Source organism: Panicum virgatum, chromosome 2K, assembly GCF_016808335.1.
Source record: "Panicum virgatum strain AP13 chromosome 2K, P.virgatum_v5, whole genome shotgun sequence".
Lineage (NCBI taxonomy): Eukaryota > Viridiplantae > Streptophyta > Magnoliopsida > Poales > Poaceae > Panicum > Panicum virgatum.
In genome coordinates, this window is record NC_053137.1 from 64,424,107 (window position 1) to 64,560,415 (window position 136,309).

General features: G+C 46.4%; 14 protein-coding genes, 4 long non-coding RNA genes and 1 other non-coding gene across 41 annotated transcripts; 7 read left to right on the plus strand and 12 right to left on the minus strand.

Annotated features, from left to right (window-relative positions):
- The first annotated feature begins 6,141 nt into the window (after window positions 1–6,141).
- LOC120694526 (serine/threonine-protein kinase SAPK2) lies at window positions 6,142–11,867 on the plus strand. Its single transcript, XM_039977672.1, has 9 exons — window positions 6,142–6,537; window positions 8,792–8,866; window positions 10,193–10,294; window positions 10,379–10,432; window positions 10,516–10,608; window positions 10,686–10,778; window positions 10,904–11,008; window positions 11,115–11,213; window positions 11,305–11,867. The coding sequence occupies exons 1-9, from the start codon at window positions 6,418–6,420 to the stop codon at window positions 11,581–11,583; spliced, it is 1,020 nt and encodes a 339-aa protein (XP_039833606.1). The 5' UTR covers window positions 6,142–6,417; the 3' UTR covers window positions 11,584–11,867.
- A 394-nt stretch (window positions 11,868–12,261) lies between these two features.
- LOC120694527 (40S ribosomal protein S6) lies at window positions 12,262–14,956 on the plus strand. Its single transcript, XM_039977673.1, has 6 exons — window positions 12,262–12,415; window positions 12,499–12,563; window positions 13,551–13,608; window positions 13,690–13,798; window positions 13,913–14,185; window positions 14,444–14,956. The coding sequence occupies exons 1-6, from the start codon at window positions 12,410–12,412 to the stop codon at window positions 14,686–14,688; spliced, it is 756 nt and encodes a 251-aa protein (XP_039833607.1). The 5' UTR covers window positions 12,262–12,409; the 3' UTR covers window positions 14,689–14,956.
- A 1,583-nt stretch (window positions 14,957–16,539) lies between these two features.
- Window positions 16,540–20,259, minus strand: LOC120694528 (phospho-2-dehydro-3-deoxyheptonate aldolase 2, chloroplastic). Its single transcript, XM_039977674.1, has 5 exons — window positions 19,483–20,259; window positions 19,098–19,375; window positions 17,958–18,234; window positions 17,597–17,842; window positions 16,540–17,098 (listed from the first exon to the last, which is right to left on the minus strand). The coding sequence occupies exons 1-5, from the start codon at window positions 20,023–20,025 to the stop codon at window positions 16,820–16,822; spliced, it is 1,623 nt and encodes a 540-aa protein (XP_039833608.1). The 5' UTR covers window positions 20,026–20,259; the 3' UTR covers window positions 16,540–16,819.
- Window positions 20,260–26,401: 6,142 nt separating this feature from the next.
- Window positions 26,402–32,782, plus strand: LOC120694530 (UDP-glycosyltransferase 85A3-like). Its single transcript, XM_039977675.1, has 2 exons — window positions 26,402–27,069; window positions 31,706–32,782. Exons 1-2 carry the CDS (start codon window positions 26,568–26,570, stop codon window positions 32,647–32,649), a joined length of 1,446 nt encoding a protein of 481 aa, XP_039833609.1. The 5' UTR covers window positions 26,402–26,567; the 3' UTR covers window positions 32,650–32,782.
- Window positions 32,783–33,191: 409 nt separating this feature from the next.
- Window positions 33,192–33,279, plus strand: TRNAM-CAU. The gene is given in 2 exon segments: window positions 33,192–33,229; window positions 33,244–33,279. It is a non-coding gene; the product is annotated as a tRNA-Met (tRNA).
- Window positions 33,280–33,528: 249 nt separating this feature from the next.
- LOC120694531 (2-hydroxy-6-oxononadienedioate/2-hydroxy-6-oxononatrienedioate hydrolase-like) lies at window positions 33,529–37,618 on the minus strand. Of its 3 annotated transcripts, none has more exons than XR_005683518.1 (5): window positions 36,824–37,618; window positions 34,513–34,605; window positions 34,236–34,303; window positions 33,865–34,127; window positions 33,529–33,783 (listed from the first exon to the last, which is right to left on the minus strand). XR_005683518.1 is itself a non-coding variant. In XM_039977676.1 (5 exons), the coding sequence occupies exons 1-5, from the start codon at window positions 37,499–37,501 to the stop codon at window positions 33,778–33,780; spliced, it is 987 nt and encodes a 328-aa protein (XP_039833610.1). In that variant the 5' UTR covers window positions 37,502–37,615; the 3' UTR covers window positions 33,529–33,777. The 3 variants fall into 3 exon arrangements, 1 of the variants encoding a protein (XP_039833610.1); XR_005683519.1 differs by having other exon boundaries at window positions 33,855–34,127; XM_039977676.1 differs by having other exon boundaries at window positions 33,986–34,127; window positions 36,824–37,615.
- Window positions 37,619–38,729: 1,111 nt separating this feature from the next.
- On the minus strand, window positions 38,730–42,368 carry LOC120694532 (signal peptidase complex-like protein DTM1). Of its 2 annotated transcripts, XR_005683521.1 has the most exons (3): window positions 41,868–42,368; window positions 41,442–41,605; window positions 38,730–39,214 (listed from the first exon to the last, which is right to left on the minus strand). XR_005683521.1 is itself a non-coding variant. In XM_039977677.1 (2 exons), the coding sequence occupies exons 1-2, from the start codon at window positions 42,116–42,118 to the stop codon at window positions 39,127–39,129; spliced, it is 339 nt and encodes a 112-aa protein (XP_039833611.1). In that variant the 5' UTR covers window positions 42,119–42,361; the 3' UTR covers window positions 38,730–39,126. The 2 variants fall into 2 exon arrangements, 1 of the variants encoding a protein (XP_039833611.1); XM_039977677.1 differs by lacking the exon at window positions 41,442–41,605 and having other exon boundaries at window positions 41,868–42,361.
- A 3,619-nt stretch (window positions 42,369–45,987) lies between these two features.
- Window positions 45,988–46,785, minus strand: LOC120694533. The gene is made up of 2 exons (XR_005683522.1): window positions 46,423–46,785; window positions 45,988–46,342 (listed from the first exon to the last, which is right to left on the minus strand). It is a non-coding gene; the product is annotated as an uncharacterized LOC120694533 (long non-coding RNA).
- Window positions 46,786–51,470: 4,685 nt separating this feature from the next.
- On the minus strand, window positions 51,471–52,164 carry LOC120694534 (multifunctional methyltransferase subunit TRM112 homolog A-like). The gene has a single exon (XM_039977678.1). The coding sequence runs from the start codon at window positions 52,019–52,021 to the stop codon at window positions 51,626–51,628; it is 396 nt and encodes a 131-aa protein (XP_039833612.1). The 5' UTR covers window positions 52,022–52,164; the 3' UTR covers window positions 51,471–51,625.
- A 916-nt stretch (window positions 52,165–53,080) lies between these two features.
- LOC120694535 (calmodulin-binding transcription activator 3-like) lies at window positions 53,081–60,659 on the minus strand. 2 transcript variants are annotated; one of them, XM_039977681.1, is made up of 13 exons: window positions 60,368–60,659; window positions 59,814–59,933; window positions 58,909–59,024; window positions 58,295–58,383; window positions 58,118–58,160; window positions 57,506–57,680; window positions 57,273–57,392; window positions 56,876–57,198; window positions 56,052–56,390; window positions 54,988–55,673; window positions 54,329–54,908; window positions 53,444–53,776; window positions 53,081–53,339 (listed from the first exon to the last, which is right to left on the minus strand). In XM_039977681.1, the coding sequence occupies exons 1-13, from the start codon at window positions 60,408–60,410 to the stop codon at window positions 53,223–53,225; spliced, it is 3,084 nt and encodes a 1,027-aa protein (XP_039833615.1). In that variant the 5' UTR covers window positions 60,411–60,659; the 3' UTR covers window positions 53,081–53,222. The 2 variants fall into 2 exon arrangements, with proteins under 2 accessions (XP_039833615.1, XP_039833613.1); XM_039977679.1 differs by having other exon boundaries at window positions 57,273–57,395; window positions 60,368–60,607.
- A 17,558-nt stretch (window positions 60,660–78,217) lies between these two features.
- Window positions 78,218–80,871, plus strand: LOC120694538 (ras-related protein RABH1b-like). The gene is made up of 6 exons (XM_039977687.1): window positions 78,218–78,570; window positions 79,354–79,424; window positions 79,676–79,764; window positions 80,058–80,169; window positions 80,259–80,349; window positions 80,438–80,871. Exons 1-6 carry the CDS (start codon window positions 78,451–78,453, stop codon window positions 80,582–80,584), a joined length of 630 nt encoding a protein of 209 aa, XP_039833621.1. The 5' UTR covers window positions 78,218–78,450; the 3' UTR covers window positions 80,585–80,871.
- Window positions 80,872–80,964: 93 nt separating this feature from the next.
- Window positions 80,965–97,522, plus strand: LOC120694537 (lysine-specific demethylase JMJ703-like). Of its 4 annotated transcripts, XM_039977682.1 has the most exons (14): window positions 80,965–81,304; window positions 81,453–81,506; window positions 82,107–82,260; window positions 91,695–92,029; window positions 92,131–92,211; window positions 92,292–92,369; window positions 92,467–92,937; window positions 93,244–93,468; window positions 93,571–93,732; window positions 94,289–94,657; window positions 94,729–96,070; window positions 96,296–96,399; window positions 96,570–96,767; window positions 96,999–97,522. In XM_039977682.1, exons 1-14 carry the CDS (start codon window positions 81,056–81,058, stop codon window positions 97,266–97,268), a joined length of 4,092 nt encoding a protein of 1,363 aa, XP_039833616.1. In that variant the 5' UTR covers window positions 80,965–81,055; the 3' UTR covers window positions 97,269–97,522. The 4 variants fall into 4 exon arrangements, with proteins under 4 accessions (XP_039833616.1, XP_039833620.1, XP_039833617.1 ...); XM_039977686.1 differs by lacking the exons at window positions 80,965–81,304; window positions 81,453–81,506; window positions 82,107–82,260 and adding an exon at window positions 89,635–89,673; XM_039977683.1 differs by lacking the exons at window positions 80,965–81,304; window positions 81,453–81,506; window positions 82,107–82,260 and adding an exon at window positions 89,876–89,927.
- LOC120694539 lies at window positions 83,548–86,847 on the minus strand. Of its 4 annotated transcripts, none has more exons than XR_005683525.1 (4): window positions 85,942–86,847; window positions 85,070–85,832; window positions 83,928–84,990; window positions 83,548–83,839 (listed from the first exon to the last, which is right to left on the minus strand). It is a non-coding gene; the product is annotated as an uncharacterized LOC120694539 (long non-coding RNA). The 4 variants fall into 4 exon arrangements; XR_005683524.1 differs by having other exon boundaries at window positions 83,548–83,854; XR_005683526.1 differs by having other exon boundaries at window positions 83,564–84,990; window positions 85,070–85,406; window positions 85,741–85,832; window positions 85,942–86,823.
- Window positions 97,523–98,042: 520 nt separating the features above from the next.
- Window positions 98,043–99,106, minus strand: LOC120696229. The gene is made up of 2 exons (XR_005684041.1): window positions 99,048–99,106; window positions 98,043–98,620 (listed from the first exon to the last, which is right to left on the minus strand). It is a non-coding gene; the product is annotated as an uncharacterized LOC120696229 (long non-coding RNA).
- Window positions 99,107–107,680: 8,574 nt separating this feature from the next.
- On the plus strand, window positions 107,681–111,109 carry LOC120694540 (serine/arginine-rich splicing factor SC35-like). 9 transcript variants are annotated; one of them, XR_005683530.1, is made up of 10 exons: window positions 107,682–107,918; window positions 108,002–108,080; window positions 108,271–108,350; window positions 108,444–108,510; window positions 109,231–109,302; window positions 109,624–109,788; window positions 109,875–109,964; window positions 110,052–110,218; window positions 110,479–110,614; window positions 110,719–111,109. XR_005683530.1 is itself a non-coding variant. In XM_039977690.1 (9 exons), exons 1-8 carry the CDS (start codon window positions 107,843–107,845, stop codon window positions 110,179–110,181), a joined length of 762 nt encoding a protein of 253 aa, XP_039833624.1. In that variant the 5' UTR covers window positions 107,682–107,842; the 3' UTR covers window positions 110,182–110,218; window positions 110,479–111,035. The 9 variants fall into 9 exon arrangements, 4 of the variants coding, with proteins under 4 accessions (XP_039833622.1, XP_039833624.1, XP_039833625.1 ...); XR_005683527.1 differs by having other exon boundaries at window positions 107,681–107,918; window positions 108,271–108,510; window positions 110,049–110,218; XR_005683529.1 differs by having other exon boundaries at window positions 108,271–108,510.
- Window positions 111,110–112,931: 1,822 nt separating this feature from the next.
- On the minus strand, window positions 112,932–114,343 carry LOC120694542. Of its 4 annotated transcripts, none has more exons than XR_005683533.1 (4): window positions 113,840–114,343; window positions 113,213–113,275; window positions 113,064–113,121; window positions 112,932–112,980 (listed from the first exon to the last, which is right to left on the minus strand). It is a non-coding gene; the product is annotated as an uncharacterized LOC120694542 (long non-coding RNA). The 4 variants fall into 4 exon arrangements; XR_005683535.1 differs by having other exon boundaries at window positions 112,934–112,958; XR_005683532.1 differs by lacking the exon at window positions 113,840–114,343 and having other exon boundaries at window positions 113,213–113,559.
- Window positions 114,344–116,080: 1,737 nt separating this feature from the next.
- On the minus strand, window positions 116,081–118,590 carry LOC120694543 (transcription elongation factor SPT4 homolog 1-like). The gene is made up of 5 exons (XM_039977693.1): window positions 118,318–118,590; window positions 117,902–117,993; window positions 117,455–117,510; window positions 116,480–116,541; window positions 116,081–116,391 (listed from the first exon to the last, which is right to left on the minus strand). Exons 1-5 carry the CDS (start codon window positions 118,441–118,443, stop codon window positions 116,341–116,343), a joined length of 387 nt encoding a protein of 128 aa, XP_039833627.1. The 5' UTR covers window positions 118,444–118,590; the 3' UTR covers window positions 116,081–116,340.
- Window positions 118,591–122,291: 3,701 nt separating this feature from the next.
- On the minus strand, window positions 122,292–125,306 carry LOC120694544. 2 transcript variants are annotated; one of them, XM_039977695.1, is made up of 5 exons: window positions 124,987–125,306; window positions 124,799–124,872; window positions 124,009–124,141; window positions 122,960–123,223; window positions 122,292–122,875 (listed from the first exon to the last, which is right to left on the minus strand). In XM_039977695.1, exons 1-5 carry the CDS (start codon window positions 125,110–125,112, stop codon window positions 122,606–122,608), a joined length of 867 nt encoding a protein of 288 aa, XP_039833629.1. In that variant the 5' UTR covers window positions 125,113–125,306; the 3' UTR covers window positions 122,292–122,605. The 2 variants fall into 2 exon arrangements, with proteins under 2 accessions (XP_039833629.1, XP_039833628.1); XM_039977694.1 differs by having other exon boundaries at window positions 124,799–125,293.
- Window positions 125,307–134,857: 9,551 nt separating this feature from the next.
- Window positions 134,858–135,954, minus strand: LOC120696230. Its single transcript, XM_039979359.1, has one exon. It carries the CDS (start codon window positions 135,949–135,951, stop codon window positions 135,295–135,297), a length of 657 nt encoding a protein of 218 aa, XP_039835293.1. The 5' UTR covers window positions 135,952–135,954; the 3' UTR covers window positions 134,858–135,294.
- Window positions 135,955–136,309: the final 355 nt, after the last annotated feature.

Here is a 136,309-nt window from a genome sequence, read left to right on the forward strand (position 1 = left end):
ATAACACTCAGAAATATTTTCATGATTTAAAAACAACATAACTTATTTATCACAATTAAAGTCTACTAAACAAAGATTAAATAAAAGAAATATATACACAAATCTATAATTAATTAAATTTGGACAGTGGTGTTCATTTAGTATTGGAAATACACAGAAAAAGTTTCATACATAAATCTAAGTCAGAATATACTATTCTACTAGAGCTAGCCAAGACTAGGGTTTAATCTAGTTACAAGGGTTAACTAGTGCTCAAATTTTTACACAACACTAAGCATGGCATGGATTAGCTACCAACCAAAAATCACCTATAGATGCTAAGTAGAACTCCCAGAATAATTATGGTCTATGAAATCTAATCTTTTTCCTAGATTAAAATATAGACAGAAAATAAATGTGTGCATGTAATGAAAGTTGAATATCTTGTTGTAAGGATTCCATAACATTTGGATTTGCATTTTTATGATTTTTCTACGAATTTCTAGGAATTTTCAAAGTTTGCTGTTTTGGAAAACAAAAGAAAAAGGAAAGGAAATCTTGCATCTAGGTCCCTGGACTTCTATTTCCTTCTCACCGTGGGTCCCTGGCTGGGTTGGGAAACAGAGGAGGGGCGGGTGGCCGGAATCCGGCGTGGGGGCTCACCGGAGGCGTGGGAGAAGTAGGGGAAAAGCTCCACGGGGTCGAGAGGAACTCAGGGATGGGCTCGGTTGGGGCTAGGGATGGCCGGAGCGGCGGCTCCGTGAAGAGCAGCGGCCGACGGCGGCGATTTGCGGCGGCGGTCCGGTGGCCGGGAGCGACGGCGAGCGGGTCGGGGAGCACCGGTGGAGGTCAAGGAAGCTAGCTACGGGGTCGTTTGGGCGCGAGGGAGGGTGGAGGAGGGGGCTCCGCGGTGGCCTAGGAGGGGGCGGCGGCCATGGTGGCGGCGACAGCCGTTCCCGGGCAACAGGGACAACGGAGCTCGGCGCTCGCGCTCAGGAAGGAGGGAGAGAAGGATGGGGACGCCTCGGAGCTCGTGGGAAAGGTCTAGGCGGTCAAGAACGCGAGAATGGGCGAGGTGCAGTCGTCCGGGTCTTCACGGCATCGCCGTGGCGGTTCGGCGGCCATCCTCGTCGAGCGTGCAGGGGATGACGACGCGTGGCGGGGTCCAGCAGCTTCGGGAGATTCAAGGACGGGGAAGGGCTGGGGCGTGGCGAGGGCGCGGCCCATGGCCGACGGCCTCGGCGTTCGGCCAACGCAGAACAGGGAGGGAGAGAGAGAAGAGAGAGAAAGATTTGAATGGTTTCAAATTTGAAACTTTCTCAAAATTTTCTATTGAAACATGGAAAACCTTGAATACGAAAGTTGTAGAGAATTTCGAACTCTACACTTTTTGTTTGAAGCACCAATTCATTTGAGACTTAATTCAAAAGTTAATTTGAAAACCCGACGAAAATACGTTATCAATCGATTCGAGTTTGAATTCCAAATTTTCTTCGACTTTTGCATGGAAACTTGAAAATATTTGAGCATGAAAGCTGTTTCACATTGAAAATGCTACTACTTTGGTTTTGGGCAAAAATTCATTTGAGCTATATTTTAGAAATTATTTTCAAAGCAGATTTGTTTAACATTTGAAAGATTGTTTAAATCTTTAAAAACCATGATTCAAAAGACTTGTCATTTTATGTGTAAAATTTCATTTTCTCACTTTACTTCAATTAGACTTTGGTTTATCATGACGTCAGTGACATGCCAAAACAATTTCATATGTAACCTTTATTGGTTTGTGAGTTATTGATTGCCAAAGTGCATAAACATGGGCACATACATACACACATACACATGCATGCACACATAAATGTATTCGATTCCATTTTTCTTGGTTGATTATGTATAAAATCATATTTAATATTTCTTGCTTAGTTTTTAAATGTCGTGGCCAATTTCGCTTTGGTGACCCCGCGCAAAATACCGGGACGTTACAAGCACGGCGGTATGGCGCCCGTGAACGTGAAGAGCACGGCACGCGGGGGGGGGGGGGGGGGGCTGCCCCTATTCGACTCGCGTCGTGATCGCCTGCGCCCGTATCGTACAGTGACACGGCGAGCAACGCACAGCGCTCCACGTCCATGGCGGCCACTCCAAACCAGAAGAAGAAGAGGAGGAGGAAGCATATGGGTTCCGGAATGATGCCGTTGCCGGGCGTTTACCGGCTGCCACGTGCCGGCCGCGGTAACTGATGTGCTCCGCCCTGGGGCCTCCACGGCGGCGGGCGCGGGAGCCAGCAGGCGGCCATGCCCGCCGCGGCCGCTACCGTCCCACGTGGAGGACCACCTGTGCTGTGCGCTGCGCAGTCCGGCTTCCTCCGAGCCCAACCCGACTCATTCCGATGCTTTGACGATGACACGGCGACTCTTTGACGATGCGCGCGGCGCAGTCAAGCTGGTCGTCCGAAAATGATGCTGCAAATTCACTCCTGGACCACTACTCTCGAGTACAGAACTACAGATACACCATGACTCCACGTACACAATCGCGTGTTTTAAAAAAAATTGCAAAATTTTTGCGAATTTAGGTACAGTACGTGGCAGCATAGGATGCCCCTGCTGGTCCGCTGCGGATGCGGAGGCACGAACTCACTCACAAATCACTTGCGCGCCACGACAGCACGCGTCTGCGTTGAGACGTGGATGAGGCCACGAACACGAAGGTTACTTTTGCTTCCGGGCAAGCAGCAGCAGAAATTTGTTTGTCAAAGCGGGTCGAGCGAAAGTCTGCGGCGGCACAAGTTTGCTTTTTTCTTTTTTGGATGGCAAAGCAGTTTGCTTTCCACTTCAAGTAACCCGCCGGAATTTCTTATCTGCATCTGGTCACTTGTTTATTGGTCGTTTGGTGCCAGGCACGCCAAGAGTGCCGTAAACAAGTGCCTGCGGCCTGATGGCCACGCCGTTCCAGTGAGACACCTTTCGCCATCCACTGACGTGCGCATGGCAAAGAATTCAAAACATGCTCATCCAGAAGCTTCCTTTTTGACAACTTCCTCCTCCAGAAGTTTCCATTCCTGGTATTAGCAATATTCTTTTCCGTTCCGAAGTCCGCCGTTCTGTTGGAGTTTTTGCATGTCCAGGCGTTGCTTGCAGTTATCACTTACTACCAGGCGCGTACTCGGATTGCAGAGATAAAGCAGGATCAGAGAAAGTGGCTCGTCAGATGGCTTCAGGAGACGGCGATCGGATTCTTCAAGAGCGCTTGATTAAAGTGCCTGTAATATCTTCGTATCAGTAGGTGGGTCGCTAGGGGAATCATCAAGGAGGGTTTTGTTGTTCCCAGGCCACTGATTGTTACTTGTGCTGCTTTTGGCTTGTGTTGGTAGCAGATAGAGGTAGGTAGAACAGCTTTCAAGTGCAGGAAGCTAAGGGCAACGCCTTAGGTACTTGCTTTGCATTAAGCAACAGACACGATGATACTATTTTGTATTCAGAACCGGTGTTCCCTAGCTTTGAATGATTTTAGTTGAATCAGGTAAAACCACCTAAAACACCGCAATAATGTGTGTATACTAAATTGAGCATTATTTCTGTTGTATACAACCCCAACCGGTAACCACACACCTTAAAATAGCGGTACTGTTCAGTTGGCACCATACCACCTCAGCAGAGCGAATCTTTTCCTGCTCATACGCGAGAGCATGACAAGCTCCTCCTTTCCCTTTGCGGCTCGGATGATGCCATATGGACATTCCACATTCTTTTATGTTTCACCAGCACTAACCAAATTGGATCTACAACATCTTTTTTTTTGAAACATTGATCTACAACATCTATGCCCCTGTTCGGCTGGGTGAGAGCTGCTGGATTGGAGCTGGGCTAGAGCTGCTGGGCCCATCCGCAGACTCAATATTTCCAGCGAGTCCAGCGCCAGCGCCAGCGCCAGCCCCAGCCCCAGCCGCGTCAACCGAACAGGCTGTATGATGGGCTATTTATTTGGCATTATTTTTGCCCACGACAGTTGGGGTGAGCACGTCAGGAGAATTCGTGAAATTCAGGCAGCAGGTGTGAGGCTGTGAGAATCAGGCGAGGAAATAAAAAAGCGCCAAGGATTTATCAGAGACTATACAGCATCTTTCCGTGATCATGTCCTTTCCCCTCTCCCCTCAGTTTTTCCACACAGCTTTACAGGCATCATCACCTAGAATCTTTTCGGAGGCCTGATAAGTTGAATCGATTAGTCATATCTTTGACGAATCATCGACTGTTGAAACTGAAGATTCCCAACTTTTGCAATATACCAGCACAACAGTTCCCCCCAGTTCCGTCCAGATGAAACTGACTAGAGAATCAGGAGGGCATCAGTCCCAGTGTCTTTGCATGGGTTCACATGGTCCAGAAATCTGAATTTCACACGGTTCAGCAGCTATTGTCATGCAGTGACACTGTTACTCGATCAGTACTGTATGGAGTAGAAGCCTCGTCATATGGAGCAGTTAGGCGTTGTTTACAACAACATAGACTTTTTTCCCAAGTAAGTTGGAGTAGGCTAGAGATGAAACCCGAAAGAAATAAGTTTAAGGTTCAGACACATTGATAGCTAGTCTCCAAGCGCTCCTATTCAAAACTATCTCATTAGAGATATTCCAATCCTTAAGGTCTCTCTTAACTAGGGATGGATCTAAACATCCGAATTCTTAGAACAAATTTGATATTTTAAAATAGATATGCTTAAAATTTTATGCTAATCTTTTTTTATAATATCAAGCATATTATTACACATAAGAATAAAATTTTGTATAAATTTTTTAATGTATTATTTGCTCCCTACAATTAAAAAAGGTGAAAAAAGATTCGTATCCGTATCCGATCCGTATTCGAATTTTTATATCTATTATTTGAGAATATATATGATAAATTTGAGGTTTAGTTTTTTTGAATCTTTACAAGATCAATGTTAAGTACAAGACTATGAATTTACATAGTAAATTCTACATCTTATTTGTTCATAATCGAAGAAAAATGATAAAAAATCTGACATTCGAATAGACATCCGAATCCATCCTTACTCTTAACCGACTCATCCCACGTCAGTTTAGGTCTACCTTTATCCCTCTTTACATTATCGACACGCTCAAGAACCCCATTACACACCGGCGCCTCAGGAGGTCTTCGTTGGACATGTCCAAACCATCTCAGCCGATGCTGGGTAAGTTTCTCCTCAATTGGTGCCACCCCGACCCTATCCCGAATAACTTCGTTCCGGACTCTATCCCTCCTTGTATGCCCGCAAAACCACCGCAACATCCGCATCTCTGCTACACTCTGCTGGACATGTCGCCTTTTGTAGGCAAACATTCAGCACCGTATAATATCGCCGGATGAATTGCTGTCCTATAGAATTTGTCTTTTAGCTTTTGTGGCACCCTCTTATCATAAAGTATGCCAGAAGCTTGCCGCCATTTCAACTAGCCAGCTGAAATTCTATGCCTAACATCTTCATCAATATCGCCATTCTTTCGTAGCACCGATCATAAATACCGAAAAGTATCCTTCTGGACCACCACTTGCCCATTTAAACTAACATCTCCCCCCTCATGCCTAGTCGCGCTGAAATCGCACATCATGTACTCGGTCTTGGTACTACTAAGTCTGAACCCTTAGTTAGGCTTTGTTTAGATGCGTAATTTTTTGGGTGTAAAGTACTGTAGCACTTTCGTATGTATTTGGTAATTATTATCTTTTAATGAGTTAATTAGGCTCAAAAGATTCGTCTCGCAAATTATAGACAAACTATGTAATTAGTTATTTTGTTTAACTACATTTAATACTTCATGTATGTGTTGAAAAATTTAATGTGATAGAAAATCTTGTAAAATTTTGGAATTTTGAAGGTAACTAATAAGGGCCTTAATCATAGCAGACCGGGTTCAGCTGTCCACTCCCGGTCCGCCCGAACCGTTGAAATAAAAATTCCACCTTTTTGTCCCCCTTGGGTTTCTTTCTCGGCGATTACCAGCGCGGCGACCACTTCAGAGCGAGGGCGATCCCGGCCACGAGTGCACCACCACCGCGGCGGCTGATGACGACGGTATTACTACTGGTATGGCTACATGGCTACGTCTCTCTCTCTCTCTCTCCTCCCACTTCGACCCGGCCGGGCCCTATCAAAACCCCTCCTCCCTTCCACACCGCACTCCCTCACCTTCCACCTACCCTTCCTCCTCTGCCCCCGCCTCCTGCTTCCTTCCACTCCTCGCTCCCCCGTTGCTTCCTCCTTCCCTCCACACTCGGCTCCACTCATCGGCCCTGCAGCTCTTGGTACTGACCGATTGGTGGAAGTAGCTGCTGGCCTGCTGCTGCTTCTTGCTCCTGGCGGTGCGTTCAGACCAGGCTCTGATTACGAGCCGTAGGAAGGCCAAGGAGCAAGATAACTGACAGGGAGGTGGCGATGGAGAGGTATGAGGTGATCAAGGACATAGGATCGGGCAACTTCGGGGTGGCCAAGCTGGTCCGGGACGTCAGGACCAAGGAGCTCTTCGCCGTCAAGTTCATCGAGAGGGGGATGAAGGTGACCGACCTTATTGACTTCTTACCCTCTCCCCTCCCTCAATTGGGTTCATCTCTCGCGTCAGAAACGTTTTGGTCATGGAGTGCGCTCGATCGGTTAATGCGATTTCTCGAAGGTGGGTTTTGATCGGGGTCTCGATTTTGGGCCTCCTAGTCCTAGGTTTTGCTTAGGTTTCCTGTAGTGCGTAAAAGGAACTCCTTGATTGATTGGGGATACTTTGGTTGTTTTGGTTTCTTGTTGCTGCCTATCTGCCATGTATCGGCGCCGGCGGTACTGTGGTATATCTTGTTCGAGAGTTGGTGTGGCCATTATTCCCCAACCGATCTGCTCTGTTTTTTTAGTGTGTCTGAAATTTTCCTCTGAATGATTAAAGCTTTACAAATGGAGCATGAATTTGGTCCACCTCCATTATCCACATCGTAAGAGCATCTCCAGCAGTTTGCCAAATCAAGTTGCCATCTTTGATTTTTGGCAAAAACATTAAAAATACTCCTCCAACAGTTTGGCAAAAGACTTGGCAATTTTTGTCAACTTGGGAAAAACCAGCCTCCAGCGCGTTAATAGTGGTTGGCATCGTGGTTTCTAGTCAGGTGGGAGGGTGAAAAAAGAAATAAATAACAGAGAAGGTTCCTGATTTAAGTTTTCAAGAGGTGGAATAGCATAAATATAATTTTGTTTCTCTCTCAGAGTTCCTGATGTAAGTTAGATCTGGATTTGGCAAGTGAATTATGCCAAACTGTTGGAGATAAACTCTTTTTTTACTTGGCATATCTTTTTAGAAGTTGGCAAAACACAAGATATGTCAAGTAAAGTATGACAAACTCTTGGAGATGCTCTAAAGTATGTTACTAGCAGTGGATGCTGGGCTCTTTGCTTGTTTGGCCTTAAGTGAGTCACACTTGGCTGATCAATGCAGATGTTACTATGCTTCTCACTGTTTCCAAACAAGAGCTGAATCTTGCACCTGGCTACCTTGGTACTGATTGATCTTCCCATCAGTCTACTTCTGTTGGATTCAGATGATTATCAGTGGCGGAGCTAGAAATGAGCCGTAGGGGGGGCCATTTTGCTTAACTTATAAACATATATGCTAGCAAGCTGTTGTAAAGAAATTCGTCTTTCATCGTATCGTGCAGTCCTATTTTGATGATCTTCAAGGTAGAAAAAGCACACTCAATGCTCTTTGTTGAAACTAATAGAGTGAGAAGCAACCGAAGCAATCTATCATTCAAGTGTTCCAAAATCTTGTACTGCGAAGACATCAAAACTGCTTCTTCTCTTTATATTCTTACTGGAAATGAAGTAAAGAAGACAATATGCTCGGTGGTTGCTCTCTGAATACTCTAACCAAGAAGGAAAATCACTAATCCAATTAAACTTGAAATGATGCTATGTGATTTCATTTGGGAGCAAGAGGGGGCCACAGCCCATGTTTGCCGACATGTAGCTCCGCCGGTGATGATTATGTATCTTGTCCCATTGATTTGTTAAAGAGATTTAGCTTCGGTTGGGGAAATTTAATTTTGCATCTGAGTTTGGGACCACTTCCAAACGGAGTGAACGGTCTGCCCAATTTTATTTTCTGTGCCTTGTTTTATTAGACACTGCAAACGGCTTCTTTTGATTTTGATATGCAAACTTCATGTATTGTTAGATCCATTTATAGGACTATGCAACCTTAATTATTCATTTTCAAGGAAGCTTGTATAGTTGGAGCGGTCCGGAGTTAGCAAAATCTGTCATGGTAGGTAGACATGCTTTACTATAAATAATTCAGACAATCATATCTGTAGGATATTACTAGCTAAATGGATGCTATTATTAAAAACTTGTAATCTTATACTAATTTGAGCATTTGACAAAACAGCCGACATCAGACCTTACTTCTGGTTTAGTTGTTTCCCCCCATATTTTTGCTAATAACATCAGCTTCAAGTTAATTTCAGCTTCCTAGGAGGCTAGGATCTGTTTTAAGCTATAATCCCTGTTCCATGGACTAATGGTTTAGTTGTAGTGGTGCAGCTGCTAAATCATGTGTTGGATTTTATGTATCTGAGTTAGATTAGTTGATCAGTTGCTTTGTGTTTCCTTGACAACATCTGTTTACCTATGACCATTATTTTGTGTTGCCTGTTACAATTTTTCATCACACTGGACTGCTCTCACTCACTTAAAAAAATGCTTTTCCCAAACGATGCTTTTGTATCTTATGTTTGTCTATCAATTGCTAAAACCTTTTCTTCTGCTTTCATAGATTGATGAGAATGTCCAAAGGGAGATCATGAACCATAGATCACTGAGGCATCCAAATATTGTTAAATTCAAGGAGGTAAGTTTCTTTTTTCCCTCTGTGAAAGCAATAAGACCCTAAATATTCAATTTATTTAACATTGTCATAAGATCCAATTCTAGTGTTGAGAACAATAATTATAAATCTGATTCTTTACAACATTTATGGTAAATATTTTTTTCTCTAAATGCATTAATACCTAATGCTAAAAAATGCATTAATACCTACTGTTTCATACTACACTAAAAGTTATGCAAAATATCCCATAAGAGCTGCTGGTGCTTTTATTATTTTATGGGAAAAACTCCACCCAGTGCATATTATAAAAAAATCATCGCAATTGCTAGAACTTCTGAATTGAAATTCAAATGCATAAGAGAACATTCAATTTTTGAGTGACTAGATCCTAAAAAGAAATCATGATATGATGTTCAGCTCGTATGTTTCTGGGTTATTACTCGTCCAGATATTTTTCTGCATGATATGTCATCCATTCTCCTTTTTTTATTGGACAAATGGAATTTAAGCTGAAAGGGGTCTTCATGATGTAGAGTTGATATCTGATAGCAAGTAGGTTAGGTTCTATTATAATCGTCATATGTGCCTTTACTGTTTTGAGTAGTTGGTGTATATGCTATGTGTGGTTACATAATTATGTGGTAGAATAATACCTTTAGATTCCCACTCCTGGAGTCCTTGTCTGTTTTTTTCCTTGTGTACGACTAGTTGGCAACTTGTTTCAACGCCTGTTGGATACTTAGATGCCTATCAGCATTCACCAGCTATGCATGCCTGCACAAGTGCCATGCCCTCGAAGACAGGGAAGTACTATCATTCAGGCTTGGGACTTGTTTGTCGATGCTTCACAGTTGTTGATTGGCTATAATGTAATCATTCGAAGTGACAGCACCCTAGCAGTTTGCTTTGTCCCCTCGTCCTCTTTTGCAAATAATGGTGTTTCTGTTTTATATATTCTTGCTTGCATGGAATTCTCTAAAAGATTTTCCTTGTGAGTAGATTTTTCGGAACAGAATTAGCTGCAAGTCATATTATGAATTATGATTCTAGTGGTAACTCACATTCTGGTTCTGAGGCAACCAATATGTGGTGTTTAATTTGTTTATACCAGAAAAATACTTATTTTAGTAATCATTTGATATTAAATGTTGAGGAATTAATTAGATACAGATATCTATTCGCACATCTTCCCAAAAAGTTCTATCATTAAGCTGATTATTGCCTATACTTTTTTAATGGAAAACTCTACTTCAGGGCCCTATTGTGATTACGGATTTTTTTTTCTCACAAGTTTGAATCTGTCATAATTTCTAGATTGCAAACTTAAAGACAGACTTAGTTTTTCAGGTTGTGCTAACTCCCACACATTTGGCCATAGTTATGGAATATGCTGCTGGTGGCGAGCTATTCGAAAGGATCTGCAATGCAGGGAGATTTAGTGAGGATGAGGTAGATCAGATTTACTACAAGGGAATCTGTCATTTTACCCAAGACGTGTTTTTGCTATTGACACTTATTTATTCCTCTCCATAGGCAAGGTTCTTCTTCCAACAATTGATTTCAGGAGTTAGCTATTGTCACTCCATGGTATATTAACTTTTCAAGAGTATAACTATTAAGTGGAACATTTATGAGTTGTGACATGACACTATCTTTTCTTATTGCTGCAGCAAATATGTCACAGAGATTTGAAACTAGAAAATACTTTGCTGGATGGTAGTATAGCACCTCGTCTAAAGATATGTGATTTTGGTTATTCCAAGGTAAACTACTGCAATTCTTCTTACCTTAAATAATCACCAGCTTGCCAACTAAATTGTCGTGCACTCGTTTTTTCCAGTCTTCTGTGTTGCACTCTCAGCCCAAATCAACTGTTGGCACACCTGCTTACATTGCTCCCGAGGTGCTTGCTAAAAGGGAATATGATGGCAAGGTGATCACATTCGCTATTTCTCCTTTTTAGTTGTCTATTTCTTGTGGAATGGTAAAAAAACTAATTGCAGAGTATAAAAATGCAGTCCTAATTCCTAAAACTGAGCACTCACCTTTGCAATTTAGGTTGCCGATGTTTGGTCATGTGGAGTAACTCTGTATGTGATGCTTGTTGGGGCTTATCCCTTCGAGGACCCTGACGAACCAAAGAATTTCCGCAAGACTCTTACTGTAAGTTGACCCCAAGTGTCACACAACAATCACTTGCGCGTATGAACTTATGAAGTTTTACATTTCACCTTGTTCCGCTCACCTCATGCCTCTGATTTTCGTGCAGCGGATTCTCAGCGTACAATACGCCATACCTGATTTTGTCCGAGTTTCAATGGAGTGCAGGCATCTTCTGTCCCGGATTTTTGTTGCAAACCCTGAGCAAGTAATTGTTTTTACCCTAAACTTTTTGATGAAAACGAACACACACACAAACTTTCTGCATTCTCCTCAATCATTTGGGTATTTGCGCGCAGCGGATAACCATCCCGGAGATCAAGAACCACCCGTGGTTCCTGAAGAATCTGCCGATCGAGATGACCGATGAGTACCAGATGAGCGTGCTAATGACTGACATGAACGTCCCCTCGCAAAGCTTGGAGGAGATCATGGCCATCATACAGGAGGCCCGCAAGCCTGGCGACGGTATGAAGCTCACCGGGCAGATCCCCGGTCTGGGGAGCATGGAGCTGGACGACATTGACGTTGACGATATCGACGTGGAGGACAGCGGCGACTTCGTCTGCGCCTTGTGACGAGCAAGTGGTTGGTTCAGGCCGTCCGACGCCGAAGCTGCTGTGAACTCCCACTCTCTTCGGGTCTTTTGTGTTCTGCTGTTGATCCAAGTTGTTTGTCTCAGCGTGTTCCGAGCTCCCATTTTGTTGTTGTGATTCCACTTGTTTTCTGTAATGGAGGTAGTGACGCTGTGGATAAATAATAGACTTTTTAAGGCTTGATTCTTAGTGTTCGGATCCTCCGCCCTGTATGAAGAGGCAGTCTCATGAATTGGCAATGTTTATATTCATGGCTTCTTTCTTCCCGTTGACCTTAGCTTGATGTTTTTTAGATACTGCATGCCGGAAACATCTCTATGAGTTTACTCAATCACAAAGTCTGAAACATTGGGTTCGCTGTGCTGTGGCTGGTGGTTAGTGCTGATTTGTTGTGAGAGAAAAGTATTGTTGGCTGGTGGCCAATGTTGATTTGGTGTGAGAGAAAAATATTGTTGGCTGATTGCAGCGAACAGAGTGAAAATGTCCGAGAAAAGGAAAATCAACCGAAACCCTCCTAAAGAAGCAAATTTTCTATAGAGAAAAATTGGATGGGCTCGAATTGTTCCTGACCCAAAATTAAATATAGCCCAGGAAGCGTGTCGGGTTCATTAGACTGGTAAGTCACGCGCCATTCAGGTCGAGGCCCATTTCTCGTTTCGGCCCGCTCCTAGTCTCCGCGCACCTATATAAGCTCTACCCGTCTCTCCACCAGCTCTCTCGCCCAAAACCCTAGCCGCCCTCGCGCCGCCGCCGCCGCCCCTAGCGCTCGAGCTCCTCGCCGCCCGCGAGCTCGCGCTGCATCGCCGCCATGAAGGTACGCTGCTCCTCTCCGCGACCGCGCTGATGCGGGGTTTGTGGAGATCTAGTGTCTGATCTGCTTGCCTTTTGTGGTTGCAGTTCAACATTGCCAACCCGACCACCGGGTGCCAGAAGAAGCTTGAGATCGATGACGACCAGAAGCTGTGAGTATTTCGTGCCCTCCACTTTGTTTTGCCGTTCTGTTTCTTTTAGATCCATGTGAGTGGTGTGTTGCTTTAACTGAACACTGTTCAGCTGCTCATCCTAGTTTTCTCTGGGAATCGTACATCTCCTTCAGTAGTTTGACTGCTTAGCTTCATGTAGAGGTGTGTTGGGCGCAACATGGGCAGTGGCGATTAGTTAGGGTATACTACTTCTAAATTTTACGGCATAGGGTGTCTAAATCAGTAAATCTAGTTAAAATGCTACGCCACTTTTAAAGCTCTGCAGAAGCCTTCAAATTTTCCAGCATGTTATATCGTTCTGTGTTTGTTTCGGTCTCTCGTTTATGTTTGTACTCTGTTCCCAGTAGGCTCAAGAGGTTTTAGCTGTAGGCTTTCCTCCTGCTTTTGTCCTATCTGTTCAAACCGTTGTGTTTTGCCTTGTTAATGGAATGGGGCAGGGCGAACCTCGCCTTTCTGCTTTAGAAAAATCTAGTTAAAATGCTATAATTGTTGTATTATGAGCAAGCTATGTTTTGCTTGCGGTTGTTTCTGATTTGCTGTGAGATGTTTGTTGCCTGTGAAAATTTTAGTGTTTGTTTATTCTGGAATTTCTGTCAACTATTGTCAACTCTTTTTTGATGAATATAATGGCCCTGTTGGTGCTGTCAAGCTGTTGGTGAGTATGTAAAAATGTTTGACGTCATTGGTGGTATACTGTTCTCTGTTCCCTGGGATTTGTCGAGATGTTTTTACAGCAACAGCAACTAATTATGACTTTTGCAACATGAAGTTTTCCCAAAAAATGAATCCAATTTGAAAAGACAAAAAGATAGCATATAAGTTATTTAATTATTTGTTGAAGTGCCACTGCTTGCATCTCTGCCTTGTGCATTTATGATAGCATATACGATGTTTCTATAGCTAACACCTTGCTGCTCTGCTTTATTTGTTTGGTTCCTATAGCTAATACTTTTGTATCAACTACAGGCGTGCCTTTTTTGACAAAAGGATCTCCCAGGAGGTCAATGGTGATGCTCTGGGCGAGGTAATCTTCATTTAACTTATTTATCCTTCATCTATAGTCTTCCATGCTCAAATGTGTATAATTTTTTTTTTGGTTTTGCAGGAGTTCAAGGGTTATGTTTTCAAGATCATGGGGGGTTGTGACAAGCAAGGTTTTCCCATGAAGCAAGGAGTGCTAACTCCTGGCCGTGTTCGCCTTCTGCTACACAGGGGTAAGTGGCTGCAGTCTTGTTTCCACAGTACCCTTAATCCCTTATCATCGATCAGGTTGTATCTTCCCTCTTTTCTATATTTTCTTCGCTGAACATTTGTTATGAGTTCTGTAGGCACTCCATGCTTCCGTGGTTATGGTAGGCGTGATGGTGAGCGCAGGCGGAAGTCTGTCCGTGGTTGCATTGTCAGCCAAGACCTCTCTGTTATCAACTTGGTGATTGTCAAGAAGGGCGAAAATGATCTGCCTGGTCTGACTGACACTGAGAAGCCCAGGATGAGGGGACCCAAGAGGGCCTCCAAGATCAGGAAGCTGTTCAACCTGTCGAAGGATGATGATGTCCGCAAGTATGTGAACACATACCGCAGGACATTCACTACCAAGAATGGTGAGCTTTCTTCTGTCAAGCTGCAGAGCTATCTTGGTTATTTTCTTGATTCAAGTCCACACCTAGCTATTCTAGCACTTCTGCGTTGAATTTCCTTAATATCTTGAAAATAAAAAGCTACTGGTTATTTTAGTGTCATACTGCTGTTTTTTTGGTTAATACTTTTGTTAGACAAAATAGTGAGGATGAGTTGAAATGAGTCTTGTGTTTTCTAAAGTTGTGCAGCTAACCATGTTAACCTGAATACTTCTGTTGCAGGCAAGAAGGTGAGCAAGGCTCCTAAGATCCAGCGTCTGGTGACCCCCTTGACCCTCCAGAGGAAGCGCGCTAGAATTGCTGACAAGAAGAAGAGGATTGCCAAGAAGAAGTCCGAGGCTGCTGAGTACCAGAAGCTTCTTGCCCAGAGGCTTAAGGAGCAGAGGGAACGCCGGAGCGAGAGCTTGGCGAAGAGGAGGTCCAAGCTTTCTGCTGCTGCCAAGGCTTCAGCTGCTACATCTGCTTAAGATTGTTCAGAGCTTGAGAGATGTCAGAATGCCTACCTAAGCTATAGTTGGAGAACCCTCGTATTCTGTTGGATCTGTCGACCCCCCCTATCCTTTAGCTTTCTCGAGTGCAATTTTGCATGAACATGCAAGGCTTGTTGGAATTTGATTTACCATGTTGGTTTCTGTTATGAAGGTTGGACCCATCAGATAGCTTTATAACTTGCTCTCTGCCAATGTCAAACTATCTGATCTTGCAATTTTGATTGTAGTCACCATTTTGTTGCTAGCGTCTACGACTGTTTTGCTCGGAGTGTTTGCTATACTGGAGAAATAACATACTAGTGTCCTTCCGGTGAAATGTTCATTAGCGGGTTTGGTGCTGAACAGCCTCTTGCTCCAACTGTAGTTGAGCCATCTTAGGCCTAAATGTGAAATCGACACGTGTCTCGGTGGACCCCGGCACTCCCCCGCCCGCCACTGTGGGAGAAGCCCGACGCGGGCTCTGAAAACGTCGTCTACGCGGGTCCGCCCTCCACCCCCGCACTTCCCCTCCGGCGCCGCCCACCGTGCCCATGTTAAGCATATCCAAGAGGTATTTATTGGAGCTATTTATGCGTGGACCCCACCATCCTCACTCCCTAATGAAAAGTTGGGTCAATTATTGGGATATATGCTTTAGTCCTCCAATTAGCTCATAGATCCAAAGTTCCAAACATCTTTAGAGACTAAACTTTCGATGGTTAATTTAAAGATTAAACTTTAGTTCTCAAATTAGCCAATGGACTAAAGATCCAAATAGAACAGGCAACGTGTCTGTTGGCAGACAGTCAAACGTCTGTGATGATCTTGTTAATCTCAGGATCTGACCTAGGCTCCTTTTGGATCGGGGGTGCCGGTGCCGTGCGAGATGGATTGGCCGACGGAGCCGCTGACGATGAGACTCATGAATTCCAGTTCATTCGTGCCTGCTGCATCGAGCATATCGTTTTCTCTGTGGAGTAGAGGCCACAATACCTCCTCAAGTCATTGGTGATTTGGTGGTTCATGGCCTGTCAGTACTCAGTGCCATTGCTGGTTGTGGAGATGAACAAGCGCCCGTCATTGGTTGGTGTTGATAACATGAAGGTCGTCCTGCTCAGTTTTGGAGACGGGAAAGTGCCTGCGGTTGGCGATGGCGTCGTTGAGCTTTCTAGTCGGGTTGTTTCTGCTGGAGTTGACAGCAAGCTGAAAGTTTCTGTCAGGGCATGGTAGGATGGTAACAATGTTGTGGAAGGTGTGGAGGAATTTACGGAAAGGAAGCAGGTAGAAGCTTTGGTACTCTTGATGTTAGTGCGGCCCGGTCATTCGTTTCGCGTTATCTGGAACCTCGTTGAGAGGCTAGGCCCAGCTTGTACTTAGATGAAGCGATGCTCGTTCTGCTCTGCCTCATGGATGTACCCACACTTGTATAACACAATTTATAGTGCTGCTCGCGTATTGACGTTGCTGTAAGTTTGTCCTAGTGACTGACCGGAGGAGAGCGAAATATATTGTTAACATTCAACGCGTTATGTCATCTAAATTTGTGTGCTTTTATAATAATTTGACGTCTTCCTTTTTGTTTTTTGAAAAGAATCATTGCAAATTTGAAATGTCACGGAAGGAACTCCGCATTGGATGGTATCACCAAATGATTCCAGTTTGCAAATTGAATGCAGAACTCATGACCTGGAGCAGATACCGAAGAACCAAGAGGCCATACACAAAAACAAGCACAGTTCTCTGGTGCTGCTTCCCAAGGACCAGGAACCGCACGAAACAAACAATTCACATCACAGCACCCCACGATCATATTTTACATCCCTGCAACCACAGTAGGAGCCTCGGAAGAGAACCAAACAGAACCACGGGATCAATTTATTGAGGACAGTTCATCAAGCGTTGCAATCTCATTCTCTCTTTATTTTCTCCTTACCAAGGTCAAAACAACAGAAACAGCTAAGTCGGCAAGTCTCACACCCAAAGCATCAAACAAAAACATAGTTTTACACCTATAGCTCACGAGCATGTAACTTAACGCTAAGAGCACCCTCCAACGAATAAATAGGCATCGGCCACCGCTTTCAAGTCGTCGCAACTATTCCTACCCTCTCTATTCAGCATCAGCCATTTAGAGAGCCAGTGGTGGCAGCGGCAGACTGTTGTTGAGTCCTGACCGCATCCTCCTCTTCCTGAGCCTCTCGGCAATGATGAAGGCAAGCTCCACGGACTGGGAGGCATTCAGCCTTGGGTCACAGTGGGTGTGGTAGCGGTCGCTCAAGTCATCGAAGGTCACGGTCCGTGATCCACCAATGCACTCGGTCACGTTCTGCCCTGTCATCTCCAGGTGGATACCTCCTGGGTGGCTCCCTTCTTGGTCATGCACGTCGAAGAATGCACGCACTTCAGCCTGTTTGGTATTATAAACCTCATGATTAGTCTAATGAATCAGTTGTAATGCCAAGATGTTCCTAGATAAACTGTAAATGCTCCAGCGAAAATACATGGTAATTAAATGAATAAACATGGAAATATACGCATCCATTGTGTCAATCAAAAAGTGCGCTTTATAAATAAAGGAGTGCTGTTTAGATATCCGTTCATGTAGCTGAAGGGACATCAGTAAACAGCTCCTATCAGAACACCCTAATTAATGATTTTACTCCAATTTATTGACTTATTAAGAAGAAGCACCCTAAGTAGACATATGCCTATCAGTTATAGAACAGATATACTCTTCTGATACAGGATATACAATGCCCAAACTCTTACGTTCAGATATCATTCCATTTGTCCAATACAACTATCTGAATGCCCAAACAAAATTGAGCCTCTTCCCAATTTATCAAACCAGAAATGCATACTAGCAAAGAATGAACAGGAAAGTAACTGGCTGAAGGCAACTCACCAGAATAGAGTCAAATGGACGTGTCTTCAAACCACAAGGGGCCTTGATTGTGTTTCCATGCATAGGATCAGTAATCCATGTGACAATCAGGCCAGCATTGCGGACAGCACGGATGAGATGAGGCAGCTTCACTCTCATGTTCTCTGCCCCCATCCTTGTAATTATGGTTATCCTTCCAGGCTTGTTTGAAGGGTTCAAAATCTCAATCAGCTTCACCAAGTCACTGGGGTTCATTTTGTCGCTCACCTACATTCCACGAAATGACAAAATGCAAGCCAATTTGACAATCAGCATCACAAGACCTCAAGTACAATACATAGAATTCACTTGGCCAATACAAAAATGGATTTATAAAGCTGACCTTTATGCCAAGAGGGTTGGCAACACCTCTGAGGAATTCAACATGAGCACCATCAAGTTGGCGAGTTCGCTCACCAACCCATAACATGTGGGCTGAACAATCATAGAAAAGGCCGCTGGTGGAGTCCTCACGGGTAAGAGCCTGCTCGTATGGTAAGAGAAGGCACTCGTGGGAGGTCCAGAAGTCAGTAGTCGTCATTATCGGGTGATCAACTGTAAGCCCCGCTGCAGTCATGAATCCAAGAGCCTCATCCACCCTATGAGCCAATTCACGGTACCTATACAGCATCCAGTGAAAACAATACAAACCATCATATTATATTTTTTTTTATTTGATTAACATAAATTTCTAAGTTCAATTAAATTGCATCCACAACTCCTATGGTCATGCAGCGATAAAAGGAGTAGCTATTCATGAGTGAGCCTTGTTTTATGTGAGCAAATCCAGAAAAAAGCAAAAAAGTTAGCCACAATACAAGACTATCTGTGACTTGACCAAATTTGCATTATGGAGCACCATACTCTAAGTGACTAATTTAGTACTCCAAAATGCAAGATTACTAACATCCAGTAAGACAATGACATGTTTTATAACTGACAGTAGTGCTTTCTTATGGTATGCGCAAACAATCAGTTTTGATTGAGAGGGAGATAGACAGTGATGCCCTGTAAGCAGGTTCCTCGAAAGAAAGGGACATGCAAAGGGGAAGATCCCATATTCTACTATGGTCTATAGCCAACAAATCCCACGTGATTTTTTACAACGTTGCCGACTAAGGAACAATAGAAAACCACCAAAAAAGCTGAGCACCATCGCTTTACTCACCTAGTCAGCCCCAAAAGGTAAACATTTCAAGAATGATTGTAATTCCATCTATATTTTCAAATTTCAACAAAAATTTTAGTGTCCAAGAATACTAGTTACTTCCATGGTAAAATTAGCACAAACAGAGGCGAATTTGTGTTATCATAGGCAACCAACCAGTTATTTTTCTTTATGATGATAAGAGATATGTGAAAAGAGATTCGTTTCAACATGACAGCGACATAGCAACCTCCACACCAGAAGTGCCTAGCAAGTAGCAACCTCCAAACAAAAACTGCTGCTAAAAATCGCAGGTAAAGAGACGAATTTTCTCACCTATCACCTTGCTCGCTGTGATCCATGAAGTCGAGATTCCACTGTGTGACGCGCTGCATAGCAGCGTACCCTCCAGTCGCGAACGCGCGGAGCAGGTTGAGAGTGGCCACCGACTGCGCGTAGGCGCGGATCATCCTCTGCGGGTCCGGCACACGGCTCTTCTCGGTGAAATCGTCTCCGTTCACGTTGTCGCCCCTGTAGCTCGGCAGCTTAACGCCGTCCCTCTCCTCGAATGGCTCGGACCTTGGCTTGGCGAACTGGCCAGCCATCCTCCCCACCTACCAACACCATACGCACAAAAAATCAGGACAGACTGGATCAGATCTAGCAAATCGACATGGTGGGTGGACGAATTTTATGGTGGATTTGATGGGCAGGTTGTTACCTTAACGACCGGCACCTGACCGCCGAACATGAGCACGGCCCCCATCTGGAGCAGGATACGGAAGGTGTCACGGATGTTGTTGGCGTGGAACTCCTTGAAGCTCTCGGCGCAGTCTCCGCCCTGGAGGACGAAGGCGCGGCCCATGGCGGCCTCCGCCAGGCGCTCCTCGAGGTGGCGAGCCTCCCCGGCGAACACCACCGGCGGGAACGTCTCGATCGTCTTGAGCACGGCGTCCAGCTCCTCCTGGTTCGGGTACTCGGGGAGCTGCAGCGCCTTCTTCGACTTCCAGCTGTCGATCGCCCACTTCCCCTGCGCCGCCGGCTTCTTCTCCGGCGTCGCCACCGCCGAGGACGAGGCCTTGGAGGCGGCCGCCGCGGGGACGGCAGGCCCGTTGTTCTTCGACGGGTCGGCGGCGTGGATGGCCGAGATGGTGCGCCTCTTCAGCGGGAGGAACGCGGTCGCGCGGCGCGGCTGGGACGCCGCGCCGCCGGATACGGCCGCTGCGGCGGCGGCGGCGGCCGCGGAGTTGGTGGCGAGCGCCATTTGCGATTGCGAGGCTGGCGAGGGGTAGGTAGGCTTTGGGAGGAGTCGTGCGGGGGGCAAAGCGTCTCCTCTGAGGAAACGGAGGCGGCGAGCGGCCGGTATTTATTGGCGGCCGGAGGAGGAGGAGGGGTTGGTAGCCGTGACCGATGCAGATGGGTAGGTGCCGCCGGCTGGCGAGGAGACGAGACGAGCGAAGAGGTGGTGGAAGTGGAACGGGAGGGGAAGGGCAGTTTGGGGATTTCGATCAGGCTGAAGCGACCGTACTTTTTTCCAGGGTAGGTGAGGATCTGCGTCAATGACAAGTGGGGTCACAGACGTAGAGAGGCTCGGTAGGCTTGGTAGGTTCTGTGGTGGGCTCGGGCCGCTCGGCTCCAGATCGACCGAGCCGCCGCTGAGCTGATCAACGGAGTCAGCCAGACGCGATCACATCACGTGTGACCCACGAGTGGGTCTGCTTGGTTGGTGGCACGCACGGGTCGTGGGATCGGGGGCCCAGCGTCACTCTGTGCCTCTCCATGTGGCTCCCGGCTCGGCCACATTGCGCAGGCCCGACGGCGTCGGACCCGCTGATAATTCCACTCTGTCTGGCTGGCCTGTGAGCTAACAATCTAGCAGTGTTTTTTTCTCTCACATAATTAAATCAGCATTAATCAAAAGTCAACCAATAGTACTTTTCTTTCACAACAAATCAACACAAGTTAAAGCCAGCCAGGGTTAACAATTTCGTTTTTACTGTTCGGAATTTCATTTGTTTGACCAAAATTTGACTTTTATATTTTGAATTTGGAATTCAAATATACAATTTTTCGGACCGAAATTTCTATTCCGGTGAGTAGCGAAAACGGGAAAAATGACCGAAATTTCGGTCTTTCCGACCGAAATTGTTAACCCTGCAGCCAGCCAACAGAGTGGAAGTTCGGTGCGGACTCCAAAAAAGATGGAAAAATTGATTTGCAACATGAAAAGCAATATCTTTTAACATAAATATTAAAATAAAAATTTGATCCCACCATTGTGTCTCTAATGATAATTTTATAATAAAACCCTACTTGAATATATTGGACAATATTCATTCTGTAACAATTTTATTGTGAAGGCGGAACAATTGTTCCACATTTATAAAAATATTATTCCGAGAAAAAGATCGTCAAAACATAGTCATGTGATATCTAGTTTTAGAGATCATCTTATAACGAACACACAGGTACAATCAGAATTTTATTTGAACATTTGATCCAAAAATTTTATTTTTTTCCTTTAAATCTTTATTTGCATGTCCATGTCGGCGAGTACTGACATCTTATCGGGCCACATCCCAATTATGGGCCAGAAAAAAACACGCGTCAGCCTTGTACGACCAACTGTCTCCTAGCCCCTCTCAAAGAAAAAAAAAACTGTCTCCTAGCCGCGCGCAACCTCGAATGATGCCGAAACTCTGGGAGTTGTTTTCATTTTATTTTGTTTTTTTACGAGCAATTTGGGTGTCATTTTCTGACGAAACGGCATGGACGGTATCGGAGATGCTGCATCGGAGTTCCGTAGAAAATGCCTCGCAAGAGATGGAAGAAAAGTTCCGGTGAAAATCAAGGGGAACGTCCACGCGCGCATCACGAAGATACACGCCTATGTGTGGCGATCCGGACCTCAAAATATGCTCATTTTGCTCGGCACTTGCTGATATACCGATAGCGGTGTCACTGCTCGGTGGACCCCCCGCGGTGGTGAATAGTGGGAAAGTAGAAGCAGTTTGACTGTCTTCCTGCAAAGCTACCATGAGCAGGATATCAAGCCAAGTAGCAAATAAACAATGTGAGCCTGAACAGAGAAACTATTTTCAATAGGGCAATTAGGGATTAAATTCCAGTGAAGCACAATTAGCATTGACTGGTTGAAGAAGAAGGTTTTGGGATAAGCCTACAGATCCTAAACTAATTTACACACTTGCCCTTGATTTGGAGCCAAGAATGTTACTCAATTTTATCTTAAATAAACTAACAAGCCAAGAAAAGGTGGTTGTTAGTAAATTGATTGCCATGCCACCTAATAAGCCAAAAGTTGGACAACCAGGCGTGGCAAAAAAAAGGATCGGAAATAATGACGCATAGGCTGTACAATCTTCATCTGTCCTCACCTAACACTATTAGCATCAGCCACTTCAAGATTATTGTAATCTCTCAAAACAGCACGAAAACTTTGCTTCCTTTATACTCCATCCGTTCCAAATTATAAGACATTCCAATAATCTTGGAGAGTCAAAGTTTTTTATATTTGATCAAATTTATATAATAGAATAATGATATTTATTATATAAACTAAGTACCATTAGATTTTTTATTAGTTATATTTTCATAGTACATCAATTTGATATCATAAATTTTTATATTTCTCTCTATAATCTTGGTCAAATTTGAGATTGCTTTGACTCTCCAAAATTCTTGGAATGTCTTGTAATTTGAAACGGAGGGAGTAGTATCCTTCTCTAACAATTAAGGATGCAAGTGGGTACCCAATAGTATTTTTTGGGTCAGCTAATTAATTATGATGGCATGCCACTCTAGTTCATTTCTCCTCTTAAAATATTTACAAAGAATGTCATACTAGTTTATTTTGTTAATTTTTTGGGTCGACCCATTGACCCAAAATGTATCTAACTTGCATCCCTACTAACAATTGATAACACATCCCCTCAAAAAAAATGATAACACGTGGTGGCTCTGGCCAAGTGAGGTGCAGCTAGCTATAGCTAACCAATCTTTCTCTGTTCTGCATATCTGCTTTTGGCTTATTTCAATTTATTTTCAATTTATTTAAAAATTGTTGAATTAGTCGAAATTAGACCGATCAAAATTCTGACTCAAGACGGCGATCATGCCTCCAAGCATATTGAGAGGGTTGAGACCAGCAGATCCGCACGAGATCGACCCCCTGCCCCGCGCAAATTAACCAGGTGCCGACCACGCGATGGACGCGTCGCCCGCGTGACTGGCTCGACACGTTTGCTCCCTCTGGTGCGTGGTGACGGCTTCCCCTCGCCGCAGCCGCTGGAGAGTCACGACGCTTGGCTTCAATTCCAGTCCCGGCACGGTACCCTGCCGGTAAGCTGCGGCAGATTCACGGCGTCATCTATGCCACGGACGGAAGCAATTACTTTTTTTTTTTGAAAAGCAGACGGGAACGATCAGGGGTGCAGATCAAGTAGCGAGGCTGCTTGGTGTTTTCTAAGACGTGGGCTGGCCGACACGTTTCAGCCGTGAGTGCGTGAACTGATCAGATCCAGATGCACGTTTCAAAAAAACAAACAAACAGATCCAGATGCCGCTATCCTGCTCCACCCTTCTCTGAATCTGAAAGATGCGGTCGGGGAGATGCATGTGGTCTCTACTGCTGGAATATGCCATCCGGAGCTCCGTTTTCCCCCACCTACCGCTCTCGGCTCTGACCACAACGTTTCTGTTTTTCTCCGAAAAGATCGGTCGCCCCAGAGCCCAGGGCTTGCAGTTGCAGGGACACTCTCTCCTCAAGGCTGCTGGGCGACCCGAAGCGAAGCGTCGTGGCATGGGCTCATGGGTCATGGCCCCCTTTGCTTTTTTTGTAAATAAAAAAAACGAGACGAATACAAAACGTGCAACACCTTGTTCCACGAACGGCACGAGACGGCGTCGTGGGCTCGTGGCCACGGTTGAGGCTTTTTTTTTTAGGGCTCCAGCTCTGGCTCCCTAATCGGCTTCTGCTGGAGCCCTCCCAAACGAAAGTTTTGGGGGCGGCTTCAAGATTGGAGTCATTGAAATCACGTTTATTGGAGCGAATTGGGGGAGGCGGAGTCAGAAAATGGTGGCTCCGTCCGGCTCCACGTGGCTCTCCACGTCTTTTCCGAGCCCTGCCCCCCGGGTGCGGACTGCAGGCGGGCACAACGACTGCTGGCCGCCACAGGGGCGAGGGCGGACGGCGCGGTAGGAGGCCGGGCAGCGGCGGGCCCCGAGGCTTGGCAGCGGTGAGCCCCGAGGCGTGGCGGGCGTGAGGCTGACGGCGGCGGGAGCGGACCCGACACAGCAGGGCGGCGGCGGGAGACCGGGCGGGTCGGAGCGGAAAGGAATGACAACAGAGAATGCGGAGACCGGGCGGATAGGAGCGGGAAGGGATGACAACGGAGAACAACGGGAGAAGGAAGAAAGGATAAGGACATAGAAGGGGAGAAAAATAAATAAATAAATAAGGAGAATGAAAAATAAAAAGAAAAGCATTGTGGTCATTTCATATTTTCTTTGTATTTGAACAGTTAGATGAAGCCGTTTTGTCAAACATTTTTTCAAGACGTCTCCAGCTTCATCAGAGATGCCGCTCCACTAGAGGAGCAGAGCCGGAGCTGTTTTTGGAGGACCCTGAGTTTTTTAATACCACGCGAATCACATCACATCCTTTTTTTAAAAAAAATAGAATCACGCATGGAAAAAATAGTGCGCTATTTTCGCGCTATAGCGGGACGAAGCAAGTGCCGCGACGCTATTGCTAATTTTTAACGCTATTGGTGCTGTCGTCGTTATTTTGCGCTATTGCGCCGCTAAACGCGAATAACGCCGTTATTTTCCTGCTATTGCTACCAGTCCTAAAATAGCATGTGCAGCCCATTACTTCATAAAAAAGGCCCGGCCCTTATGAACTTATCTAGCTTTTATTACATTTATGACTTATGTTATCAAATATCAACTTATCATCGATTATGTTGCCTGTTATTATATTAAAAACTCATGAATTATGTTGGCTGTTATTATATTATCAACTTATCATAGATTTTTACTTTTTTCCGTCACTTGTAAATAAATAGCGCGCTATAGCGGCAGTAATTAGCTAATGCTATTCTGTTTAGCTGCCGCTGTAGCGCGGCCATAGCGGCGCTATAGCGGCATAGCGGCGCTATAGTGTCAATAGCGATCAGAAAATACCAAACAATAGCCCGCGATTTTTTTCATTGGAAAAGTCACGACGGCGGTGTCTGGTTGCCGGCTGAGCCCGAGAGTTCACGGGGCATGGTGGGTCGCCTGATACTACGAGCCTACGACGACAACCACGAGTGGGCTCCGACTGAACTGGGCCAGGATGTTTATGGTCCAGTTGCGGAACGTACCTGCCTTCACGATGTCTTGGGAATTTTTTTAATTTTTATATTATTTTATTACCGATTTGTCAAAAATATATGACGAATTTTTTTATTGCAAAAATGTCATCCTGCCGCCGGTTCAACGGGCGGAATGAAAATACCGCCGGTTCAACCGGCGGTAGGTGCACTGCCGAAAAATCAAATCTAAACTTGCGATGAGTAGCACGACTTGTTTAGATCTGATTTTTCTGTAGTACACCTACCGCCGGTTCATCCGTGAACCGGCGGTACCTTCGTTCCGCCGGTTGAACTGGCAGCAAGATGATATTTTTTTTAAAAAAAATTCGGCATATATTTTTGACAAACCGATAATAAAATAATATAAAAATTAAAAAAGTCATGTCTTGGACGGTTCCAGGTGGTCCGGCTGCTGATAAAAAAAAGGTGGGCCTGCTGGTGGTACGACCCTACGGCCTCCAAGTCCAAGGGCTTCAGCCTCGTGAGTCCGTCGGTGACACATGAGACATGACACTGACACAAACAGCAACCCAACTAGATCTTATTTGGTTCACACTAGCACACCTAGTATTAAAAAAAATCTTACATATATAAAGTATTAAACAAAATTTACTTGCAAAATTTTTTCACAGATGGATGCAATTTTGCGCGACGAATCTAATGAGCCTAATTAATTCATGAATTGCTGCAGTAACCATTTTTTAATTATGTGGTCAAAGGTCTCGTTAGATTCATCTTGCGAAGTAGCACAGGAGTTGTGGGATTAGTTTTGTAAACTGTCTTTATTTAATACCCCTAATTGATGGTCAAAGTTTGCTACAGTGCCTAGCGCTACTAAACCAATCTGGACGGCGTACTCAGCGTGACAGCTTGATTGCAAGCTAGCAGCAGACGGGCTCTGTTTGGTTTTGTAGCACAGGGTAGTGTAGCTAATTTTGACCATTAATTAGAAGTATTAAATAAAGACAGTTTACAAAACTAACTCCACAACCCCTTGCGCTACCTCGCGAGACGAATCTAATGAGGCCTTCGACTGCATGATTAGAGGATGGTTATCGTAGCATTACTGTAGCTAATTATAAATTAATTAGACTCATTAAATTTGTCGCACAAAGTTGCACTCATCTGTGGAAAAATTTTATAAATAAATTTTAGCTAGTACTCCATGTATACTATATTTTCTTGTAGCGCTAGGTATGTTACGTGAAACCAAACGGGGCAACTTATTTTAAAGCAGCTAGTTTTGCCGTGCACACTCCAATACTCCATGGTCCACGCTCCAGGCTCCAATAATCTCGCTTTGGTCCGTGCTTACCAGCCTCCAACAAAACAAATATTAATCCAGCAGACCTTCTTGACCGCCGGCTGACATCTTCCTCCTCATATCCCATCCGGAGCAAAAGCAGCCTGAGGAGGAGATCGGAAAGACATGGCGCCGGCGAAACCGCACGTCCTGCTCATCCCCTACCCGGCGCAGGGCCACGTGAACCCGTTCCTGAAGCTGGCCAAGGCCCTGCACGCGCGCGGCTTCCACGTCACCTTCGTCCACACGGAGTACAACCACGGCCGCCTCCTCCGCGCGCGGGGCGCCAGCGCCTTCGACGCCGGCGCCGGGGGCTTCCGGTTCGAGACCATCCCGGACGGCCTCCCGCCCTCCGACCTCGACGCCACGCAGGACATCTGGGCGCTCTGCGAGGCCACACGCCGGACGGGCCCGGCCGCCGTCAGGGGGCTCGTCCGGCGGCTCAACCGCACGGACGGCGTCCCGCCGGTCAGCTGCGTCGTCGCCGACGGCGCCATGGGGTACGTGGTGCACGTCGCCAAGGAGATGGGCCTGCCGGCCTACCTCTTCTTCACGCCCAGCGGCTGCGGGCTCCTTGCGTACCTCAACTTTGATCAGCTCGTCAAGAGAGGCTACGCGCCCTTCAAAGGTAACCAAATATAGCTATGAATTTGATCTAGTAGCCAGCTTCTGGGTCCGGTGCTAAATTTTGAATTTCAAGTAATGAAACGAACTCCTAATTGGATTCATCCTGAACAGTAGTGACTCTTAATTTTCGTGAATTTAATTTGAATAGAACTACTGAGCGGAAGGCATATATGTCGTGGTGCTGCAAACCACAGCCGGGTGGCGGAAGGCACCCGCCCTAGCCCAGAGGGTGTGTACTCGGGGGTTAGCTAGTCTTAGATCAATCTTCCTCAAGAACACAAGAAACACAGCAGGATTTAGAGTGGTTCGGGCCGCCGGAGCGTAATACCCTACATCCACTGTGTGTTGTATTGCCTTCCCACAAGCGTGAGGAGGTGCGAGAGCTTGAGTCTGTATGGTGGAGATGATGTGTGAACCTCCTCACGCTTGTGGGAAGGCAATACAACACACAGTGGATGTAGGGTATTACGCTCCGGCGGCCCGAACCACTCTAAATCCTGCTGTGTTTCTTGTGTTCTTGAGGAAGATTGATCTAAGACTAGCTAACCCCCGAGTACACACCCTCTGGGCTAGGGCGGGTGCCTTCCGCCACCCGGCTGTGGTTTGCAGCACCACGACATTTGGCGCGCCAGGTAGGGGCGCTAGCTGGTCGTATTTCATCATCTTCTTCGTCCCCATGGTTCGCGTGGACGACGTGGAGATGACGGAGGGGGTGGCGTCCTCCACGCCACATGCCTCTCGCGTTCCTGCTCCAGGGGCAACTGTGCCTGTGGAGCAGCCACCGTTGGCGGCGGCGCGCGCCGCCCGCCGGCAAGAGTCAGGGCACCCGTCAAGGGCCCCCTCACAAGCTGCGAGCGGCGGAGCAACAAATCCCAGCTCACAGCATACCTCACTCATGAGAGGAAGCCCGCTCCGGCGGAAAGCCGACTCCGGTCGCACCAAGCCCGCTCCGGCGGACTGCCGACTCCGGTCGCACCAAGCCCGCTCCGGCGGAAAGCCGACTCCGGTCGCACCAAGCCGCTCCGGCGGAAAGCCGACTCCGGTCGCACCAAGCCCGCTCCGGCGGAAAGCCGGCTCTAGTGGCTCTCTCCGGCGGAAAGCCGACTCCGGTCGTACCCCCGACTCTACATCTCTGTAAGTCCTACTCTTAGAGGCCCAGCAGGGAATAAAATCTTTTCCTTTGTAACTATGTAGTACTTCCGTGTGGTCCAGTCCGGTGAGCCTCCCCCGTGGAGGGGTCCGGACCTCTGCGAACCAGGTTCAGGGAAGCGTATTCACCCTCCGGGGAGGTCCGGAGCCGTGTAGCCGCTTAGCCTGGTTCCGTACCCTAAGCCTGCATGCTCTACCTCCCTAGGGTGAGTACCGTAGTACCTAAGACTGGGGGCCCGGAGGTCCGGACAGCTCCGGCCTCATAAACCCGTGTTCTGGCTTACATCGCACATCTCATGTACATCTAGTTATAAAGGAAAAGTTTATTCTCAGTTCGCCTCTAAGGATGTTACATTCCAATTTCGATCTACGCATTCTGTTTGCGCTAACCCCCACGTGGCTTCTTACTCTTGTGCGGTGATTGTGGTCCGAATTGAGTTGGCTAGTTAGTGACTTAGCTCGAGACCCCTCATGGAAGAGAGGGGTTCGGACCCCTGGGAACCTGCAGGTTCAGGGAAGCGCACTCATTCTCCGGGGAGGTCCGGAGCCGTGTAGCCGCTTAGCCTGGTTCCGTACCCTAAGCCTGCACGCACCACCTCCTGTGAATGAGTGCCGTAGTACCTAGGACTGGGAACCTGGAGGTCCGGACTTTCTCTTAACCTAAAGGCCGGCCCCTTGAGCTTCGTTCACTGAACCTAGCTATCCATCTCAAAGGATTACAGCCAACAGGATTTGGGACCCGTGGGCACGCTACTAAGCATCTACCTTGAGTCATGTGCAGGTCCAAACGTGATGATGCAGCAGGTGACCCAAGGGATGGACGATGCAGGGCAAGACCCTTGCGGCGCGCACCGCTGGGTGCCAGAAGCAGCCAAGTTGCTCACAGTAGTGGCCCCACCTGCGGGTTCGTTGCCTCTCCCGAGGCGGGCCCGGGGGCCACTGTCGGTACCCTACAACTGGGGTACCCACTCCTACTGTGCCAAGACTCGCGTAGTTATCCGTAACTACGCCCTAAGGAGCTGAGCAGCCGGACTCCTGGGTTCCGACTCCATCTCACCGGACCAACGGTCCCGGACCCGCTTCCCGTTTGGGGACGGGTCCGGTGTCACCACGTGTCCCAGAGGTGGAAATGCTCAGCACCTGTGGCCGCGGACCCGGACCCCCGCAGGCGGGTCCGGGACCTCCACGTGCCATCCGGACTCCCGCAGGCAGGTCCGGGACCCCTCATAGGGTCCTGGATAGCAACCGGACCCCTCTCCAAGGGAAAGTTTGGACGCCCCGCCTCAGGGTGGTCCGGGGCCGACACGTGTATGAGGCCCTTGGTCTCCATATTGAGGTCCACCTACCTTCGCATTTATTGCGGTAGGTGGACGTCCACTTTGATATAGTGGAAGCCGAGGCGTTTGACTGACCAGGGGGCACTATTGATCGCGTATTACCAAGGCAGTGGAGCCGATGGCGCCGCCCATGCCGCGTCTGCCAGTCTGCCGTAACAGTCGGATACGACGGCTCGGCTTCACCCATTATGACGCTACATAATAGCCTCAGCAGGCCACGCCGCAAGCTACGCTACTCCAACGGGCGCCTCGCTGACGGGACAAGAGAAGACCCCCTGTGTCAGAAGAGCAGCAGTACGCATATCGATATGCGTACTGCTGCTCTTCTGACACAGGGGGTCTTCTCTTGTCCCGTCAGCGAGGCGCCCGTTGGAGTAGCGTAGCTTGCGGCGTGGCCTGCTGAGGCTATTATGTAGCGTCATAATGGGTGAAGCCGAGCCGTCGTATCCGACTGTTACGGCAGACTGGCAGACGCGGCATGGGCGGCGCCATCGGCTCCACTGCCTTGGTAATACGCGATCAATAGTGCCCCCTGGTCAGTCAAACGCCTCGGCTTCCACTATATCAAAGTGGACGTCCACCTACCGCAATAAATGCGAAGGTAGGTGGACCTCAATATGGAGACCAAGGGCCTCATACACGTGTCGGCCCCGGACCACCCTGAGGCGGGGCGTCCAAACTTTCCCTTGGAGAGGGGTCCGGTTGCTATCCAGGACCCTATGAGGGGTCCCGGACCTGCCTGCGGGAGTCCGGATGGCACGTGGAGGTCCCGGACCCGCCTGCGGGGGTCCGGGTCCGCGGCCACAGGTGCTGAGCATTTCCACCTCTGGGACACGTGGTGACACCGGACCCGTCCCCAAACGGGAAGCGGGTCCGGGACCGTTGGTCCGGTGAGATGGAGTCGGAACCCAGGAGTCCGGCTGCTCAGCTCCTTAGGGCGTAGTTACGGATAACTACGCGAGTCTTGGCACAGTAGGAGTGGGTACCCCAGTTGTAGGGTACCGACAATATATATATATAAATGTTCCATGAGAAAGAATCACATGAAGTTTTTTTTTGTATGGACCAGATACTTGTAGATAGATGAGCACAAAGTTAGATGGGAAATGCAGGAGAAAAATGGCGATCAGTGGACCTGCGATAGTCCATCTCTTTCAGCTCCATGTGTACACGCACAGGGAGATAACCTGCTATTATATTCCACACAGAACAAATCAAAAGATGTAGTGTAGGAGATAACATCAAAGAAAAAGCCGGCTGCGCTAGCTAATCAAGGGAGTAAGGGTGGGTGGAGGTTATTTATCACGCGAGCTACTGGAGGTGGAGGTAGAGCTATCGCAGAAGGAGGCACAGCTCGCTGGCAGGTGGGCCCGAGTGCCACTGTGCTTCTTCCTCCTCCAGACCTCGCGATGGTGGTGACGCCAGGGTTAGGGAAGGGGGTTGCCGGAGTCTTTGGGGGGTGGTGGGTGGGCGGAGCGGCCGGCGGCGAGGTCGCCGCCGGCCGAGGTGGCGGTGGAGGCGGCGGATCTTTAGGTTCGGGGTTGCTGGGGCCCGGGGAGCTCCATGATCATCGGACATAGAGGAGAGGGCCGGGGGTGGCGGCGGCCCAGCGGCGAGGGCGGGGCCGGACCTCCGTTGGGTGGTGCCGGCGGCGGGGGCGAAGAGAAGACGACGTGGCGGTGGCTAGGCGGCACGGTGGCGGGCTCGATTAGCGTGGCGGCGGCGGAGGCCGCTCCGCCGCCGGAGCTGGAGGTGGCGTGGGCGGCGCTCGCTTCTGCGATTGGACGCCTTCCAATCGCAGAAAGCGATGAATAGACGCTCCCGTAAGGATGTCCCACTGAGAGATAATTGACCAGAGCAGATCAGGTTAGATCAAATCAGACCAATTGGATAGTTACTTTAAGATGTGATGGGGCGTAGCTCTACGATTTTTGTCATAGGATTGACGTTGACGCTATGGTCCATCACAGGATACGTCCCAGTATTAGCCAGTGTGAACGAGAAATTCATTCGCACGTTCCTTGAGTCATAAAATGCGTGGTTCTTTGACCATAATCCGATCAAACTTTGACAAACAATCAATTTGGAAACATAAAAATCAGTGCGGTTTCATTTGCATTGTTAACAGCGCATGTGCGTACATGCACGCAGACGAGAGTTGCTTCACCAACGGGTACCTGGACACCCCGGTGGACTGGATCGCCGGCATGCTGCCGAGCGCCCGCCTCCGCGACCTCCCGACGTTCATCCGCACCACGGACCCCGACGACACCATGCTCACCATCAACATCAAGCAGTGCGAGCTCGACTCCCCGGCCGCCGACGGCATCCTCCTCAACACCTTCGACGACCTCGAGCGGCGGGCGCTCGACGCCATCCGCGCGCGCCTCCCCAACACCTTCACCGTGGGCCCGCTCGGCCCGGAGGTGGCGCCGCCGTCGTACCTGCCCTCGCTCACGTCCAGCCTGTGGCGGGGCGACGGCCGGTGCGCGGCGTGGCTGGACGCCCACGCGGCGGGCTCCGTGGTGTACGTCAACTTCGGGAGCATCACGGTGGTGACGGGCGAGCAGATGGACGAGTTCGCGTGGGGGCTCGCCGCCGCGGGGTGCCCGTTCCTGTGGGTGGTCCGGCAGGACATGGTGCGCGACGGCGGCGGGTGGGCGCTGCCGGAGGGGTTCGCGGCGGCGGTGTCCGGGCGCGGGCTCACGGTGGGGTGGTGCGACCAGGAGGCCGTGCTGGAGCACCCGGCGACGGGCGGGTTCCTGAGCCACTGCGGGTGGAACTCGACGCTGGAGAGCCTCCGCGCGGGGGTGCCGCTGCTGTGCTGGCCCTTCTTCTCGGAGCAGGTGACCAACTGCCGGTACGCGTGCGAGGAGTGGGGGGTGGGGATGGAGATGCCGCGCGAGGCGGCGCGAGGCGAGGTGGAGGCGGCCGTGAGGGAGCTGATGGGCGCCGAGGGCAGGGGCGCGGCCGCCAGGAGGGGGGCCGCCGAGTGGAAGGAAAAGGCCAGGGCGGCGGTCGCGCCGGGCGGGTCGTCGCACGCCAACCTCGAGAGGTTCATCCAAGAGGTCGCGCGCGCCAAAGCGGCCAAGTGATGAATAATCCGGGCGTGTGCTGTAATGGATTACTGCCTTACTGGTTGATGATTGATGTAAAACAGACGCAGAAACCTGATGTTTGCAACTTGATTAATCAACGCAACAACGATGTTCCCAAATTTTAATAGCATGCCTACATTCTGCAGAAGTAAGCCAGCATCAAGTGCACCCCATGGCTGCTACCGGCTTCCGTAAGCATGAAAACCTGCTCCCCCTCCTCCACGAAGGGAAGTTGTTACCATCTTTCAGCCCGCTTTCCACCAACTCCCACAGAAACCGGTATAAAATGAAAAGTCGATCTCACCCTTATCAATAAGGGGCACTTTCTCATGATAGATTCCGGCCGTATCGGCAGGAAACTGGGCATGATCCACAAAACGAGTACAACAAGTAAAATTCCCTGGTAAAATTGACCCAGGTAATTGTGTTAAGTCTGCATTGTACACAAAATCTGGGAGGGTGATTTGAAGTTCGGTGCTAGTGTGCTACACAGGAGTAAACTGAGCTAAATATGTGCCTATAAACGGATTCTCACAGAAGGGGTGGTGGCGCAGTTGGCTAGCGCGTAGGTCTCATAGCTAATCGTGAGTGATCCTGAGGTCGAGAGTTCGAGCCTCTCTCACCCCACAAATTTTTTCCCCATCTTCCTTGTTTGTTTGTCGCCCTTTTTATGTGGGGCCCTGGTCGGTGGAACAGTCAGCGGTTGTTTTACTCGAGACAAATTTTTGTTTTCCCATCTTCCTTGTTTGCTTGTCGCCCTTTTTATGTGGGGCCCTGGTCGGTGGAACAGTCAGCGGTTGTTTTACTCGAGAGCTGCTGCGACGTGCGCGTCAGTCTCAAATGCTCAATCGCGATTTTCCCATGGACAGGCAAGTGTGGCCAAAGCGCGCGACAGGCATATGCGACGCGAGAACAGGCGATAACACAGGATTTCACTGGCACCCGAGTCACTTTGGTTTGCAGTGTTTTCCGTTACATGCTTGTGAATGGCTCCCGCGTTGAATCTAGCACTACAGCGAACAATGGCGGAGAGCACTCATGCCACACATCTACCCGTCCTCATTTGCGTGCCACAAGCGGATCTGCAGATGCAAGCGACGACCTGTCCGCCATTGGTGAAGCTATCTATACCTGCGAGATGAATCAACACAAGGTTACATTATTTTCAAAAAAAAGAAAAAGAAAAAAAGAAAGAAGGTTACAAGATAGTACGCCGCAGGAACCGTGCCAACATATGACTGAGCATATCAACTTAATCACCGCAGCATATGACTGTCGAGGGATTGAGCTAGTCAGAAATTGGTCCTAGAGATCAATGCAAAATTTTCCGGACCTTGTCGTCTCCCTTTGCAGCTTCAGCGGCCGGCTCTTTGAAAAACTCGATGACGTTCTTGCACACCTCCTTGGGCTTCTCAAGATTGACTGCGTGCCCAGCGTTTTTTATGACAACCAATCGAGAATTCCCCTCTAGATGCCTGTCAATTGTGTCAACTAATCAGCAATATGGTAACAATTTTCATGGGAGTGTTGGTGAAGTAAACATCATGTCGACTAAAAGGATCTCAAAGGTAGCATCAACGAACCGGTTCAATCTGTGAGCCAGCTCCATCGGGAACACCCGATCTTGCTCCCCCCAGATTATAAGCGTCGGCTGCATTAGATTGAATTGAGAAAACTATATCAATACAGAAAGCTGCAAATCATCATCTGTTCCTTCTTAGTGTCAGAGTTGTCGAGTTGATAGCATCAATTCATGAATACACTATCACAAGCAGTTAGTAGTACTCTCTCTAGTACGACGATCCAAAACATGCTGGCATTTAGCTTTAAGAAGCAAGGTTTTACAAAGAAACTAGCTACCTGAGTCAGTTTTGGAAGAGTCGAGAGTTGTCTCCCGTTAATCAAAGCATATAGCAGCTCAGTCTTCTCCTGGATATGGACCGAGCCCATCACCTGGTACAGTAAAACATGGCCACACTTAGGGTAATAGGTGAATCGAAACAATGCTGTTTACTGTACAGAACTACAGATGGACAAGGAATTTCCCCCCTTCTTCAGATAATATGCAAAAAGAATATATGTTAGAAGAGGTCTGCTAGCGTATGACGAAGAGAACACCAAGTATAGCTATGGAAGGAACGATATAACAGAATCTTCAGGAAGGAGGAGAAAACCATCTCAAGCTTCATCTTTATCTTAACGAAGGCATCAGGTTCTGGACTTTCGCCGGAACTAGGCACCTTGACTCCTTAGTAGGCCATATCTTTGGTGAGTAGTCTTTTTCTCCTTTCTGGGCTGGCCCAGCGCTCTGCCTGGGCAGGAAGTTGTTACTGACGCCTATGTAATCTCTTCTATGCTGGACTAAATTGTCCAGGTCTTACAAAAAAAAAGTGCAGCTTACTTGATGACTGCGCATAATTTTTCACAGCGCCAAGGAACCTGTAGCTGTCCGGTTTCTTAAGTTGCTTTTCATCCAATCTCCATGATGGCCAAAGCTTTGTAAATATGATGTTACCAAATATTTTAATTTTCAATCTTCAACCATTTGGATCTCAGAAATGTTACTAGCTCTTCAGAGAATTCTATTTTGAATTTTCAGAAACAAGTGTGTGGATTGATGACATTGGCTTAGGATGTAGAGCTGACCAGGTATGCATCCATATATTTTGGATTCATTGTACTAGCATGGAAACTTAAAATAATTGCTTCCTACAAAAGCAGGGTAACATGGATGGATGATGTATAACTTTTTGGGTGTACAGGTGTTGATATTGGTTGAAATCCGTCGTTTATATTGTTTTCAGATGACAATAAGCGTTTGAACAGCATATCCCTGTGAAATAGTGCACACTTTAATACCTTACTGTGTAAGCTTACAAATGGCAACCAGTTCGCTAAAAAATGCTCAACCCTCAGCAGCCAGCCACTGTCAGAAGGATGGTTCAAGACTTCAAGTTTCAGCAGGTAGGTAGTCGTGAAAGTACCGGATCAAAAGGGAAGTGGCAGGTAGCTTTGAAGAGTCTTTACATAAAGAAGGTTGCTTTGTTTAAAAATGATGAGGCGCCTACATGGAAATGAGCTCTTCTAGTCTTTGGAAAATGGAAACAGCCTCCACTTGCAAGTAAAAGAACCATTTTCTGGGTATACTTTGGGAATACAAAAAAAAAAGAGGAAATTGAAGTTCAGATAAAAGTGAAACTTCAAGCATGTACTTTAACATATTTGAAATCCCTAATGAGATATCTGGTAAAGCATTTCTTCAGCGGTAGATGTGACAATTTAAGCTTGATGTCATGAATAATTTGTGACTTAGGGAAGCTCAAAGAATGTCACTAATAATACTACTAAGAGTATGCATTTCAGTATTGATCCCGGGAACAAAGCAAAGACAAAGTTACTGAAGTACTCGTATTACATTTTTTTCTTGAAAGAACATTCGTATTGCATTGGGTGTGTTGCCACCACTCACAGCCCACCATGGGCCCTGCACGTGCAAATGGCTGGTGCCCATGCGGCCATGCCTCTGAGCCTGTTCGGCTGACCGCATGAATAGTGTAGGACTGGTAGAATGAATAGTATTCTGTGAGAGGAAATAAGCCGAGACAAGCCAAGACAAGACAAGCCGAACAACCTAGTGACAGAAGCAAATAACATAAGCAAAAAAAGAGAATGGGGACAAAGGCAAAGCGATGATCTGCTTCCAAGCTAGTGACACGTGTAAGTGTTGTGACGCTTTGCCGGCGGCATATAATCGTGTGACAAGGATTGGCCACGTACTCCAGTAGATTCAGTGTCTAGTGTCTACTACATACACTAAAGCAATTCTCTATCGGGAGAAGAATGGGCACAATGTATCTAGTGAGTTGTTAAATACTCTGCTCAGTATATTGGTTCGGTGTGCTGCAAGCAACCGTTTCACGACTATCCTAGCAATGTTCTATGCAGAAAGAAAGAAACTAGTTGCTACGATTCAACGCAGGTAGCCTAAATGTTCCCTCTAATGCGATTTTATATAAGGATAAGGAGCAAATCTCATTTTATAATCCCAGCAGATGTCCTACAGCCGTGTAGTATTGAATCCAGTACAGTACATAGGAATCTCAGGCCAAATTCGATTAAAAAAAAAACTGAACGCTGAAGACTGAAACTAGGCTGAAACAGAGTAACTAACCTTGATGTAATCCCAGAGGAAGCAGGACGGCATGATGAGCGGCGGTCGCACGAAGGTGAGCCTGACGAGCCGGCGCACCTCCTCCGGCCGCCGCGGCACGAGCAGCGCCGCTGCCTCCCCGACCCCGGCCACCGGGAACAGCCCCTCCGCCAGGTCCTTCTCCTCGAGGCACACCCCGGCGCAGATCATGGCCACCCTCTCGACCGCCTCCGGGAACATGGCCGCCATCCGGTAGCCGACGAAGCCGCCGTAGCTGACCCCGACCAGCCCGAACCTGGGGATCCCGATGGCGTCCATGGCCGCCTTGATCGTGGACGCCTGGAAGGCGTCGGAGCGGTCGGGGAGGCGGGTGCAGGAGCCGCCGAAGAAGACGAGGTCGGGCACGATGGGGTCGAAGCCGGCGGCGATGAGCGGGCGGAGGTAGGGCGCCCACTGCCAGGTGGCGGAGGCGCCGAAGCCGTGGAGGAGGAGGAGCGGGTTCCGCGGCGGCCTGGACGGCACCCAGATGTGGACGGTGGCGGCGGCTTGGGCCGGGTCGAGCCCCGCGGGGAGCGGGATGGCGAGCGGGCGGAGCCCCGCCCTGAGGAAGCGGCGGCTGAAGCAGCGGTCCCGCGCCGCGGCGAAGCTGAGCACGCACCGCCCCCTGCTGCCGGCGGCCGGCGGCGGGGGGAGAGGCATTGCTGTGATCGCAGCAGGCGGGGCGTCGGGTGCGCGCGCGCGCGCCGGGGGCAGGGGAGGCGGTGGTGCGGTTAATCCTGGGGCTCTGCGTGTCTGCCGGCCTTGGGGCTTCTCCAAATGCTAATCCTTGTGTGGTACTCGTAAGGGCTTGTTTGGTTGCTGCCTGCCAGGCAGCTCGCCGGCCAGGCAGCACCATCCGACCCCAGGCCGATGAAATCGGACGCCTGGGATTGCTACCTGGGCTAGGCAGCTTTGTCAGGGTCTGAACCAAACAAGCCCTTAATTACAAGGAGAGAACGCCACTGGCTATCCTTTCAAAAAAAAAACAGAGAGAACGGCACTGGCTCACTGCATAGTGTAAATAAATCACAGAGACAACCACTCCCTAAATGCCCCTCCTATAATTTGAAACTTCTGCGTGTCAGTAAAAAAAAATTACTTATAGACTGACTAGTCCAGCTCTGGCTCTGCTTCTGAACATGGCTACTCGAGTTGCCGGTACGTTGGGGCATCGTCGCATTCGTGTATCAGAAGAGAGCTCGGTTCGCCGTGCCGTCGGGTCCCGGAGACGCCTTTCCCTGATTCTTATCTACCGCCTGAAGGCAGGCAGGCATGGCATGGTGATTGGCGAATGTTCCCGGCCGGCTGGAAGAGGCTAGTCACAGGTGGCCAGACCTACCCGCTGGCGCTCCTGATTCCTCCCCCGACCTGAGTGCGAGCCACGGAGGAAATTCACGCACCACCCGGTCACCGGGCCATCTGGCTCCCCCAGCCGACACCGCTCACGCTCACGACGTGACCCAGGGTCACTCGGCGCGACGGTGTTCGCGGCCGAAAGGGAAGCCCCAACCCCGGCCGCCGCCCGGGCCCCGGCATCTCAACCCGTTTCCCCGTTTCCCGCCGCCGAGCTGGGGTATACGGTGCGCCCACCCGCCGGCCGCCACGCGTGGCGTCGCGAACTCTCTGCGCGCGCCGCGCCGGCTTGAAACTGGATCGCCTCCCGGTCTCCGGAGGATCACAACACGGGCCTGGGATTGGCCTTGGCCAGCCCACCACGCCACAAACGCCAGCCAAGAGAACAAACTTTGAGTTGAGGAGAACCTCCCAGCTTCTCCTAGTTTGCAACGTACTATAAACCAGACAACCAGTGAAAGCCACTCGAACCAAAGAAAAAATGTAAAAAGAACACAGAGAAACTGGCACAGCATCAGAAATTCAGAACAAGATATGCAAGAACAGGACAAGGCAGTCCTATATATTTTCATAGTCCTTCAAAAAAAATTCAAGTTTTTTTTTTCTGACGGAGAGGCATCTTGAAGGCGGGCTGCAAGAGTGACGAAGAGGAGAAGGAATGAAGCCTAGCTTCATGCTTTCAACTAAGAAACAAGAATGATAACGTTTCCACATTACAAAACCCGCTAGTACATACAATCAACTTGTGTCGGGAGTTCCCCCATTAGAAGATTTTCGTATCAGCAGCGTGTAACCAGGCAATATAACAACTGGCTGATCTGATCACAACGAAGAATGGCTGAGATTCAGGCACTGTCATGGTGTTTCTTCCAAAAAAAAAGAACTTGGCTACAGGGGGAGAGATCCAGGGGGAGGAAAAGGATCCACATCCACTAGCTAGATACGTACATCCACCACTTGTAAAGTCCGAAACCGTATATCGTCGTCAGCATGGCCATTCTGAGAGGGTAGGGCTTGAATCTGCAGGAGGTAAGAAACGGGAAATGAAGGTTAGTATTTGGTTGACTGGGAAATAATATTGGTCGCAAGACTAGAAGTTTCAGTTTCACACAGACTAAATGTACATAGTAACACTGAACAAGTGAGCATGCAGGGAACAGGCAAGGTGAAGAAAAGCAATCATCAACGGTAAATAGCCACACGTCCACCATTACGGATGAATATTATTCCATACTTTATAACAGAAATATTATTCTTGATGGCAGCAAGAAAACTGCTAGGCCTAGTTTTCTAGCAGTGAATGTGATCTGGAACCACGAAAGATTGTGCTCACTCAAGTATTAAGCCGTGGTAAGATGCCCATCTATTTTTAATGAGCACAATTACTTGCGATTTACAGTTGATTTATTTGTCTTAGAAATGATAGGAACTTTGTCCCCAACTGTTCGCAAGGATCAGTCAAAATCTGATGCCAAAATTAGGTGAAAGCAGACCAACCTAGGGATAAAAATATTCTAGAGTGGAATAAGCTGAGAGATCTAAAAGTCAACACTCTACACCAGTGCAGCCAGCCCATGGCTGAAACAACTGACAAATTTTATTAAATTAAATCACGAGGTTAGTACCGACAAAACCTTAGAGATTATCATCAGATTTTGATGAGCTTCAGAGCACAATCACTTGCCTACTCTGTAATAACTGTTTAAGTTAGTTACCATGGAAATCATATGAGCACTTCTATAGGTCATGGACCTAAGGATGTTAGAACTAGCGGAGCCTCATGCAGACACGGTCAAGTGTTGTGGTGATCTGAATATGGTAGAATGGCTATTGTTGGTACAGGAACTAAACTCATTGTTAGGCACGATGTGGAACTTATGAAACCACAAACCAAATGCTGGTACTTATCTGTGAGTCAAATGGTACAGATATGCTTATTGTCTATACACTTGTTGCCAACAACATAAAAATAGTTCAAAAATGGCTTCCAGACTATTTTATATTAACAATAAAGTTTCAGAGAGGAAGGGCTGTCTTGTTTGAAGGTTTCACCAGACATGAAAAGGTTAGAGCTGGTTTGACCTTCTACTTCAGTGCCCTCTAACTAAAATACATCAACAACCTATGTAAACAACTGGACAGGAGTTGTTCATTTTGTTAGAGACTGTTTCAGAAGTTCAAAGGCTCGATCAAGCAAAATTACTAGAGTGACAGCAACCTAAAGTCCTAAATTATGATCAGAACACCAGCATTCAAAATCTTTTACCAGATCATCAGTTCTCCCAGGTGCTAATATTACAATGCTGTAAGAATATGTGCTTGAATTGAGCAAGCATAGAATTAAATGAACCAATTATGCTTAGCTATCAAGAAAAACAACATGTATGCACTCATCTAGATAACAATACTACTTTGCAAAGAGGTTTGTTGCAAGGAGGGTCAATTTTCAACTCAGTGGTGGACTCATTTGGATTACATACCTGCTGAACTTGGGCTTCTATTGACCAATCAACAAGCACCACCAAAATATTAGTTGTCTTTCAATTCAATAATTTTTTTAGTCCGATAAAACATCAGATTGTATAGGTCACCTCTAGACAAATCCATCCAGTTATTTCCAAGTCAAAAAACTGACTTCGTCTTACCTTCTACATGTTATAGCGACAATCTGGTAACCAAACTGCGGAAACGTACACATCACAGGACACGAAAACCGTCCTGAAAGGCGAAATTTCTCTGCTTATAGCCCAACTACAAAACCTAATCCACTACTTAAAACTCCAACAGCTCAACTGTTATTAGGTTATGCAAAGAATCAATGACTCAAACAAACTTACATCCACATGATTTTGACTCCTAAAAGTTTCGTCAGACACAACCATAAACCAACCTCCAGCTGCTCTACGGAACAAAGCAATAGGCCACTGAACCTATGCGATCGATAGCAGCATTAAAGGCAGAGGACCACCGGCCAGCAACCCTATTATTCTGCAACTAAACTAGTTATAGGCCCGCAAGTCCCTATCTCAAATGGCACTGCTACTGGGAGACATTTTTGCTTCTTATAAATAGTAGTACCATTCAAGCAATTTGCTACCCTTCCGTGATCGTATTGTATCTTCAGGGCCCATCAATTGTTATGATTCTAGATCAAGAATTAATGCCACGATATTCTGGACCATACAGAGAGCAAGGCGCGTTTGATCTATGGTGTCAAATCCAAAAGATCAGGAACAAATCTCAGTACCTCACCGATCTTTACTAGCATGCATTAGAAAGGTTGAATCTTGGAGATGGGAAATGGCTTAAAGTTTATCTTCATCAGGTGCCTTAAACCCAGTCTCGCAATTTCGCTGCCACTTTGAACAGAGAAATTTCAATATATGACATCCAATACGCGCGCGCGCCTCACTGAATTTGCAAGAACAACGAGTAAGAACTTGCATCTAAACTCTGAAATTAAAACGTTCAGAAACGAATCATCCGGAAATAAACAGATATGTGGCTGCACCCCCATCTCGATCCCCAATAAAGCAAGATGTTTTATACCCAAATATACCACAATTTTACTAGTACTGGAGAAACGTAAAACGGAGCGAAGTTTGGCACTGCCCGTGCCCCCCAAGATCAGAGAACATGGAGAGGGAGGGAGGGAGAGACTGCGGAGCCTTACTTCCAGACGTCGTGCTCGCGCTCGGCGGCGGCGGCGGCTGCCGTGCGGCGGGAGGCGGGCATGGGGGTGAGCCACTGGGAGAAGTCGCGGTCGAAGAACTCCCAGTCCGGGAGCAGCACGCCGGCGATGGCCAGGATGCCGAAGCCGTAGGTGGCCGCCGCTTTCCGCAGCGACGCCGTGGCCAGCCCCGTGACCACGACGGCCGCCGCCAGCGCCACGAGGCTCCGCCGCAGCAGCTCGTCCCTCCCCATGCCGCCCGGGCCCTCGGCCGCCAGCCTTCCCCGCCTCCTCCTCGACCGAACGAGCCTTCTCGAAGCTTCGGCTGCCGCCTTCCCTCCCTTCAACCCTTCCCCCTGGGGACACGAAACGAGAAGCGCGTGCGCCCTGCGCCGCTGCTGCCGCCGCCTCCGCTTGCCTCGGTTTCCTTCCTTCTCCCCTGGCCCTGGCTGCTCGCTTCGCTTTGGTGCTGCTGGTCTCTCTGGGATCGGACTGCGGGGACATGGACGCGGTCTATTTTTATGGCGTGGGGCAAGCGATGGGGGTTTGACAGGCAGACACGCGGGCCCCGCTGCAGGACCGAGGATCAGCACTTGAGCAGGCCGCTGTCAGGTGTTAGAAGGCCCTGTTTAGATCTTTACATGTTTTTGCAAAAAAGCCGTAAATGCATTAAAGTGAAATGAAATCTTGCTAATTTGAAGTACTAAATGAAGTCTATTTATAAAATTTTTTACATAGATGAGCTGTAAATCGCGAGACGATTCTAATGAGCCTACTTAATCCATGATTTGCAACAGTGATGCTACAGTAACCATCCGCTAATTATTGATTAAACATGGATTAATTAGCATCATTAGATTCGTCTCGCGATTTACAACTCATCTATGCAAAAAGTTTTACAAATAGACTTCATTTAGTACTTCAAATGCCCTCTTTACATCTTTACACAATTTTGCAAAATGAACTAAACACCCCGAAGTTATTAGCCCACGTGTCACGCAGCTTAGCTGAGGGAAACCCCAAAGTATCAAACGCACGGCGCAGGGGAGGCTTTCAGGGCGGGTCCATGGACAATCCCCAAGTACGGGGCTGTTCGGCTGATCTTGGCATCAGTGGCGGAGCTTGAGTAGCTAATGAGGGGGCAGCTATGGTAATTTTTTCTGAAAATCATTGAATAGTATCCGATTTACTATTCATTTAGTGGTAATTTGCATTAATCAGGGGGCCTTGGCCACCCCTAAGCAACACTAAGCTCCGCCTGTGCTTGGCATGGCTTGTCTCGATTTATTTCCTCTCACGTAATATTATTCATTCTACCAGTCGAGTATTATTTATTCTACCAGCCGAACAGCCTCTACATGTGTTGACGTCTTGCAATGAATGCGGGGGATGTCGTATTAAATTAAACATTTTCGCAGCAGTTTCGCAGATTTGCTGAAAAAAACTTTCATTTTCATGATGGACCAGTTCTAAAATGCGAGGATGAAGTTCTTGACATTAACACTTTTTTTTGATAAGACTAGATCGAAATTTTAAACTTTAATTACCTGAAAACATTGGGTACTTAATGGAATGAGTATTATGTTTTTTTCATAAGAAATGTAGGGAATCGGTATCGGTAGCCCTAGCCCAAGTTGTTTATGATGAACGAATCTATCTGGTTTAGCTAAATGAATACGGTGGGCCCAGGGCCGAACTGAAAAGAGAGACCAATCCATCATCGTACCTGTCTACTTGACCCTCTTTCCTCATTGTTGCCCACTAAAATAGAAGCACAATTGTAGCGTGCAACCGTGTAGCGAGATTAAGTTGCGTCTCCCATGGCGAAAGAGAGAGCCGCAGGCAGGTTGCTGAGTTTGAACGGAGCACTCAACAGTCAACTCCATCCTGCCCTCACACACTGACACGATCGACGGTCACGAAACCCTTTTTTTCTCCATCCACAAACTTCCAGCTGACACGTAAAACACGCTGGCTCCCAGATGAGTTTAGCTGAGCGGCAGGGGCTTGCCGTCGCCTAATCGCGCACTCCAAAAGCGACCAGCTCCCACGTCGGCAGCCGAACGCCATGTGGGTCCGGCTTCCCTCCCCGTCTCCGTCACCGTCTCCGGCACGGGCGCCGCCGCAGGCGGACGAGCCGGGGACGGGACGGCAGAGCACGGCGCCGACGTGGCCGGCGGTGGCAGCTGGCGCAGAGGATCCCGTCCGGCGAGCGCGGTGAGAGTGGTGGACGGTAATGGCCGGTCAGCCGGAGGGCCCGGAACAGGTGGGGTGATTGGGCGGGTGTCGTGCACGCGTCCGCCTGTACCCGCCGCCGCCGCACACGCCAGGCTAGTGGTCGCCGGCCGCCGGCCCACCGGTAAGCGGCCGGAATAGACCCGCAGCCGGCGGCTCCCTCCGTGATAGGTCATGCGCAAGTTTTCTCCGGGGAACGCGCCTCGCGTGGATAAATTAAAAAGTTTAAATTTTAATCAAAATTACATAAAAAATAATACAATTAGTATATACAAAATAAGTATTAGTTATATAATATATTTTTATAATTTATTTGAAGATATAAGCACTGATAATATTTATAATAAATGTATAAATTTGATTAAGTTTAAATTAGTGTCGTGGTGTGCAAACCCACAGCCGGGTGACGTAATGCACCCGCCTAAGCCCAGATGGTGGGTACTCGGGGTTAGCTAGGGTTAGTTCGATCTTGGTGGAAGAACACGATGAACACAGCCGGATTAGAGTGGTTCGGGCCGCCGGAGCGTAATACCCTACGTCAACTGTGTATTGTATTGCTTGTGTTCTCCTAGTCTCGAGAGAGTCTAGAGAGGTCTGAGAGATCTTGTAGTGTGCAGCGAACGCCTCCCTTTTATATCTCAAGGGAGGCGCGTACATGGCCGTTGGGTCCCCGACAGGTGGTCCCAATCGATGTAGTATAAAATAACATACTGTTCATACATTATGGCGTTGCAGGCGAAGGAGATCTTATTCCTGGATTTCCTTGCTCTGCCCATGGGAATCCTCCGTCCAGCATATCCACGCCCCGTCTTGTGAAAACGACGCCAGGGTGTAGCTTGCGGCGTTGCCTGCAGCGTAGCTGAACGAGCCGTGTAGCTTGCGGCGTAGGCGGTATTATGGAAAAGTGCCGTGCCATCGTATCCATTTAATGCGGCAGACGGGCTCTGCGCGGATGCGGCACATACGGCTGCACTGTGTACCTCGGTAATATGCGGTCTACAGTGAGGCCTGACAAAAGCTGCCCCGCGTGCTGCGGCGGCAGAGCACGCCTCAACCACCCGCATTGAATGCGGTGGGTAGGTGAGTCTTCCAGCGGAAGACTCGCGCCCGCGCTTGCGCCTGCGGGACACGTGGCGCCCCCGGACCCCGCCCGGCGGTATGCTGGTTCTACACGCGTGGGAGGTCCGGACGGACGCGGGGAGGTCCCGGACCCCTATAGCGGTCCCGGACCCCTATGGGGGTCCGAGCCCTTGGCTGTTGGTTCGGAGCTTCCCCTCCTCAGGGACACGTGGCGTCACCGGACCCGTCCCAAAGCAGGGAGCGGGTCCGGGGCCGTTGGTCCGGTGAGGTAAGAGCCTGACCCGTGGGACCCGGCTGCTCCGGCCCCTTATGGCGTAGTTACGGATGACTACTCGAGTCCTATCTTGCTGCAGTAGGAGTGGATATCCCTACTATAGAGTACCGAGAGTTAGTTTGATCTATAAGGATTCTATAATTGTATTCTCCTGTGGATGGAGCAAGCAGTTGAGAGTACTTGAGCCGAGGTTTTCTACGGCCCACTTCTATTCCATCCTATATCTTTCTCTCTGTTCTTTTACTCACCGTTGGATAGCAGGTATTCCAGAGTCTTGATTAACCGTGTTGAGACCGTCGCTGCATGCAGCGTTAAGCTTGCTTCTCTCTCCTTCCCCTTCCTGTCCACCTCAGCAAACAAAATGAGATGGCGGTCGAATCGACCATTGTTGTACCTGCTCTTATGGAGCATGAAGGTGTCCGATGAGTGGGCCTGGATTTTCTGGTTGCCCATTTCATCATTTTTTTTGTTTGCTTCTGTTGTTCGTGGAGTAATTGGATCTGAAGCCTTGTTCTTTACTGTAGACACACTTCATTTTTTTTTGCGAAAAGGGAAGGTATATTAAACAGCATTGCAGTACATCCCCTCATTAACAAACAAGACCCCAGAGAATAGGAAAAATACATGTGTCTCTAGAAGGTACTATTCTTCCCCATCCATCTAGAATCGTGATCGTCTTCTTCGTCACCACCTTCCAGACAGTACCAGCATGACGCATCGAAGACCAAGGAGTTGACGGCCGGAAAACACATCTGCAGCCGTCACTGACAACCCGGCATCCAATCCCACTGCAGAGGAAAACGATTCCCCCCTTTTCGCAAAGGAAGAGAAAGCAAATCTCATACCTCCATCACTGGAGATGGGAACACCACCTTCCCAGCCGCCGGATCTGAAGGAGAGAAGGCAAAAGCACCTCACTGCAACCGCCGTCATCGACCACGCCAAGCAGAGAGGGCAAAAGCATCTCACATGATTTTCACCGAAGCCCATGCCGAAGCTGTCGCCGTCATCATCGCCGAAGACCCGGAGGAACCTTATTCGCCGGGATAGGAGCACCTCCACCACCGGAAACCTGAGCTCCGTCGTCATGGAGGACGATGAGCTAACCCTAGCCTACTAGATATGATACAAACCTAACCTAGCAGCTACAGCTACGCTGGTGGTCGATCCGCCCCCATCCCTCACCCGATCCGGTGCCGGAAAGGCTGCCGGCGGGGAAGGACTGGGCGGATCGACACCGGAATCAAGATCGCCTCTGTTTCGCCTCTCTCAGCTACTGTAGAGAGGGGAACGGAGCGAACCACTATTGTAGACACACTTCATTGTAGATTCGATAAGATATACTTTTACGTAAATTTGATCAAAGAGTGAAGTTAAATGAAAGATAAAATCAAAACTACTTGCATTTTAGAAGGTAGGGCATCCTAGTTGATAATGTCACTCCAATCACCAAGGTCCACCATCATCAATTCCCTTATTTTTGTACGGGTGCTGTCGAGTACTAAGAACACTAAGATCAATCTTAATGAAAGCGATTAGAAATATCATAAGCATTAAATATCATATTATATCAGTAAAATTGCATATAGCAGTTATCTATAACGAGAGAGTAGGGGAAGTTTCATGATGAGGAAATAGTGTCTCCACATGCGCACGGCATGAAACTTGTGGAAAGAAAGAAATAGAAAAGTCTTTGATAGTAAAGCAGCCGAATCGAAGATTGTCTTGCATGGAGGAAATGGGCGTGTGGGGGCCCCAATATATCTTAGTTTTTCATGTTAAGTTTCTTTCGAGTATTGAGTTTATGCATCTTTTATGTAATCACAATTATACAAGACACTCGCGTTTTTTTCTTGCTTAAATGACATAGCAGTGCTTCTATCCTAATTTCTTTTTTTTAAATAGTGTCACCACCATAACACTTCTCTGCTATAGTTAATAAGTTTTCAGTTTTGGTAATTATACAATAATACTCCTCCGCGCACTGCTGCCGTGATCTAGCAACTGTGGGTGCAGTGCAGAGGAGGAAATGTGCTGTTGGACTGGACGTCTTCTTCCTTGGCTGCGCTGCCCATTGATTGGACGTGCATCGCCACTGCGCTGCATTTAGGGGGTGTTTAGATTGAGGGACTTCAAAAAAGTCCTAGGGACTTTTTAGTATTTAGAAGTATTAAATAAATATTAATTATAAAACTAACTGCAGAACCCTGGGGCTAAACTGCGAGACGAATCTAATGATGTATCTTAATCTATGATTAGCGAATGGTTACTGTAGCATCACTGTAGCCAATCATCGATTAATTAGGCTCATTAGATTCGTCTCGCGAAAAAGCACTCAGCTGTCAAAAAACATTTATAAACAGATTTTATTTAATAATATAAAATAGTAAGATTCCTTTTGATGTGATAGGGACTTTTGGAAAAAGTCCTGGAGCCAAAATAGTAGGGCTGTTGAGGATGCGATGAGCATGAATGGTGATGGATCGTCTTGGACACAAGTGGTGCAGTAACTTTGCCGGGCCGTGGTGCTGGGTCCTGGGTTCCTCCATGTGGGGCGATACAGGGAATGAGGAAACTGTACTTTTAATCGAAAACAAAGATACGAGCTGTAGCAGTGTATTTATTTCCTTCTCAATTGTTCTTGTGTTTATCCTGCAAAAAAAATTGTTCCTGAGTTTATTATCAGCCTGTTTTTGTTTTTTTCTTATAAAAAACAAGCTTCCACCGATCGTTGGTCTACTAATATATTGTATGTAATAAGAAAGTATTTTAAATAAAAATAATAACATTAGGTCTGCGTTGCAAATTATATATTAATTAAACATTGAGTAAAAGTGGGGTGGTAAAGGGCTAAAAATTTTAAGAACTAGACTCATATTGTATATAACTTTAACCTAACGATATTTAAGGTTGACTTGGATTTTAAAGGAGGTATTGGAGATCCATTATACCACTTACAAAGAGTGTTCTAAGGAAAGTAAAATACAAACATCACGTCTGCAGAACGGCGGATAATTACCCTGACCTCCTAGCCACGTTGGCAGAATCGCGGAGGAATATCCTGATTAGTGGCCCCCGAGGCCCCTGTCAGCTGTGCGCATCATCATCTAAAAACACCCTTCGTCAACGGTTCAACCCTACCGACTACCTGCCTATCAATTCGCCATGACCTATTTATTTCTCTGCCGATTTTCTTTGCCGTAGCTTTTAAAAAGGACCCCTTTTATCAGCAAAAGAGAAAAGGAGGATTTGGGATATGCACAGAGCGAACAAAACCCGAAGGCATCTTTGTCCTGCATATGGCCGGACTAATGGAGGCCACCAGCATGGCGGCATCATTAAGCTCGAATCATGTAGCACTAATGGTCGCATTGACCGCCCGTTATGGAAGGAGCTACCAGATGCTTCAATTTCAACGTCGTCGTCAGCTCTTGGCGAAGTATAATGATGGCTCCCGTAGAGGATTTTAAGCCTGGCTGCTTTGCAATGTCAAAGACAACTTTTTGGTCACCAACTGCCCCACAGATAGACGTTGGACATACAACTCTGGTTTCATCTAATCAGGTGCGGGAACTCAACACAAATTCAGAAAAGCAGTAGTGCCTGATTGGGCTTTCATGGTTACCAAAACAAGGGCATCAGAGATTCAGATAGATGTCCGTCCCAACCACCGAGCTCATGTCAAACACAAAGAATGGTTTTGCAACATGGATTCATCAACTACTATGCAACGAAAAGGAAAAATAAATCAAATAACACGATCCGATGCAAGATCAATGAATGAGGATGAAATCCTTACTTACAGAATAGAATCATTATATTATCTTATAACAAGCAATATGCCATCAGAATCATGTAACTGACATAACAGTTATTCAGATACTTCTTCATTGCAGGCTAGAACTGCAGCTGACATGGCAAGACTCTATCACAATGAATGTCATCAATAGAGAACAACACATGGAAGAGGAAGTTTTTTTTGATGCTACATAGGGAATTTTCTCAATATCAAACGCAAGTCTATTGATGAACACCCAAATGAGGAAAGAAGATGTTGAAGGCATGGCAATTAACAAGTACTGAATAAAGTTTGTGTTATAATCACAAGTAAAATATGATAAAACAGCCAAAGGATGCTAGCCCAGTTGGTTAGTCACTCCGGCGGCACCCCTCAGGTCGTGAGTTCGACTCCCCGTGGGAGCGAATTTCATGCTGAGGGTAAAAAAATCCCCTCACTGGCCCCGTGTGCCAAAGCACTGGCTGTGAGACGGCCCAGGTCGGCCTGAGGACCCTTACATGGCACAGGCGCAGTTCCCAGGGATTACGTCTCCCAGTGTTAGGGCGGGGCCAGGGTTCGAGGATTTTCTCGGTCGGGGAAGCCGAGGCTTCTTCTTAAGTTAATACCGGTGGGGCAGTCTTTCCCCATCCGGCCGAGTTTTTTTTTAAAAAAATGATAAAACAATTAAATTAACGCAATAAATTGGAAAATCCAAAATGATTAAAATACCAAAACTGGGTAATTTCAAGAGAATTTGAACTCAGTCATTAAAACACATAGCACACAGATTTCTGGTACCAACAAATCAACTAAAATTCCATAAAGTGATAACAAAGAGCTTCCTTTTAAATGTTGTCGTAACATAAGCTCATCAATAGTGAAAGAAAACTTTGTTTTTGGCAAAATAGGGATATTGTACCTAGAAAAATTTAGATGCTTACAGTAGCGAAAACAAAATTGGCCACCAACTGACCCACTGATAAGCTGGTGGCTGATATACAAATTGGGCTCCTTCAAACAAAGTGTAAAAATCCTACACAAATTCAGACGTGCAGTGCCAGATTTCAGCTTCGTGACCAAGAAAACTGACAAGTCTTAAGCACCGTTATCAAACATGTCAAAGAATGGATCTGCAACATTATATTGAGCAAATAGAAGAATGATTGTGCATCAAGGCCAAAAAGCATACCATTATAGTGCAAGCATGCATATGAATACGAAGAATGCAGGAGGATAAAATACTTGCTCTCAGAGTAAGATTGATTGACTTAAAAGAGAATGCACCCGATAACTGGATTTATACCATACAAATAATGCGCAGACAGAATCATCCTAACTGGCATATGTTTTCATTGCAAGTTATAGCTGCAGCCAATAAGGCAAACAATTTCTCTATCACAATGAGTATAGTGATATTATCATCATATCACATTGTGAACAATCAGATAAGGAAATGAGATGGGCATGATATGATAATTAACAATTACTAAAAGAATGTTCGAGCAAACATTGCACATAAAACATAATAACACAATTTGGACTTAGAAAAGCAAGTTGTAGAACTCAACATGCTTCAAATATCATACATTGGTAATTTCAAGCTAATTCGAGATAGATCATAGAGATACAGAGAAAATCCTATGAGAGATATTCTCAGATCTGTGCACCAAGAACCTCTCTGTTCACTCAAATTTGCAAGCATGTTATTATATTAAATAAAGTGTAAAAAAATCCAATTGGCTCTTTGGAAGGAAGTGTAAGACTCAAACAATATTATGCTGCATCAACACAAATTGACAACTACAAGACTCAAAGCGTAACTCTTTGCATCAATCTACTATCGCCTCAGTGAAGCTGCAAGTTTGGCGAACAAAATCCAAGAGCTCACATCAACTTGACTAACCACCTAAGCAAGCACCTCTTAACACGACTGCTAGAAAACATCATAGTTTATAGCACTAAAATACTCATCCAAAAAGCAATTTCCTCACTGGAACTACTATAGCTTAACCTGACTAAGATACAGTATTCCATGGACCAACTATTACAAACTCATGATCCATTGGGAACAATTGCAAACACAACATTCCTTAAGTAATAATTGGTTCCACTGAATCACCCCCAATTCCGTACTAGAAGGCGCAAATAATTGAAAAGGCTGAAGTGTCAAATTACTGTATGCAATTTCCGTTGTACCTTACGATTTCAGCCGTATCAAATTACTGACAAAAAAACGCAATTCCAAACATAAAAACACGGCTCATCCATTCAAATTATGACGCCATCATTTATATTTAACAACCACAATCCGAGAAGTCAACAAGCCTTGAACCCTTTTATGACAGCCGACAACGAGCATGTGTAAGTAAAGGAGACCATGGCGAGACTAACGCATCAGACCTCGTCCTCGTGCAGCATCATGTTGGGGATGCCCTTATCGATGGGGAAGCAGCGGCTGGTATCGGGGCAGACGAGGGAGCCCTCCTGGACGTGGATCTCGAGGAGCGCGTGGTGGATGCGGCGGATGGCGCTGCCCTCGACGTCGGCAGCGCCCTCGGCGAAGATCTCCTCCTCGGGCGGCTGCTCCTCGGGGAGGAGCTCAGGAAGGCCGAGCGCCCGGGTGGCGGCGACGAGGGCGCGCCAGTCGATCTTGGGGAGGAGGCCGCGGAGGAAGTCGGCGTTGAGCTCCACCTCCTTGGTCACCCACTTGGCCGCCTCCAGCTTCAGCGGGTAGCCGGTCGTCGCGCCCCGGACGTTGGACGCCAGCATGTTGTGCGTTAGGAGCCTCATCTCTCGCTCGGCCGGCCCTCGAGCTGCTGCTTCTCCCCTTCTCGCCGCAGTCGCGCTCCTCCGGCGGCGTGTGCTGCGGCTGCGGCTGCGGCGTAAAACCCTAGCGGACGGCGAGGGGGAACGGGGGCTGAACCCGCGTTTAGTTCCCAAACCAAAAATGGTTGGTTGTCAAATCAACAATTTGACCAAATGTCGGGAGAATTTTTCGGACACTAATTAAAAAATTAATTTCAGAACTCATTTGGAAACCGCGAGATGAATCTTTTGAGGCATTTGACGCATCATTAGCTTAGCACATGTGGGTTACTATAGCAATTATGGCTAATCATGCACTAATTAGGCTCAAAAGATTCATCTCACCATGTACATCCAAACTATGTAATTAATTTTGTTGTTTAATTACATTTAGTACTCCATATACGTGTCCAAAGAGAGGCTCAAAGTTTTTTAAATGAAAATTTTTGGGAACTAAACGCGCCCTGAATGGATGATGATGATAAGCGGGTTTTAGATTTGTTGCTCCGAGATTCGTGCTGGCTGGGTCAGGTGACGTTTGCATGACGGCAACTCAATAATTAGTTAACTGTAGCCAATTCGTCAGCTTCAAGATTTTTTTTTTTTGCGAAAAGTTTCAAGAAATCTGGGATCTGGACTATGTTTGAATGGCAGGCATTTGTTGCGAGATTAAACGATGGAACGTCGGAACCCAACGGTCACCGACATAATCGCAGCGGGTGGATGCTAAGGGCCTGTTTGGACCGTGGTGGCGAGGATTAAACGCGGTAAGCGGAAATAATCCTGCCAAACGCTTCGCGTTAGACGTACGTCTGGCCAACGCCTGCAGCAAAAAAAGCGAAACTTTGTACTGCACGAGGGAAAAGCGGAGAAGCGGCATCCGAGCTGCGTTCGCGGATAAGCGACGCGCGGCTGGTGCTCGCAGTGCCAAACAGGGCCTAAGCATTACGGGCTTGTGGTGTCTCTAAACGAACAGACATTCACCGTCATTCATGCAGAGCTACAACAGAACGAAAACCGGCATCCGGAGCAACAAGCAGGAGGGGCAAGTCGAACTATAGAAGTCCATGTATTAGCTATATCATATATGGTGTCCAACGGTAAGTAGAGACCATCTAGTCACAAGAATTTACATCTAGTCTGGTAAAGAACAGGTCACTGCCTAACTGATCTAGTAAGCTCAATGTCACGAAATAGTCGACATTGGCGCATCGCCATCGCCCCGGCATAGCCCCTCCAGTTCAGCCATCAAATCATTCCCATCAGCGCCAGCTGAGTCACTTAGCATCATATCCTGCATTGCCTGTCCAAATATCACCAACATATACTAAGTTAAAACAATCACTACTCACGGCATGTTCAAATTAGTGGTTAAGTGCAAACGGCTGACTATTGTTAGAGACCCACCTGAGACTCTTGCAGCTCGTTAACACAGTTTTGCAACCTGCGGTACTGGTCCCTTGCTTCTGGATACTGAGTCATGGAATGCACACGAGCGAGTGCTCTTTGTAGCCTGCCTTCAGCCTGTCTCCTGCCATCCTTCAAGAAATCATATTCATCCTCTGCTTCAGACTTCACAGGTTGGATCTGCGATGATGGGCCTTCAAGTTGTTTCTCAGGTTGGAAACCTCGCAGACCCCTTCTCTTTCTCCTCCACCTCAGTATGACTTTCTCCACAATGCCAACAGACCAGACTACCTTCCGATAGTTTTTCCTTACCTGATGTCCTCGTACATGGGCCTAATAAACAGTGCATAGTTACATACAGAAAAAAAAAAACAATGTATCATACTTGACAACCTAAATGCGATCACTCTATCCATCAAGTAAATGTAGTGTCTGCAGCTGAAGTGTCAAGATCATCACAAGAGAAGAGATGTGCTTCTAACTACTACAGATACTATAGTACTACCACCCACTTTTGATAATGAGCTGTTTTTTCATCCAATCCAAATAATAATGACACTGAAGAAGTGGAGCATGAAATGATTTTCATAATGAAAAAAAATCAATTTGAGTAAACCACTAGTTTGATGCAAATAATAGAATCTGACGAGCAACACTAAACACTGATTTCAAAACTGTTCAGTACCCCGACTAATTATCACGTCTCGGGGTGTGTAATTTCATCAAATTACTATGGCCTGTTCGTACCTAGCTTAACTTTGGATTTTGATTATGTCAAAAACAGTAAGCATAGAAGCTGTGGGGAGCCTAATCAACAAACTTTCATGCGGTTGTATGAGATAGAAAACAAACAAAAATGATTATAGGCTAGAAAAATGTAAATACCTGTATCTTCACAATTTTCTGACGGATAATCATAAATTCCTTTCTACCTTTCCACCCTCTAAACTTATTTTGGATACGGACTGCAGCAGAATGCATAGGCATATCACTGTGTCCAGGTTTCGCATTTTTAAGGGAAATAAGTGAGAGTGTGCGTTCATCAGATAATCCACAATCATCATCTCCATATTCAATCACTTTCTTTCTGTGAAACGACTCGACCCTGAAAGCTTGAAATATTCTAGCTGCAGCCTGAGTTGATTTACGAACTGCACCGAGTGAATCTTTTAAGGACTCTGCCTGAGAATCCACGCAGGCAAGCTGAGCAGAACTTGGTTCTGCAAAATCTTCAGCTGCTGCTAATCCACATATTTCTTCAACATTGCCACCCTGCGATTCTTTTAGTGTAAGAGCTGAAAGGTGACTTGTCAAAGCAGATTCTGCAAGAAAACCGGCGATGCCTTTGTGTCCATTTTCTGATGCTAAATCAGCAGGAGTTCTTCCAGATGGGAACTGCTGCGTTGGATCTGTCAAAGCACCAGATGCAGCTCCATTTGCTATCAGAGCACCAACTGTTCGCTCCCTAAAATGTCAGAGATACCATAAGCTTATTATGAAAAAGCAGATTCCAAAAAAGCATAAGTAAAATTATATTAGAATACCTTCCACAAGATGCAGCCCAGTGAAGTGCAGTCCATCCACGAATATCCCTGAAGTTTACATTTACGCCTGCAGCAACTATTGGTTTTATAGCCCAATCATAACCAAGTGCGGCTACTAAATGAATCACACCCTGTCCTTCCTTGCCTAACACATTCGGACCTTTACCATCATCATGTATCTTATGGATAAGCCAATAATACAGCTTTTCTTTCACCTGTTTCTCAAGATTCTGATCCCGTACAGTGGATAATTCCTTCTCATCAGATGGCAATGCAAGATTAGACAATTTATCGTCAAGCATTAAGGAATTAATAGTGTCAGTCAAGTCAGACTTGTTTCCATTACTCAAAACATACTTTTCATAGTCTTCTGGACCCAGGGAAAGTAACTTGTCAAGACGGATATGTAGGTGCATTTCATTTATGCCAGTAGTATGCAGATCTGAAGTGTCCATATAATGGGTCTCAGAGTCACGGAACTCGAATTCTCGCACTTCACTGCAAGCTACTCTGTTTGAGCATGTCACATAAAATGGAACTCGTCCAGAATGATGCACTGGCGTATAGCAACGCAATGAACCATCCACTAAAACTTCAGCAGATACCTCAACATCCCCAAACATACAAGACCACTTGCAATTTTCCACATCTTCTTTTCTTGTCAAGAACGTACCAGTAATTATGACCTGCATCATATAAGAAGCCAAAAAAAAAAGTGAGACAACACTGTTAATTACCGAATTTACAAGAACAGATTACTCAACATGCTTGTAAGTTCTGGATGACTCGTATATCATGGGCCTCCAGGCATGATATTGCATATAAAAAAAAAGGGTGTACCCAGTGCCGTAGGCTTCCCGCACTGTGCGGGGTCTGGGGAAGGGTTGTTTTTAAGCCCCCAAGCCTTACCCACACAAATGTGCAGAGGCTGGGGCTCGAACCCGGGACCTTCCGGTTACAGACGGTAGGCTCTACCGCTGCACCAGGCCCGCCCTTCATGATATTGCATATCAAAATGATAAAGATTATAGAAGTACTAGTAACAGATGGTACAAAATACAAACCTTAGTCTTGGTGCCATTATATGCCCAGCTTGGAGATACATCAATAATGCTGAAGAGTTGGTCTTGGGAAAGCGAGGGGCTGACTACAAACGCATCTAACTGCTCATTGATAGGTATACTAGATCCATCAGCAACATTCACAGTTTCAGTAGTACTCCAGAAAGCATCGGAACTGGACTTAATATCCAAATCAGCAACCTCTGGAAGTTCGTTGCTCATCCACCTCGAGAAGCTGTCAAATTTCTTCAAACCATCTGGCTCAATCTTAAAGGGATCTAATGATGACTGCTTTAGAAGTGGATATCTGGCACCTTGATCAGTGTAACCATCATTGTCTACCTGAAAATAGAGGATCACATCATATCGAAGTAGGTTAAACTTTCCATTTATCATACAAAGCAGAGATGTATTGAATTGTTCAAGACAATTTCTTAAAGGTAAGAAACCAGAATAAGTGCTCCACTAAAGCTAGTCCTTTCTATGTAATAATTTGATAAATAAGCCAGCAGCAGACATTTAAAAGTTGGAGCAGATACAGTTTAAAGGGGGGAAGGAGGGTGGTGAAACACGTTAGTAGTGAATGTTTCTCCTGGGTCCTGCCTATGGGACATCCAAATTGTAAGTGCTCAAATATTTCAAGACAAAATTCAAGTGCACTGTATGATGTACTGCAGAGCATGACAGAACCTACACTTCTGCAAGTGGACTGGAGTACTGGACACAGCTGTCGCAGAAAGAAGTGGGTGTAGAGAAGCTACCCAACAGCAGCAAAGGAACTAGAACATTGCAAGACATCGATGGAAGACAAGAAAATAGAAAATCACCTGTGACGACGTCATGCCTGCAGCACTCAGCGCGTCAACTTCCTTTTGAGTGAGATTGTTGGTGTAGAGTGCCTCAGACATAAATGTTTGCAAACTATCATCCAGATTGTTACCCGCTGTTGCAACAGAAGAATAGAGTGTTGGCTCCGTGAAGCCACCTGGATATTCTGGATATGGTTCAGCAAACCGCACTGAATCAATTGAAGTTCTGGGACCGCCTCTTAACCCAGCTGCGGTTTCACTGAAAGCAGTAGATACATCATTGTGGGTGATAAAATGATTGTTGAAGTTAGCTGGCGTAGGCTGCATTTCACCAAGATAACCTGCATAGTTAATGAAACATGAGCTGAAAGCTGACATTTGCTTAAAACCTTTAAAGGTAGAGCGAAAGGCTTGCCTAGATTATTTACAGAAATACTTGGAGCTGAAGCACCCAACAAATTATCCATCATTATCCCATCCACAGGCTGCTGCATCTCAGTGAAAGGGTGGTATCTGGAGCTTGCTCGACAATTATCTGCTGCAATGAATTATACTTTAGGCACGCCCAAATATTTACTATTGATCATGCATGAGTTAATGTAAACTTAGTGAAGATGATGCAGAACGAAGATAGAGAAACAGCAAGACCTGTTTCAGCATCTTCATATTCCGAAATCTGTCCACTAATTGGGCTTTCAGCATCCATAGATTGGGAGGCTACCTGGCTCTGACTAGCGAAAGAGTTTGAACATGCAGGACTATCAGCTGATAATCCTGCATTCTCTTCAGCTTCTTTAGCACGATTGAAATTTTGTTTGCCACCCTGGAAAAAATAATTTAAATTGGCAATCAGCTACAAAAATAAAATAGTGTTAAATAAATGAATTGGATCAAAGCAAAGCTGAATTCAACGTATTTTTACACCCTAACAGGACGTCATTTCACTGCCAGAAAGAATTTGTTTTGTAGTTAGCAATTTAGCATGTGATCAGGAAAACAAGGTAAACAGCAATGAACTTTTAGCATACAAATACTCATACTCTAGTACAGACTATAATAGTCACAATTTCCAGTACCCATCAATTTTTCTTAATCTGTTCTCTTGCTTCTCCATTGGGGTATCATGTGACTATTACAAATGGATGAGTAGTTGTGGAAACCAACAACATTAGCATTTAGGCTTAACAAATATGAGATTTTCAGCAGACACTTAACAAAACTTAAAGACAAGCAAGATCATCATGTGGAAAGTAAACATACCTTGATTTCAAGATAGTGAACAAGAACGATATTCATGAAACCCCTGAAAACAGGATAATAGATATATCATGACACTTTCATTATGGCATCATTCAGCTATCAGCCTACTATACAAATAGCCTTCAAAAGTTATTTAAATTACATACATATAAGCTATAACACGTGTCAAGCACTTACTCTTCTAGCAGCCAATATGTCCGTCTTTGGAAGTTCTCATTCTCCTCCCCATGGGCATAATAGCAATGAAGTACATCAACACTTCCAACCTAAACGAACAAGGTTTCAGCTTGAGTAGTCTGGTGGTTGAAGCACAAATTCACAATCAATAACAGCTGGCCAGGGGGGAAAATCACTGCAGTTATTTCGCGTCATCATTTTCATTAGTAAAAGGCTATTTTTCCTGGGAGCATAGCAGAAGTACCAGCAAGTCCATGAATGTGTCCCAATGTTAACTTATCAGTTAATGAATTGAAAACCTTGCTCCACCTCCAATCACAGAAGGATGTCGTCAAGTAAAATATTACTTAAAACTTCAGAAGTTTTAAGAAGTTTTGACCACTGATACCTTGTATCAAGATTGAAGGTATGAAAAAATCAAGCACAATTTCATTTACTTCTATGATAATATGCAATTAAGAAACCAGTATCTAGAAACTGTCTACACCCAGAAACTAATGATACTAAGTGACTTGGTGTGTTTCATGAACCACAACAATAGTATCATATGTATAATATTACTTTCAATTTGATAAGAAAAAGCTCTGTAGTCTGTACAAAGAATTTGCACTAACTTTAAGCTTCTCATGAGCTTCTTTGACTGTCTTTCCATCCTTTTTCTTTCTCCAGTTATGTCCATCCTTTCTAAAGTATCTCAATATTTTCCGATCAAACAGAAACAGTGAACCACCTGAGAAATTTTCATGCAAGTGATCAAAGTATTAGTATATCATCAGTAACAGGTACCATTCTTCACACCTACAATAAATACACATAGCAGTAACAGATATCAGAGCACCAATTCTCACCGAGCGTAATTCAAATCAAACAGGTACAAGTTCTACAGAAAAAAGGACAACATAGAACCACTAATCAGGAATAACAAGTGACAATCAACACTCACCACCACCACCACCACCACCACCAAACCTCCAAAAAAAACTGAGAGCTCATTAGAAAGTACTAGCACATGAAAACAGAAACAAGCTCACCAACCGTGCCCAGCCCTATTGAAAAGTAATGATGTCCAACCCCATTAACAAGTGATTGGCGACAAAAGAAATAACAGTCCCGGATCTGCTAAAAGTTCATTGAACCAATTAGCATGGTTGATAAATTAGAAGTTCGAACATTATCAAATATATGTTGTAAATTAAAGATCCTAGAATGTATCCATGATGCCACTTCCATGCTATAAACCACCTGAGCGCAAATCTAAGGCATCCACACAAAAAAAAAAAGGAAAAATAGTAAAACTGCAGTCCTGATGTCTTCCAGAAAACAGAAGCGAGAATCTATATATCTCCCTACAACATAATAAATTATCAGAATGCATCATCATGCTGCTACCATCCTACATGCCACCTGAGCACGATTCTACAGCAATCCAGCACCCCAGCAAACCAGGAAAGATTAACTGGCTAACACTGCATGCTTCAGTATTCAGGAGAAAAATAGGGCAAGTAGGAAGAAGCAATACTTGGAGGTCTGTTTGGCGGCTCAGGTGCAATGGAGAACTTCTTGTAGTTTGACAATATTTGGCAGATTTCGGTGGGCCGCAGCCACCTATTCTGAGCTTCCAGTAGTATCTGAGGAATATCTGCAGTATAACGGCGACATTAATCAGTCATTAGCCGACAATACCAGCAATCACTTGTACCATGCTTCCCACACTAGCACATACACTAGGTTTCCATTTATGCTCACCCATTCTCTATTCATTTTGACAAATTCAACAACCCGGACCTCCTAATCAACAGCGAGCCTCATGAAAGAGTAAATGAGTTCTAAATCAAGAAAAAAAAATGATCCCCTTTACCTCTAACCATGAGGAGTTGGTCTAGGCATAATACGAAGCCCTAAAATTACCCAAACACGCAACCCACAAAACCCTAAGCAGATATCAACCCAACGCAACAGCTCAGCCCTAGACGAACGAACGGTCGGAATCCCTAAATTCCGAGGAGAAGCTTCCACGGAGGCATACGGATCAACTCAGCGGCGATCGAAACCGAGAGGCGGACCCGCGCGTACCTGGCGCCTGGTTGGACATGGCGTACTTGCGAATCTCCGCCATGCCACGAACCGACCGTGGCCGCCGCCGCCGCCGCCGCCGCCACCGGCTCGAATCGCTGGGTTTGGGAGGCTGAAAATTGCAGGGCTCTCGAGGGGATTTGGGGATTTTTGTCTGCGCGGCGAGGCGCCCCACGGGATTTGAAGACACGGCGCCGTCGGATTGGAATATTTGCTGCGACGGCGGTGAGTGTGACGAGTGGGAAAAGGGAGGGAAAAAGTAGCTGTAGAAGGGAGAGGACTAGTCGAGAATGACCAGAATACCCCTGCGTGGACGGTCGCTTGGGTCTGGGTGGCGGGGGGGCGGGGGGTGGGTAGGCAGGCAGGCTTCCGCCGTTGCTCGTCGCTAGTGCTTGGCATTCCCTATAGCCGCTGTGACCGGAATCCCGTCCGTCAATTTCGATCACTGCTCCGCCATCCCAAACGCTGTGACAGCACTGTGTAACCTGCGACGCGGGACGAGACGTGTTCGGCACTGTTCCCGTCACTATTCCATCAACTCCTGCTAACCGGACTCCACCTCACCACACCTATGGCCCCAGACCCGCCCCCTGTTTGGGAAAGGGTCCGGTGTCGCCACGTGCCCCTCAAGGAGGGACGCTCAGCACTATCAGCTGGAGGCCCGGACCTCCCCTCTCGAGGGGGTCCGGGACCTCCACGTGACTCCCGGATCCTCTTAGTGCACGCGTTAGCACCCCGCCCAGGGGGTCCGGGACCGCTACGCGCCCCATCACCTCTGGCGTACATATATATGCAAGACCCTGACCTGCAGGGCCCACGGGACGCCACCACGCCACGTTTGGAAGACTGTACACCCTACAGTGACGACCACGCCGCCTGCTGGGGCTGGCAGGACGCCGGTGCGATCTCCGCAAGACCAAGGACGATATCTAGGACGATTGCCACGCCCGACGCCATGCCCCACAGTGTACTTCCCACAGTGCTTGACCACTGCACCCCGTGATTCAGGGGAAAACGGCGACTTCCATGATCCCCTGTGCATGTAAATCGTCCCTCCTTGTGACTATAAAAGAAGGAGGCGGGCTTCCCTTTAAGGGGGACGCCAACATCGACGACGTTCGCTATCATCGTCACGCAATCTGACCACTCGATAGAACACAACGCTCAGCACCCGATATTGGCATTCGCCTCAATCTACTTCACCTCTAGCAGAGACCTGGGAGCTCCCCTCCCTCTCTCGGCTTGCCTGTACCCCCTACTACAGGCACCTCCGGTGCAATATAATACAGTGCCCTCGCACACCCCCTTGCTGGACGTACGGCCCCGCGGCCGGAACCAGGATAAACCCGTGCGTTACTGTGTTGCCTCTTGCATCAACATCTGGGACGAGGAAACACGCAACATTACTAGTTGGGATCCGGGCCGCCGGGTCAGGACACCGACACACTCCGAGATTAAGGACCACTAATCAGGACCTTAGCAGGAGTTTTTGTATATATTAAGCAGGAGTTTTTGTATTGTACCTGTGTTGATGTGGTTGCTGAGTGCGTCACGTAAATTGCACGTGCGTCCACACCGCCTGCTTCCTGCTCGAGCTTCGGACTTTAGCACGCAGAGAGGTTTAGAATTTCTATGCGCCTTTTGCTGATAGAATAGGATGTTTGCAGGTACTACGATTGAGTTGTTTAATGGGGGCTTTGACTAAAGATTTTGCCTGTTAATAATGCTTGTATGCTCGATTTTGGCCATACACCCTACGGCACTGCCAAATTCAGTTTTTGCCCGTATGACATTACTACATTAGAGGATGATGAAAAGACCATTAAACTCAGCTTCGTCATGTGAAAATGAAATGGTAGCACGGACCGGGAATGTAAAAATTGCATCGTTATATATATAGAAGGCTTCAAAAGAGATTGTAATCTCTATGCGCGGGGAGTTTTATGGAGAATTTCATAGAATTAAATTTTATATCACATTATTAATTTTGCTGACATGATGAGAAAAGATGAGGTAGTTTATGGGATGAGAGAGGAATTTTATCCCTATGAAACTTAACTGACACGGTTACCAAATTTTGAGTCTCGGTAACTATGCCATGAAAATGTACACTGAGACTAGCCTAAGCAGTCTATGCTAACAGTGTCCTACAGGTAAATCTAGTGTCTTGAAGATGGAATTATCCCTAGTTTTCAACACTTACCTTTCTATATCTAGTTCCATGCTGTCACACTGACATGACAGCATCATTTTTTTTGTGATTGCAATTTAGTCTTTAAGTGTGAAAGGTGAGCCATGAGTTTTTTTAATAATATTATTTTAATAGTTAATCGCAAAATTAGATGGCAAATTGAGAAAATTGCAAAAATAGGTGCCAGAGCCGACATGCTAGTAATCGGCTTTTGGAGGGCCGATTAGTGACTGTCAGCTCCTCAAGGGCCGACTAGTGCTGGCCACGTCAGCGGCGCGTGGGCGAGGTTCCACCAAAGCGCCAGCTCGGCCTGTCGGCTACATAGGTACCTGTCGGCCCTTGGAGGGCCGACAAGGGCCTATCGGTCCGATAAGGCCACTTATCGGCTTTTGGACGGCCGATAGGCCCGTCGGCCATATAAACGGGCGATTTCCTCACCCGGCCGCATTCACGCGGCCGTTTTTTACTACCGCCGCTCGGGCATCGCTGCCGCCGCCTCCTCCGTCGCGTCTCGCCGCCGCCGCCGCCTGCGACGCCGTGTGCCGCTACCCTCTTCCTGAGGCGCGCGCGGCGTGAGGGGGCCGGCGGCAGGAGAAGCATCGCCGCCCGCCGGCAGCCAGTAAGTTTTTTTAATTTAGTATTTTTTAGTTACATTATTTTGTAATTATAGGCTTATTTAGTTAAGATTTTTAATTGTAGTTAATTTAGGTTGATGTAATGTGTTTTTGTAATTCTAGTTAATTTATTTTGAAGTTTAGATTAGATTTAGTAATGTTTAGGTATGTTTTAGGTATATTAATAATTAAAGTATATTTAAATATTGTTTAGATATATTATTTAGGTACATAAATAATATTTAGATAAATTTTAGGTTTTATATATAATTAATGTATATTTAAATAATGTTAGATATATTTTAGGTTTGATGTATATGTTAGGTATATTTTAAACTACAAATAAGATATAGTTTAGGTTAATTTTAGGTATATAAATTCTTTAAATTAGAAATATTTTAATAATGTTTACCTATAGTTGAACTATAGTTTAGGTATAGTTTTCTGTACTGGGTTTTAAGTTAATCATGAAAATTTGAGGGAATTGTACTGAATATTGAATACATATTCGAATGAATTATAGTGTAGGTGCTTATAGGTAATCAGAACACCGATTCGAATGAATTACTGAATATTTTGTAATGCATTAGCAGGGATGAATTCGGAACTAGTAAATATCAGAGTTCATCATGGCAATGGGATCATCAATTATTGTGACTCGGGGGTAGATTTAAGTCAGTTTCAGTATGTAGATACAACTGTGAGCAATCCAATATACATGAGACATGGGGATATGTTAGGTTGGATGTATAATTTTCTGCAAGTTGACCCAAGTCAGTGGAGGATTAAAGTTTCTGGTGTAGTTCCAAGATAGCGTGAGCATGGTTGGCGCTGGGAATTGGCCGATATGAGGAACTCGAAATGTTGGCGTGGATTTGTCCATATGGCTACGAACACAATGAAATTCCCTCTTGTTGTGCTTGTGCAGCAAGAACTGGCAAACTTAACTGCAGGAGAGAGAGTAGCATGAGTCATGCCGGTGCTACACTAGAGGAGGTGGCTGAAACCGATTGGCCGCATGAAAATGCTACTGCAGAGGAGGTGGAGGTGCAGCCCGTGGTCGAACAACAAGATGAGTATGAAATTGAAGGAATTGGCGGTGAAATGATTGTTGATCAGGGCGAGTTGGATGAGGCGATAGTTGATGAAATGGAGGTAGATGACGAGGAGTACAGAACCTTTGTTGAAGGTCGAGATACTCGACTATTCGACAATGATGATACTGTTCCCGAGGATTGGGGCAACTTTGACATGGATGGGCTCACAGTTAATGATGGGCATGATAGTAACTGGGTGTACAATCAAATTGAGATCCAAAGCAGACAACTGTTTCACGATAAGAAGCACTTGCAACATGTAGTTAAGAAATGGTCTTTCATGGAAAACAAACCATTCAAGGTGGTTATTTCCAATCCAACCACATATGATGTCAAGTGCCTGTCCCCTGGATGTCCGTGGCGGGTTCATGGTTACCTGCCGAAGGGGGAGAATAACTTTGTGGCTTCTATCGTCATTGGGCACTCGTGCAAGCTTTCAGAAACCGTTGTGAAGCATAGAAATATGACAGCTGAGTTTATGGCCAGAGTGATGTACGGAGAAATTGTGAATAAGACTTCTATATCTCCATTTCAGATCATGCTTGCAATTTCCAATAGATTATCCTATGAAATATCTTATGACATGGCATGGCGAGCAAAGCAGAAGGCGCTCGAGTAGGGGTTTGGCTCGTACAAGGATTCGTACCACCACCTACCACATCTACTGGCTCTACTACAGAGTAGGAATCCAGGAACTATAATTGATATTGATGACTACCAGGATGCAAATGGTGACAGAGTGCTTAGGCGTGCCTTCTGGTCCTTTGGGTGCATGATTGAAGCTTTCAAACACTGCAGACCGGTTCTCTGTGTGGATGGAACATTTCTGACCGGGCAGCTGCTCACCTACATTGGGATCGACGCAAACGACAAGGTTGTCCCGATTGCCTTTACTTTTGTGGAATCTGAGAACGCTGAAAGCTGGTTGCGGTTTCTTTCACTCATCAAGCGGGCCGTGGTTTGTGAGAGGCCTAACGTGTGTGTCCTCCATGATCGCCACAAGGGTATACTGTCAGCTGTCAAGAAACTGCAGGAAGGTCGCAATGTGGATGTTTCGTGGCCTGACCTGCATAGTCGATGGTGCATGAGGCATTTGGCTGCGAATTTTTACTCCCAGTTTAGAAGCAAGCGGTTGGAGGATCTTTTCAAGAAAATGTGTAGGCAGAATCATAAATGCAAGTTTGACAAGCTAACTACGAGTCATATGGAGGAGGTTTGTAAGAAACCTATTGTGGCACAGGAAGAGGAGCCGCGTGGTTTAGATCCTATCGAGGGTGAGCCTGCACGCGTGACAAGGAGGCGTAAAGGGGGAAGGTCTGTGAAATGCTTCTCTGAGTGGATAAAAAATGAGCCCCTTGAGAAGTGGGCGTTGATTGCGAATACTGATGGATCGAGGTATGGAATTATGACAACAAATCTGGCTGAGGTGTATAACTGGGTACTTAAGACATGCCGCTCTCTTCCCTTGACCGCCATTGTGGAGTGCATTCTTCGAGGAACAATTTCAGCAAGCCGCACTTGTCGTGCGTGATCCTCAAATGGTTTACTGCCGTAAAATGACAGAGATAATAGATAAAATAAGTGCCAAGGGAGCGCTGCATCGAGTGCACTTCATGGGCAACCAAGATTATTTCTTCGAGGTGTCGGTGCGTGACAAGGGGGCCGTTGGAATGGGCAGTTCTACGGTAACAATGGAATGCCAGCTTTGGCCAGAAACTAACACGTGCGTGTGCTCTTGCAACAAACCGAAGCTGCTGCATATCCCTTGTTCACATGTGTACGTTGCTCGTGGCAAGGTAGGAATTGCAGGGACCTACGTGTCACCGTATTTTCTGAAGGAGGCAGTAATGGCTACTTGGAGTGGCGAACTCCGTGGCTGGAGGGCGCTAGCTGATTTTACGCAGCCTCCGCCTAATGGGCCAGATTGGATTCCTGATCCGAAACTAAGATCATTCACCGGGGTCGTCAGAAGAGTCGTCGTATTAGAAATGATATGGACGCAAAAGAGGCTACAGGTGCTGAGAATTTTTGCTTAGCATGCGGTGGAGGGCACCACAGCAAAGATTGTGAAAGTTATCCAATCCACAGAAATGCAGACGGCACGACAGAAAGACGTGTTCCACAACGCAAAGCTAAGAAGAATTAGGTAGAAGGGCTATGGTTGTCTAAATGTAATATGTATTTGAATTTCCTGTAATATTCTGATAATTCTATGAACTATGTATTGTAATAATTTATTAAGTAACAGTTGTACTGTTGGGCGAAACTGTGTATTCGTGTAATGATAATCCTCAGAACTATGTGTTGTACTGTTTTATTGTAATATTGTTTTAAATAATATTGATGTATGTAAGTTTTTTATTTTTAATGTACTTTTAATTTAATATTGGTCTTTGTTGAGCTCAATTATTTAATTTGCATATGCAATGTTTTCTTACATTCACTGCGCATTCTGTAGGTATGGCCAAGTTTTAGCTGATCGATCTGGTGATTGACGCGAAGCTCCGTTCACGTTTGGTGGACGGACAGATTCCACCCCCTCTGAGGTTACGGAGGCACGACGAGTATTGGCGGATAGACGCCCGTTGGATCCCTAGGTACGCTATATAAGTTCTGCAGCTATTTTTGTTAGTTTCTAAAATGATATCATGTGATTAACTATTATGTTTTCGTGCCACAGGTTGCGTGCGTCCGGTTTGCTCCTGCTGTGTCGTTTGGTCGAGCCGACACGGGGGCGGTCTTCGATTTACTGTGGACCGTGCTCTCTTGTCTGCCTTGATGGACCGTTGGCGGCCAGAGACTCACACGTTCCACCTTCTAGTTGGAGAGATGGCGGTCACCCTCCAGGACGTCTCCCTTCTTCTTGGTTTGCCACTCGTTGATCGAGCCGTGGCTGCCCGGGCTGTTGACCCGGACTGGAGGCAGGTGATATTGCAGCGATTTGATGGAGTTCTCCCACCGGTTGAGGACCAGCCGCCTCAGGTCGGCTTTTCTGACAACCATGGACCGACGAAGGCTTGGCTACTGCAGTTCACGGCGGAGCACCTTGCTTTGGACGCCGAGGAGTGGAGGGTTAGGAGGCACCTGGAGGCGTACCTGTTGTGGCTCTTCGGTTGGGTGTTGTTTACGAGCTCGCACCACGACAGCGTCGACAAGCACTTGATCTGGTATGCTCAGCAGATCGCCGACGCTCCTTTGGACGACGTTCCTCAGTTCAGTTGGGGGTCAGCCGTGCTCGCTTGTACTGAGAGGGCCTTGTGCGACGCGTGCACGAGGAGGAGCTCGACTGGCACCTTGGCTGGCTGTCCGCTGTTGCTGATGTTGTGGTCATTCGAGCGGTTCAACATCGGACGGCCACAACTTCGTAACTACGAGCCGTACGAGGCGGCCATGTACCACCTGGACGACGACGGCAACTTCGACCCGATCGATAGGCCCACCATGGGATCGATCTGAACCAAAAGAAATGTGAGTTTATTTCAATTTCAAAAATTTGTTTATTAAAGTAAGTGCATATATTAATTCACCGCATTACTTCACTGCAGCCTACGTGGGCGACGGGTACCGGACGTTTGACCTATCCGGCCTTTGTCGCCGCGTTCGACCAGCTCAAACCTGACCGGGTTTGGTGGAACCCGTACACTCCAACATTGACGGCGGCACGTGCTCCACTAGGTTTGTCTGTGCTTTGCTACCGTGACCAGCTCCTCTGGTACACAAAGAAGAGTTTGGTTTTTGATATTTTTGTCGAGCCGTACTGTGTGCACCGAGTGTTTCGACAGCTTGGGGTGCGCCAGGAGTTCCCACTGCCACGTCAGCCTCTCGATCGTTCTTCACACATGTAAGTACTTTTGTAGAATGCAATTCATTTGGATTAAGAGATGAATACAATATGGTTACGTGGTTTACATGTGCAGGCTGACAAGGAAAGGGCAGGGTGTTGCCTATGAGGAAACTTGGGCTACAAAGATACAACCATGGGCGGATCAGTGGCTGCAGGCTGGCGACGATGTCCACCCGACGCACCTTACCTACGAGGAGGCCACGTACCCGAGCTACTTGCGTTGGTACCACAACGCTACACGTTGGAGGTGCTTCCCCGTGGAAGTGGACCCCGAACCCCACGCAGCGGAGATTACAGACACGTTTGCCACCGAGCCTCCCGTTGCCTTCCACGTTCTGGTAAGATTTTTTTCTTTACGTTTCCAGATGCTAGGATTATGTTGCGGCATTGAAGCGTCCCCTCATAAGAGAGAACTTAAATGTGATACAAACATCAGTCCCAGGAGGCTGATGCCATATTTATTACATCAGATGGTTCATTACCGTACAAACCTGTGACACCCCGGCCCAGGGCTTAATAGAATTAATAGGATACTCATACCAACAAGTTGCAACTTCTTTTCCGGAAGCCGGTCTCCAAAGAACTCCGAGGTTAACCGTGCTTGGCCCGGAGCAATTTGGGGATGGGTGACCGACCGGGAAGTTCTTCCCGGGTGCGCATGAGTGAGGACAAAGTGTGCAGGAAAGACTGGTGTTGGTCTGTGAGGGCAGTCTATGTCCTAGAAAGCAGCCAGATGTAAGCGGCCCCGGCCTCGGGGAGGCGGGACGTTACAAAACCTCCGAGGAGGACACTCGATACAGATGATAATAAAAAGTAACCAAGCTACGACATACACCAGACCGCAACCCACATGGGGTCTAGCTCGGGCTCAGAGTACTGCGTCAGCGAAAACATCTCGAACAGGGCCGGTTCCACAGGCAAGGTTGGGTGTAGAACGATAACCCTACTCGGCGTCGTCTGGTACGAAGTCTGGGTCTTCTTCTGTAAAAAGTAAGAATGGGGTGAGTACAAACGTACTCAGCAAGTCCAACCACACCCACGGAGGGGGTTATATCAGAATAACATGCACATGTAAAACAATGATAAGGTTACGGTTTAGTTTGCAGAAAGCTAATTTTTATGCAGGGGTTTATTTAGCAGAAGACATTTTAGAAACCAGTTTTTGTATTGAGCAACACGGAGTTCAAGTTTTAAACTGCTACCGGACTCTCCGTCCGTCGTAGCACACGACACAACTGCCGGACACAATTTCAAAACAACTCACACCAGCCCATCCCAATGAAACACTAGTTATGTGACCACACCGTAACTCGCCCAATACCGTGGGCACGACTATTCGAATAGCTTTTAACTCTGCAGAGGTGTGCAACTTTACCCACAAGCGGGTACCACAACACGAGCACCGTAGTGTCGGTGTAGATCCCGACATAGCCTTTACCCACCTTAGCTAGACCTGACTAGCCATCACGGGATGCACCAAGGGGTCATCGACCGTTCACTTAGGTATAACTGGGCATAAGTCACTCGGAGCTTATCCCTTCTCCTTAGTCACCCGTTGCTCTCAGCTCTCCTGATGGCTATCAAATTAACTAGTGGGATTTATGCTAAGCCGTTGCCCATTCAACGGTCGAGTGGTTTGCACGAGGGTGGAGTTAGGTGAGATGACACACCAACTCGGTCCTTAGACACGACAAGATGGACATCTCCCTTCCTTGCCCTGCCACATTGGCACGAGCACACCAAATGGCAAATCCGTAGAAATGCCATCCATCCCGTCTAAACTTTCTTTACAAAAACACCACATTTAACCCATCCCACGTACGCACGCATTTTCTTTATAAAATAAATCGTATTATGAGTAAAGTCCTAAGCATTCTAGTATCGATTAACGTCCAAGCAAGATCAGACATTAATCTAGGTGGTCAAGGAATGGTCATCACAAATCAAGGGGTGGCTATCCAACCGTGTTTTTATGCAAGCAAAACATATGCAATTCTTATAAAGCAGGCCATTGGGTTGTGTTTATAAAAACTAGGACAAAAGCATGCATCAAAAGGATGGGATTGAACTTGCCTTCGCTCAACAAATAGGTATTTCAACTCGCGGTACGCATTTCGATTTCCAGCTCGCGGTACTAGTCCTCGTGCTCGCGGTACGTACTCCGGGCTTCTGCTTGCGGTACAAACTTCCTATCCCGCGGCACCGGACTCCAGGCTTCTTCTCGTCGTTGTTCGCGAACTCTCGGCGACTATTACGCATCACAAAACAAACAAACAAGGCATACATAAATATAAACTGAACTCTATAAATTATAAAACTAACAAAGACAGTTAGAGTTAGATTTTAGATAAATTTAGGAAGATGAATTAGGCCAGATAGCGTGCAGTGCTTACCAAGAGCACGATGAACAGCTTGTCAGAATAAGAAAGTGACGAGCAAATCCTTGCTCTGATGGAACCGAGGGAATGAGGTAGCTGTGATGGCTGGAAAGGAGAGCTCAGCGTCGCCTTTTATAGGCCGGAGGTGGAGGAGCGGTCGGGCATGTGAGGCTGAGTGCAGCGCTGTGTCTGACGGCGTTTGCAACGAGGCCGGGCAAAAGCCGGCGAGGGCGTTGGTCTTTGACGGTGCTGTAGCTACGCGTGTGTGGAGCTATTGGCGTGGAGCGGCGTGCTAGTGGCCGGCAGCGTGATGCGCGGCGGTCTGCGGCGATGCGACGGATGTGGCAGGGTGCCAGGGGGGTACTGTGGCGCAATTGAGTGCGGTTCGCGCGTGTCGTATACTCAGCGAAAGGGAATGGCACCGCGAGGGGTACCCTGAGCAGGAGGTTGGCGCGTGGCAATCGAGTCGGTAACGTTTCGTCCGGCGAACGGCTCGGCGAACGTTCTAGCGTGCCACGTGCACGGTTGGATAGATTGTATCTCTAGATTATTTGGTTGTGCAGGCTTGCGCTCGCAGTGTCCAGCGACGACTGGTTCGCGGCGACTTGGCTCGTGCCCGGGGTATGCGAGGACGGTGGCTAGCGCGACGGCCTCCGGCGGCATGCATGCGCATGGTGCCCGGCATGGTCGGTTCGTGACGTGCCCGCCCGCGGCGAAGGCGCGGGGCAGAGCGGCCGTGGTACCATAGGTAGGCTTGGCAAGGCCAATCGTGTGTTCGCGTTCGCGGTGACTAGCTACAGCTAGCTCGCGTCGCGACATCGGCGACGATGGAACGGGTGTGCCTGTTTGGCCCGGGTCAGGACGTGTTCCGTGCTCGGTCGTGGCGGACCTACGTCTGTGGCTGCGGTGCGTTAGTGTGCTGCAAGGACAGGCTCGGCTTCCTCGTGCTCGTGGCCGTTGACGTCGTGGTTGCTCCCGGCAGCGGCTTCAGCAGAGCAGGACGGCAAGGCGGTGCTGTGCGGCGGCGGCGAGCGGGTCGAGCACGGTGCTCCTCAGCTCGTCAGCGTGCGGCCGCAGCGTGGCTCCGGTGGGGCTGAGCGAATACGACTTGGGCGGCCTGCAGCTAGGTGGCAGTGTCCCGGCCTTGATGCCGAGGCGAACCAGCATGGGCGCGGCAGCAGCGTTGTACGGGGGTGTGTGGCGTGAGTTCGTCGGTGATGCGGTGAGAGTGGTGGCGTTGCTGCGGCATGGGGAAGTGGCAGGGCATGGTGCTCTGTTGCCTAGTCTCACGACGATGTTCCGGTGTGACGGTGGCTCCGGCCATGACGCATTCGCAAGAGCAGAGCAGCGAGCAGAGGAGGGTGGAAGAAAGGTCGTTGGCTCGGCGCAGCACGGCGGAGGCAGGACCTCAGGCGTTCCTATGCAGACCTCGGCGCTGGCTGTTCCGAGCTCGAGCTCTGCTTCCCTTGTGCTCGCCGCGAGCTCACCGGCTCCTTTTATAGGCGGGCTAAGGCGGTGCTCTAGTGAGATATTTCTCCGGCCGCGGCGATATTTGCTGGCATCCATGGCAGGCTGCAGCTCGATGTCAACGGAGATCATCAACGAGTACAGTGCCGCGGTGACCTTGGTGCCCTAAGACAGCAGAGCAAGCTTGGTCGGCGTGAGCTGGCGTCAACGGGCGTAGCAGGGTGGTGGGTTTCACGGCGGCATGCTGCTCGCCTGCTGGCTGCTGCTGGCTTGCGATGGAAAAAGGAGAAGGCAGTGGCTTGGGAGGAGAAGAAGTGGAGGATACAGCTGCGGTTAGCTTCGGTGGTGTGGTGGAGCAGAGGGGATGAGGGGCTGCTGCTGCTACTCGCCGTCAATGGCTTCTGTGGTGTGCATGCATGTGTGCAGGGAGTGAAAAGACGTGTGAGAGATGTGTGCGTGATTGTGCATGCATGTGTACAGGAAGTGAGAGGGAGGTGAGAATTAATTGTGTGCATGCATGTGTGCATGCAGGAAGTGAGAGAGCTGCTGCTTGCCGTGGAAAGCGGAGAGAGGAGCAAGGCGTGCTGGCTGCTTGCCTGCTTGCTCAGTGGAGAGAGAAAAAAAATCATAGGGGGCGCTGCACCACCGACGGAGAGAGAGAGTATGAAAGAGACGTGTGAGAGAGAGAGGTGTGTGCAGGGAGCGAGATGAGAATTAATGTGCTGCTCCGACATTTTTGTCCACCCATAAAAAAAAAGGTAAGAGAGGGAGAGTGAGAAGTTTATTGCTGCTGCTGGCGCCTCAGTAGAGGATTAGGCCGTGCGGAAGGGAGCGAGGCACCGGGATGAGCACGGCAGAGCGATCAGCTGCGTGGCGATGCTTCGAGCGAGGGGACGAGCTGGCCAGGTACGAGGAGGTTTCTGGAGGGGGACAGTGAGGAGGATGACAGGCGGAGCCCGATGGTCAGGGAGAGAGGAAAAATGATTTGATGATGGTTGTTAGAAAGAAATTAGATAATTTAAGTTTGGGAGAAAATTTTCTTTATGCAAAAGAAGATGAGCTCAACAATCTTGAAATTAGATTTTGAAAATAAATTTTGAATTCAGACAAATTTTATTTGTGTGAGATTTTGGACTGTTACAGGCATGTAATGGATTGTTCATACAATGCTGCGGTCATTTTTGCAGACCGATACTTGCACAGATGTTGGCGCGGAGCTGATGTCGTTCGCGGAGCGTATAGAGGCCAACCCGCCGCGTGTGGCCAGGAGGGAGTTAGTGAGTGGCCTACGACGCCTCGCACAGCGCTTCCTTGACAGAGTTAGGCGTGCGACGTGCCGAGCGATGCCAGAGGTGGCAGTTCCAGAGCACAGGTCGACTCCAGTGCGTGCTACCCGCACGACTTCTCCGCCACAGGCTCCTGGTCAGTCGACAGCTAGTGCGTTGTCCACCGCAGCAGGACCTTCAGCAGTGCACTCCACAGGGGCCGCCATGTGTGCCGGGGCAGCAGGTACGGAGTAACCAACCTCGCATAATAAGTTCTATTTAATTCGTATTGATCTTATTAAAAAAATATTGTATTCGCAGCGGTCGATACAGTTTCAGGTAGCATGGACAGTTTTTTCGTGCCAGATGCAGACATCTGGCCGCAGGACGACATACTCGACCCCTGGCAGATGCCTGGAGCCCCCACGCCGACACAGCCGACCTAGGACGACGCAGGCGTGTCCATTTAGCAAGGCAGCGTACCGTTTCACGTTTCCGTTTGGTCAGCTTGCTATGAAGAAATCGAAGAAGTAGGTTTGGGACATCGTTGTTGTACTCCATATTATGCTGTAGTTGTTTTATTTTGCTTCTCGACAGCTTTATATGATTATTGTGTATCCCACGCTGTGACGCTCATGGATGCCATGTTAGCTTGCATCGGATTCTTCTGCACCCCCACTCGTTCACTGTGTGTGCATGTGCTCGTACGACAATTGACTGTTGTTCGCTTTTCAGGTTGCATGAACTCTGCCTATAGACCAACTATCTCCATCTATAAATAGGGATATCACCCCATCACATAGGAAATCACTAGATATCCCCGCATTACCACCATGTCTTCCTCTGGTTCCACCTATATTCCGTGAAATAAGGTTAGAGAGCCTGTACCTCAAGGAGTGCAGGTTCCAATGTGCTTCTGCGGTTCGTTGTGCAAGCTGATGGAGTCCAAAGTTTTGGGCAATGACTTCGGCATGAGGTTCTTCATGTGTGATAACTACGAGTACGACCCGTCTAAGCGCTACGGCAAGGACAAACAGAAGGTACCACCTAGCACTATCTAGTTTGCGGCTTCAGAGTACAGTTAGTTAAATCTAACTCGGCTTGGAAATAGAGTCCACTACCTTTTTGTGATTTCATATAGTGGCTGGACACGGAGCAATCAACCGAAGCTAAGGAACACATTGAGCGCGAAACAAGGTGGGCTGCGGAAAGGTGGCAGCGAATGCTGCAAGAGGAAAAAATGGAGAAGAAGCGGAAGAAAGATAAAGAAGAGATCCAGAAGAGGTTCGCAGATGTGGAACGTCGGCAGGCGGAGGAGCGTGAAACTGATAGGGAGAGGAAGCGAGAGAGGGCCCGCCGTGCGAAGGAGGTGGGGCTGGAGGCTATTAGGAAAGGGAAGTATCCTCGGTGCACTCAGTAGATCAGTATCGTTTAATGTCCGAATTTCATATTCCCTAAGGCATGTTAGGTCTAGTTCGAACACGACGTTAGCGTGTTCCATACACATGCCAGTGCAATTGTTTTTGTAATTTCAATGTCTACTTAATCTGCATTGTGTATTTTCTACTACAAGTACCCGTTTTATAAAACATGACCTACAACTAGACTTTTCAGAAGTATTGATCTACAAGTAAACTTTTCGGACCGACGTTATGATCCTGGAGACTGTAGCGAACTCAGCTTTTCAGCGAGATATGCCAACTCCATGAGTCATATGTCGGCCAACACACACAATAAAAATAAACAAAACAATTACCCTTCACATGTTGAACAAAAATAAAGTAGTGGTCCACACAATTCAACGCACACAACACATAAATAGGGATGTCAGGACCTGTTGAAAGCTACGGTAACAAGGTCCAAAACGAAACCTAACATGCCTTAGGTAATTCCAACAAACAACATTACATAGGCAGGCGGAAGAGGCTGCCGAAAATAAACACGCAACATATTGGCCCGGCAGCTACATTACTTATTCAGACAGCACGATTCATCCAAACGGGACGGAGCAGTGCAACATCAATCATTCACGCCAGTACCCTTATCTCGTCCCGTCCTGTCTGCTTTCGCGTGCTCGCAGTTGCGTACATCTTCATCCGCCTTCTTCAACCACTCCATATATTGCCGATCACGACGAGTGATCGATGTGTCAATCCACTCATGGAAATGACACCAATGGGTATGCGTGTCATCAGGAGTGTACTTTCGTAAACAAGAAACGATTCAAATTTATTAAAAATAACAAAACCAATAGACAAACATATTTAAAAATTAATCTATACCTATGATGTTGCACCTCTTTTTTGGACTTCCTCGATATTCTTGCAACACCAATATCTCTGGCCAAAAGTCTCGTAATCACGAGATATGTTCGGAACACAACGCATCTGGCAATAGCAATCAGGTGGCTCTACACCTTTCGGCCATACCTTGCAATCTGTAATACATCTAGTGGGATCATTAGGAGAGGGTCATAAATTCCTCTCCATTTCCCGACGAAAAGCTGCCCGGGAGAATGAGGAGCTCATAGCCGTTTGTTTGGGCAAACTAAAATTATGTGGAACCTGAATTGCAAGCATGTGCTCTCAGCAAACACATGCTCGCCTTTTATACACGCAGGACTGCCTGCATCGTCCTTTCCAACAGCACCGCAGCTCTCACTGCTCCACAGTCATCCACACTTGTGTACTCGCACACTCCACAACGCTCACTGCTCCCACTTTAAAGACGGACACGACCTCTCACTGCTCCTGAATTTTGCCCTCGCACGCTCCACACCGCTCACTCCTCTCACTTTAAACAACTACACGACTTCTCACTGCTCCTGACTTCTGCACTAGCACGCTCCACACCGCTCACTGCTACCACTTTAAACACGGACACGACCTCTCACTACTATACGCGAGGACAGTAAAAGCTATGTCCGTTCATTGCGGCACACTACTGCACTCGCACACCAGGACAGGCAAAGCAATCCTATTGCAGCGGGAAATGACAACTGTATGCATTCCATGTCGGCCACAACGTTCAACACATTCATATTCGAATCCAATGCAACCTTCCCACATTAAACATAAATAAAGTACAATTTTACATAATTCAACGCGCACAACACATGAAATGGCATGTGACGACCTCTTGAACACAACGGTAACGAGGTCCTGAACTAAAGCTAACATGCCTTAGGTAATTTTAACAAACAACAAATACTAACACAACATCGAGCGAACACGATGTCTAGCTCCTTATACTGCTCCCAATTAGCAAATTGTGTCGAACCGTCTCCATAGTATGCTCCCGTAGCAGGAGGTGCTGGCGGTGCTGGCGGATTGTTGTTGTGACACGGGCAGTTGCAATACGGAATAGTGCATGCATACTTCGGTGGGCTGGGACCTTTGTTCTCATCTTCCTCCTCTTCGTTGTTGCCGCTGCTTACTTCCATTTCTAAATCGAAGATACGATTCTGCAGATAATAGATGTACTCGGCGTGAGGATGAATTGGGGGAGGATCGACCCATCGTATGAACCCGCAGTTCTCTAGAGCATTGGATGCCTGAAACACAACAGATAATGTAAATCATACAATACATATTAAACATATCCAACACACTCTTAATACTCAATATTACCCATGCTCGAGGGCACTTGAAGAAACGACGACCTCCATCCATTCCCTCGGTGAGTATCTGCACTAAGCAATTCTCACCATGCATACATTTTGGCCAATCTTCTATACGGTTATCGTACCCTCTCAACGGTGAATCTTTGCTAAAATCACTCCTGCTCTCGACTGGAAACTCATACACTGCTTCTGGAAAATCCTCAGGGCCAATGGAACCGAGCCACACTATCGGTGGTCCTTTCCTACTCTATTTTCCTCTCCCCGAACCGAAACCTTTCCCACTAGATGATCCCCCACTAGCCATCTGTAATGCAGCTAATTTTTTGTTGCCACTGGCCTCCATCGAGGCCTTTATATAGCCAAAAGTGGGCCCTGGGACATGTTGGCTGATTGGTGGCCGACAGGGCTGTCGGCTCTTGGAAAGTCGACTAGTGCCTGTCGGCCCTTGCACAGCCGACAGGTACCTGTTGGCTCTCAGAAAACCGACAGGTCCATGTTTGGGCCGACAGTCCCCCAAAACATTATTGGGCCGATACCGCAGTCGGGCCGACTGGGTCCTGTCGGCCCTTGGACGGCCGACAGGTCCTTTTGGCGCCGACAAGCCGTGACCGCGTGGTCCGCGTCAAATGCCACGTCGCCTGTCGGCTTTCCAACAGCCGATTAGTTGCCTGTCGGCTTTTGGAGGGCCGACAAGCACCTATTTTTGCAAATTTTTCAATTTAGTATTTATTTTTGCGATTAACTATTAAAATAATATTATTAAAAAATTCGTGAGCCATGATGTAGCGAGAGGTGACAGTGCTTTTCATTTCAGCATGGATCCAGCTTTAATCTGATGTTGGCTAGGCATGGGCGCATGGCACATTCGTATTTCACGCGACACTGCTAGCGCCCTATCAGAATTTATTTTTCATCGAAAGGTCCGTTGCAACATCAGAATCAACACTTGCAATATAAAAAAAAAATATGTATATAAATGACTCTAATATGTAATATCCGATTTGAGGATGGAAAATTCTCACCGCTACATTAACATCATATTTCATGCAACATCGACTGGATAACATAAAGAAATAATAATTGTAAGGTACTACTCTTGCAACATGGATCGGATGCTCCGATTCTTTCTACGCGTTGGATGTCATAATCCTAGCATTACCGTATTTCGTACTAGTATTATACATCTATCTATACCTCTGATTTTGCTTTATTTTTTCGTTTCGAGCAAAATCTGATTTCACTTTTGTATTACAATCCCTTCTCATCATGGGCCGGGCCGCCGGGCTCGTACGCCCACCCGGCATTGAGCCTTGGCTCTCAGTCCAGCCGAAGCGGCGCCACCACCATTTAGCGCGAGCACAACTCAGAAAACGCCTTCCCCTTCTCTCTCGTCCACCGCGTCGTCTCTCCAGGGAGCACTGACGTGCACGCGTCGTGGTGGCCGGCCTGCGTTCCACTTCCACCTCGGCTCTCGCCAGAACAACGGGGAGATCTCGGGGTCGCGGGCGGGGCGGCCCTCCGCCGGAGTCCGGATCGAGAGGATCGGAGCGGAATCCGATCGCCTAGCCGACGCGGGGAGGCGAGTCGGCGTGGCGCGGGGAGGCGATGGCACCGGTGGTGTCGGCGCTGGCTAAGTACAAGCTGGTGTTCCTCGGCGACCAGTCCGTGGGCAAGACCAGCATCATCACCAGGTTCATGTACGACAAGTTCGACAACACCTACCAGGTAATCATACCCCGCGTTGGAAAAAAAAAACACCTACCAGGTAACCAAAATCGCAAATCGTACTCGCCGTATCGTCCGTGCGAGCGGTTCCTCGATTCGTGTAACTGCCACGTTTTGGGGGAAGGAATCGATTATCTGAATGCCGATCGACCAGATTCTGTGAACGCGCGTGTTCTTCGTTGATCCAGCGTTACCGTCTGTCCTGCATCGCGCATTGTTAACGATCTGGCATATGAGGATATGCGTTTAGAGTCGTTAATGATCGGCCATGGTAACCACGGGGCATTGACCCCCAATTTGTTGGTGTCTTCTGATTACCACTCTATCAGAATTCATGTAAAGCAGTAAAGGGTAGCTCGGGTGACTGATCCTTATCTTTGGCGTTAACTCCAGCATTTCACCTGTCTGAAGAAAATGGCTTCCGTGAAGATACTTGCGTCAATTGCTGGCAATGCCAGACAATTGCCAATTTGCCATTGTGTACTAATTTCACGAGTTGCGTAAAAGGGTTTGATCGCGTACGAGTGGGATGTCCAGACTGTAGTGGTTGTGGGTTATTGCCCAATTAGTCAACTCATGAAGGACAGCTGGTCCTTTTTCTGGTGATTTGGTGAATGCAAATTTGCAAATTAACGAATTCCCTGGATTTAATAGAATACAATTTTGGAGAGTGGAGTTTGCATCGCATATATCTGTAGAACAGATATTGCACTAAAAATTGTCTTGCTGCTTTATATATTTGCTTCATTCTCCTTTGTCCTGATACATGGGCACTTGATCCAGGCTACGATTGGCATTGACTTCTTGTCAAAGACCATGTATCTTGAAGACCGCACTGTTCGTCTACAGCTTTGGTAAGTATATAATTCTTTGGCCTTCCCATAAACCATATAATTAAGTAGGTTCAGTCACAGCGATAAATGATGAAATGTTCCAGCGACATGATGCTTAGTAATGCCCGATAATGAAATATGATACCACACTAGCCATTGCGCCCAAGTTTCTAGTGATTCACAAGACTAATTTGAATTGCAGTAGCTTAAGCAATCAACCTTCTATTTTTCTTTTTGAATAACAGCTAGCATTTTATCCCCGTCATTGTCAGGGATACTGCAGGACAGGAGAGATTTAGGAGTCTTATTCCAAGCTACATCAGGGACTCATCTGTTGCAGTGGTTGTTTATGATGTAGCCAGTAAGTTGCTCAAAAAACTTGTATGCCACCATTTTGTCCAGTTTTTTCTAGTTTTAGCGAACAGTTTCATGTAGACATTCTCATTTTTAATGCCTCAGAATATGAGCAGCAAAACTTTTCGACAAATTTATAACGATCAGCTCCTGGGGGAAGTACTGTCGTATTTCAACTCTAATGAACCGAAGGCGTATTAATCCATACTATTGCAGTTGCAGCTAGGCATCAGTTGCTGTTCTGAAAAGAAAATGTATCCTGAGTTGTTTATTAATTTACTGAAATGTTTACCTGTGCAGATAGGCAGGCTTTTCTGAACACCTCAAAGTGGATCGACGAAGTCCGCACCGAGAGGGGTGGCGATGTGATCGTCGTGCTCGTTGGGAACAAAACCGATCTTGTTGACAAGAGGTGTGACCTGCGCTCTCTTCTATTCGTGTGGACTTGTTCAGACTGATACAGCATGCAAGTGTCTGATACTTCTGCCTCGCCTGCTGCAGACAAGTGTCCACAGAGGAAGGAGAGAGCAAGTCCAAAGAACTCAACGTCATGTTCATCGAAACCAGCGCGAAAGCCGGGTTCAACATCAAGGTCAGATCCAGATTTCTCCAATGCCTTGATGCTTTTGCCTTGGATGGATGCATTGGTCTGCACCTCACGATACACTGTGATCATGCAGCCGCTGTTCCGCAAGATCGCCGCGGCGCTGCCGGGGATGGAGACTCTCTCGTCGGCGAAGCAGGAGGACATGGTGGACGTGAACCTGAAGCCGACCTCCGGCCAGTCCAACTCGCAGCAGCAGGCGGGCAGTGGATGCGCCTGCTAGGAACAAACAGTGCAAACTCTGCACATACGCGCGCCTGACAAACTTGATATCGTTACGCAGTTTTTCGGTAGTGTTGATACCGCCCTTAATTTCCTTACGCTTCTTGTGTAGTGAATGAATCTGAAGGCTACCTTTAGTTTTTTTTCTCATTTCCATCTCGATTCTGAGTACGGCGAAAGACCAGACGATTTCTTACAGTCTCATGTGTCCTGCTCTGTATGGTTCAGAAATAAGCTCTTGTAGTCTTGTGCTTTTTTTTGTTGATAACGTGTAAATCTTGTGCATTATTCTTTGTTGAGCAACTATGCACCATGACTCACTGCCATTCGGGGCCACAAGAATAGCGTGACAAGCGGGCCCAACATACAATCGATGACGTGGCAGTTCATTCCCTCCCCTCGAAAGACAAAGCCGAATCGGATAAGCCCCTCTTCCCCCTCGCGCAGGCGAGGCGAGAGATCGGAGTAAGTAATGGAGTCTACCGCGCTAATCGCACCATTACCGCTACTAACCTCTCGCTCCCGTTCCAAACCCCTCTCCCCTGCCCCCACCAGAGCTCGCCGCCCCGCCTCCATTCCCTTCTCCTACGGCAGAGGCCGCGTCGTCCTATTTTCCCGCCGCGGCCGCGTGTACGCCGGCGTTGGCTCCTTGGTCTCCGCCGCCGCAGCGACTGGGGAGGCAGCAGATGGCGGATCTGAGGCCATCCTGCTCAGTGTCCAGGTACATCCTTATGATCGAATCCCTACTCGAATTCGAAGCTCCCCTCCCCTTCGTGCCCTCTTCTCGAATCGCCTGTTCGATCTCGATGGTTGGTTAGCAAGCTCAGGTCTGTGACTGTGATGTGCTCTTGCCTGGCTCTTGTTTGCAGGGTATGATGTGCGACGGGTGCGCGGCGAGCGTGAAGCGGATTCTGGAGAGTCAAGTATGCATCCCCCTTCCTTAATTCCTTTCTATCTCCTAGTTGTTTGCGCTAAGAATTAAGGGGGGAATGGGGGATATGAGGATTGAGGACTAGAAGAAACTGGAGCAAGATTATTGGTTTGCTTTCTTCTAATGCGTGAGGATGAAAAGTGAAGAACAATCAGAGATATTTAAGTAGCTAACTACCGAATGTAGATCATACCTTCTTATCTTTCTTTGCTGTTACTGTTACTCTGTTAGGCTGAGTAGCCCCAGTGCACCATTCCATGCACCGCCGTGAAATGGTTTCAACCTGCAACTCCAGTACATTAGGGATTCATCAAAGACAAGTTCAATACCATGCTTCTTGTACTTGTTTTTTTTTTATCATATGCTACACAGCTTCAGAGGATACAAAAGTTTAGGATGCTTAGTTAGGAAAAGTTTTTTTTGTTGCTGGGGCACTGTCGACCTTTAGGCTTTTGGCTGAACAATTATCTGATCAGTTGTTTTTTTATGTTTGCTTCTGTAGTTACCCTACTTCTCTAAACATAATATACCTTTTCTCCATCTCCTTTTTAATATGCTTTTACTCATCACCTTGGGACACTTGCCTTTGCAGCCAGAGGTTACATCTGCTACCGTTGATTTTAAGGAAGCAAATGCAGTTGTGTGGACAACAGCTGAAGCTCGGGCATCAGATAATTGGCAGAAGCAGTGTGGAGAGAAACTTGCTAAACACCTCGGCACTTGTGGATTTGAGTCTCGGCTGCAAGGTAATTAGGTAACAGCCATGTGTTTTCCCCCTATCCTTGCGGTGGCCAATGAATAAATTGAGTTATTTGAATCCTTACACTACAAAGTTCTTGCTGTCTTCATTTTTCAGCTATGGAAATTACCATTTCAAAGACTGATTGCAATGCAGATATTTCCTTGGAAATTTGAAGTTCTAGGATCTATAGACCATGTTTCAGAATCATTGTACTGAGTAGATCAGAAAAGAGTCAGCTTGCTATAATTTGGTTAGAAGTATATCAATCTATTAGATGAGTATCCTAATTCAATTGAACAATGCAACATTTCCATGTTTCATATCTGAATTCTTAAATACACATTCCTAGCATATAGGCATATAGTTACGGAAAGAAGTCAAGTTTTTTTAGGTTGAAGTATGTTTGGAATTCACAGTTACTGCAACAGCTTCTTTAGCGTTTTGAAACATCTTATGTACTGTGAACTCCACTAATACTATTTTTTTTATTCATAGAGTAAGGTGAAGCCAAACATAGTTGATACTGAATATAAGTGATGTTATCCCATGAGTTCAGCGTCAGATGTCACATGAATAAGCACACGGTTCAATTTCCACCATCATCTGTGTTGCAGACTTGCCGGGAGCCCTGGAGAGTTTTGCAACCCAAATTTCCAGTGTTCCATCTCATGGAGCTCGGGCTTAGTGCCAGTGTACTAGTGCTTCCTTTCTCATGGGCTTTAGCTAGTTTGTTTGGAGAGGCTTTTGCTGATATACTAATGCTAGATCTTTTTTTTTTTTTGAAACGAACCGGCAGGAGATCTGCCTGTTATATTAAAAAGCAGGAGGAGCCCGATGGGCTAGAGTACAGAAGAGGGAAAATCCCCAAGAAAATTAAACAATATTAATTAGAAGGCCTAAATGCTAGATCTTAGGTCACTGTTGCAAGGCAAGAAGTCTACATGACTCCGTTCTTCGCTCCTCTTTATTCCCTACTAGCAGTGCCCATGTGCAGCACGCACATGTTTTAAAATCAAAAGATTTCTAGCATAGGTCCACATGCGGCATGCACATATTTTAAAAAATTCAGAAAATAACCACTTTATATTTAAAGCAGTGATTGATATGTGACAATTATATAAACAACCTAGGAAACAAGATATTTAGATTAATTAACCAACAATTTAGCTTAAATCATAATCCATACCATAATTATTTTCATCCACACATTATATCATATGTATCTTTAATAAAGTTGTGTGTTGTGTCCATCCAACAAATCCACGCACATAACAATCAACAAATGTTTAAATGACGGAGAAGAGGAATCTTGTTCAACTTGGTTCCTTCTTTGGGATAAGAAAATGTGAGTACAACTCGGTAGTTTGGTTTCTCGCAAAGTAATAAATTTAAAAGCTTGAATTGGATAGAACATTATAAAAGTGTTACAACACCACGAGTACTGCCTTTTGGTCTGCCATCCATCCATGGCAATGGATGAAGAAGACATTTCTCACATCACACTACATGATGTCACTGAAATTACAATCTAATATGATGTCCTGGCAGTAGCACCAGACCTTGACCCCTCCTTGCCATGACATCTGAAAAATATTGGTCTAGATATCCAATACAGAAATTAGAAACTAATTCAAAAGCTACAATTTGAAACTAATATGTTTGATAGCATACCTATTAGACAGTAGACCTCTTTGACAATAGGGTAAGATTCTAAAATATAGGGGCAGAAAAATAATCCATGTAAATAATTGGGAGAACCTGATTTAAATAGATTGGGTTTAAAATTACATGTTTCACAACCTTGCTATGAATCTGCACATTAGCAAAGTGTGCCTCCCGAACCTTAATTCAGGTGTAGTAGTTTTTCTATAAATGCTTGAACCTTAAATAGACTGGGTTCAATGCCTGAATTTTTCTATAAATAAATTAGGGCTTCATTTATACTAAGAAACCGTGTGTAGTAGTTTTGATGAATCAAATATAAAAGTTCAGCTATTTAAATCACCAAAAAAAATTCTTATCATACCAGGCATATTCTATTACTGAATTGACCTCAATAAGATTATGAAGGAAAAATAGAAGAATCTAGTAGTAATATAATTCATCGACAAACAACACAAGAAATATTTTTTAGCGAGCTGCCTTTTGCCTTCCTCTATCCTCCACTCCATGTTGCTATCCATTGGAGGCCTAATACGGAACTTAAAAAAATTCATGACACTAAAATACATTGATATATTTTACATCAGTTACACACTGTATAGCAGAAAAAAAAAATCTACACTGGAGAACCTGAAATATAAATAACAATTCTGAAATAAGAATAAATCCTAAACCAAATAAATATTGTACATCTAAGAGTAAACCTTGAAATAAAATAAAGATCATGTAACCACAGAAAAAACCTGAATCTTACAAAATTTAGCACTTTCAGAGAACCATATAAGAAAGAACCAGCTGGTGATAGGTACAGGTAAAAAGAAGTGACCAATTGTAATAATGCATGCTGCTCATGCAATAACCAGTTGTTCCAACACACTCATAGGCAAGAACCAGAAATTAACACCAACAAGAACTGTTAAGAAAGCAAAATTCAGGGCTTGTGAAATTTTATACTTGCCTGAAAGAATTTTATATCAGCTGGTGGTAAGCTTGGACACAAGCGTAGCCTAGTTTCTTCAATAGGCTGGAGGTTTCCACCAGCCAGGATAACAACATAAGCATCTCGAGTGACCTGCAACAGGTAATGAACAAAAACTCATAAGTAGCTACGGCATATCCTTTCAGCAACACAAAATGTCAAGGTATAGTACCTCTGAAAATATTTTTCCGCACAAAGCATCACAAATTTAAGATATGCTTCTTCAGATTGTTGATTGAGCTTTTGCTTTGCAACAATTATTCTTCCATCATCATTGCTGTTCATAAGGGAGCATAGAAAGTCAACCAATGCCTGAAAACAAGCTACTGCTTCCTCTGCTGGAGATCAAACTGATTTACACCATCTTTGATGCTAGTTGTCTTACAGGCATATCCACTAACCTGAGAAGACAACAAACAGATGACACGGGCATTGGGCAATTGAATGGGTACATTGTGATAGAATTCTTCACCTTGTGAATTATATTCCTTTCTTACTTGAACAACATACTACAGAGTAATGCCCACTAAGTCAGAAAACAAAGATAGGATTATCCAGAAAACAAAGTCAGAATAAATATATCCTATATATATATATATATATATATATATATATATATATTGGCCAGATTCTTTTCCACATTATCCAGGAACCATGTTACTCTAGTATATGCACCGGCGTACAAAAAAAGGTGCATTATAACTATTACATGACCATATGCAAACAATGAAATGGTAGCTCAGCAGTACCAATTACATATTTAGCAAACTAATTGCCTCAAATGCCAATAAGAACACCAGTGAGGATGGAATGTTAATCTGTCTGGACATCATAGATTCATACCTTGTCAATAGATAATCCCACATGCTAAGTTTATTAAACAGAATATGGTGGTACGCCCTTGTCTTCTGCAGGATCAGATCAATCAAGATGATCTACAAAAAGGAGAAAGCAAATGTCAAGGCTTCAGTTAAGCATGCTACGTGATGTGCAGCTGACATATTCCAACTAAAGATCGCAAGCATTGTTCATTGACCATCGTACCATGAGTTCACAATCGATGCAGGGATCAGCAAGAGCCTTCAAGTTATCCTACGCACAACAAAGATCGTAACATTCAGAGTTGACGGCTCACACGCAGATAGCAAAAAGGATTAAACTCATCGTGTGAACACTTGAGAGATGGGGGGAGGAGATCTAGGAATGTGTGGCTTATGCATTTCATCAAGCGGATGTTGGCTGGGAATACTGCACGAAGAGCATCGTCACACGCCCAGCGCAGCCAGCGGACCCTCCGTCCCCTTCCGCATGTGCATCGGCTATTGCTAGGACTTAGATCCATCTGCAGAAGCTCCTGTAGGACCGAACTCCAGCCCGCCGCCGCTCAGACCCCTACTCGCAGTCCGGGGGAGCAAGGATCGGGATGGCAGGCGATGCGAACGGGGAACTCGCGTCCACCACATCTGTTGCTCCGCTTCAGCCCCTATCGATGGCTCTGGATGCTCGCCCTCCGCTGAGGAAGGAAGCGTGGAGAGAAGGAGCGAGGATTCGGAGGGCGGCGCGATGCGGATGGCCGAAGGGGATTGGGGAAGGGAGGGATGGAAGGCGATGTGGTCCTCAACGCCGAGCCGCCGGTGCGTGCCGGCGTGGGCGCCTTGAGCGGCCTCGACCACGCCGAACGCCGTGCGATGCAGCGGCGGCAGGGCCGATTCGCCGCCGCCGCCGCCGCCGCTGCGCACGAGTGGGGAGACGAGCCACCGGCACCGGCGCCGGCACCGCTGCTGGATCCGTCGGCCGTCGCCTAGGAGGGAGGAGGGAGTCGTGGGGGAGCGTGTCGCGAGGGAGGAGGCCGCGGGATTGACAGGAGGATCGGAGGTGTGTCGTGCGAGATCAGGCGTCGTTACGGGAGTAGGATGGCTAATCGGATCGCGGGTACGCAGGGGTGGGTAGACAGGGGCACGGTGGAAAAAAAAACCGGCGGAGAAGGGGGCGGGATCGCGACTCAACGGGTATGCCGACGATTTTAGTCTGCCATCCTCCGTGACTTAAAAAATGAGGTTTGTGAGGTGAGTACGGGGGATAGTTTTGATGAGAAGTGTTTAAATTTTTATGAATTCTTATAGTATAGATAGATTACCGCACAGATCGTCTTGTTACCACTAGTACTTTGTCCACGTTTGTATGGGTTGCTTCTTGTATTCCAAGGCATTATTCAAAGGTTTTATTTCAATGTTTAGCAGTTTGCTAGCATAGTGCCTGCTGCCTGCGCTCCGTGTACAAGTCGTGCCGTGACCAATGTATTGATTGTCCGCGTTCTTATTGGGATTCGGATCGAGTTGCTCAAGTTTCGATTAGGATTTTGATTAATTTATTTGGATTTCGATTAGAAGTTCAATTGATGACTGTGGAATCATTCGCAGAGAAGAGAAAGAGATAGAAATTGAGATATACTTCTGACGTCAGTCATCAAAAGCTGCTGTGTGTGAATCTCTCAATGAAATCAAAGAAAACCTGCTAATAAAGCAGACGGAGAGGAGCCCACGCGGGCCCAGAAATATATATAACGGACCGTGTGATTTCTAACTACTCTTTCCATTCCAAATTATAGGTGTTTGATTTTTTTACATCAAGTTTGATCACTTGTCTTATTTAAAAAATTGTGAAAACATAGTCAAATTTAAGCAACTCTTGAAGAACTTGTATTGATAAAGCAATCCACAACAAAAGAAATGATGCTTTGCATAAATTTTTGAATAAAACGAGTAGTCAAATTTAGGGTTAAAAAAGTCAAACGACCTATAATTTGGAACAGAGGGAGTAGTAGTTTAGTGGATGGGCTGGTTGCTGTTCCATTAGGGCCTGTCCGGCCAACATCAAGAAGCGTACAATTGTGGGCCCACGGACATCTTGATCTCTTTCTTAACAACCACTCACGCCTACCCACATTTTCTTGACCCAAGTCCAATGCGCAGCAGCGTAGCACAGCAGGGCCGAAAACGTGTGGGCCTGTATAATTAGGCCATTTCTTATGGGAGTTTCATAGAGGTTTCATACACATTAATTAGTATGTTATATAGAATTATATGATGACATGACATAGAATTTAAGAAAAAAAAGAAAAAACTAGTTTTATCTAGATAAAACTCTCTCTACACAAATAGCAACACTGTATGAGTCTTGAAATTAAATGTAACATAGACTCTAAAAAACTACAACATGAAATTATGCATTGAGAGAGGTAGTTTCAACTATTATTTCATAATTTTTTTGCTTATATAACTATCTTAAAAATATTAATATGAAATCCCCCACTGAGATTGGTGTTGATACGTCGGCCACCGTCCCCGCTTTCGTCGACGCCTCGACGGTCTGCTGTCTGACCACGAAAACCACGGGAACGGCCACAAGTTCCGAATCCTCATCCTCATCCTAATCCTGGGCTGCGGATGCATTGTAGGTAATCCTATCGTGCAAGGAAACGGGGCCGCACTGCATCACGACACAGCCCCGGAAGCGGCGCCGTAATGACGACGCGGGCGGGACCCGAAGCCACGTCCCCACCGACCCACCACCCGCTCGGCGCTCGCTCGCGTGCCTCGCCGGCGAAACATCGCAGCCGCGTACCACACGGTGCTTTGCACGTAACGAACCATGAATTAATTCATGTGGGGAATCTTTTTCTTCTCCTTTTCCGGTCTTGTAAATCGAAATACTTGATAATTTTCAAAAAATAAATGAAATTACTTATATTTCTTTAAGGAAAGCGAAAAATGAAAATTTTAGAGGGGCATCAGCTAAAAGTAAAAAGAAAACTAGTAGCGCACGATTATGTGGCTTCAAAAATGTTACAAATTCTTGGAGCACATATATATAGCAATCATAAGTTTCATGCCGCCACCACAACCACTGCATCTTTCTCTTTTCTTATTATATCAACAAAAATGATAATATTTAATATCATCAAATCTTTCATAAAACTTCCATTAAAACTGATCTAAGTAGTATCGGCACCTAACTAAAATACTGCAAACAAGGACAAAGCTGCCCGTGGTTCAAGGCAAAAGGAGACCCGGCACAGGCAAGCCTTTGCTTGCTTGCCGTTCTTGCTCGCTTCCAGCAACCCCCTTGCTTTTATACATTTTACATTCCTAGCTCCTCTGTGGTGTTGTGCTGCTGGATTTCTTTAGGTTACCAGCAGGTAGAAGAAAAATGTAGAATACCAGTTACCAGCACCCATAGAATGATTATCATCTCTTAAGCTGAAACTCAGCAGACCACCAAACCAGAAACCACTACTTATCCTGGCCTGCCTACAGCCTACCTGCCCCTTGTATTTGGTCCTGCACCTGCAGTATTCCCCTCTCCCTTTGCTGTGTGCTGTGTCTGTGTGCCGCCCTCTCGTGGTGGATTGGATTGGATCGGCACATCTATCTGTTCTATCTGTTCACAGAAATAATAATAACCCCTGTGTATGTGCTGCTGCCCTGACCTGGCTTAGGAGGTGGAGGAGTGTGGGTTCTGGGAATTTCTGTTAGGGCCAGGAGCTCAGGGCAGGAGCAAACAGATCCCTGCAAAGAAAGAAAGAAAAATTAACTGGTAATCTTACAATTTCTGTTGCCGCTGCTGCAAGATCTTGGATCTGAAAAGTTTGTGGCAAAAAAAATGATGGCCTCACGAGCACGGCTGAGCATGATGAGTTGATGACGCCGGGTGAGGCGATGATTATGACTTGAACGATTGAACCGGACCTCATCTCTCGGATCTGTGCAAGAGCTGGTAAATCCTCCCATTCTTGCTCTTCCTCTCCATCGCCTAGATTGGGGATCTTCTAGGTCTTGATTCTTGCTGTTGCAGTCCCCTCTCCTTTTTGCGTGTATGCTTTCCGTGTATATGCGTGCATGGTATTGTCATCTTATTTTCTCTTGGTGAGATGATAGCTATTTGCAGGTGATTTGAAGTTGGATTTCTTAGACGAAGATCTGAAGGTAGATCGATGCATATGTCTCGCGATGTCATAGCTAATTCGCCTGGTATAGTGCATAAAAATTTCTTGCTAGATGCTAGATTTTGGTATAGGAAAGAAAACTGTTCATGGTTGGGATTATTTCGCAGAAAAAAAACTGGGATTATTGCAGATTTTTTTTTTGGAAGCGCCCTAGTCCAAGCCAACCAATCCAACCACTTTACGTCTTCCAGTCGCACTACATCTTCTAGTCGCACGCCCAGTGCTCCAAAAGATTCCAGATCCTGATTGTTTTGACCTGGTGTGTTCGCCGTGTCTTGGTGGGTTTTGATTCGATTTTCTTCAGGATTTGGCTTCGTCAGGTGCGGATTGTTCTTCTTTGTGGTGGTTTGCGATGCAGAGTGGTAGTCGATTTCTCTTTTTAATCGGATAGGCCTACTAAAGTATTTGTTTCCATTCTTTTTTTAGAAAACCTCTGAAAGGTTATGTACGGATTCTTCGTCCAGATGGTGTTTGAAAGATCAGCTGCTGTTTCTTTGTGATTTCTGAGTAGTTTCGTACTTTAGGTTTTCATAACATTGGGAGATCTGCTGCCTGCTTGCGTGCATTCGCGTTTCTTCTTCTCATGCTTGCGATTTGATTCAGGCAAAGTTTTATGACCCGTGCAACTTTTTCCCACTTTTATTTTCGGCAAAGTTTGAACAAGAATAGTTTTCCCAACATGGGCTCTTCTGATTTGCGTCTGGAGAGGAGAGATTCATCACGCACCTCGCAGAGGGCTCCTTGCAGCACCTCTACGAGATCCGGTCAGACCGGTTTGGTGGCCGGTCAGACCAGTTTCGCCGGTGAGCTCAACGAAGATCCAATGAACGCTCGGGAGGGAGGAATCCCGTCAGGGCAAGCGCACCTTGGGTTGCCCTAGGCTCGGCAGGCCAGCTAGGGCGTCCTCAAACGCCATAGAGACGAAGGAAGAACAACATATCGAGGTTGGAAAAGATTAGGGCAAAGAGAAAAGATAAATAAAAAGATAAAAATTGTATATTTGATCGATTGAATACCCTCAATCGGCCACGACCCTTTATATTTATAGGGTGGGGAGGTTTTGCCCCGCAAGGAATCCTTTTACAGATCTAAATCTATGAATTTCTTTAATTACACTCGGACTCCATTTGGACCTATCGGTCCAGAGTATCCGGGCCAAAGTTCGGACGTCCGAACCGGCGTCCGGAGTATCCGGGCATTTACCTGGAGTTCCCGAGTTTCCTGCTAATTTTGGTCGTCAACACCAAGTCGCACCTATCTTCGTCCAGAGAGCCTTGTTTTGCTACCAGGAGTGCCATCACCCCCGCCTCCTCCTGTATGCATCCCATCCGATGCATTGTTCTCTCTTGACGATATGTGAGATGGGCAGAGGAATCGATTACTGGGATCAATGTGTGTGTGTGTGTGTTGGGGGGGGGGGGGGCACATAAAAAAAACTCTGTCTGTAACCCATCTTCAGCATATAAGCCACTACTAAAGACAGTGGTGGTATATAGGTTGAAGATGAGTGATGCGGGTGTAACTGTGGTGGTATGGTGATTATAGTTGATCTGTAAGTTTGATGCAAAGCAATGCATCATTTTAATGCTTTTGCTCGAGATAATGTGAATGTGATAATGTGAAGTACTCTAATTAACTAAAGGTACACAAGGTTTTCTGTTCGCCTTGATTGGTTAGGCAGATCTATGTGGTCAACTTTAGTGTTTGTGGTTCATCTTTGATTTAGTGTTTTCTGTCCATCTTTGTCTTTCTTTCATGCAGTGTTAATATTTTACTTGAATGCTTCATGCAGTAATGGGAACAGAATGCATTATGGCCACAGTGAATGAGGATCCTGAACTCTCATTTCCACCTGGATTTGGACCTTTTGTTGGCCTTGCATTGCATGGTGTCCAAAACAATGTCGAACCAGGTGGTACTCATTCTAGTTCAGTGCAAGTAGCACAGAGCATCAAGAAAGATGTCAAAGTTTTGGAACCCAATTCAGCGCATTGTAGGAGTGGCACACTTGCCAGTACTTCTGGGAGCCATAGTTGCAGGAAATCACTTCGTAACAGGCCTCCAATAGACTATAGCCTCTATGACCTTACCTCAGATGAAGAATCTGAAATTGAATCACCAGAAAAGGTTTTTTTTGTGCATTGATCCTTCTTTATTCTGCAATTCAACCTGAATCTTTGTACTGTGATTTTACCGAGTTGCTCAATATTGTCCTATTTTGTGGACAGGGAGTAAGATCAGTGAGACGTAGGAAACAATTACCAAAAGGAGTCCTTCGAGGCTGTGCAGAATGTGCTGATTGTCAAAAGGTTCGATTAATTATGCTAAATTGCTGGAGTTGCTTCTCCGGAGATGTTTTTTCTTGGCTTATGCACATTACATCATGCAGGTTGTTGCTAGGTGGAATCCATCTGGTGCACGCAGGCCTGTTCTTGAGGAGGCTCCTGTTTACTATCCATCTGAGGAGGTACCTTGTTAATTGTGGTATCATATCATACAGTCGTATGTCTGTACAAGGTTTAGTTTTGCATAAACTAATCACTTGGTTCCATCTTGTAAATTAGGAATTCAAGGACACCTTAAAATACATTGAGAGTATACGGCCTATGGCTGAACAATATGGAATTTGTCGCATTGTTCCACCACCTTCATGGAAGCCTCCATGTCTTCTTAAAGAGAAGAACAAATGGGAATGCTCAAAATTTTCTACTCGAGTACAGAAGGTCGACAAGCTCCAAAACCGTAAATCATCCAAGAAGAGCAGAGGAGGTGGGATGATGAAGAAGCGGCGAAAGGTTTCAGAGCCGGAAGATATTGGGAACATTAATCACAATCAAACTGGGATGCATCAAAGCCCAGAGAGGTTTGGATTTGAACCAGGACCAGAGTTTACACTACAAACATTTAAGAAGTATGCGGATGATTTCAGTGATCAGTATTTTAACAAAGATGCATGTGGGGACTCGCCACCATCAGTGGAAGATATTGAAGGCGAGTATTGGCGCATAGTTGAAAATCCCACTGAAGAAATAGAGGTACAGAACTTTTATTAGCATAGAGTACCTATGCCCTTTGCAATTTGTAGCTACGTTTGTGCTTTAGAAAATGCAATCTCTGCTGATTCTGAATTTGAGTTCCCAAAAAAAAAAGAATTTGGGATATCTTTAGATCATGGTCCTGTTGGTTTCTTTAGCTTTTCAGTGCAGCTTTGTTGTGTCTGTCGACCCTGAATTCCTGAGTTGCCTGTAGTAGCATCTTGCAAGTTCTTATATCTGTTAGGGATGTTTTTAACATATATTTGTTCTATCTTCTAACTTGTCAGAAAACCCATTCTCATATAGGTAATATATGGCGCCGATTTGGAGACTGGAACTTTTGGTAGTGGTTTTCCAAAGTTCTCTCCTGAAGTAAAATCTGATGGTGAGAATAAGTATGCAGAATCTGGTTGGAATCTAAACAATTTGCCTAGACTACAAGGTTCAGTTCTATCATTTGAGGGTGGTGACATCTCTGGTGTTTTGATCCCTTGGGTATATGTCGGCATGTGCTTTTCATCATTTTGCTGGGTATGATGATTGTCAACACAACTACTTCTCTTATAATTATTATAAGTATGTAGATTATCCAAATTTAGTATTATGATGTCATGTCTGGGTGTCTGCTGACAGCATGTTGAAGACCATCATTTGTACTCTCTGAACTACATGCATTGGGGTGCTCCAAAGATGTGGTATGGAGTTCCAGGAAAGGATGCCGTGAATTTGGAGGTAGCGATGAGGAAACATCTACCTGATTTGTTTGAGGAGCAGCCTGATTTGCTTCACAACCTGGTATGGTAAGTGTTTCTCTCTTGATTGATGATTGTCAACTAGGGTTTAGGGTATAACCCACCATTACTGTGTCGTCTCACTTGTCTTGAATCTAAAACCTGGAACTCTCCCTCCCTCCCTCCCTCCCTCCCTCCCTCTCTCCCTCCCTCTCGTTATGCTGTAACAGCATTACAAATAATGAACATTTGTGGAAGTGGCACTGCGTGATGTTAAGAAGAAGGCAATATTTCTTTCCTAGACCAAAAATTGCGTCAGCAAGTAAACCACTTCTTGAAATCTTGCAGGTTTCTGTATAACGCCTCATGAAATGCTACTGCATTAAAATCAAACACGTGCATGTACAATAGACAGTAAAACCTTAAATGTACATGTGAAAAGTAAAGATGGTTAACATTATGGTTTCAATATATGTGCAAGATGAAAATTTAGTATAACGATCTGATGGTGGATATGTGGGACAGGCTTCTGATGTTTGCGTGAGTTGCTTTCCTTTTGGTACGTATGAAATGTATGGGGCCATGGGGGTGCATTTATAAGATGTCAACACCTTGTGCAGGTTACTCAATTTTCTCCATCATTGCTTAAATCTGAAGGAGTACCAGTTTACCGATGTGTTCAGCATGAGGGAGAGTTTGTCCTGACATTCCCACGGGCATACCATGCTGGTTTCAATTGTGGTTTCAATTGTGCGGAAGCTGTTAATGTGGCACCGATAGATTGGTTACCAATTGGGCAGAATGCTGTTGTGCTTTATCGTGAACAGGCCCGGAAAATAACTATTTCACATGATAAGCTGTTACTTGGGGCTGCAAAAGAAGCAATAAGAGCTCAGTGGGACATTCTTTTCCTCAAGAGAAATACTGCTGATAACTTGTGGTGGAAAAGCATGTGTGGATCTGACAGCACCATATGCAAGTCACTTAAGGTAAATTGGCAATTAAACTAAGTATTTTTCATTTAAAACTCAGTGAATTCTGACATAATTTTCCTGCATAGGCAAGAATCGAGATGGAGTTGACACAAAGAAAGGATATATGCTCTCAATCTCAATGTAGAAAAATAGATGCTGAATATGATTCTGCAGATAGGGAGTGTGCATTTTGCTACTATGATCTGTATCTTTCTGCCTGTGGTTGTCCATGTTCCCCAGAGAAATATACTTGCCTTATACATGCGAAGCAGCTTTGCTCATGTGACTGGAGTAAAAGACTTTTCCTATTCCGTTATGATGTCAATGAACTAAATATCTTAGCTGATGCTTTGGGTGGGAAGTTAAGTGCCATTCACAGGTGGGGTGTCTCTCATCTTGGATTAAGTTTGAGCTCATGTGTTAAACGAGAAAAAGAGCAAGATCTGAAGAATCTTCGGAGAGCAACTGATGGCCCCAGGAGGTCCTACATGTCACATGCATCAACAGTATCATTGTCACCTTCACTGGTTTGCAATGAACAGAAAAGCTGTGGAAATAAGATGCTGAACTCAGCTTGTTCGGAAATGAATACTGCTGATCCTTCTGCAGAGCAACTAAAGTTGGGAAATGTACCACCACAAAAGGAGCCATGGGTGAAGAATGATTTAGCATTTATACTAAATACTGGTGCCAGCCAATTACAGTATAATGGAGGGCCTGGAGGCGACAAAAACTCAGCACCATGTTTGTCAGTTCCTGCTGGTCAATCATCTTCTTCCAATGTTGGGACAAGGTCCTTAAGCACTTCTGGTGATTACATAAAAAATGCATACGGCTCTGTGCCAGTAATGGTTGATCATAGAAGCAACATGAAGCCTAGTTCGGAAAGCTCAATCAATTCCCATAGGTTAATGACATCTAACACTAATGCATCTCTGCGTTACTCTTACAAGGATAAAATAGACATAACACCAGAGACTAATGCCTCGGTGAAGACAGAGAAAGATAGCAATCAGATTCGTGCGGCATCAAGTCAACACTTTATGAGGACTGTTTCAAGAGCACAAACTGTCTCTCAGGAAGCATCAGCTAGTGTCTTTGCTTCAAAGCCACTTCCAGGCCCTTCACTTGTGAAAAATACATATGGAGGTTTTATTTCAAGCAGTGCCCATCTTGGTCATCCAAATTTTTGTAATCAGCAACCAAATGATGGGTGCCTTCAAAGAAAATCTGAATCTTTATCTGGTCTGGAAGCTCGGGGGCATTCACCTTTATTTGTGCAACCTGCTTTGGAAAATGGAAGTCCACAGAAGGGTCCTCGCATAGCCAATGTTGTGCATCGATTCAAGAGCTCAGTTGAACTTTTGGAAATCGGTGCTGTTCTATCTGGGAGGTTGTGGTCCTCAAGCCAAGCAATTTTCCCAAAAGGTTTGTTTTTCCCTGGCAAATCAGGATACCTCCATTTGTCTTGCAGCTGCTTTGCCATCCTTAAGTGCTTTTAATATGTTGTGTATGACAATATTCATGCTAGAGGAATGTTTGTTGTTTGTAAACTACTACTCATGGATGTTTTTCCTCATAGATTTGATTCTCGTCAGCAGTTTGATATATATTTTGCTCTTTTCCTTGGCATGATTATCTTTGTAAATACAGGATTCAGAAGCAGAGTGAAATACTTCAGCATTGTGGATCCAACACAAATGACTTACTACATATCTGAAATATTAGACGCTGGACTGCAGGGACCTCTGTTTATGGTAAGTTTCAGTTTTTTGTACGGTCTGCGCACCTGTTCTTTGTCACACCCCATGGCCACCAGCGGTGAGGACCGAGGCGTGAGGATCTCGCCGAGCTCACCTGGCCGCTTATATGTACCGGGTGTTACATTCTTCAGTATGTTTATATCTGTCAGTTGATGCATTTACAGGTGACTATAGAAAACTGTCCAGGCGAAGTTTTTATCAATGTCTCTCCTAACAAGTGCTGGAGCATGGTCCGTGAGAAGCTGAATATGGAAATACAGAAGCAACTCAGCATGGGAAGAGCTAACCTTCCTACACTACAGCCTCCAGGATCAGTTGATGGTCTCGAAATGTTTGGGTTGCTGTCACCGGTAATAGTTCAGGTGAGGAAATCTCAAACACACTTGTCTTGAGAAATGAAAGAGAAACTCTGAAACACACTAGCATTATGAGAAATGAAAATTTGTTCCAGGGTTGCATAATTTTACGATGGTAGACGCTGGCTGTCCTCCCTGGCTTGTTAACCATGTAGTTATGCAGCTTGTCCTATTCTGTTAATTTTTGGAGTCTGACTAAATCTGTGCAAACTGAGATATTATTTGAATTCCTTTCAGGCGATTGAGGTGCAGGATAGAGATCGGATCTGCACAGAGTATTGGAGGTCCAGGCCCCGTGTTGTTGCCGGAGATGGTGGCAGTCGGCATATCCCGCCACCTCAGGGTCCGCCGCACATTGCGCTCCTGAGGGGGCTGTTCCAGCGAGCCAGCCGCGATGAGCTGCGAGCCCTGCGGAGTCTACTGACTAGCAATAACAGTCTGGACGAGAGCTCCAGGCAACAGGCTGCCCAAGTCCTGGACGATGAGATTGCCAAGCAGTGGCACTGACGAACCAAAATAGGACTTGTAATCTCTTGACTGCATGAAAATTTTGGGACGGGACCAAGGAGTTAGGCTTGCTCATTCCATTGCCCGTGTGCCCATTCTTTACATTCTTTGTGTCCATGCTCCATGACATAAGATTTTGCCACACCTGATTGTTCTTATCTGATTCAGATGATTGACACCTCACCCACTGACCATACCGTGTTCTGTTCCTAAATGTTGAGATAAATATTCCCTGTCTCGAAACTCTTGTAGTATCCTTGCTGTTTTAGCTGAACAAGTCATTTCTAGTTCTGCTACTTTTTTTTTTGAAGCCAAATATTTTTACCGAGGCTGCAGGATGAAGGCCCGTGAGAACCAAGTTTTTACTTGTTGGTTGTGCATCAGAAACGTGCCGGACCAGTTAACGTCAGCAGCTGCCTTAGGCCTCGTTTGTTTTTTTTCAAGTTGCTGTCGTATTTAGATATCAACTAGAAATGGTTGCGGTGTTGCCGTGTATGGCCAGTGTGTGGGCTATATTTTTCATCGTATGTTCATCGAGGGAGAAGATGGAGGCAACATAATGGATATATGGTGCAAGAAGAACATAAACATCTTATTCACTTAATGGCTAGGTAGAACTATATAGGGAAAGCTTACTACTACAAAATTCCATTAACAACGAACTTTTAAAATGGGCCTTGAGGTGGGTAGGCCGGCGGCCCGCCTCTGTTAATCATAGAAGAGAGAACTTTGTAATTCTTGAATAAGAGAAATAAAATATGCTTATGCTGCAGATTTTTTTTACAACCACATCAAGAAATGAGTTTACCAATTCTTAATAACAATCAGAATTTACATAATTTTTAATGAAAATTATAAAGGATATTAATAACCGTTGACCATTTGGGGGGGGGGGGATATTCCAGATATCTTTGTGGTGGCAGCATGGTCCGGGAGTGATTAGAAAGTTCAAAATAATAGGGTCAGGGACACAAGTTCCTTGCCAAAGGTTGCAAGAGAGAAGAACCACAAGGATGACAAGTTGCATCACAAAAGCATTACTGATTTACTACAGGGTTCATGCCTACCCCGATCAACTGCGCTTCATTTTCTTTGCAGGATCATGGATAATATGGACATACATGGTGAGCCTCTTCTCCTTCAGCAGTTCAAACAGGCAGATGTCTCTCTATCGCAGCGTGTTTGTCTTTGATAATCTGATTCCAGCATCCACCAAGATGATACAACCCATCGCTCTGATCAAGAGTTTAGCTTCCCACTCTTCAGTATGAGCAGCGCCCTTCTTAAGCCTTCGGAGCATCAGCTGCTGCTCTTCGCGTGGGAGATACTTTACAGCCAGTATTTTTCAAGCCCTGGTTGCGATGTGCATGGAAAATGTTATATAGGAATCGAAACATTCAACTGCACAACCGAGATCTAATAGCAATTTTTTGCCCTTGTAAAATGGTAAAAAATAATAAGTTGTTGAACATACCACACTCACGAACAATCCATTTGTCAAACGGTGATTGTGGCAGTCCCACCTAAATTAATCCGGCTTAAGTGCGCTAACCATCATCAAAACGACAATCAGGGTTAACACACACTTAAAACGGAGTAATCCGGCAGTGCTGTCGGGTAAAATCCCGATTAAACCACTTGAACAGGATCGACAAAGCAGTCCAGAGAATGCAACATTCCACAAATTTTACAGCACAGAGTATGAAATTGAATTAATATTACAAACCAAGTTTGAATTTATAAAAAATACAACAAAGTTCAAGTGCAGCAGAAAAATACACGATAGTCTAGCGACGATAGAAGACGTCATGATGAAGCCCGTACATGACATCAATCACATCCTCAGATGTACCACCTGAAAAACAAAGCCACAAGCAAGGCTGAGTATACTAATACTCAGCAATGCTTACCCGACTAAGGGTATACTTAGCCCATTATCTAGACATGCAAGGCTTTTGGTTTGAGGGGTTTGTTTTGCCGAAAAGCAGTACAGAGTAGATCCTTAATCTTAGGTTTTAGCTTTCTGGTTCTAGTTCAATTAACCACTCTAGGTAAGCATCTATCCAATAGCATACATGGTGGGAACAATTATTTTTCATCAATCAACCATATTCATCATCATCATCTTTCACTTCTTACTCTATGTAGCAGAAGGGTTAAGCAGTCCCAAACCGTGAGAAGCGGACGATTCGAATCGAATTTGTTAACCTGGCCAGGCAGACCTAAACACACGTCACGTGGTTACTCACAGAGTCACACGTGCAACTCTTCCCTTCAATTCCCGCTTCACGGAACAGGCCCACCGCCCTCAAGTACAGCAGTACGACGATTCTGTACTCGCCATTAGCTAGATGTGAACGAGTTCAAGACGGTGGGGAGTATATTCCGGCTGCGGTTCAATCCAGTACTTAAGCTTACCGATTACCATATTCTCGACATGTGATTAGTACGTTCAAACGCTTAACCACCACTACCACACACTGCGGCCTTATCACTTTTCACTAAACAGACGGGGCATCCAGAGTATCACGACCCCGCCCGTAGACCTTATAGTGGTAGCAAGTAGTAAACAACCAATTCCTATAATTTCTCGCGAGTGACCGGAAATCACTCGACTTCTACCGAACCATTAGCATAGCTAACTAGTGACCTACACATACTAGTGTTCAAGCATCGGTACCTAGGATCATGCAACTAAGGTTTCAGTCAAATCCTGTAACTTAAATGCACAAGTAGATAGGAACAATAATAAGTTGCATAATTTAAAATAGAAGGACATGCTCCGGGGCTTGCCTGGAATTAACACTAGGTCAGTGTTAGTTAGAGAACAACTGCTCGGCGAGCATTTTCCTTCGGTCATGCACATCGGGATCCATCCATCCATCTTCTAGATGTGTCCACCATTCACCGTCTTCTGGCTCGGCTTCAATGTCACATCCTCCACGGGGTTCATCTATCGTACCTACATGAAATGCAGCAATGCATATGTATGAATGCACAGTTTCGAGTTGTTCAGCGATTTAGGTGTTATTATTTTTCCTTCACGATAAAGTTGTGGTCCAACATGATGTGAGTTTGGAGAGGAAACTTATCAATTAATATTTCCTGGGCAGTCATTTATAGAGTAGGAATTAACACAATTTAATTCATAAAATCAAAGTGGGGTTTTCATTATATACCATAACATACAAAAGTTATTTCTTCTAACAAAACTAAAGATAACATGTTTTGTCCAAAACTATAATTACCCATAGCTCATGGGGTTGAAATTTTGATGCAAGGAGCAAAACTGAAGTATCAACTTACAATAAAATTTTCAGCTATTTTCATGAAGCAGATTAAACATGAATAATAAGTTAAACAACTTTTGCTGGGTTAAAGATCTATTTTTACAGGACAAAGTAGGAAGTTGTTGATTCTCAAACTTGGCATGCAGGTTCATCTACTCAAACTCAAGCTCTAGTAAAACTATGAGATTTTTATAATGAAAGAAACTAGGGTTTTTTATTTACAAAGTTTATCCATGAATAAAACAAAATAACTAGTTATACATTACTAAAAATTCCCAAAAATTTTCTATAGCATCTAGAAACAAATGTAAGACTGTCATAAAAATTTCAGCTCAAGAAAACTAGTATAGGAACCTGTGGATTTAAATCTATTTAACACAAGCATAAACCAAGATCTAATGAAACCTATAGCTAGAGTTGTCAAAATGTCCTAAAATTTTTACAGTAAGCTATAAATATATGGTGTAGAATACTGTCCAAAAACTAGTCTTATATCATGACTACAACAGGAGATACGTTTGTGTGCTATTTAATCTAATCTTTATCCTAGATTAAAATATAAACATAATATGAACATGTGACTGTAACAAAAGTTGTAGGTTTTGATCTAAGGATTCCAAAACATTTTAGTTTGAATTTTTATGATTTTTCTACGATTTTATATGTAATTTACAAGTTTGCTGTTTTTGAAAACAAAAGAAAAAGGAAACGAACTTTTGCATCTAGCCCCCTGGATTTCTATTTCTTCTCAGCGCGGGTCCCTGGTCGGGTGAGGAACAGAGGAGGAAGGGCGTGGCTTTTCCCGGCGAGGAGAGCCTCCGGCGGTGGGGGCCCCACTGGGGAAAAGCGAGAGGGGCACAAGAGCTACCTTTGGAGGGGCTTGGGGCTCGAGATGGTGGCCTGTGGTGGCCTCGCCGCGGAGAGGGGCGGCCGGCGGCGGACTGGTCCGCGGCGGCGGCGTTCCCGGCGGGCCTGGGCGGCGGCGAGCAGGTCGGGGAGCACCAGCGGAGCGTGGGGGAGCTATCTGGGGGGTCGGTTGGCGCGAGGAAGGCCGGAGGGATGAGCTCCGCGGCGGCCTAGGGAGGGGCGGCGCTAATGGTGTTGGCGGCGGCTCTGGACGCCGTGAGAGGCTCGGCCCGGCGCTCGGAGCAGGGAGAGGAGTAGAGGGGGAGGTAGAGAGCTCGCTTGTGAAGCAAATGGAAGGGACAAGAGAGGGTAGAGGGTGATGCGCGGTCGGCCGACTCGGCACGGCTTCGTCGTGGCGGCTCGGCGTCGAACCTCGGCGTGCGCGCAGGGAGATGGCGCCGCGTGGAGGGGCCGAGATACTTCGGGAGGAACCAGGGACGTGGAAAGGCTGGGGGCGACGAGGGCGCGGCACGCGGCCGGCGGCCTCGGCGTTCGGCGTCGACGGCGTCACTGGGAAAACAGAGAAGGAGATAGAGTGAGGGCAAACTCGTAAATAACTCGAAATTCCAAAACTTCATTTTGTAAACTCAATTTTTCTCCATTTTCTTGACCTCAAATGAAAAACTCTTGAATACCAAAGTTGTTCAAAATTTCGAGATTTACAACTTTTGTTTTAGGCACTTTTTCATTTGAACACTGGTTTGAAAGATAAAAATTGAAACTTGAATGCAATTGAAATTATCGTATACACTTCGAAAATCAACTTTTTGTCCCAGTTTTGTGTAGCAACTCGAAAAACTTTGAACACGAAAGTTGTTTATATTTTGAAAACCTATAACTTTGGTTTTGGGCAAAAGTTAGTTTGAGCTATATTTTAGAAATTATTTTCAAAACATATTTGTTTAAAATTCGCCAAATTGTTTAAAACCTCGAATACTATAGTTCATTTGACCTGTCATTTTATGTGCAAAATTTCATATACACAAAAACACACTTATATTATTTTCCAAAAGAAAAGTTTAACTTGAATTGCTCTTGCTTATTAAGCATGATTATGTGTTTAATATTTCTTGCTTGGTATTTTAAAATTCTGGGATGTCACAGTGATACAGCTAGGAAATCCAAACCCTTGGAATTATAATTCAGACCATTTGATCTTCTGGTGTAACACAGTTGTACAAATGTGTTAGTGTAGCAGCACTCTTCAGTAATTGTTGAAAAACAAGTTATGTAACTCACCATCTTGTAATCCCCAGTACACCCCTTGGCAAACACAAAAATTGGGGTTTCAGACTGAATAGCTTCGACCTTTTTTACTATTTCCTCTTCTGCTGATTATCTAGAGTCTAGACAGGTTCTTTATCAGACACTCAGACCGCATACCAAGGTTCGGTATCTTCATATACAGAAATTTCAGAAGATGTAATTCCTTCCGTAGAATTTGTTTCATGTATAAAGTGTATCATATAAGGAATAAGTGCGAACTGCACTGTATAGGTCTACACCTAAAGCTCATATCTGGTACAACATGCTGGTAGTATAAAAAAACACCTGATGGATGGTATCTTTTAAGAAGATTAACGGTCATTGTGGTCCTTGTCTGGCCTCTTCGATGCTTCAGATATAGAAATATCACCTTCTTGCAACCCATTATCATGAAAAAAATCTGATAAGCCAATAGAAGAATGTGTGTACCATCTGTGTTGAACTTGAAACCGGCATGCCATTTCTTGTTGTTGCTACGATGGCAAAGTGTGATGATCTGATATTCATGTGAAAGATGCTTGACAGCATAATCCTTGTCAATTATGAATTACCTATAATGAACATATGGAGGTTAAAATAATATCACTGGCTTCCATTAACATCTCTGGAAGCTGTAGCTTCTAGCCGTTAAACAAGTAGAAAGAAGAGTAATGTTTTGTCAATGAGTTCAACAAAGTTAGATGGTATACTTCGAATCTGAAAAATTAATATTTCCAGTTTAAAAAATTATCATGCAACAAAAGGTACAGTCTGAGTCAATTGCAATATGCAATTGAACATACCAGAAATCTACCAGACAGACTTGACTTGTCTTGTTAAAGTTTGTGACATACAATCCAATGTGGTGTCTAAGTTTCTGCTCAAGCATGAAAACTCTAGCCTTTTACACTGTAATCAGATTGCACCCAGTGGCTAAGACACAGTGAGATTGGGTGGGTGCCCCATGTTGTGCTAGAAGCGTGTTGCGTGCATGCAGTATATATAAGAAAGTTAGAAGGTAAGGATCACTTTAAATTTATATTTAAACTTTAGAGAGATGTTATATTATACTGCTGTTAGAGAGTTTGAAGTATGATTTCTTAACAATAAAACATGGAATGAACTCCGTCTACCAAATATGTAATGAGAACTCATAGTCTAGGAAACATGAAAAAAATGAAGAGGTGATTGGCTGGAGCAGAACATCGAATACCTTACGGGCTGCTGGCTGCCTCGTCGCCACCATCACAATCCTTGCACTGCTTGTTGGAATTATCTTATAGCACCTCGTAACAAACACACATAACTTACCAATGTTTTTTTCTCCTAAATCCTAATGCGCAATGAGGCCACAGCGCTACAGCAAACGAAGGCAAGAGTCCAAGAGGTTGGTTGGGTTACTTGCATCGAGCGGATAGGTAAGGATGAGCGTCATATGCTGCTCTGCTCCTTTCAGTGCTTGCGAGGAGCCGTGGAGGGGATAAGACACCACGCGTCGACCCCGGTTCTTGCTTTGCGCTCGGCACCGGGTCGCCACGGGAGCCACGCTCAGCTCGGCGGCCTTGATTTTGAGCAGGGAGGCGGTGAGCAACAGAACGCACAGGGCACTTCCCCCGGGCCGGTTTCACTTTTGGGTGGCTGTGTTGGATGTTCGAGGCTGGAAGCCTAGGACCAGAGGGGAGAGCTCCAGTGCGGGGCACTGAAGAACAGAGCGAGGAGGTGGCGTGGCTGGAGGAGGCAGAGGGTGGCCGGATAGGCAAGCACAAGCGGCATGCAAGGAGGTGGCAACAACGTCGAAGAGGCCAGCCGCAAGGCTTTGCCTTTGTGCAATAACCAGATTCAGGAGCTTCGGCGTATAAGCGAAGGGGAGGCCCGAGAGCTGGGGTACGAGGCGGCTACCGCAGCACGGCAAGCGCCGGGCGACGAGCGACGCTGCAAGTGGTGGGGATGAGGTCCTCACTCGGGCAGATTTTGACGTCGGGCGACGGGCGGCACAGCAGCGGAGCCAGCAGGCAGAGGGCTCCACCGTCTCGCGGGAGCCGCCGCGCCGTGGCCTCGGCCTGGTCGCGGGATCTCGGCTCGCCCAGCAGAGCTCGTGCCGGAGCTCCGCCCGCCCAAGGAGCTTGCGCTGGATCTCCGCCCGCGCAGCGGAGCTCGCGCCGAACCTCCACTCCACCCAAGGGAGGTCGCGGAGGGGGCGCTGGAGGTCCGCTCGGGGGAGCTCGCGGAGGGGTCACCGGCGGGAGGGGGCGTCAGAGCTGCAGGCGAACCAGGAGTGGTAGGCGGAGGGCGTGATGGCGGACTCGGGAGGCGCCGGGACGTCGCGGCCAGCCGAAAGCTCGAGACTCGGGGCGGAGGGCAGAGGCTGGCGGGCGGAGGGTACGACGGTGGGCTGGCGAGGCGGCGGCGGCGATGTTGAGGAGGAGAAAGGGAAAGAGGAAGAGGGAAAGGGGGAGGGGACTGCGGTCTAATTTCGGTAGAGATTGAGGGCTTTTTTGAAAAATTACTGGGATTTGCCCGATCTGAACCGTCCGCCCGGCCGATGGGACGGTCGGGAACGGCCGGCGACGTGGCACGCCGACGTCGTACCTTTTGGTGCGCGAATCGTGGTTTAGAGATTCGAATGTTTAGATCCTAATTTAATATAAAACTAATTGTATAATTTAAAATTAGGGTTCTAAATGAATCTGTTAAATATAATTAATACACAATTAGTAGATGGTCAAATTATGGACTATTTAGGCTTAATAGATTCGTTTCGTGATTAAGACACGACTTATGAAATTAGTTACCTAATAAATCTATGTGTGGTACTCCTAATCTCTTCTCTATCTCCATAACTAATAAAACCAAGAGTCCGTCGTAGTCCTCTGGGAATTTTGAGCCGTTCGGATGCTTTGATTTCTTTCCTTGCGAGATTTTCTTTTTCCATGCGAGATCATCGCCGCCGCCCTAGACTGCTCGCACGGGCCAGATCCTTTCCTTCCGGGTTCTGTTGCGCCTCAACGCCTGGACGATCGTCGCCTCCGATCGCCGGCCCGGACGAGAGCTCTGTGCATCGCCCGCTGCCGTGATCCGCGTGCGACCCTGGGTCGAGCTGCCCTGATCCTCGCACCTTTCCTTTTTCCCGTCGCCTGCGTGATCCGCATCTGCTACGCCATCCCTGCCTCCGTGGAGAGACCCCGACGGGCGACGGCCTGACCTGGGTCTCCGTCGCCGGCCTCGGGGCGTACCTGCCGTGATTCTGCGCCGCTTCCCCGGCCGAAAATGACGGTCTCCGCGGCCGTCGGCTCCGTCCCCCGCCGGGCGGTCCTGTGTTCGCGCGCCTTCTGGCACCGCCGGGCGTGTGCTCCGCCTGCTGTGATCCAGTGATCGCGGCCCGCGCCGTCTGCTACGCCTGGGCGACGTCGTCAGCCTCGTCGCCGTGGTGAGCCCCCGACCTCGGTCTCCGCATGCCTCGTCCGTCTCCGAACGTCGTAGTGATTACATTCTCAATTCGATTCTACATCGTCGTCGTCCCGATCGGTCATGTCGCTGTCCCGTGTTGCCATGAACGTTATTCCTTAGCTTGCTCGTCGGCAGCGCATGAGGCCTGGACGGCGGGTGGAATAGATCGGGGCAAGCGGCGGCGCCGCCGCCCGCCACCCGGCCGGCTTGCGCGCGCGCGGTGGTGGGGGTGCTTGCCAGGCCAAGACGGCACGCCTTTGCTGGCTTGCTGCGTGTGCTGACCCTGAACCTCACCTGCGCACTGCAGGGAGGAAGGGTGGTCGGTTGCTCGATCAACATAAATCGCAGGGGAGGAGCACGGCAGGCTGCTAAGTGCTAACCGATGTGTCCTCGCCGCCGGCGAGCTGCATGTTGTCATCCGTGATCCGTCTTTGGTTCCTCCTCAGGTGTGACCTATTTTAGGGCTGTCATGCGTGTCATGCAGGTCGCAGGTTCGCTGGTTCTGGAAATTTACTTTCGTTGGTCTGACAATTTGATCATTGGGTGAGTATGGTTGCATGCAGCGTGTGATACATGGGTTCATCAAATGATCAGAGAGCTGGTAGGGTACCCGTTTGGGGACGTAACAAATATCCAAGGTGATGATTTGCTTGTAATTAATCAGATGGAATCCGTCAGTTGTTACGGAATTTGTGTCAAATACTCAAATGATGATTTGCTTCTATCTAATTAATCAAGTGGTTTTGTGCAGTGCAGGTACTCGGTCATCGATCATTGTGTGGTAAAGAGTTAAAACGACTGTGCCTGAGGGAGCGAACGAGTAGTATGACAGCAGAGAAGCGGGAAGAACACAATAAGCGTCGACGAGAGGCTTATGCGAGGAAGAAACACCAGGATTTGGAAAATACACGACTAGGTACTAGCCAGCTCCTGCCAACGCTGCAGTAAAAATTTATCTTAGCCGCATCAATGGATGAGAGATAAAATAAACTTTACTGTAGTTTTGTTTGTATATGAGTGGCCTTAGGTGCCAATGACGTACTTACATATTTATTTGGAACTATATTATTTATTATTAGTTTTACATAATATTTTTATTTATTGAAGCAGTCTTATTTTATCTCTAGATAATATTTTATCTATTGCGCATCAAGTATATATATTTATTTAAGCACTCATAGTTATCTAGGTCCCTGATGTGTTTGTTCATAATTTTTTTCCGTAGCAACGCGGGCATTCTCCTAGTTGGTGTCTAAATATGTGATGCGACGGAATTTATGACTTAAACTGAAAAAAATCAAACTGAGCCTTAATATGCCTAGTTCTTCAGAGCGAGAACTTCATATTCTCCGCTGCAGAGTGTACATGTATGCATTAACTTTTGTAATCCTAGGTTTGACCACCGTGTTTAGCTCCAGCACCAGCAGGGATAGAGAAATAAAAGTTGGGCCGGGCTTGTGCGAAGCCATGAAGGCCCACAAGAATAGTCCGTCTAACACATTTACCCGCCGCGTGCGTGCAAAGCCTAGAACTAGAAGAATCGGCAGCTTTTGTGGCCGCCCCTCTCTGGCTCTCCCCTTCCTGTCCCCGACGGCCGACCATTTCCTGTCATCTCCTCTCTCCCTCGCTTTCCCATCTCCATCCACCCGCCGCGCCTCGACCCCGCGCCGCCGCATCTCCGGCGAGATGTCGCGCTTCGGGCGATCCGGCCCGCCGCCAATCCGCGACACCTACTCCCTCCTCGTCCTCAACATTACCTTCCGTGAGTTCCCCTCTCGCTGCGGCGCTTCCGTCTCCTTCCTGTGCTTTGAATTGGCGGCTCATCTGTGTTTGGGTGCCCCGCAGGAACGACCGCTGATGACCTCTTCCCGCTATTCGACAAGTATGGCGAGGTCGTCGACATCTACATCCCCAGGGACCGCAGGTGAGTGCGAGGCGAACAAGTGCAACGGTTTGTTTCATTCGTCGATTCGAGAGTTGACCTGTGTGCGATGTGTAGGCTGGGTGGGTGGTGCGGAATATGGAATTAGGGGGGTGGCGTCGTGTAGGTGTCGGGAGTTGATTTGTGCGTGATTCAATTATTCGTGTATGCTTATCTACGGCTATGGCTGTAGGACTGGTGACTCCCGAGGGTTCGCGTTCGTGAGGTACAAGTACGAGGACGAGGCGCAGAAGGCAGTTGATAGGCTCGATGGTGCGCCTGTGCTCCTTACCTCTGGAAATAGATGTTTGCCATCTGCGGGGTGTGATTGGATTGTTGTTCACTTCGTGCGTGTTTTGTTTGCAGGGAGAGTGGTAGATGGGAGAGAGATCATGGTGCAGTTTGCCAAATATGGCCCAAATGCTGAACGGATGTAAGATACCTCTTCTTTACACTGTTTATATGTCTGTTCATGAGATCTTCAATCATTAACTTGATTTTTACTTGCCGTTGCTGTGTCTGTTATTCCTAAATGGTTCCCAGATGATATAGTTTTAGTATGCCAATTGTTTGCTAAACCTAGATGCAATCACTATCAGTTACTTGCTGGATACATTAGGTGATAGTGGAACTCTGAAGCCGTTTTGCCTTGTCCATTGGTAGAATAGCTTATGTTAGATCAAATCATTTTACAGTTCCATTACGTTTAGCTGTCTTTATGAGTTGTCTTACTTGTCTTGGGTTTAATCATCGTTTACAAGTTATTGTTTCCTCTTCTGCTGGCACAACAGTCATTGGTCTCTTCTTTTGTTTTCTTTCATTATTCTTTTGTGTTGGTACGCCCTTGAGCTCAGTAACATGTGTTTTTTCTAGTTAATTGTTACAAGTCCAGATTTTTGTGTGTAATTTTCTTTGGGACTTAGCAAGAATGATGTAAATAAAAATCAGATCACTCTCAATATGAGTCTGTACAATTTTCTTATGACATTTTTATACTGCATAAAAATCGTCTATAGTGCCACATGGTGACCAAAGTAAATTAGATTAATACTCTCAGACCAGAAGTGTTCCTTTCCTTAAAAAATCCCTGCTGGAAAGAAATATGTAGGAGTTTCTGAACCATGCATAATATTATTATTTTTGACATTCACAGTAATAAAGGGAGAATAGTGGAGCCACTACCAAGGTCAAGAGGCCGTTCCAGAAGCCACAGTCCAAGACGGTGGTATACCACTATCATTATTTTCTGAACCTTATACAGTTCTTTAAAATTTGTAGAATAAATAGTATCCGGTACTTTCTTTTACCTAGTCAGCTCATGCCTGTTTAATGGCGGTGGCTGTGCCTACCATTGATCATAAGTTCCAATATCTAGCCAATGCACATGTCATGTTTCCGTGCCTGTGTTCAAACATCATAGTTCATTTTCTGAACTATGCATTGCCACTGTACAGATGAGCTGTGGTTTTCTGCTGTGTATGTTCAAGCTTATTCAAATCTTGTTCTGTTCGTTTTCTGAATGCTATGGTTATTGACATGTTGGAAGGTACCGTGATGATTATCGAGATGATTACCGGGATAGAGATTATAGAAGGCGAAGTCGGAGTCGGAGTAGAGATAGGTATTCACGTGACAGTTACAGAGAGAGGGATTATCGTCACCGTAGCAGGAGTCGCAGCCCTGATGGTTACAAGAAGCATGGGAGAGACAGGTACGCTCATTGAAACATCAATTATATTGTTTCATATTGCTGGTTTGCACTGATTTATCCCATTATTGTTCTATGATTGTGGACAGTTTGTCTCCTCCACGTAGAAGTCCTAGTCGTAGCCGAAGCCGAAGTCGCAGCTACAGTCCTGATGATAACAAGAGGCGTGGCAGAGACAGGTTTGCTCATTAGAGAGTACTGGAATTTATTTTCGCTTTCTGTATTGTGCTAAGCATCCTTTTTTTCTATTCTATAACTATTAGCAGTGCATCACCTGCGAGTAGGAGCCCTAGCCGCACCCCACCTTGCAAGACATCACCTTCTCCTGAGAGATCTCCTGTCAGGCGCGAGCACAATGATGACCGGTCTCCACGTTCTCGGAGCCCTTCGACATGAGCATTGTATCATTTGAAGTGCATCCTTAACATCTCAGGTCCCTAGATTGTTCACATTATTTATGTTGATTATAGTTCATCTCCGAAGGGCGGGCCTGGTGCAGCGGTAGAGCCTACCGTCTGTAACCGGAAGGTCCCGGGTTCGAGCCTCAGCCTCTGCACATTTGTGTGGGTAAGGCTTGTGGCTTAAAAAACAACCCTTCTCCAGACCCCGCACAGTGCGGGAAGCCTACGGCACTGGGTACGCCCTTTTTATAGTTCATCTCCAATGTTAATACAATTCGTTGCTTTTTTGTAGGATGAATGGACTAGGCTATGTGTTTGCTTGATGGTGGGCCTTCTTCAGTTACAGTTCTGTAATGCTGGCTGTCAGTTGCTGCTTCAAGCTTCGAGTACTTTCATTTGGCACCAGTACTGCTTGTCAAGAACTTTATGTACACCAATTCCGTTCCATTTTCCTTTCCTATTAGTACTTCGTATTATCACTGTCTTTCCAGTATTGGGCACTTACTATTCATGGTGGCTTGCACCTTTCTAGTTGCATGATGGAGTGAAGATGTGCTGGCTGATATGCGGTCAACATGAACGTAGCTTACTGTTGAAGTTGATATTATCTGTGCTGTTTGCCTTTTGATGGTGATGGTGATGACATGATGGTGGCACTGCAGCTGCCTACACCACTTGCTGTCCGCACCTATTATGCTGACAAGTAAGATTCCAAAGGTTTAGCTGACTTAAGAGTTTCATTTCTTTCTTAAATCATGGAATGCTTTCCCAAGTTTCTACATGGCGGGTGCCACCCCCAAACCCCTGTTCTTTATTTGGATTTGAATGTGTCTGCGGTGATTTCTTACAGATATCTTTTAGAATTTCTTTTGGTCGTGAGCCCTTCAAAAACATATAGATCAATTGTTGCATACTTTGGTCTTGCTGCTTCATTTTTTTCTGTTTGACTGCACCCTTTAAAAAAAACGCAATCTTATGTTTTACTTCTATTGAACATCACTAACACTTGCAAGGACTGTTCTGAATGGAGTACATAAGTCTTTCTTTGCACCTGCAAAGTTGGAAAGGTATTTGTATCTGTTGTTGCTCTTGACCCTTCTTCAGCAATAGAAGGCGGGGGGAGAGGTTTCAGCAACAGGGGCCGAATTGGTTCTGTTGGCTTGATTACTGATGGCCATGGCTCTCGCTGAGGCCGTCCTGTGCGTGGCCCTTATGAAAGATTTTTATGACCAATTAAGTCTGTAAATAGTGATAACTAGAAAAGGCGCGCGGCATTGCCGCGCGAAGCCCGTGATAGGTCATTTGCGATTGAAGTTGTTGCTGCTATCTTTGAACAGCTTGTGCTTTGTGCTGGTTTTGAGTAAGGGATCATACAAGGATGAAACCATATCTTGTCATAGCCAAAAGCAAAAAAGGAAGATCTAGGGGTGCGCTTTCCTGCATCACATCATTGCAGCTAGTAGCTTAGTACCCTGTGAAGTAAATGGAAACATGCAATTCTCACTACAAAATTGGTTATCACTATATGAATTCAATACCATGAATATGAAATCCAACTGCTCCAGGTTCCTTGTGAGAAAGTAGTTAGTGAGACAGAGAATATTGCTGGAGGACTTGAGGAACTCATTTGGGCATCATAACATTATGAAGCTTGTCGTGGAACAGGTGCAGAGCAACACTTGTCAAAGTATGCATCACACTGTCGAAATCAAGTGTTCCTCGTCGCCCTCTTTTCTAAAATTGGATGCACGCATAAGGTGACTATGTATCTCAAAATCAAGTGTTTCTCATCGTCCTCTTTTCTAAAATTGGATACACGCATAAGGTGACTGTATATCATTTCTATGATTTTGAATGATTAGTGAAACATCACCATACTTTCAACAATGTAAGTGGCAAGCATGCTTAGACTGAGCAGTTTCTTAAGAGAATGCACCTCATGATTGGACACTCTAACAACTCTTAAAAACACCAAAATCAAAGACAGCACCCAAGCTGATGGAAACAGCAACTCCATCATGTAAAATATGGTTTACATGTAAGGAACATTGCACTACTGAGACTTGTTTATCTACTAATAGAGCATTCAAGTTTAGCTAGGAGCCCTACTCCTTAACACAAACTTTATCCATGATTTGTCGCAGTTCAAAATACCGTACCCACAAAAGTAAGTGAACTGGCATTGCAAATGGTAGAAAAATTAGTGACCGTGCTTATTAAAACTTACAGAAGGAAATTTATTCACATGGCTCAAATTGTTGAACTGACCGAGTGCATCTCAGTGTCCACAACTGCCATGTGTGTGGTCCAGCAATATGTAATTGTTCAGAGATGCAGTAATTAGATAATGCTTGCAGATATAGTTCTGCTGGAAAACTCATTCCTATTCAGATTTGTTTGGTTGGAAACTACACTTATTCGGGAAGTTCAGATACATAATGGTGATATTTCGGTATAATCATATAGAACAATTGAAACGTATGATCTTCGTCGCATATGTAAAATTTCCATGTTTCACTTGCTTTTGCATTCAATTATTGTTTCAGCAGAAACTGTTGTACAAAATAGAATATCAAGAATAGATGATAATGTCTGCTTCTCTAGCCCGGCTGTTGTACATCTGATTATTGGTAACATATTTTATAGCACTTGGAAAATATCGGATAGATAAACCGCTTCTGTTATCTGGCCAACCTTGGTGAGCTAAGAGAATGGAATTCTTCCAACAAATAAAAACAATACCTCGAGTTCTCAGCTCTTCACACTCTCGCACTGCATCAGTTGCAAGACCAGCCTGCATTAGTGCAATCGTAGAGTGCTTGGCCTTCTTATACTGACAAGTGAAGACATTAGCCATGCTAGGGGGAAAAAACTTACAGGCAGGATCTGAACAGCCCTTAAGCAGGTTTCAAAAGATTCATTTATTGGAATGCCCCTATTAAAAAAATAGTTAGAAAAGTCAGCTTAAATAAATAAGTGTTCATAGCACAGTATAGGAAAAAATTTCATGAAATAAGAAGGAATACCCAGATTGATGGTAGTTATCCGCTGAGGTTCTAGCCCATGGCAAGGTAAAGGAGGGATCAATGCTTCGAGCACAATCAAATACCATATTATAGAGCAAAAGAACATGATTTCAATTGAAATAAATACAATGGAAGAAACTGAATTGACAAAAAGCATTAATCAAACAATTTTAGCGTTGTCCGTCATATCTATTGTGACATTCTTACCAAAGGTTGACTTTCCCCTTTACCATATGTTAATTCATGGACTACAGAGTATCAACAAATAACTTGTTGCATATACCCAGTTATACATATTGTTCTCTTACATTTGAAAAACAAAGATCATGCAAGAAGCAACCACCACATTACTTGACATCACAGTGATTTTTTTTAAACAAAAGACATGTCTAGTTGCCAAGCAGAGGTCTCAAATTGGGCGCACTGCTGTCAGCAAGGCCATCATTGTAATCCAATTTAGGAAGAACATTGGAAACTATTATTTTCTTCTTATGCAAAAGGTCAAAGAAGTAAGCTTGCAGAGCATTGAGACATTTGATCGAACAGTTAAGCTTGCAGAGCATTGAGACATTTGATCGAACAGTTTGTGTGCGTACAGTGATGGCACTGAGATTTAGAGGCACTGACCTTGCTTTGGCTGTAGGCAGTAGGCTACTAGGCGGCTGGGTTGGTCGGCGATGGGTTTGCCGCTACCAAGGTCCGCAGAGGCTTGACATCGCCTGCGACGAGGCTGTTCCAAGGATGCGCCGCCGTGGCTAGACCGAGCCCAAGCCAGGGCGGCGCTGCCGAATCTGCAGGCCGCCCGCGCCGAGCCCGGGGGAGGCCGCACGCAGGGGATTCTGGCGGACGGGAAACTTCTAGTCGCTCGCGGCGACCCCAGCTTGGGTAGCGATGCCGGGGCTGGGCCTCCCCCGTGCGGGGGCCATGATGCCTGCGTGGAGCTGGAGGTCGGAGGCGAAGGGCGGAGGTCCGCGGGTGGAGCAGTAGGTGGAGGGTGCGGCAGCGGCGGCTTGCGAGGCGGAGGGCTCGATCTAGAAGCTGCATCCGGTGGCGAGCGCCGCAGCCTCTCGCCGGCGGATCTCCTGGTCGCGACCTCGCCCACTCCCGTGCTGGGGCGTGCCGCCGGCCCGGAGCTGGAGGAAGATGGCGGCGGCAGCGAGCTCGCTCCCGTGGCCGTTGGATGGCCCGATCGGACGGCCGCTGCTTTTTTGGGCGACGTGGCGCGACGAGGGGCCAGGGAATCGCCTGGGAGTGGACGCGCTTTCGTGTGTTAAGATCTGTAACACTGATTTTGATCTACTTGTGTGAAGGGGAAATCTTTGCTATGCATGCTTGAGCGTAGTAATCAAAGATCGACAGCTGATGTTGTTGTGCTCGTTTCTCAAACGTTAAACCTTTGCTCCATTGAAATAAGGTAATTCGACGCGCGCTCCAGGTGCCACCGTGCTGCCGTATATCGTTGTGGCCTGATCCCTGAAGCTGCTGGCCAGTTGGTCAGTCGTGGAGTGGTGGTGCGTGCAACCGTGCACCATCCGCCTGTTCACCCGGAATCGGAGCCAGGTGCGACGGCTCCCCGGGCGTACTGGCGCTCGGATGGGACGCCCCGACCCCCCGAGTGAGAGCAGCAGCATCTGAAACTCTGAATGACACTCGTATGGATCAACGAGTAGGAACGACAGTGTCACCAGATTTTCTGACGGATGCGCGATTGCTCTGTACTGCACGTCGGGTACAAACGCGAGGAATGACACGGCCTACGAGATTCTTGTGCCATGCCATAGTATGGCCAGCGAGAACTTGGCCGGTTCACACTACCGTTTTTAGTGTACCCAATCCAATTAAAGAATTTTACATGCATAAAATGCTAAATGAAGTCTATTTGCAAAACTTTTTTAGAGATGGGTATAATTTTCGCGGTGAATTTAATGACGGTAATTAATCGATAATTGACTACAGTGATGCTACAGTAACAATCCTCTAACCACGCGGTCAAAAGGCTCATTAGATTCTTCAAGGTTCCTAGCGCAGGGTTCTGGAATTAGTTTTATAAACTGGCTTTGTTTAACACTGTAATTAACGGTCAAAGTTTTCTAGTATACACAGTTCGAAAACCAAACAGGGCCCTTAACTAGACTCGCACGGATTGGAAAGCAAAGGTGATGCTGGAGGTAGGGATGAAAACGGTCGGGAACGGTCGGGGAAACCCCTTAACCGTTCCCGCAATTGTATTTTTTGGTCGGGAACGGAAACGGGAACGGAAAAATCGGACGGGAAAACGAAATCGGTATTACGGGATATCGGGAACGGAATCAATCGGTCGGGAGCATGCCGATTACGATCGGGAATCGATAACTCAAAACGGGAAAATACATACAACCACTTCGAACATTTAACTCGATAAAATAATTACAACTATGCATAAATAACATGGAAACAAGACTCGTATAACTAAGAAACACAGGTAAAGTGAATCACGAATTCACAATTCACGTTGTAACATATGCAAACAACAATTCACATTTCCAACACAGGTAACACAGCCGACTACGACAAATACGGGAATTCCCGCAGGAATTTTCCCGGCTGAAAACGGGAACCGTGAAAACAGTCGGGAAAACACCCCAACCGTTCCCGTTCCCGCCCGTTTTTCCGTTTTGTTTTCCCATTTTCCTATTTTTTCCGCGGAAACGGTTTACGGTCGGTTTAAATGGTAAACGGAGCCGGTCGGGACGGGATTTTCCCGTCCCATTTTCAACCCTAGCTGGAGCGAGGTTCTCTGGACAACTGGAAGACATGCCGCGCCCGCGAAACCGATCCAGCAATTTTGCAAATAGCACTGGTTTGCATCGCGATCCGGTACAAGTCTTATAAAACCTCTTGTATGGACCAAATGAGGCACCATTTTTAGCACCGTTAGCAGCCAACAAGTAACTCACAGTAGCAGCACGTTGATTTGACAAAAGAATAGACCCATCATTAGCAGCCAATCAACTATTAACTTCTCAGCGTAGCACGCCGATTTGACAAGAGAATAGACTCCTTGAGTACAACAAGCGTTACATCCGTTCCAGCTATTCTATATATTATCATACTGCTTCAGGGTTGGGATGCCGTGAACATGCTGAACCTTAGACACGCTTGGGCGGCACGTACTGCACGTTGTTGTCCTGGCAAATCCCCTGCGGTGACAAACAGAACCATGAGGTCTCTGAGCAGTGAATAGCATCGCAGCACGCGTGTTTCTAAAATGCATCTATGTGGTTTTACCTGGTACTCTTCCGGAAGCTCCTCTGAGACTGCCAGTGTGTAGCACCCTGGAATGAACCTACCTGCAGATTGACAAAGGTGGGTGATCTCGATTAGTAGTTGCCACGGTGCAACAACTGGACATATCTATCCTTTCTTATATTGCACAAATACACAAGTGATCTTCGAACAAGTTTACAGTAAGGCATTAAGTTTGTTAAGCTCTAAACTGCAAGCTTACACATAATTTGGTAATGGCATGCTAGGCACCTATGCGTAACATGCAGATCAATATCTTTCTATAACAAGTGAGACTTTGGACAATTAGAGGGTTCAAATTAACAGTGTAGAGATCAAAGAATTAGATCTGTTATGAAGCAACAGTTTGTGCCAAGCCTCCTTAGAAATTCAGAGAGCAAACAAAGTAATTTAAGCATAGGTGCACTTCTAGAAGATTGCAACAAGTCAACCAAAAATAAAGGCACTACAAACATCTGAGGCATTAACATAAATACTTGACAAAACAATTTGTTGTGTGTTTCTATGAGATGTGACCTAATGAACAAGAAATTTTCATTGACTGGCCATGGTTTGGGGGCAAATTGCTGGGCTTAAACTCGCTAAAACTGGAATAAGTCCCCAGGCCAAGGTTTTTAGCTTGGTTTTACAATCCTTGACAAATAATGACCACACAAAACTGGTCAACAAGAATTGATAGAAGTATGAATGGGATTTTGCCTGAATGATGCTTACCAACTAGTGGAAGCATTAGTAGCTACAGTATATAATGCTGCAATAGGCCATTATGCACTTGATGAACAATAACCAACAATAACCAATACAGGCTGAGTCCTTCTAAATGGCATTGTAACATAAATATGCATACCATGGTAAGCTACGCGAATAGATACAACACACAAGTTCAAGGAAAAAAATAATGCACAAGAGTGATGATGATAATACAAATTGCAGTATACAGGCAAATTGAAGGCTCACCAATTCTCAACCAACGAGCAGCCCAACTCCTACTGGGGTCCATCAGAGAGATTATTCTGCATACCATAAAAGAATGTTTGTTAGCTCTTGTTAACATGTGGACAGTGGACTGCGTAAATGATAATTCATGATCGTCCAACATTTGTGTATATCATCGTTTCAACACCTTATAGTGCTCCATTATCAATTCATCCTATGAATTTTTGCAATTAAACTGATTTCATGACTCTCCAGAGTCACCTAGGATGAAAATTTCAAAGCCTCATTATTTTTGCATTATTGTCTGTTGTGTCTTTTTTTAGTTAAATTTGAAACATGACAAAAGACAAGATACATTTTCCATCTGATGCGACAAATGAGAATTGTAGGTGTGAATAAGAACTATCAAGATGAGCACAACAAAAGCAATGACAAATACAAGCTGGCTGCAATGAGACGTGGGGTTACCCAGTGAAGTTCGGCGTAGTGCAGTTGACCACATTGTCGTGCTCCTTGTCCATCTCCAGGAACGGGCAGTTCTCGCAGCCGTTCTGCCTGAACTGAGAATACATCCCCAAACAGCAATCAGACACAAGACGATGCAAACGCCGCCACCATTGGCGTCAACGATTCAACTTGCCCCAGGAATTCAATGCCACAACACAAAAAATCAGCACCGATTTGGAATATCGAGGGAGCGGCGTGCTAAACCCTAGCCGCTGCCGAGAGCGGATTGCTCCCGGAGAGAACACCCCCCCCCCCCCCCCAAATCCCCAAACCTAGAACCCTACCATGGATGGGCCGGATAGAGAAGCTACCCCCTAGCTACCCCGTAGCCATAGGCGAGAGGAGGGGGAGGAGGCGTCGGCGGAGGGAGGGTATACCTGGTCGTAGGTCTTGACGAGGCGGCATCGGAGGCAGGCCCGCAGCTCGGGGCCGAAGCTGGTCGGGATCTGCGCGTGGGTCACCCGGTCGTCGTCGTCCATCATCCCGCCGCCGCCACCCCTCATCCTCGCCGCCGCTCGGTAGCCCCCTGCTTCCTGCTCGCTTCCTTTCCTTCTCTCCCTCCCGTCCTCTCTCCTCGAGAGACTCTTCTTCCTCGCGTTGGTTCGCGCGGACACGGACCGTGGGCTCTCTGTGGGCTCCCTCTGGAAGCTTCGGTATTGTGGTGTGTGAATTGGAGATCTAGGCTTACGGCTCAGCCCAATATGGGGATATCCACGGGTCAGTAAAGCGTCGAAGCCCACCGTTCTCATCCTAGTCTTAAAAAAAAAAGTAATTTTGGTCCTGGACACTCTACAATGTCGATTTTTGCCACAGGACATTACTCAATCTTGCATTTGCTGCTGGACACCTTTTAAGTGTGCATCTTTGCCACTGGACACCGCAGTGATTATAATATTCATTTTGAGAAGAATGGAGGGAGAAAAGTTTCTAAATGCCCAAATTACTCCTTGTTCGTAACCCTAACCTGTTGAAATCCGTGTGCCCCCGGCGTTTTCCACCCGCTCGACCTCAGGGGGTGCCGCCACCCGATCCCCAGGGGGCGCCACCACCGATCTCACCCTCCCCCCGCGCTCGGCGACGTGGCCAGTAGCAGGACCCGATGCGGCCAGCAGCAGCCTCACGCGTGCTCGGCGACGCAAGCGCTGGCGCCGCGACCCAATCCCCAGGGGGCGCCGCCACCGGTCCCCACCCCCTCCCGCGCGCGCTTGGCGACGTGGCCGTGCAGCACCGTGACGCCGCTGCTGCCAGCAGCAGGACCCGGCGCAGCCAGAAGCAGCCTCGTGCGCGCTCGGCGACGCAAGCGCCGACGCCACCACTCGTCCGCATCGGCCGATCCCAGCCCCATCCACACCAACAGGAGCTCCTCCTAGAAGCCTCCCGGCGCTGGGTGAGACACTTGAAAATTTGGAGTGGTTCATGAAAATGCTACACAAAGCCATTGGTTCACCCATAGGACTTGTCTTGTCTACAGATGCTGTTGGGCAAACAAAATTGAAGTGCATGTGCTGTTTACTTTTTCCTTTTGATTATGGCTCAACTTGTATGGCTTATCATGTAGGGCTTTTGAACCTTATTATGGCTGCTAGCATGTATAGACTTTTAGCCTTGCAATGCCTCCTAAATGTATCAATATTAGCCCTGTAATGGCTTTGAACATGTATGAATATTAGTCCTGTGGAAAAAGCCAACATTGTAGAGTGTCTAGGAGCAAAATTACCTTCGCTTGTGAGCAGCCTACCATTGCAAGGATATTTTGGTCAGATTACTTATTTTCTCTATCCTCTCAACCAGGAAATGAATATTATAATGACTGTGGTGTCCAGTACCAAAGATACACATTTAAAGAGTGTCCAACAGCAAAGGCAAGATTGAGTAATGTCATGTGGTAAAAATCAACATTGTAGAGTGTCCAGGAGCAAAATTACCCTTAAAAAAATTGTTCTCACTGTTCTAAAAAAACTGTTCTCATCCTACCCTCGAAAAAAAATATCTTTGTTCTGCTGGTTGCCAGCAGTAGTATTTTTCTCCAGCATTAAATTAGTGCTAGCCATCAGTCAATTAGTAATACTTTTCTCTCACAGATAATTAGTACCAACCACAGCCAACAGAAGAACAGAGTGTGTTCTCATTGGAGAGACCGCGGTCAAAGATTGAAACGGGCCATCCTACCAGTTCATGTTCATGCTGCAGCTGCAAGAGTCGACGAGATCCAATCGCCTACCATGGCAGCGATGGAGGGGAATAATTCCCGGTGGTCACCCCCTCCCCCGGACGGCCAGTGGCGAGGGCAGGAGCCTTTCTCAGAAGCAGGGAATCCTATGGCCGCGACACTGCTGCAGCAACAGCATGGCCATCACCATCATTAGCGTGCCAGTCACTCAGTCAGCAGCAGCTCAGGCCTCAGGGCTAGGCCGAACATGGAGGAACATCAGAAACTCATCCTAGGGCTTGCCCCCGCCAATGGCTGCTCCATGGGAACGCCGAACGCCACAGGAAGATGACAAGCTCGCACGGCCCGTTACGCTCCCAGTCCCCTCATACTGTAGCCGCGATGGTCGTTGTGCAGCTCCTCACAATTTTAGTAATGGGATTAGGTGCCGCGACAGGCAGCAATCAAGGAACCATCCCTCCCCATCTGGAACCAGATCCTCTGAAGTCGGGGTCGCTGACTTCACCCTGCAGTCACGCGACGGCGGCGGAGGTCACAGCTGCAGAGGAGAGCCAGCGAGAAAGAGCCTGCGGCCAGAGCCAGCGGCTAGGAGAGCCGCGTGCAAGCGCCAACACTGGAACATCGTTCGATCACGAGTTGACGGCTGATATCTTGTGACTGCAGAGTAAAGTCAAAAACCCGACTGCAGAGGATCTCATTCCCTGGCCGCAGGCTCTTTCTCGCTGGCTCTCCTCTGCAGCTGTGACCTCCGCCGCCGTCGCGGCAACCGCAGCAAGCTGCTCAAGCTTCCCGACGCCCTGAGGTCCGAGCCCGCGCGGCGGCTTCTTGGCTCCTCCGCCGCCGCTTCCCCAAGCTCTGGCGCGACCGCGACCTCCGCCGCCATCGCAGCAGCTGCAGCAAGCTGCTCGAGCTTCCCGACGCCCAGAAGTCTGAGCCCGCGTGGTGGCGCGGCGGCTTCTTGGCTCCTCCACCGCCGCTTCCCAAAGCTCTGGCGCGACCGCGACCGTGACCTCCGCCGCCGTCGCGGCAGCTGCTGTCTTCTTCACATTCTCTCCAGCGTCGAATCCCCATTCTTTTTCTCCCCCATCCCCTCCATTGTTCCTCCTCCGTGCCCCTTTATTTTTCGAGCCCCCTTCCATTTGCTGCGGTCTCCGGAGGCGGCGGCATCCCAGATTCCCAGCCATGGATCTATCGGTGGACTTTTTGATTTCGTGTCAAGGCTTTGCAAGCTTTGAGTATTGTGCAGCGTGCCACATGAACTCACGACTCGTCATAAATTTGCAGTTTCTCTCGAACCATTGTCAGAAACAATTCAGGGAGCTGTCTCCACTATCGCAAGGGGGAGAGGCTGCCGCTGGGATGCACTCCGTCCGCGCCACCGGTGGCCATGCGTGCTGGCGCTGGGCGGCTTGCCGGCCGCTCCGCCGCCACAGTCACAAGAGCAGCTGCCGCTGGGCGGCCCACTGTCTGCGCCGCCGGTGGCCATGTGCGCTTGTGCTGGGCGGCCCGCCGGCCGGGCCGCCGCCGCAGGGGGCCACGCTGCTGCTGGTGCTGGGCGCCCCGCCGGCCGCGCAGCCGCCGGAGGTGGCCACTGGGCGGTGCTTGTGGAGGAGATGGAGGGGTCCGGCGGGCGCGGCTATCCGTGTCCTCCCGTGGCCCGAGCCGAGCCTCGGGTAGGAGAGCCGAGCGAGCGTCGGGAGCACCTCGCGAGCCAATCTAGGTGCATCGTAGGATTCCTGCTGGACGGCGGATATCGCGTGACTGCAGGGTGAAGTCAGCGACCCCGACTTCAGAGGATCTGGTTCCGCGGCCAGAGCCAGCGGCTAGGAGAGCCGCGTGCAAGCGCCAACACTGGAACATCGTTCGATCACGAGTTGACAGCTGATATCTTGTGACTGCAGAGTAAAGTCAAAAACCCGACTGCAGAGGATCTCATTCCCCCCATCTTCCTGACCTACCAACAGAGACGCTCCATGCAACTGAAAGTAGAGATTCGAGAAGACGAGAGAGAGAGAGAAGATACAGCAACACCACACTAGCAAGGATGGTCATCCAGGTAGCAGCAGCTGAGACATCCAGTCACGGAATCAGACAATGCACCACTAGGTTGTTGTTACATCAGTTACGCCACGCCACGCCACGCCACGCCACGCCATGGGCACGACCGACCAGCCAACCAACAAAGCGCAAACCAAATCATCAATCAATGTTAAATTAGAGACAAGACAACCATCGTTGCTGTCGCACCCACACACCACCACCATCAGAGGGGGGATTAACAACGATCACGAGAATACCCTGGCGCGAAGTCGCGTGAAACAGGAAAGCAAACCGGCGGTTCCAATCGATCAGTCCTTGGGGGAAGAAAAGAAAAGAAACTCCTAATAAAAGATCACTCCTAGGAACGGCGACGGCGACGAGGAGGAAATGAATGAGGTAGGGGCTGCTATGTCCATCAGAGGTTGTTGTTGTAGCTTCTGCAGCAGCTGCTGCTGTTAGACCAGCGCGATGCTGCTCTCGCCGCCGGGCGGCTTGCGGATCCCTCCCAAGTAGTCCCGGGAGGGAGCCTTCCCGTCCGCGAAGATGTCACTGCCGGTCATCTCCTTCAGCTTCGCCGTGCTCAGATGCTTCTCCGCCGTCCCGGGGGCGTCGTCGTCTTTGAAAATGCCGTTGCCGGTCAGGTCGCTGAACTTCTTCGTGGGGATCTTCTTCGCCGTCTTCACCACGCTGTCTTCGTCGGCTTCACCAAACTTGAAGTTGCTTACCTGTTGTGCGAACAACAACAAACAGTAAGCCACACTACTTTTGTGTAGCTGAGTTATGAACGAAAAGAGTTGAGAGATCAGGACATATGCGTTTTTGCCCGGTGTCTGCGAGGTTGAGCCGTTCTCCGAGTTGCGTGGCTGCGGATCTTCTGGAGGAGCGAAGATGTCGTGGCCGCTGAGCTCCTTGGATTTCAAGTCAGATATCTGCTTCTTCATTTTGCTGTCATCCTCGCTCAGAAGGGTGCCACTTAGCTCACGCTGCTTCGCCACCTCAGCTATGGAAGTCGGCTTCTTTGGAGAAATGCTTTCTTCCTCAGCAAATGAGATGTGACTTATAGTACTAATTGCCTGTATAGACAAAAACATAGCAGGATTAAGTCTATCTGTGCAAGTGTGTTCCAGCTATAAATACAGTTAAACTTATATCAAATCAATAGATACTCATCCTTTCACTTTGGAGGCAACACCAAGATTGTTATGGAATAGACACTTGCTGAAGTATGCATGCTGCACTTACCCAAAAAAAAATGCATGCTGCGGATAGTGTATTATTAAATTCTAAATTTAGAATGGCTGAGCAGTCAGTGGAAAAATTCAGTTCCAATAGCTAGTTATGCAGGAAAAATTATGAAACTTAGTCAAGGAATGTTGTCTATTAACACTTCAGGGAACAAAAGTTGGCAAAAGTAGATGAGTAAGTAAGTCTTATTTGTCTATCAATTAAAGTTCTGAATATTTCCTTCAGATCAACTTACCAATCAAAATGTTCAGTTCTATCACAAGCAAAGACTCACCAACCAGTGTGTATACAAGCTAATAATGCTTGCCCAAACCGGCAAACCCTTCACGCAAGATCCATCCCAACAACCTCTGACTCTTAGGAGAGGTATAACATTTAACAAGTTTCATCATAACAACAAGAAGATTATATCAATAGCATTCTAAGTGCTTGGCAAAGCAAGAATGTAAATCAAGTTCTTCACCACAAAATATCAACACAATGATCTAAAAACAAAAACGTACGATAAACACTGCAGCATTGCCAGGAGAGTGTAGCCAACGAAATTACGCATTCACACCAAAATAAAAGGAAATAAGCCTACAAAGTCTTTTCAAAAAGCATAAAGCAATACCTGGTAGTTCTTTGGAGCCGTTCGGATGGGAGTTGCAGAGGCATTGGCAGATTCATCCTCTTCAACCTCACCTCCAGCTGCAAATATGCCACTTCCTGTCATCTCCTTCCACTTGGGAGCAGAGCATGGTTTCCTGACGGAGGAAAAAAACAGTTTGGTGAATCACAGCTAGAATAATCTGAAATCTGAATAATCCATATAACTATGACGATTTGCAAAAGTTGCTGAAACCTACGCAAATCAGGAGCCTTGTGAAGTTGTGATCAACAGAAATTTATCAGTAGTGCTGAAAGCAAGATTACATATTTAAACAGCCCAGGTGACCTCCAAGGAAATTCTTTGTGTGTGTTAATGTGTTTTATAGAACTCATCTTCAACAAACCTTAAGGCTAGCATTTTGAAATCTATGATCAGATTTCAAGATTCCAGCATAGTTGGTGAGATGTCAATTACATGAACATCTGAACCATGTCAAAGTGCAATATACTGCTAGCAATTCCTTTTCTCAAGCCCATAGAGCAGAACTGAAGACAGAACTCATAAATAGAAACAGAGTTGAAAATCGGCGCGCATATCTCGCGAAACGAGCTATTAGACCTCAAATCCAGCGGATTTCTCTACTCGCCTCTTTACAGATTAATGACTGAAACCTTAAAATTTGAATCTTTCCGCAAGTTGGGGCCGTAAATCTCGGGAGATCTAATCGCCAAGGCGAAAAACTTGTCATCAGATAGCTGAACAAGAACAGAGCACCAAAAGAATCTCGCACGACAAACGCTCGGAAGCTCACCTCTTGTTGAGGCTCTCGGCCTCCTCCTCCGTGACCTGCCCGCCGAACACCACTTTTCTGACCGCCTCCGACGGCTGCACCGAACAGGGAACAGAAAAAAAAAAGTTCAGACACACTGTTCCTTCAACAATGACGACGGAGGCTGGTAGCCCCCGCGGCGCCCCGTGGGATACCGGAGGACCGCTCACCTGGTGCGGCCGGCGGTTGGGCGGCGGCGTGGCCCCGGCGAGCGGCTCCTGCGGCGCCCCCTCCGGCCAGATCAGCAGGTCCGCCGTCGACGTGTGGGACTTCCTCACGGGCGCCGGCCTCTCCATCCCGCCCTCTCTCCTCTCCCTTCGCACGGCCTTCTCTCCCTCGCCCTCCTAGCTCGCTGGCCTGGGAGTGCAGCTGCGTTTCTCTCTCTAGCTCGCCGGGGCTTTCTCTCTCTAAAAAGGCGAGGGCGAGGTGGGAGAGAGTGGAGTATGGAGTCGAATGGAAGGAAGGTGAGGGGTCGCTGTGTGGGTGTTCACGGCCCCCACCCTTTTTTAAAGACCCCACCCGCGCCCACCGGCTACACCCCCACCCACCCTCCCCGCAGCCGATGACAGGCGGGCCCGCGCGTCGGCGGGGCGCCCTCCGCGAGTCGCTGCCCGGCGGGGCCCGCGGGTCGGAAGAGGGGTTGACCGTGCGACGGGACGGGGCCGGCCGCGGCGGCCGTAACGATCGCGTCGCGACGCCGTGCGCCGCTGCGCGTCCTGCGGCCTGCGCTGCGCCCGTCAGTATTTGAAATTTTGAACGCGTGCGGGCGGCACGCACGGAACGGCCGGATCGACCCGTAACGGTCGCCGGTTCTCTCTCCTGTCCGTTTTGTCAGCCACGGGGTAGTAGGAGGAGCAGGAGCAGGCTGACAACAAGTCAAGAATGTTCTAGATCTCGTATTCTTGCAAAGCAAGTACATCATAGGTCGATTATACTATTACTATATACCTTGATACTCGTACAAGAGTACAAGACTTTGGATAAGGACCTTGTATCATGGAGCGAGGTTAAATTTTGTGGATAAGGATCTTGAATTGGGCCAATTTGAATACTTTAGGAGTCAATTGTGTCGGCATTTCAAATGCAATCCACTCTATTCGGCTGGCTGTGGCTGGTGGATGATGCCGATTTGTTGTGTGGCCGGTGGATAATACTGATTTGGTGTGAGAGAAAAACACTGCTTGCTGGTTGTCAAGTACACAAAGTGAATTGTTCAAAGCTCCATCTAAAATAAACATTTTCCCCTAATATTGGTGCCATTTTTTTATTTTCAACTAAAAAATGAATTGTGCAAAGTGACAGTTATTTATTCTCAAATAGAAAAAAGTACTATGTAAAGCTTGTGGGTATGAAGGATATATAATAGTATATCCTTGAAACGAAGGACTCTGGCGCAAGGCAAAAAAAAAATGAAAAATGGATTTCTTGTATTTTCTACATGTAACAAAAGTCTTTTAGGCGTGTTGGTGCATGCATATGCCGTTTCACCGTACCCTTTTATTTGTTGGAAGTTTGATGGTGACGCCCAAAGAAAGCGAGGGGTTTTGGAACCACTCCCAACCATAATCAATCGTACGGGGCACTATCGGAGCGGATGGGCCAACGGCTTTCTCATGGTAAGCCCGACGAAGTGGCCGTTTCGGCATGATTTGCGATCGTTATCGTACCAAACAGGCAAGCAAAAATAATCAAACAAATCATAGTAGTATCAAGAAAAGCAATGGTTCCCGGCCTTGATGCTGCACGGAATGCCTAATGGAGCACCCGGCCGCTTCAGTTCGGACTGATTTGCTAGCTAGGGTAGGGTAGGGTTACTGTACCAAACGTGCAGGCAACACCTAACAATTCCTAACAGCACAGCACTTAGTACAGAATGAGGGGATTATTTTTTTCATTAGCAATAGAGAATAATACAATAATCTCGACCATAACCACTCGATCATGCCGTGCATATCATTGCTGTGTTGTGTAAAAATGACTGTACCGTGTCGCTGCTATTACAACAACTACTCTCTGTTTGGACTTTGGACCTCTGTTGATCGCGAGGAAAAAAGAAGTCAAGATGTGGCAGGAAAGCTCAACCAATGTAAAAGGAGGCTCAATTTTTTTTCTCCAAAAAATTGAAGGAGGATCAATGTGAGTGCGATACAACAGTTTTTAAGTCGCAAGAGATCAAATGTCACTAATAAATTCTCTCATGCTCAAAAATTTGCAAAATGAAGCAACGAATAAAGATGCGTATTAAAATAAGCATGACATCGGTGGGATATTTAAAAGTAAGGAAAAGGCCAAACACCCAGCTTCTTTTGGCGTAAGGTTTTTGATTTGACTCCATAGGAATTTTTTTTGAACGAACAGCGACAAGATTGTGCGCCATTTCTATTAGTAAAGAAGGAGTGACTCCAATGGAAATTGGCTCTAGCTGAAGCTAGAACTTAGAAAATATGGGTGTTATGGTCCTAGTCTAGAATGAATACTTTATTTACATTATGGGTGTTGCTCATATTCATATATACAAACAAAGGGGTAGTTTCCTTTGCATGTAGCAGGATTATTGTACCAAATAACAATTTTTTTTAGTCTCAACTTTGGCTCCGAAAGGGCAAAAACTGTCTAGTTTAGGCTTCAGATTATCTTTGTCAACAAATAGAAGCGGAACCTTTCCTACCTGTTTGTTTTTGGCAAAGTAAAGAATTAAAAAATAGAAAAGTTGTTGGGCTGAGTGTATTTAATTTAATTTCACTGGCCAAGGTGACTTCAATTCCTTGAGAAGCTTTCAGCATGGTCAAAAAACATCATTCCAGACATTAATTCATTCAGCTTGATTGTGAACTACTACAATTCCTTCTTGAGTAGCAACAAGAATATACCATTCTGCTGGTACGGTGCTAACAAATCACCAATTGCAATTGGCCTCTATTTAATCCACAAGAGAAAAATGACAATATTAATTACGACAACAACCTTTTTTCTTTGAAATCGAATATATATAGTATCACTTTTGCACGGTCCAAAAGAAAAAGGTCTCAAGGTGTGTCCTTGAGGACTTGAGGTTGCAAGCTTAACCATTTCTTAATAGATTTCAACTATGCAACAATAGTGCACACTAGCTTTTTTAGGTAAATGGAAGAGGAGGGCCCCTACTAGAAATTCCTTTAAAAGACAACCATGAGTTCCAACAAAAAGCGAGCACAAAGATTCAATGCTGGCATTATCTCTACCGATGGAAAATATTCCCAACAATAATTGGCACTAGGAAATAAACGAGCTCTTACTTGTTCCAAGTTGTATATGGTGTGTAACTTTGACTTTACGTAGAAGCATAATGTTGCTTCTGCTTGTGCCCGGCCCTGTGGTCGCATGGCACGTAATTAAATTATGTTACGACACGATGCGCGTCACTGTCGATCTCCATCTTAAGACATGATTATTATCTTGCTTAATTTTACGTGTACTAAGGTTGTTCGATCGACCAGGTGTTGTTCGTCCCCTTTTGTTCGTTTCTAGTAGTAGGCTAGCTAATAACGCTTGAAGACAAGGGTATGGTAGTAGTCTCATCTGCCGTCCAAAGACAAGGGGAAGCGGACGCTAGCTATCCATAATCCATTGCCTTTATTTTTACACGTACGCATGAAAAATAACGCCGCATTCTTTTTGCCGGCCGTGCGTCACTGTTGGTGCACGATCGCACGGTCAGGGACCATGCCAATAATGTGCAATGCATCAGGTGAGGCAGAGCTAGCGTGAGAGGAAAGAAGTCATCGATCGACCAATATCTATCTATTATATTAATAAAAAAGTGTTAAAAGAAGCCACTACGTTCGCTGAGAGGGTCTAGAAATTTTCACGTTAATCTGAAAAAGAGAAGAATTTTCACCATTGGATTTAATGAAAATCTGATGGTTTAAACTAACCAGAAGAGTCCATGTCAAATTAAATGAAGATACAACATTCTAAACTACTTAGAGTCCATATCCAATTGAAGTTAAAGCTATAACAGAGCCCCTAGCAAATAAAGAGTCCGCATGAAGAACACACATCTCCGTCTTGGCTTACACCATGTATTAAATATTCCGTATTCTATAACCTATACGTAACTTGCACGGGAAAGGATAAAGATGGAGCAAAGTTAAATGGATAAGCTGGAAGGTAGAAAAGTAAAAGAGAACAGAAGGTATGAAAAATAACAAAAGTGAGGGGGGGGGGGAGAAAAAAAGGAAAGACAAAATATTGGTTTAGTCCATGATTATATTCATTACTATGTTATTTCATATAAAATTATGTATATTATAAAATATATATTTATTTGTACGTGCATATAGCTAGAGGTGCATTGGACATTTGACATCTTCTATGTATTCATTAAAAAATAGGAGAAGTGATTCTATCATACCAAATGTTTTTCAAACAGGCTCCATCTCCACTAGAGAAAATGCTACATCAGAGGAACTACAACCAGAGCCATTTCAGCTACACCTAGAGACTTGCCAAACTAGCCCTATGTCGATAGTCTACGATACACAACAAATGATTCAAATAGACAAACAGTCATTGCCGTTGCTCCTCTTCATTTAAAAAAAATTGTAAGCTCTGAGGCACAATCTAAACTCAGTAAATGAGCTTCTACATTAGGTGTATCGCACATGAAACACACTAATTTCAAATGTGTGGAGCAAAAAAAAAAGATGGAGAAATCGACCAAAATAGATCTAGAAAATGGAAGTTAAATAAAAGAGTTAGAAACAACATCAAAGAAATGCCTCAAACTAGACACCGCCGAGATAACAAAGTCTAAAGTTGACCAATTTATACAGCCAATCAGATGGACTAAAAATAAATTAAAAAAGATACTGTAACCAAAGTGGGGAAAAAATAACAATAGATTCGGCTGAATAAAAATTAAAACACACATATATATTATATTATATATGTATGGAGGACTAGAAATAAATAAATAAAATATTTTTGACCCAAGTTAGTAAGGTGGTCCCAACAATTTTTAAATATAACCTTTTATTTAATTCATGATTTTTTTTAATTCGCTTCCACAATGAGTCAGACCTAGGTCTACTAGATGCTACTCACGTATTCTGACAATTAGGCTAGAGATTCTTTTGCTAAATAATAAATAAAATATTGCAAGGCACAAATCGAGATCCAACATCTATTCGAGGTGACCAGTATTAAATTCAATCCTCAAATTTATATTTTGCAATTTTTTTGAATAAGTTATTTTGCAAGTTAAAGTATTAAAACATGCAAACGTGATATAGACCAAAAACAACTTAAAGATCGATGATTGATGTGAATTTCTATACATATAAAGATGCAGATAGTATTCAACGAGAGTGAACTAGAGGTAAATGAAATACCAAATATAACTCTTCTGTTATGGTAAAAAAATAAAAATAACTTTTTTTAAAAAACTAGCTACCCGCGCTATTAGCGCGGGCCATCTTGCTAGTTCACACAGAAAATAAAGGCGAAATGAGAGGAGGATCATAGGACGACAAGTACCACCATATCTATATGAATCATATCCTTACTGAAAATGCTTCGTGGCTTAAATAAAGAGCCCACGCGCCAATGCAAGTTCTACGCCTGTCCACATGCAAAGGAGTTGGTTAGAAGATATGTCGGATGTATTCCCTCTGTTTTTATTTACATGTTTTAGATTTGTTCTAAGTCAAACTTGGTAAACTTTAACAAAACTTATTTTTAGAAATAATAACATTTACAATACTAAATTCTTTTCATTGAATCCATCATGAAGTATATGTTTTTTTTAAGGCCATGAAGTATATGTTGATTCTGCATATGTTAGATAGTGTAGTTGTTGCTATATTTTTCTATAGACTCAGTCAAAGTTAGTCAAGTTTGACTTAGTACAAACCTAATACGACATGTAAATAAAAATGGAGGGAGTACATCGTGAGACAATGCAACAGACATTCATGCAAGGAAATCCGCAACATTGAAGAAGATCATGAAGTACACACATATTGACGCAGACTACCTGTTCTGATGCCCCTTGAGACGCAATTGACGATGATCCGTTGCTAATCCGCTGATGATTAGTTTAATTTTGGGGTTTGTTCTAAACTTCTAATTAAAATCTTTTTTGAGGAGTTTGATTGTCATCAGCAACTAAAAGTACAAGCAGTTGTGCTACATAAAGGTCTATGCATGCTAGCTAGCTACTAGCTTATACTATTCATCATGGAAAATAATTTCATAATTTACAATATCTTCTTTTTTACCTAAAACTGTCAAATTTTATCTTGTAAACCGTGTTGATGTTCTAACTGATAAACTAGTTACATTAATTTGTGATCGGAGAGATAGGGAGAGAGAGCTCAAATAGCTGTAAGAGAACTATTTTTCATCCATGGGGCGGGGTTAATTAGTTGTCTGGTGGTGACAAGTGCCCATTATTTGTGTATACATCGCCGCTAACACTTGCAAGAAGAAGATAAGATAAACCACTATCCGAAGCAAAGCAAAACAAAGCAGAGCACATGCACCCCAGATCAGGCACAGTAGCACGTCAACACGTAACAGCTGCCAGCAGTAAGCATACGCCCGCATGTGTTTGGTGACTTGGTCAGTGCTCACCACCTGCGATGCTTTCGTTTCGTGTAAACCTTGCCTTGATCCAGCTAGCTCATCAGCTCTCCCTCCGCCACCACTCGGCTTCATCCCTTGCCGTTGAAGCAGCAGCAGCAGCAGCGGGGGCGGGCGGGCTTTGCTTTGCTTGGATCCCCTGCAACGTCTGCCAGCGGCCAGCTCACGCGCACTGGACGGCACCAATGGCGATGGCTCGCTGGCCGGCACCCAGCCAGCATGTGTACGTGTTCGCATCGAGCCCAAGCCTCCAGAACAGCTAGCGCCTAGCGGCCTGGCCTCGATCGGTTGAAAAAGGCGTGGCGCTTCACGTGCCGCGCTTTTACTTTTGGCGCGCCCCACGCCGGGGGATGGACGACGCCGGAATCGATCGGCCGGTGGTGGCGCGCACATGGGGGCGGGGCGGGGCGGGCTCGCCGGAGTTGGGGGCTGCTGGCTCTGCTGCTGGGCGGAGCGCCAGAGCCAGCCAGGTCGGTCTCGGGTCTTATCTGTCTGCTCAGAAAACTTTTTACTAGCTCGCATCTGGACAGCCATCTGCTAGCTCGCCGTCGTATAATTGGGAGGGAGCGAGATACGTGCCGTGGGCTACGTTACATTCGGAGGTGGGGAAAGAAAGGGAAAACGCCGTCTTGCCATCTCAGACGTGGTCTGGATATATTTTCGGCGGCGCATGTGTTTGGTCGGTGATCAATGCCAGCAAGTTCCGACTTCTTTTTTGAGGCGTCAGGTTTCGTTGATCGATCGGGTTGCCAGGATCGGAGCATGGTCTGCAGACTGACAGATGAGTTGTGCCTTAATAATGCCTTGCTTGATACCAGACGATGCATGGTCTGCAGTCTGCAGACCAACTTGCTAGCAATACCCCCTCCGTCTTTAAGAATATAATATAATTTTTTTTGCGAAATACAGCATAATACTTACAAACGCACACACTCACCTCTAGTCAAACTTGTTCAAATTTGACCAACTTTATAGTAGATAGTATTAGCGCTTGTAACTGTAAATAAATTTTTTGAAAAATATTCTATAACTAATCTAATGATAACGTTGTATCTGAATGTTATTACCTTTTCATATAACTTTCATCAAAGTTCAAAATGAAATAAGAATGCAGGAAGTAACTGAGCAGCCATTATTTCAGCCATTGCGCTACTGGAAAATTGTGTTTTATGGACTAAACATCAACATCGAGATTTATACCCGTTGTGTTTAGCAAATTTTCAAACAAACACTATTTGACCAACCTGAGCCAAAATCCGAAGAACTTGCAAGTGCATGAGCTCTAAAACTTTGCAAAACAAGTCTCATACACAGTGCACTTGGGGGCATATGCCCTTGCAAGTGTTTTTTCTTTTTGAAATGGGCAGCCTTTCATTCATTCAACCCATCGTACACTTGGGGGCATATGCCCTTGCAAGTGTTTTTTTTCTTTTTGAAATGGGTAGCCTTTCATTCATTCAACCCATCGTTATAAAGAGAAGACCAGAGAAACTCTATCAAACATAAAACCATACCCGCGAATCCAATTCCACGAGCGAGCGTCGATTCCTGACCGCACCAACTCCCGCACCAACTCGGCTTGACACGACGTGACAGCGACGGAAGCTGTGTGCGTGCCCATGCTTATCGCACATGCTTACAATAAATGTATACTACGTGAGAGGCCTCAACCACGTAACCCTGTGTATTCGACTATCTAGTATTCTCTTTCTTTTTTTTTGTTCAATCTTTTTGTTTACCTTTCTTATGTTTTTTTTGAGATGTTCTTTTGATAAATATTTCATACAAGTATGCTAAAAAGTTATCTTGACAAGTTGTATTTTTGCAAGTTGTATGACGAACTTATGCATAAAAGTTGTGTGAAGAAGTTTTCTCGGAAGTTATGTTCAAAGTTATATTTCAATAAGGAAATTGAACAAAGTTATGCGTAAAATTTGTACATGTCGTGTTAAAAAATTGTCCTATAAAAAGTTTGTTGAAAAAAATTATGCATAAAAGTTATAAGTATCGTAAAAGATGTGCTTAAAAAATTATTATCTAATAGTTATATTGAAAATATCATCCGACAGTTGTTTGAAGAAATTATACATACATAAGTAACTTTCTAAAAGTAGAAAGCTGTGGAGAAATTTTTTTTTTCTGAAAAGGAAAGTCACTGTCTGATCGAGCGCTGGTACGCCTCCTGGCGCGCGCTTACTAGCAGAGCCCAACCATACCGACTCAGGTTGTGTTCAGATCTTAAATTTTTTTCAGCGCTATAGTAATTCGAATGTTTGACCACTAATTCGAATATTAAATGTGGATAACTGATAAAACTTATTCCATAACCCTGGGTGTAATTGCGAGATGATTTTTTTTAAACTATGATTAGACAATGTCGTGCTACAATAAACAACCTCTAGTGACATATTAATTAAGCTTAATAGATTTGTCTTGGGATTTTCCGTCCATCCGTGTAATTAGTTTTATAATTGAATCGTGTTTAATCCTTATAATCTTAGTTTTATAATTGCGAGATGATCGGCAGACCTAGCAAGTACATAAGCTACCTTATTGCAGCATCTAGTAACATGGATAAAGAGAAGACAACAGTAGAATCATGTGCTGCTTTCTTGATATCTTGGGTCCATGACCTCTGACTGGGGAGCTTCTGGATCAAAGAGAGGCAAGTTGGTTGGTTCGACTGATTACAACGCAAAATTCCCTACGGTCCACTCAAACTTTGTGAGGCCAAGGCCATGCACAGCACAGGAGAGACCAAACCGAACGAAGTCTCTCATGGGCCAAGCCGCCAAACTCGAGCAAAACCGCGCAGGTCTTTGTGTAAGAAGAACGGCCCTAGTCTCTCACCGGTGCTTGTTCTCAGAAATAAATCGTTGCTTCCCACCGTTCCACTCGTGGCGTCACAACTCACAATGGTCGGTACGACGTGTTTGTCATTTTACAAAGTCACAAGGTACGGTTCCGTCGACATCATCTTCTAAATCATGTGTGTTCCTAATATGTACGTGGTGGTGTAATTAGATGTGTGCTTGCTGCCAAAGGATGGTAGACCAACTGGTCGAAACACTCCGGTCCTGTAGGTTTGAAGTTCGTGTGAGGTGAATTTCTGGCTGTGGGTTAAAAAAAAATTCCCCTCACTGGTACGGCTAGAGTTCGGAGGATTTTCTCGATCGGGAAGCCGGTTGGGGCATTATGCCCCACCCGGTCGAGCTTTTTTTAGATGTGTGCTTGTTTGTGAAGGACATATATTAAAGCGGGAGGTGCCAAAAAGGAAAAAACCTTTGTTTAAGAATGAATGAATGGTTCCAGTCCTCGCAAAAAAAAAGAATGAATGGTTCCAGAGGCCCATACTGGCCCAACTCTCTATTGGGCTGGCTGATGCGACAGCAGCAAATTCAAGTTCATCGCCCTCTCTGTACCATTTCAACTAGTCTTCAGAGTTCAGAGTTCATGCATGAGGCGTTGCCTGCAGGGAGAGAGGACACAGAGTAACATACAGTACCATTTTCGTAATTACTCCAGCTCAATCTTACTTATTGTCCTCTTTTTCATTTCATTACCAAAATCAAATACGCGTGCAAATACTCGTAAAAATGTACTAGTATGCATGTTTTTTACTTGGCTCAACGGAAAATCCTCTGAAGTTCTTCAGATATCCCCCCATGCATATGCGCCCCGAATTCACCTGCCCTATCCACTCCCAGGTAAATAATTTCTGAGACGGTAGCAACGATCAAGAACTGCATGCGGTTAACTGAAACCTGTCGAGTTCATTGAAAACACACACCATGCATTTTCCCCCAAATTAACGCGATCAGAACTGCAGCTTGGATATTAGCTATATCCTATAGCTACTCGAACGCGTCGTCAGCGGCGCAAGCGACAGCCGCGAACAAGTCCTCGTCGCCGGCGCTCCACTCGCGGCCGCTCTGGCGGTGCGGATGCTCCGACGAGCTCGCCGCCCGCCTCCGTCGTCCGGTTGGCACCGGCGTCTCGGACACGCGCACGCTCATCCTCGCCGACAGGAACGCTGGCGCCTCCTCGCCCAGGGCCCGCCGGCTACTCGGCGCGGCGAGCTCGACCCGCCGCTCCACTGCCACGGCCACGTCGTCCCCGGCGGCACCCCTCCACGGGACCTCGGCGCGGGCCACGAGATCGGACCCCAGGGCCCGCCCCAGCAGCACCGCGCGCCTCCGCCCTCCCCGCCGCCTCCTCACCTCGAACACCACCGTGCCACGGTCCACGAGCTCGCGCACGCACGCCGGCGAGCCGTCGCAGCTCAGCGACGCCACGTCGCGCCACGACACGGCGTTGCCCGTTGTTTCTCCCGATCCGTCCGGTTGATCGGCGCCGCGGCTGTCGATCTGGATCACCCTCCCGCCGCCCGCCGGGACATGACACCGGAGGAAGAGCTCGCCTCTGCCGCCGACGTCGCAACCGAGACCCGTGACGCTGACGGAGCTGATCTCGCACTGAAGATGGCAGATGACGCCGCAATCACCAGCCATAGCGCCACCTACTCTACTGCTACGGCAGCGAGTCGACGAGGCTATTTATACACGTGCATGGAGAGTTTATCCATGGAGATCGGAGGCTGGCGTGTAGGTGTGTGTAACTTTTGGCAAGCGAGCGAGTGCAAGCTCCAACGAGAACAGGGTCACTGGGTGTGTGGTGTGTGTTTGGTGTGCTTGAACTTTAGCTCTTGAGACGAGCAAGGGGTCAGCTGGCCTTGCTCATGGACATTGCTAGGGTTGTTTCTTGCTTCCAAACTGGCCTATCAGACGATCAAAGGTGAACACAAACAGGCAGCAGCGTTCTAAGCCAGGTGCACGCAAAAGTGAATCAAACGAGTACTTTGCGCGCGCC

What these genes read in the sequence shown, in the direction of transcription:
- LOC120694526 (XM_039977672.1), top strand. Translation starts at nt 6,418, where the DNA reads ATGGAGAGGTATGAGGTGATCAAGGACATAGGATCGGGCAACTTCGGG. An exon ending in ATATTGTTAAATTCAAGGAG is followed by an intron (nt 8,867 to 10,192) that starts GTAAGTTTCTTT and finishes TTAGTTTTTCAG; the next exon opens with GTTGTGCTAACTCCCACACA. An exon ending in GTGATTTTGGTTATTCCAAG is followed by an intron (nt 10,609 to 10,685) that starts GTAAACTACTGC and finishes CGTTTTTTCCAG; the next exon opens with TCTTCTGTGTTGCACTCTCA.
- LOC120694527 (XM_039977673.1), top strand. An exon ending in ATCGATGACGACCAGAAGCT is followed by an intron (nt 12,564 to 13,550) that starts GTGAGTATTTCG and finishes TATCAACTACAG; the next exon opens with GCGTGCCTTTTTTGACAAAA. An exon ending in ATGGTGATGCTCTGGGCGAG is followed by an intron (nt 13,609 to 13,689) that starts GTAATCTTCATT and finishes TTGGTTTTGCAG; the next exon opens with GAGTTCAAGGGTTATGTTTT.
- LOC120694528 (XM_039977674.1), bottom strand. Translation starts at nt 20,025, where the DNA reads ATGGCGCTCGCCACCAACTCCGCGGCCGCCGCCGCCGCCGCAGCGGCC. An exon ending in GTCAGGTGCCGGTCGTTAAG is followed by an intron (nt 19,376 to 19,482) that starts GTAACAACCTGC and finishes TGGTGTTGGTAG; the next exon opens with GTGGGGAGGATGGCTGGCCA. An exon ending in GTCCATTTGACTCTATTCTG is followed by an intron (nt 17,099 to 17,596) that starts GTGAGTTGCCTT and finishes AATACCAAACAG; the next exon opens with GCTGAAGTGCGTGCATTCTT.
- LOC120694530 (XM_039977675.1), top strand. Translation starts at nt 26,568, where the DNA reads ATGGCGCCGGCGAAACCGCACGTCCTGCTCATCCCCTACCCGGCGCAG. An exon ending in AGGCTACGCGCCCTTCAAAG is followed by an intron (nt 27,070 to 31,705) that starts GTAACCAAATAT and finishes ACATGCACGCAG; the next exon opens with ACGAGAGTTGCTTCACCAAC.
- LOC120694531 (XM_039977676.1), bottom strand. Translation starts at nt 37,501, where the DNA reads ATGCCTCTCCCCCCGCCGCCGGCCGCCGGCAGCAGGGGGCGGTGCGTG. An exon ending in CTCTTCCAAAACTGACTCAG is followed by an intron (nt 34,304 to 34,512) that starts GTAGCTAGTTTC and finishes AATCTAATGCAG; the next exon opens with CCGACGCTTATAATCTGGGG. An exon ending in CTGGCTCACAGATTGAACCG is followed by an intron (nt 34,128 to 34,235) that starts GTTCGTTGATGC and finishes CACAATTGACAG; the next exon opens with GCATCTAGAGGGGAATTCTC.
- LOC120694532 (XM_039977677.1), bottom strand. Translation starts at nt 42,118, where the DNA reads ATGGGGAGGGACGAGCTGCTGCGGCGGAGCCTCGTGGCGCTGGCGGCG. An exon ending in CGCGAGCACGACGTCTGGAA is followed by an intron (nt 39,215 to 41,867) that starts GTAAGGCTCCGC and finishes TACCTCCTGCAG; the next exon opens with ATTCAAGCCCTACCCTCTCA.
- LOC120694534 (XM_039977678.1), bottom strand. Translation starts at nt 52,021, where the DNA reads ATGAGGCTCCTAACGCACAACATGCTGGCGTCCAACGTCCGGGGCGCG.
- LOC120694535 (XM_039977679.1), bottom strand. Translation starts at nt 60,410, where the DNA reads ATGGCGGAGATTCGCAAGTACGCCATGTCCAACCAGGCGCCAG. An exon ending in TGGGCTGCATCTTGTGGAAG is followed by an intron (nt 54,909 to 54,987) that starts GTATTCTAATAT and finishes CTGACATTTTAG; the next exon opens with GGAGCGAACAGTTGGTGCTC. An exon ending in ACGAGCTGCAAGAGTCTCAG is followed by an intron (nt 53,340 to 53,443) that starts GTGGGTCTCTAA and finishes ATATTTGGACAG; the next exon opens with GCAATGCAGGATATGATGCT.
- LOC120694538 (XM_039977687.1), top strand. Translation starts at nt 78,451, where the DNA reads ATGGCACCGGTGGTGTCGGCGCTGGCTAAGTACAAGCTGGTGTTCCTC. An exon ending in AGTTCGACAACACCTACCAG is followed by an intron (nt 78,571 to 79,353) that starts GTAATCATACCC and finishes CACTTGATCCAG; the next exon opens with GCTACGATTGGCATTGACTT. An exon ending in ACTGTTCGTCTACAGCTTTG is followed by an intron (nt 79,425 to 79,675) that starts GTAAGTATATAA and finishes CGTCATTGTCAG; the next exon opens with GGATACTGCAGGACAGGAGA.
- LOC120694537 (XM_039977682.1), top strand. Translation starts at nt 81,056, where the DNA reads ATGGAGTCTACCGCGCTAATCGCACCATTACCGCTACTAACCTCTCGC. An exon ending in TTTACTATCCATCTGAGGAG is followed by an intron (nt 92,370 to 92,466) that starts GTACCTTGTTAA and finishes CTTGTAAATTAG; the next exon opens with GAATTCAAGGACACCTTAAA. An exon ending in TGCAGGGACCTCTGTTTATG is followed by an intron (nt 96,400 to 96,569) that starts GTAAGTTTCAGT and finishes ATGCATTTACAG; the next exon opens with GTGACTATAGAAAACTGTCC.
- LOC120694540 (XM_039977688.1), top strand. Translation starts at nt 107,843, where the DNA reads ATGTCGCGCTTCGGGCGATCCGGCCCGCCGCCAATCCGCGACACCTAC. An exon ending in CGTCCTCAACATTACCTTCC is followed by an intron (nt 107,919 to 108,001) that starts GTGAGTTCCCCT and finishes GGTGCCCCGCAG; the next exon opens with GAACGACCGCTGATGACCTC. An exon ending in AAGAAGCATGGGAGAGACAG is followed by an intron (nt 109,789 to 109,874) that starts GTACGCTCATTG and finishes GATTGTGGACAG; the next exon opens with TTTGTCTCCTCCACGTAGAA.
- LOC120694543 (XM_039977693.1), bottom strand. Translation starts at nt 118,443, where the DNA reads ATGAGGGGTGGCGGCGGCGGGATGATGGACGACGACGACCGGGTGACC. An exon ending in TCGTCAAGACCTACGACCAG is followed by an intron (nt 117,994 to 118,317) that starts GTATACCCTCCC and finishes ATGTATTCTCAG; the next exon opens with TTCAGGCAGAACGGCTGCGA. An exon ending in TGCTCGTTGGTTGAGAATTG is followed by an intron (nt 116,542 to 117,454) that starts GTGAGCCTTCAA and finishes GTCAATCTGCAG; the next exon opens with GTAGGTTCATTCCAGGGTGC.
- LOC120694544 (XM_039977694.1), bottom strand. Translation starts at nt 125,112, where the DNA reads ATGGAGAGGCCGGCGCCCGTGAGGAAGTCCCACACGTCGACGGCGGAC. An exon ending in CGGCTCCAAAGAACTACCAG is followed by an intron (nt 123,224 to 124,008) that starts GTATTGCTTTAT and finishes TTGTCTATACAG; the next exon opens with GCAATTAGTACTATAAGTCA. An exon ending in CACCGGGCAAAAACGCATAT is followed by an intron (nt 122,876 to 122,959) that starts GTCCTGATCTCT and finishes TTCGCACAACAG; the next exon opens with GTAAGCAACTTCAAGTTTGG.
- LOC120696230 (XM_039979359.1), bottom strand. Translation starts at nt 135,951, where the DNA reads ATGGCTGGTGATTGCGGCGTCATCTGCCATCTTCAGTGCGAGATCAGC.